Source organism: Astyanax mexicanus, chromosome 5, assembly GCF_023375975.1.
Source record: "Astyanax mexicanus isolate ESR-SI-001 chromosome 5, AstMex3_surface, whole genome shotgun sequence".
Lineage (NCBI taxonomy): Eukaryota > Metazoa > Chordata > Actinopteri > Characiformes > Acestrorhamphidae > Astyanax > Astyanax mexicanus.
Window position 1 is genome coordinate 31436426 of NC_064412.1, and position 110486 is coordinate 31546911.

The window sequence follows — 110486 nt, forward strand, 5'->3', positions numbered from 1 at the left end:
CTTTGGGATGAATATATATTCATAGTGAAAAATATAATGACTTTTAATATTATACTATGTTAAAAATATACTGAAAGTTAGTCAAAGCCATTGTTATTTTTATTCAATCTTTTTCTCCTTCTCTATTTTTTTGATTATGATTGTTTTAGGTATTAATGGCTATGTTCAATATAGGCAAGGCTTTATGTTGTAATTAAATAGCATAATTAAAGCCATGATAAAACAATGGCAATTTAAAATAATCTGGGAAACTAATAAGACTGAGGATTTTATGAACAGAAAAATAATATAATAATAATATATTAAAAGCTAACAAAAAGATGAAAGGGTCATTCTGGCCTATCACTGTATGTGTGATATCGGAAATGTAAGTAACTTTTAATTAATTTATTTATTTATTTAAGCAGTGTACTATAGCAATGTTTGTGTTATCCTGTATATAAGCTGTGTTCAACCTATACTATGGATATGCATATTTTGCTCAAATTTCTGAATGTCTGTAAGTGTGTAGTAGAGTGTGCAGTAACACCATCTGTTTTGTCATGTTCTCTATTGTATACGTTACATATGTAAGCACATACCTTATTAATTGTTCATCCTATAGTGTAAGTTTTTGCATGTTAAAACAAAATAAATAATTTTATGGGGGAAAAATGAATGGCGTGACTGCAGCCAATCACTGTGTCTTGCCCCCTCATGCAGAAATAGAAAGGGGAAGTGAGCGAGGCCTTATTTTGTTCTGAAGAGGAAAAGCAGCCTTAATGGAAAACACATGACACCAGCATGCGGCACAGTGGACAGTACCGCGGGGTGACCTGCAGGGGTCAGTGTGACTCTGTGAGACAGAGCGGAGTCATGAGTCACTCCGAGCACACCCCACCCCCAACATACCCCCCAAACAACCCCCCTACTGCGGCCCCTTCACTGTTTATTCTCATAGAGTTAAATAAGCCCTCAGCACTGAACCCTCTCATACTGAACCCTTTCAATCTGCAGAGGGGCAAGACTTAAAGCCAGAAACAAGAGCTCAAGTTCTTTATGTGTGTGAGGATTTTTAGGAATAGACTATTTATATCTAATATCATCAGTACTAATAATCTAATATTATCTATCTATCTATCTATCTATCTATCTATCTATCTATCTATCTATCTATCTATCTATCTATCTATCTATCTATCTATCTATCTATCTTTTGTCAGAAACATGTAAAGAACTATTTTATGTGGCAGTGATTTTCATATTGTACACATTTCCTTAACTGATTGCAAGGAGGTTACGTTTGCACTGTATATAGAAGATAATGTAATATAAGGCTGCATGTAAAGGTGAAGGGGGATGCTTAACATTTGTAAAACAATATAATAATGAATAAAGAAAATATTGAGCATCACTTTAAATGGTGCTGTCTGTTTACAAATAAAAAACTCAAGTTGTTATGTAAGAACTATGAATCTAAATCATAAAGGAGAATTGCTCATATATTTAAAGAACATAAAAAAAATTATAATATCGCCCAGCACTAATTCAGGCACATATATAAAGGATTATATTAACCTCTTTTTAGATTACCATCTGAATTTGATTTATCTCCAAAAAGATAGTTAGCTTAGCATAGTTTACTGTTTAAATATTTTAATATTATGAGAATATATGAGATTTTAGCCATACTGCCCAGCCAGACACTATATAATTATGTACAGGGTATATGTTTATAAATATTTATTTGTATGTATTGTTTAATGCATATATTTTTTTCATTAGTAGTTATGGTCCATGTTATATTATTTGAAAAAAGTCTGAATATTGTATATATACATACTGAAACTACTACATATACATTTATATATATATATATATATATACATATATATATATATATATATATATGTATATATATATATATATATATATATATTTTTTTTTTTTTTTTTTTACTTCAGTATGAGCTTTTTCCACACTAATTTGTTCCAGAGCAAAAATCTGACGCAGTCGGAAGAAGGAAAAAAAAATCCTGAGCCACTGCAGAGCAGTAGAGCAGTCCGCTATGGCGGAGTGTGTGTGTGTGTGTGTGGAGTGAGTGTGTGTGAGAGAGAGAGAGGTGGGGGGCAGAGGGGCAGTTTTACACTGTAAGAGAGGGAGGAGAGAGAGAGAGGAGGGGAGGGGGAGGACACGGCGTTTCCTCTCCGTAACACACACACACGCAGACTGCTGGAAGAGAGCGAGAGAGGGAGGGAAAAGAGGGGGAGAGAAAGAAAGGAAATTGAGGAGCAAAAAAAAAAGCCCACCACGATTCGACTTCTTTGTTTTAGAAAATCGCTTGTTAAGGCGAAGGGAGGACTGAAGCGATGACCAACCTTTCCTCATGACAGCCATCTTTACAGCCGAAGGTGGTGTGGTGTTTTTTTGGGATTTCCCCCCCTCCTTCTTCTTCCAGGCTAATTTATTTTTTTGGGGGAAGATCGGGAAGAGCGTAGAGGAGAGAAAATAAGGCGCTGCTGCTGCTGCTGGTGTAGCTGATCTAACCCCGCACTGTGAGGTAGGATGTGGACCGTGTGAGGGGAATTAGCCTGACTGCAGACCCGGAGAACAGGGGGAATCTCGGAGCGGGAGCGGGTGTGAGGTGTATAGCGGTCATATCTCTTATTTTTTTAATCGTCGTAGCGTTTTCGCTTCTATCGCTCCCACGCTGTGTGTGGTTTGCTGGTAGTGGTCTGGAGGAGTATTGACTCCTGTGTTTTCCTCTTTTCCTCCTCCTTGGCTCTGCTGCAGAGGCTGAGGCGCTGCTGTTCTGTTTTGAAGCTAATCTTCCTCTCGTTTTTTTTGCGATTGCTGTTCAGGCCCGGCATGAATTGGCACCAAATGTCACATTAAATCCGACTCCAGCTCGCTTTAGCTTCGACTCTGTGCCGGTAGAGGTGGTTTTAGAGCGATATCCAGCGGTTCTGAGGAGACTAGGGCTGGTTTTAATGCGTCAGTTTCGCCCGTGTTATTTTTTTAAGCTGCATTAGCTCCGCCGAGGCGCCGCTCGACCTCCGAGGAGAACCAGGAGAGAGTTAGACCGACTTAAGTCGTTTTAGGAGCGAGAAAAAGGGGGGCAAACAGCTCGTAAGGAGATTTCAGATTAGCCCACCCTAGCTGGAAGACCGTGGGCGGACTTCAATGTTAATGTCGACCGACGTTGCATCCATCATGTTACCCGTGGCTCGGGGGATAATGGACCGGGACAGGGAGCTGGACTCGGGCGCAGCGGGGCACCAGGGCCCGGCTGCTGGAGCCTCCACCGTCCGCGGGATGAAGCGCGGAGACCCGGAGCCTGATGGGCAGAGCGCCGCTGCCCTGGGGGACCCAGTGGGGGCTGAATGCAAAAGACCACGCATGGACGGCAACGCAGGAGACATGGGCCAGGTAAGATGGAGGGGGTTAGCCAGCTCATGGAGAACTTTAAATCTTTCATTCATTCATTCTCTCTTTCTTTCTTTAAGTCTAGCTAAACCTCACCACAGTTTTCTCCCCACTGCAGCATAGCCTAGCTAACCTACCTCATTCAAACGATCAGCTCACATCCAAACCCTTTGTCAGGAGGTTAAAACCACGCTCTCTTACAGCAGACACGGGTAATTTAAAGAGCAAAATCACAGAGTCTTTAAATTTTTATTCAAATTTATTTAGACCCTTTAGTGGTTGACCTAAGACAAGCTCTTGCAGTCAGTCTTCTACTCCTCCTGTACTGTTGTTCCCCACTGCAGTAAACCTCATTAAAACTGTTAGCTAGAACACATCCAAGGCCTTTATAGGGTTAAAAAGAGACATCTGGAAATGATGAGAAGCTTCACGGTTGGAGCAAGAGACAGTGAAAACACTCATTTTTATTATTTTAGACCAGTGTTTTTTGTCTTATAATCATGCATTTGGAACAGGAACCAAATCACTGCACATAAAAAATAAGATCTGGAAATAATATATAAGCTATGGCAGGAGAGAGGTGCAGTAAAAGCAAGACTGGAAAACTCATTTTTTTTTATTTTAGACCAGAGCCACATGAGCTGCTCACTGTACCTAACTCAAACTATCAGATTTCATCTAGCTTTATCTAGCTTATGGAGGTAGGGAGCTGAAACACTATTCACTGTTCAGGTTTGTTTAGAAGAGCTTTAGGTTCAGCAATGGGAAGCAGTTGGAAAATCTGACTCATCATCTGGATTTGTATTATTTTCAACCACTGGTTCCCCCAGCCTTCCTCTTGGAGTCTCCCTGCACTGCACATTGTATCCCTGCTGCAACAAGACCTCCTCTCATTGAAGCTATCAGATCATATCCCAACTCTTCATAGGGTTAAACTAGTGCTGGTGCAGAGCTAGAAAGGAAAGAATGTGCAGAGCGCAAGTACAGAATGGGGGGGGAAACTTAACAAAGTAGCTTTTAACTTTGCAGGACCTTTATAAGGTTAAAATGCAAAGCTGTGACCTGAAAATATTTGAAATGTGTGGACTGTAGTTGGACTGTAGGCGTGAGATAGGGAAACACTAAGAGAATATGACTCATCATCTTATTTTTTAGTGTATTAGAGCAGTGTTTCCCCACAGTTTTGGTGTCCTTGCACTGCACAGCTTAGTATTTTTTTTCCAGTGCCGCAAAGCTCAATTGAATCAGAAGTTCATTACAGACTCCTTATTGGGCTTTAAAATGGTGTGCTGAGGCTGGCAAGGGTCTATAAAGTGCAGTATGAAGGAGCTGGACTGAGAAAGGGCTTGTATATCTATCCTGGTCATAATAATTTATGTATTGAGATCATGCTATACAGGTTAATGTCAGAGTTTGGGTTTTAGAGGAAAATATCAAGAAAGAAATGCTCAGTAATGGTCTACAGGATCAGTTCATTGTTTGCACCAATAAGTTTGTGTATTGGTAGGACAATGCAGAATAAAAAAAAAATGTGTTGCAAGATATATACACATCCAAGGGATTTATAGGGTTAAAAAGAGACATCTGGAAAAGATAAAAAGGTTCATGGTTGGAGCAAGACAGTGAAAACACTCAATTTTATTATTTTAGACCAGATATTTTTCAAACACACCCTTTATCTGGATATTTTTTTAATGCATACATAATCCAGCAGAAGCACAAGATTCTTTAAAAACTTGAATTCAGATACTGTCCCATACTGAGTACTTGGGACTAACACTCTGTAATGGAATAGTTAGTTGGTCAGTATTTTTTTTAAGCACAGAGGTATCTACAATATGCTCTTAAAAAAATCGCAGTATGATACATTTTGTCATATTAACCAGCTCTGTATCACAATACTGGGGATTACCGTTCATATAATTGTGATAATCTAAGCAAGGCAATAAAAGTTTATGAAAACTGTAGACGGTGGAATCTATTCACAGAGTACAACACTGATATCTATTAGACTGGCTTTAAATGCAACTCTGCAGTTTTTTAAATGTAGATATTTTTATACACCCCTGCCAGTAAGGTCTACGAAGGTGTCCCATTCGTTTACCAAGCACATGTTTGATGCACCTCTCCTCTGCCTCTATTCACATTAAATAAACAGTCCAAAATAAGCGCCTTGAGTGCTGTGCCCAGCCGGAACAGAGCGCTGCTCCGAAGTGGGTTAAAACGTTATCGTTTTTACCAGCCGCCTCTGCCTCCTCAGCATTCTGAAAGAAATTGCTCCACATGCGAGTGGGTCCAATGGATTTTCTCTGATTTTATTTATTACAGCAAAATCTGGAGCCTCTATGGGGAGAGAAGGCGAGGGAATTACTGGAGCAAATAATTGTATTAAAAATGATGTGTTTCCCCCCACCATCGCTGTCCTGATCTGAAGCTGCTTTGCGCCGGCTGCATATGAGCATGACCCATGGCAGAATCTTCAGATGCATTACACATTTGTGTGTCTGTCTGTGTGAGTGGGGGGTTGGGAGGAAAAGAAAGCAGACGGGAGGGGAGGGGCAAGGAAAAGAGAAGAAGTGGGGGTTACAGGGGGGCATATTTTGAGTGGCGTTTTCAGACTAGCGTTCTGCCACCGGCACTGACAGTTCAGCATCTCCGCGGCCGTGCCACATGCGATATTTCATCATTCGCCTCGTTCTCCCGCTATCTCTCACACTGCTCATCTGAGGCCTTTGTCAAAACTCCATCAGACAACAGCGATTAGTCACTAGGGCTAACTTGGCCTGGCCTCAATGCTGGTAGTTTTCTATTGGTGTCAACATAATGCAGTGTAAAAGGCCACTGGTATACTTATATTTCGGTTTTAGAGTAGTCTGAAAAGATTACTGTTTTTGCTGAAACTGATACTGACTACAACAAAAGAAATATCATTTTTTTTGGTCTATCATGGGCCATCCTTCGTTATGCCTTCTTTAAGACAGATATGTATTTCATAGTATTACAAGTGCCAGGACAGGCAGGGAAAATGATTGTAGATCTCACAAACCGTAACGCATATTTAGATCACAAAAATAGTTACTATAAAAAAAAGGTTGCTTCTGGTAAAGTCCTTTTAAGACTATTTATATAGTAATGCAATTTTAGCCCCGCCTCTTCACATTGAAGTTATAAAGAGTGTTTCAGCCAGAGGGCTTCTTGAACGAGGCAGCCAATCAAAACAGTCCAACAGTCTTGACTGCAAGACTCCTGATAACTTTAGTGTGAAGATAAATGCTAAACTAGATTCTAAAACTACAGTTGACTATATTAAAGTTATATAAGCTTCTAATTATGCAACAGCATTTGTTTCCAGACATCACAATAAAACAACAAATATTTTTAAATATACTGTTTTTGCAAGTGTGCGTTTAAGATATTTATGCATGCAACCTCATTTAAAGGTAGTCTATCCTTATACTCTAGAAGTCCTGTCTAAGACCTGTAAATTTTGCATATACCTTAGTTTTGTGATTTCACAGAAAAAAAAAAAAAACATGCATGGTAATCGAGTAGGAAATTTCAAGGCCTAAACTACTGACATGCTTACTGGTGGTCATAAGCTTACATTACGTGTTAGTGACATTAGCCTAAACAATAAAAGGTGATGAACTTCATTAAAAGGGAAAAGACGTGTTATATAAATTATATCAATTAAAGCCAGGCTATCACTTTAAATGCCTAATTTAAGGTGTAAAAGGACATTAGATTTTACTATAGTATAGTATAGTAAAGAATATTACATTTGATGAGTATTGCTCAGTGCTAGGCTGTGCAAAGAAGAGGCGTTTGCTCTTCCCGTCATGAAGAAAGCTCTCTAAATATCTTCCATCCAGAGAGAACGAGAGCATGCAAGAGAGGCCGGATGAGTGCTGGAGGATGTTTCAAACTCCAAAGTGCTTCTAGCCTAATGCATTATTTAGCATTTGACTGGCTTAAGCCATCCATCTGACTTCAAACGCTCTCTTCCTTTCTGTCCCTGTCTCCATCGGCCCACGGCTGCTGGGTAATTGAGATGCGTGTGTGTGTGTGTGTGTGTGTGTGTGTGAGTGTGTTGTGCTGTCTAATGGCTCGTTGTCCCAGCCTAATGGTGCTAAAGCTTCTCAGTACACCTCCTCCAAACTGCAGGCAGAGACACTCCTTGGCTCTTATACATTTTACCTTTAATGTAGTTGATCATTCAGGATGTATGTTGGGGCTGAGGTGTTGCTTCTTTTGTTGTGCAGTGCAGCTAAGTGGCTTATGTTGCTGTGTTTTAATGTAATAATAAAATCAGTAGATTAAAGGGCCATGAAATAAAATCTATCTTTCTGCTATTTTATATGGAGCACTTCTTCTTATAGAGCTGAGTGGTATTGTGTTTAAAGAAAAAAAAAACAGTTATTCTTCAAGTATATGAGCAAGTTTTGATTGATTTAGATTTTTTTTAGTTCTTGCATAATTGAAAAAGGTGGTTTTATTTCGTTTTGTATGTGCCAAAATATGTTGCTTGCAACAAACAACTTCACTGAGAGCGTTCAAATATGCAAACTGTTTTATAAACTTATTTTCAAAACCATGTAAGCATAATAAAACAAATATTTAATTTATCTGTTTAGTTTACAAGCAGTTTTAATATTGAGCAAGGTGCAAAACTAATCTTCTTATATTACAGATTATCCCGCTTAGAAAATCACATTAAAATGAAATGCGAATAAAATCTCCCAGCAATAGTATGATCATAATATTACTACATTAAGAGTCCATAAAATCAAATTCATTACATTTTTAAAACAAATTTTTATTTAAACACGTATAACTTTAAAATGAATATACATGGAAAATTGCAAAAATAGCCTTTTTCATAATGAATATTGTTGTTACGTAACATAACTAACACAGTTACATTTAGTAACTCGACCATATTATGCTGAAGTTATATTGCGTGTTTAGACGGGACTGCTGAACAGTTTTGGTTGCTTTTTTAGTCTAAAAGGCAGTTAAAGTTCATTTTTAATTTGTCTATCTTTCTGGCTCTGTATCTCAACACAAAACAGATGGACATAGAACTGTGTGTGTGTGTGTGTGTGTGTGTGTGTGTGTGTGTGTGTGTGTGTGTGTGTGTGTGTGTGTGTGTGTGTGTGTGTGTGTGTGTGCGCGCTGTGGCCGTATAGCCCAAAAATGGTATTGATCTGAAGCTGAGAGGGCGGTCTGGAAACTTGCCTGCGGCGGAAAAAAGAGTGAGTGAGAGAGATGAAGATAAAGAGAGCAAGAGAGAGAAAAAGAGATGGTGAACTACAGAATTGTAGCCAGAAATAAAGGTAAAATCAGTCAGAAAGAGAAGCATTTTACTTTTCAGGGATTGAGAAATAGAGGAGACTCACAGGAGAGGAGGAGGATGAGGAGAAAGAAGAAGAGGAGGAGGAGGAGGAGGAAGATCATGGAGTGCAGAGTGTGGTGCTAGAGCAGCAGGAGGCCGGGTACAAACCTCTTACTCCACATAGATGTCAGACCATGTTAAGCAGAAACGACTTGCACATGAAATCTGAGGGAATATGCTGAACGCAAGCTTTCTGCTCTGACCTCAGCTTAGAACACAATGTAGACCACTTACGCCAGGCTGTTTGTGTTAGGAATGGAGAGATGTGAACATTACCCAAACAACCCTGCTTTACAACATTGGCAGTATTGTTAAAGGGGAATTCCACCCAATTAAAAATTCAGCTAAATTGATATAAACAAACTTGCTAAGTGTGTGTGGTGTTAAATGGGTTATTGTGTAAAAATATGCCAGCAGATAAATAACTATGTGTGTGTGTGTGTTTGTGTGTTTGTGTGTTTGTGTGTTTGTGTGTTTGTGTGTGTGTGTGTGTGTGTGTTTGTGTGTGTGTAGATAGATAGAGGTGTAAATAGAGAAAGGTGTAAATCTGAAGAATTAAGTTCTAATTTTAGAACAGTCTTATTTAGAACGTCCTATATGTATACTATAAATGGGTTCTTTCTTAATAGAATGGAGCATTTTACGCTAAACCACACCCATTAATTGACTTAGCTTGAATCCTAACCATTTAATTAAGCACATATTTATAATACATTTATGTTATAATGTCCCATTGATGACTTTCTTGCAGTCTTTGCTCTCTGTAAAAAAATATATTTTGTGATTGTTTACACCAGGGTGTTTTTCTATTTTGGATAGAACAGTGTAAAACCTCCAAAAATCAGTTTGTAGTTTTTTTGTAAACACACTGATGTAATTTGTATATTTATTTATTTATTTATTAACCAATAGTAACATTTGAAAAAATAATAATTTAATTAACTATGAAAAACAAATTCTATTAAGCTATTTCATTTTGAAAAAATATTAATAATGAATAATGAAAATATTTACCTAGCATGTATATTCAGTTAAACCTAATAAATGCTCTCTTTGTACTGAAACTAAAAACGGTCAGTAGGTAATATTTCTTGACCCACACCTTCACATTTATAGCTATGTGAATATTTTCCTTAGTTAATTTTTCTTTTTTTTAAACTTGAAATTGAATAGTGAATGGATATCTAACCGTTATTTCATATGGTCTGCCACATTAACACCATTAACTGTTCTGTCTCTTTTTATGTAGATTTGATTCACTTCACACCATCCCCCTTTTCCCCCAAACACACACACACACACACACACACACACAGACACACTTCGTCTCGCACAAGCTGATTTGCCCTATCACTAACAGTAAAGCGGCTTTTTGTTGTGCTAACAAGATCGGGCCTCGTTTAGGAGTGAGCATTAAGCACTCTGATCCCTTATGCACTCAGACAGATGGGTGGGGGTGGATTTTTCTCTCTTACACACACACACACACACAGACTGTAGATCTCTCTCTCTGATAACACTTACACTTACCGCTGCGCGTGTGCACACATTCTTTCCTATGTGGCAGTTTTATAATGCTTGGGATGACCCGTTAACCTGCAGATAATGTACACTGTCACCTTCGAACTGTGGTTAAGGTTTCCTTGCCGTCCGTTACGTCCCATAAACCCCTCTTTTTCCAGCAGCCGAGGCTCCTTATTGAACAAGGAATCATGGAAAATTAAGATTGTGCATCACACCGGGACCGGGCATGAGGGGTTATGGGGGCGGGGGTCCTTATTATGAGGAGTGGGGTGATGGTGGTCGTTTTGATTATCGGCTCTAACGCACTGCAGTTCATCCCAAGGCCTCCTTTAATTGCCCTTATGGGATTGTGCGCACATGCGTAACCATGGCAACCTTGACCTTTGACCCTGTGGGTTGAGCAATAAATCGGGGTGTGGTGATGATGAAGATTGCGACAGACAATGGAATGAGCTCATTCAGACAGAAATACACACACACATACACACACGCTGAACCATTAATTAGACCCTGGATTTCTCTTGGATGCCATTGGATTTCATTTTTTTTTTGTTTTGCCAGAGGTTAGATATAATTTCTTTTTATAAGATTAGTAATAGTATTTGATATGTTTTGAAACCAATCCAGTTTCACCAATCCAGTTTCAATGGTTTGGAAGCTTATACATAACTACATAGCACTACACCATGTAAGCTGTATGTTAACACAAGCTACTGCATGGAACCTTCTTTACATATAGAATTTGACAACCAATATTATTCACTTCAGGTTTACCCTATTCATTTGTTTACCGTCGCCACATGGAGTTATAAAGCAGTGACTTTAGTAAGTAAAATTGAGGGACAAGTCTTAGGGAGGTTAGAGCTCCTTTTTTCAATAAAATATAGATATTTGCCAGCTGTGTTGGATCATCTAGCAGTAATTCCAACAATCTGTAATCTGTTTTTCACACTCCACACTCTAAAGCATTTCTTTGTGGGTGGTAATGATCGTGACCAGCTGCATCTGGCTTGAATTTCTTATTTATACAGAGAAGCGTCTCTGGCAGAAATCAGATCCACATTCAACCCAGGATGCCCCACACACATGTCCTGCAAGTTAATGCAGCATTCTTTAGCTTCCATATGACAGGAAAAGTAATGGGACACCTAGGTATATCCTCAAAAGGTTTAAATTATTGTAACGCACTAGAAACTAGAGACCGACCGATATGGGTTTTTCTAAGGCCGATGCCGATACCGATCATTAGTGGTCAGAGTCAGCCGATGGCCGATGTGACCTGCCGATTTTTAGGGCCGATATGCTATCGTATTATATTTATTTGGCATGCTTAAAATCATACTAGTAAGAGGAGGCACAACAGTTGTAAACTTCACACAATTTATTGAAAATAAGGTTAGCATTTTATAGTGACTTTAATGTTACTATATCACTATATGTAAATAAAAAAAATATTAATTTTATTTAGATTGTATTATCCATAACATTTTATTTTATTCATTATATAACATATGTTCTATATACACTATATATTCATGTTTATAGTAGAAATATGATGTTGGCTATTATATAAAATTTACTGTAGGGCCTACTAATTAACAAATGTATGACTTGTTGCAGTCTGTTAGTCTATTAATTATTCATTTTAATATGTTTAACAGAGTGCAAGAAGACTTCCATAATGTGACAACTTTAGATAGTTACTCCAAAACGGCAAAGCTCATTTCTTCTTCAACTCCATGCAGTTGAAAACGAATGGACATGGGAGGACAATGTTATAAAATGTTCACATTAGGGCTGCAGCTATTATTTTACAAAAATGGGTGACGTTTAAATTAAGAATAAAATTATAAATAATGCAAAAACAGACAGGTGCTGTAATTTAAATATAGCTTTATCTGTTTTTTTATTTCTTCTTCAAATGAGCTCCTTAGCCAGAGAAACGCGTCTCATCAGCTGTACTGGAGGTTCGGTGCGTGAGCGGAAAATGAGTTGAGAAAGCTGAAGAGCGCGGACTTTATAGGTTCAGGATAAAATGAGCTTTTATCAGAAAAGTCTGGAGGGGGTTCTAAAGTAGAACCCGACAAAACAGAAAATTCTGCTCATCGTTTCATTTAATATCTAACAGCGCAAACCGCTTTAAACGGGTGAGTTTTACAGCAGAACAGCAGGAGGCGGCATGATTTAATGTCTGTTTGTAGTGAAGGAAAAAGGGATGTTTTATTTTAACTCCATTATTTTAGAAACTATTTGTTTTATTAATTCGTTTACAATAAAGCTTATTTATATACAGTGTTGGGAGTAACAGCGTTAAAACTAACGGCGTTACTAACGCCGTTACTTTTTTTCAGTAACGAGTAATCTAACTAATTACTATGACTGTAACTATAACGCCGTTACCATTTCCGACACCCCGTTACTGCACGTTACTTTAGCAGCTCTATGAACTTTTTTTTTTTATTTCGCTTTGCCCTGGTTAACCCCTCCTCTGTCCGGTGAACTTGAGCTTCTGGCCGCTGTGCCTGTAGGTTTACGTGGTTTGGCGTGGTGAAGTGAGGCACAATTGTGACGATTTGCGTGCTCTAATCAATTCAGTGATTGCCGTGGACAACCCAAGTTCCGAATTAAGGACGTTAAGCTCTTTTTAGCTGCTCCGGTTTTTGTGGTGCTGCTGCTTTCTATTTTAGAGCTTAGATTCTCTGCCCGAATCCCACCTGACCTGAGGACCGACCCGAAATCAGGCTCCTATTTTTATTTTATATAAAGCTCTGGTGTGATAATCACAATGTTGCTAAGTAACCAATTATTATTGTTCACTAAAGCAAACGAAATAGCGAAAATTGAAAGTGAAAAACATTTGTGTTAACTGAATCTAATAAAAACGGTAATTAAAAGGAAAAACATAACTATCTCGAACTGTATTTTGTGTTTATAAAACTAACTAAAACGAACTGAAATTACTGATAGAATACCCTCATTTTTGTGTTTAATTTATTTATAAGCGCTGTTGTACAGCGGAGTTGTACAGCGGGAGTTGTTGTGCCGAGCGCGCGGCACTCGTGGTCCGTTAGTTCTTGTGTAAAGCGCTCGCGCTAGCAAGCCCACCCTAAAATGAACAGAAAAAATAAAAACAAAATAAAATTAAACTATAATAAAAATGAAAACTGTAATCACGTAGCTCTGGGCGCACGTGAACGCCTCCGCGTTTGACTTGCAGCATTGTGTGTAGCTGTTCTTAAAAATCATTTAAATTAAATAATAGTTCTATGCTTCTATGTTACAGTGTTAATTAACATAATTCTGATTATATTTCGCTCATTCAATCAGCCCGAAAACAGACAGTTTATGGGGCGGATCGGGTCAGGCTCATAATGACAGTTTACGGTTCGGGCTTGGGCAGAATGTGCACGGGCTCCGGCTGGGTCGGATTTTTTGGGCATGATCTAAGCTCTATTCTCTTTTGGTGAAGCTGTTATATTAATACCATTTTAACGGGCATTAAATTGTTGTTTTTGTCCATTATTTTGTTTTATATATACATATTTCTTTTGAGTGTGGCTTGGTTTGTTAAATTTCATCCCCAGACGCGTTTTTCCGCTTTTTTCAGTATTACAAGTTTTAGTAATTTTCTTTGGTTGTGTGGAGAATTTCGTTTTATTTTTTTGAAATTCGTTAGATTATATTTTTGTCAACATTTTGGGTTTATTTTCGTTTGTTATTTTTTGTTATTTTTCTAATAATAATAGTAAATGCATAATTGATTTCCTTTTTTTGACGGGCGAATAATAAAAAGTAACGCGATAGTTACTTTTACTGGTAACTAATTACTTTTATAGTGGAGTAACTCCGTTAGTAACTCAGTTACTTTTTTGGAGAAGTAACGAGTAACTATAACTAATTACTTTTTCAAAGTAACGTGCCCAACACTGTTTATATATAAGGAGAAGTACAGTCCTCTAATAATCCTGACTAACCAGTAATTATTATTTCAGCGCAGCTGATGCTGCGAATATCCTTAAACAGTTTTAGTCCTGCCCTTTTTCATTTCGTCTAAAAATAATTTAAATACTGAAAATATCAAGTGTTAATTTGATTTTATTTACTTAGATTTTCGTTTCTGAAGAAGAGACGTCAGTTATTTTATACTAGAGCTTATAGATAGGGCTTGCCTTGCATAGTCAGGGCGCATTCCAAATGCACTCCTGCCATCAACTAAGCATAGTTTCGTTTGGAGAGAAATGCTACAACACCTTTTTCAGTAAATGAAGCAACATCACAGATTACTAATCATGAGAGAAAATATAGACTTTGGGACACTGGATTGTAAAAATGGATGCCTTACCCATTGAAAGTCTTGCTCACTCTTGAAACCTTGCGCTGCGTTCCAAGTAGCTGCCCGCAGATGTGCCGGATTAAAATCGGCGCGGCCAAATAAGAAAATCGGCCGATGCCGATTGATAAAAAAATAACAAAAATCGGCCGATTAAATCGGCTGGCCGATCGATCGGTCGGCCTCTACTAGAAACCATTTGTTTAACATGATATACACTTTTATTGCTTATATTGGAAAATAAAGTATTTTTCCATTAAGCTGAGGAACCCAAGAAAAATGCATCCAAATGATTCTTTAAATTGTCATAGTTGCACTGCAGTTACTAAAAAACTTTAAAGAACCATTTAACCAGGCAAAACATCCAAGTGATTCTGTGAATTTTCCTGATTCTGGGTGCCTTTACTAAAGAAGACTTGAGGATCTTAAGTGTGTAAACATGGTAAAAGGTATGTAGTCCAGCTAAAAGACAGCACAGCTCTCTTAAAGGTCAGTAATATTAATCGATACTCTATACACAGTGATCTAGGCTTCTTGTTAGCACAGTTCTAATTATGTCCAGTCGCTTCCATTAATTATTACCAACATTAGCTTCAGTGTAGGCTTTCACATGCAGCTTGTTTGTTTGAGTAAACCTCATCCTGGATAAAGATCTGACGCTCTGGGTTGTGTTAAACGCTGTGTGAATTTGGTGGAATATTTGGCACAGAGCTTCCTTTCAGTCTCTTGCACGGAGTCGGTCAGGAAGGCTGAAGGAAAGGTGGTCTGAGGGAAGGGGGGCAGGTGAGTGTGAGAAGAGAATGTGTGCTAATAGAAACCATATGGCTTCAGTGTTCCAGAGTTGGAGGGAACGCAGTGGAAGTGTTCGTTTAAAGGCGTCGGCAGCTGAAAAGAAACAAACAGGGAGTTTGATCGCTCCTTAACAGCGGCTGGAAATGGGCAACACAGAGCGGCACACACTTCCCCCGTACACTCGCGCCTTGTTCTCTTAAGTGCCCTGCCCTTCTCAACTTGTACCTCTTTGCTCGGTTCCTTCTCTACCTCCATCAGGCCCTATCCTATTCCCCTCTTCCCCTCCTCCATCCTCCCTGCCCCCCTTTCCTTTCACCATCTGTTGACTTGTAGTCTTCTGCACTCTCTTTCCCTCTCTCTCTCTCTCTCTCTCTCTCTCTCTCTCTCTTTCCCTCTCTCTCTCTCTCTCTCTGTCTCTTTCCCTCTCTCTCTCTCTCTCTCTCGATTTACCTGGGTGTGCTCTTTTATGGTTGTTGGAACAGAAGGAGCTCCAGCAGGAAGTAGGGGGCCTCCAGACTGGACTGCTGCTTTCTTTATACTGGACATTTTTACACACACACACACACACACACACACACACACTTGCATGCAGTTACTGAGGCCTGACCGATGTATCGTTTTCTCAATCGTTATTAGGTTTCCAAAAAATATCCTCACTAATTGAAATCCCAACATTTTAGAAATGATCACACTTAGTATCCGTCTGTCTGTTTTTCTTGTTCTCTCTGTCTCTTTACTTTCTTTCTGTCTCTTTCACATGGTCTCTCGCATAAGGCATCTGTCTTTTTTTGCTCTCTCCATTTCTGTTGGAGTGTGAACATTTCTCTTTTAATCTCTCTTAACTTTTTAGTGTATATTATGTGTTGGGAGCAGTGATTTTTGGCCTGGTTTGGGTGTATAATGGACCGGTAACAGTTGGGCCTGATCAGCTCAGGTCCAAGTTTGGGTTTGTACAGTTTTATTGTAGTTTATCAAGTTATAAATTTGTAGCTCTTCATAAAAGCAATCTGATCTGGGTCAGACCCCATTTTTTTTCTCTCTCTCTCTCTCTCTCTCTCTCTCTCTCTCTCTCTCTCTCTCTCACTCACACTTACACACTCACATACACATACACACACACACACACAAGCTTCAACCTCAGATGTTTAGAGTGTGAGTGGAAAGCCAGAAGGCGGGAGAAAGTAAGTGTGTGTGCGCGCATGTGCTTGGGAGGGGATGGAGTTCTCAGATCCTGAAGGAAATTAAAGCGCATGCCTCTGCTTATGTATGACTCACTGTCTCTGTTCTCCGTCTTTTTGCTTCTCTTCATTGCTTTTGCTCTCTATCTCTCTCTCTCTCTCTCTCTCTCTCTGTTACTCACTCTTGCTCTCTCTGTTCTTGCCCTCTTCTTTCTTTCTTTCTTTCTTTCTTTCTTTCCCTTACTTATATACTATATTCTTCCTCTCTTTATCTTTCTTTCCATTCTTCTATTTCCACTCACTTTTTGCTTTTCTTTCTTACTCTTTCTGTCTCTTTCTTTCGTTGTTTTCTTTTTTCTCTCTTTTTCCTCTTTGCTTCATTGTTTCTTTTTCTTTTCCATGTCTCTGTCGTTCTCCCTCCCCCTCTCCCTTCCCCCCTTTGGCCTGGTTTGCCTCCAAGACATTCCACGTCTCAAATCTCTCCATCCCTCTCTCCTCTCCTCCCTCTTTTTAAACACATGCTCAGCAGATGTGTCCCTCTGCTCGGCCTCTTCTGCTCATGGTGTGTTTCACCCTGCTGACCGCACTGACTGTTTCAGCCTTTTTTAAAGCTTTATCTTGTCCAAAAGAAATTTAATTAATACAGCTTTCCAAACAGAGTCAGGTTGGCTCTGCTCTGGAGGAACCTGAAAAAACTTATCCAGACTTGGTCAGAGTTGTTTACAGGGGTAGTGAGTGGAAATCAGAAGAGTTTATTGCCACTAAAAACTACAGCACACAGTTCTGGCTCGTTACATTTGAAGTTTCATATATGGATATCCCAGTCCAATCCAGAGACTTTAGATTAGATCAAATCTAGGCATGTTTTAATGGAAATTATTGGTTATTTTAATCCAAGTCTTTGCTTTAACCACAAAGTGTTCAGAGTGCCCTCTGGTGTTCTCAAGGTGCCATTACCAGACATTACTGTCCAGCTGGCAGCACTGTAGAGAGTTCTCAGAAGGTAAATTAGAGTTTAGTTAGTGTGGAACTGCTTTACAGTGGAGCATCAAAATATGCAGGGAACCACATGCCTTTCAAAGGGCAATCACCCACAATAAAAAGTTGTTGCACATCAGTAGACACAAAATATTAATATGCATCATTCCATTATGTATTACTACACACTCACACTATTACAGTGACTTAATTAAATATTTTTTTTCTCTAATCTTTCACTTTTTCTCTTTTTATTCCATTTCTCTTTGTTTGCTTTCTTTCTCTATTCTCTTTCACCCTCTCTATTCAACTTTACCTTTTTCTCTGTCTCCCACCATGTCCTTTTTTTCATAGTTTTTCCCATTTTTTATAGTTGGTCTCTCTCTCTGTCTCTGTCTATCTGTCTATCCGGGGTGTACGGTCTGTGCTGTGCGCAGCACATACTGTTCCCCCAGGGGACGAGTGTAAAGGGACGCTGGTTCCAGCAGAGAGATAAAGGAGAGAGTGATGGGAAACATGCTGCGGAGGGAAAAAATAAGTGACGCCATCTTTTTTGTCATGCTCCACAGTGTAGCTCCTCCCCCTGTTTTAATTGGCTTATGCAACCATAAAGGACTGACTGCAATCACCGGCTGTGAGTCTGTGCTGCTTCGTCACCAGTGTAAGAGCAGCACTTTAGAGAGCCGAATGAGGGAGACTGTGTGTTCCTGCAGTGATTTCATGAGATTGTACGGAAGTGCTGGTACTCCGAGAGTGTGTGAGTGTGTGAGTGTGTGAGTGTGTGAGTGTGTGTGTGTGTGTGTGTGTGGTTTAATGGTATGTGCAGACTGTGCTCCGTTATCTACAACAAACATTAACTTGATCTTTTGGTCACTAATAGGTAACTCTTAAACACAGCAGAGTCTTTTGTTCACAGAGTATATATGGCAAATACATAAATGTATATAAAAATAAGCTGAGAACATTCAGTGAATCTCATGATGTCTTGAGGTGTCTGAGTCTCCAGCAGTCTTGGTTCATCTCAGTCTTCAGGGATTGGGTATTCAGATTCATTTTTCATAGTCTCGAAAGACAGAAACCTAATGCAATTCAATTTGCATGTTTGGAGGTGGTTTTAAATGTGATTGCATTCAGACAACAAACAATATAATTGGATCCAAAATGACAGAAGCGCAGGGAGAGCACCAAATATTAGTTACTGGTCTCGTTACCAGTGCAACCCACCCCGATATGATTGTGTTGTTTAGACCACTGAGCAGTGTCTTTGGGAGTATAGTGGCTCCTCAGAATCTTTGGAAGTCTCTGAGTGTCTCAGGGCATCTCAGAATCTTTAAGTGTCTGGGTCTCTGTGAGTCTGGGGGCTTTTCTGGGTCTTTTGGAGTCTTTAGGCTTCTCTTAGTCTTTGGGAGTCCAGACTCCTTGGGCTTCTCTGAATCTCTGAGAGTCTTTGGGCTCCTCAGAGTCTCTGTGAATCTTGTGGCTATTCAGAGTCTTTGGGCTCCTCAAAGTCTTTTTTTATTTAAAATTGTATTGTTTTCAAATTATTGTTAATAGAATACTAACATTTAGCATTCAGATTGTGGTTAATATGGCTAATTGCTAATAGTTGATTGTTGTTATTAAAGTTGTAATTTGTGTAAATCTGGTGTTTGTTTCTGTAGCATTAACTGTACTTGAACTCTGAACTTCAGACTCTCACTGACCTTTCCCCCCTCTCTCTCTCTCTCTCTCTCTCTCTCTCTCTCTCTCTCTCTCTCTCTCGCTCATCCTCTTGTTTTAATATGTAAACAATAGCTCCAGTGGAGTGAGGGATTGTGGGCCGGTGCGTGCTGTTTGGTGTTTAGGGCAGCAGTAATCTGATTAGAGTCCATTATGGGACAATTAAGAACGTAGCCCTGTGGATCCAAACACACTTTCACACGTGCACACACACACAAGCAATCAAGTCAGTATTGGTCGCACACTGACCCTCATTTCTGAACTGGTCCTGGATCAGTTTTTCCAGTTCAGGCTTTATCTCCTTAAGCTTGAAGGGGCCAGTCATGGAAAACTCTTTGTCCTGACCGTTTCCATCTCCGGACAGAGGTTTGACTGAGGTGTGAGGAATTGGGGCCAGTTACAATAGAATGATTTGAATATGCAACAAAAAGAGAAGATGTAAGTGGCGATTGTTTGATTATATACTATTAAAAATAAAGCTGAAACAAAGGGGTTTTGAGTAATGTCACAGAAGACTGTTTTTGTAAACACTGTTGAAACAACATGGGGCAGAGAATCTTTAGGTTTGTAAAGAATCTATAAACTTTGTATGCATGAAGATTTTTTTTAAAGTGTATTTGTCATATACGTAGTCATACACGATACAATAGCAGTGAAATGCTTTGATAAATGTCCCATCATGTAAAAAAAAAACCTCCAAATAATAAAAAGTGAAAACATATAAAACACATATAAGACAACATACTATATATGTATAAATATCAGCTAACTCCTAGAACATTGCGTTGATCCTTTTTAGACAGATATTTCTGCTGTGTTGTTTTTTTTTTTTTAATATATATTTGTGTATTTATGCAGAGACTTTTAAGCAGGCACGCTGTTTTGTCCCCTCCCCGCCTCACACATGCAGTACAGATTTACTTCTACTGTAGACTTTCACATAGTTTAGGTCTAGGGATTCACAAACATCTAGTGGCATAAAAATATTTTTAAATTAAAATTTTCAATTTATTGTTCATTTAAAAAGTGACATTCTACCTAAAACAGAGATTTGATATGTACAATGATAGTCACTAAATATATAAAAGTTCTATAAAATAAATGTACGCATTAGAAGAATATGAAGTTACTTGTAAAGTGGCAAATGTGCAGGAGTCGATGCGCAACATAATTCTGTGCCGCTGAGCAGGTGTATTATAAGAATTGTGATAATTTGTGTGTGTGTCTGGACACATACGTAGGTTAGTTTCACAAAAATGGTTCTTAATGCAACTAGTAATGACTCTTTTGTTGCATCTCTGGAAGAGACCTTTGTAGCAGTTTTATATTTCAGAGTGCGAGGAATAAAATTGTTGTAGACAGTACATTGTTCTAGACTGCGGCCCCTTTAAAGTGATAGTGGTTCAGCCATGTAATGAAGTTTATTGTGGTTCTGTCTTCTTGGAAAATGCAGCAGGCGCTCCTGTGGCGAGTGCGTCAGAGAGCATTAGTGCTGATCTAGGATCAGGTTCCCTAATGAATAGTGGATAACGTACAGTGCTGAGCTGATCCTGTATCGTAGTAATACTGAGCTGCCCGTTACAGGAGAGACCTCTCTGCTTGCGGCTGCTTTGAATTTCTGTTGGTAAAAGAAAAGTTGGCTGCCCCCTCTGTGCCCTCCTGGCACTGTATAACTGCAGGAGTAAACTGTAACTGTAACTTCAAACACCTTTAGGTGTCTTCAAGCACAATTATGTAGTATTTATTTATTTTTTTAAATCCTATATCAGCAGCTTTTGAGTCACATTGATGCTGCACAGGCTGTTCCCAGTCTGGGACAGAATACTACTACTGCACTATAGAACTTAGGTGGAACTGCATGCTGCACGACCCGAGTTTTGGTTTTTGGGGTCCTTTGTGTTTAAAAAAAAAATTATGTGCTAAATTGCCTATTGTTTTTCGCTGAACTCTGTTGTCCTCTGGTCATTTTATTCCAGTCCAGACGCACATCTCTGGGTTTCGTCATTTCGCGTTTAATAAAATAGCTATTTGTCCATTGCTATGCACCATAATTACACTTCGGGTACTTCTTCAGAGAGCCGCGTAAACAAAACGGCGAGTGGAAATGGAGGAGCTGCTGAACACAATGTCGTGTGACCAATAAAGCTAAAAAAAAAAACTCACTGGTCTTCTTGTTTTTTCGATTGCAGTCCAAATGCAAGAGTTTTATCACTGAGTAGAAGTGTGAAATATTTTTCTACAGACGTCCCCCTGAGAAATAATCCTGTCCAGATAAAGCTTTAGACAGTGATGTGAGGGTGAATTCCACTCTCCAAATGTAAGGGAAGCAAACCTATTTACAATCCTGTTAATTTACCTTACGATGCTAACAGCACTGCTCTGCTTTTATTGGCTGTTTTTTTTTCTTCTCTGGTCACAACTCACAGCCAAGGTCTTGTTCTTTATCATTTGTTTTTTAGTCTTAAATCGATTTTATTCAGTCATATTAAAGTTTTAAATTGAATTTTAGATAGTTGTTAGATGTTAGATACCCTGATTCCTACCTTTTAAAGGTGATCAAGCAATGAGTTCTATTGAATTCTATTACTGAGCCACTCGTACTGGTCTAGCACCAGTGCAGCAGAGAGTTGAATCTGGTGAAAGAGCTGGAATATGTGTATGTGCATGCAAATGCAAGATGACTCGCCCATATCCTCGGAAATTGACCTCTCATTCTGAAATAAGAGATGACTTGCTCAATCTCTGTAAGTGCACTCGACAGCGGATCAGAGCTGTTGATATAATTGTGTGATTCTTTTTTTTTCTTCTTCTTCAGTTTTTGGGAAGGTCTGAATGAGTCACCAAACCCAAAGGAGAAAAGAGCTAATTAGTCACTGAAATGCACTCGCTAATTTCATCTCATACAAAGTATGAGGAAGTTTTACAAAGTGTAAGTGTGAAGAGATGAATCTGAGGGAGATGATGATTATGATTTTGATAAGTTTGAAACCTTCAGAACTTTCTGCAGGAGTTGCATAATGCAGATAAATCACCTCTGGCCTTGTTGATGTACAGTACTGTGCAAAGTTTTTAGGCAGCTGTGAAAATCAGATTTAACTTATCCTGGTTGCGAGTTATTAATTTACTCAGTAAAACTGATTAGAATAAATACTAAAAACATTAATATTTCTCCTGGTCTAAAATGTGCTATTGTGAGTTAACTGTGAAACCGTAAGAAGAAAAATCTTTATTGTAAGTGAATTTAGCTTTTTTTCTACATAGTGTAGTGATTTTTGGACAGCCCTAGTGGTGAGTGGGGAACTGCAGCTTTCTAAGTTTTCTGGGGACAACATGCCATGTGTAAACCTGTTAATGCATTTTAAACATTTATAACAGCAGTCAGTGGGCACATGGTGGAGTTGCTACCCATAGGCTTCTGTTGTAGTTAAGCTCTTAAAAAATAGTTTTTTACTTTTGTAAGTTATCTTGTGTAATTGCCTTAATGATTAAGTAAAAAGGGTTGTTAAATAAAAAAGAAAGTAAAACATATTTGTTTTCTTTTTAAATTAGAAATTGTCAATATATGGTTATTTTTTGGCATGGCTCATTTATAGCCCTGAGTTTATTACTTATTTTATTTAATGTCTGTAGGTTTTTGGTTTTTATTTAAGTTCTGGGAGAAGCATCAGAATTATTTGTCCATGTTTTTTTCTGTGCAGGTTAGATGGAGTTACAATAAATAATGTTTAAGAATTAGCAGTTCCATATTGTATTGTGCAGGATAGTATCGTCACATTTTTAAATGATAAAAAATAATATATATCATGATTATAGTGATATTGTGTCTTTAAAACAGTTTTGTAGAGTTTTGCCATTTATTTTAAAAACTTTAAGGTTTTTTTTTGTGTGACATTTTTATGCATGTACTAAATAGTCTGTGTTTTAGTATTGTTATAGATTTGTTTGAAACTACTACATTTATACAAAATAAAATAATAAAAAAAAGTTTGCTTATTTTTTTTTTAGCTGAGAGAGTCATGCGTATCCTGCGTGGTTGTACAGGTGTTAAAATGTTAAAATTATGTTCATGCACCTTAATTGATGTACACTTGTGATTCGAGTTGATATTGAGTCTTTTTTATATTGCCGAGTATAGAATTGTCACAGAAATCCCCTAAATTTCTTTTTTTTTTTTTTTTTTTATGTTTTGTCTTTATCTTCTACTCTTGAGTTTGTTTTTTTAATATATTATTTATTTATTGTTTATTGTGTCACTATTACATTGCTTTTTCTATATGCTAAAACATTTTCATACTGCTGTAAAAAGTGAATTTCTCTGATGTGGCATCAGTAAAGTTAAATCAGATGATTTTACTTCAGGGCTGTATCTCTCACCCCTATAAGGGATTTTGAATTGTACTTTTAAAGTTGCTGGGGTCGTCTTCACAAATAAAACTTTTCAGAGTTTTCTACTTAAACTGTTCAGCAATTACACAGATAGACGTCAGGCAGGCCAGAGGGCGGGCTGACATATCACTCCAGCCTAGTGGGAGTGAGACGGTGTAAAGGTCTAGGCTCAAAGGTTGTTCATTAGGGAAAAGGTCGACTGCTGTCCAGCCACTGTGTGTGTTTTTCTTTTCTTTTTTCTTTCTTTCTTTTTTACCTAAAATTCTCTTTTTCTTTCCTTTTTTTCTAGAACAACGATCCCTTGAACATGGGTTTCCATGGATACCCTGCAGCCAGTCAGGTAAGAGCCGCATAAACATAAAGGCAGTAGCTGCTGACCTTGGGTTGGATGGATAGACCACCAGCATCATATTTTATTCACCAGATACAGATCTATAATACACTGATGTCATTTCATTTTCTGAGGAATTCTGGGTAACTAGCATTCCTCTATACTGACACTACTGGCATACAGAGCTGTGGCTGTGAGCTGTGTTAATATGAATTCTGAAGCAGGCTCTGCAGACGAGCATGGGCATGCAATACATAAGAAAAGCAAGTAGAAAGAGTGGTGAGTGGCAATTGCAAGGGGCCCAAGCACTTTATCCATTCAGGGCCAATAGAGGGCACTGCTGAAGTCTTTGTGAACGAAACACTCAGTAGTTAGTAGTTTATGTATGGCAGCAGTCAGACTTAGAGCAGTAATGTGGATGTAATAGTGCTTTTAGTGGCTGTTGTTCCTTGCTAAGCTTGTCAGGTTCTTGACAAATACCTAATACATAATGGTATTTTTAATCACCTACAGCTCGCTGAACATGCTGGGACGTCCTTAAACTCGCCTGCAGGCCTTGAAAGTAACAACCTACACAATTTAAACAATTCTTGTTATGTTTAAGGTACCAGTAATTGTGCCTCCGAAGTCTGACAGAATCCTGTCTTCTTAAACACATGCGTGTCTAAATGATGGACATTTCCAGTTAGATTAAAAGCATACTATCAGGGAAAAAAATCCATAGATTTTTTTTTGGGAATTACAGTAGCTTGATCTAATATAGTATTTTTAGTACAAATGTTTATTAGTAGACACTATTCTGTTTCATTAAAGCTTGAACTTACTGTACTTTCAAGCTTTATATATATATATATATATATATATATATATATATATATATATATATATATATATATAGCTTTATTTGAATGACATTTATCTTAAAATAGTAAAGTTTTAAAATGTCCCAGTCTAGGCTTTCCTCATATCAAAATTGTATCAGCGCTGTTAGGAAACCCATTTTTTAATCTGGCATTTTTTTTTTAATTATTCAAACTTCACAATTAATTGACCAATAGAAATGCTAAAAAAGAGCTAAGAAAATAGTGTTTAACAAAATATTTTTACTTAAGCTTCAATTAAGAGTTAAATTTTGTTTTCTTGTTCTATTATGAATTTTAGAGATACAAACCTTTTATGTAACAGAGGCAGTTTTTGCAATTTCACAAAATGTGCACATTTACACAAACATCTGCCTGTTCATCCTGCAGCCATCCAGACCCACTTCACACTGAATCGAGAAAGAATGGCCAGACTGTTTTAGGATGAGGCACAATACACATCAGCCAATGACGACCGATATTATTTACATATTAAAGGCACATTAACAGCTCATTTCAGACTCGTTATAGGAGCAGTTTGTAGAAGGACTGGTTTGAAAATGACCTCATGTGGGCTGTTCAGAGTCACTGCAGAAGCCATAAGACTGATGACTGTGAACATTAAGCCACTGCCCTCTCAGAAATGTGTGTTTTAAGTGCATCATGCCTCTAAGCTACACAGAACAGTCTGTACTTGTTCGAGGATTCTGGGAGTGGTGCAGCACCCCTAGAGGCTGGATCAGGTCAGGCTCTCTTCAGAAAACTGTTGCTAAGCTTGTGCACATACAGGTGCTGGTCAACGAATTAGAATAATTTGAAATAGTGCAATCATGAAATTCTTTGAATGCATTTTTTGTGCAGAAAGCAAATCAGGTGTTCACCGCACCTGTCCTACTCGTTAGACTAATCACAGAACTCGTTACCTGGAAAAATTTGCTCAGCTGAGCTTTCCAAAAGGCCCATTTAGGCCATTTAACTGTGACACTGTTGTTTTATTGAATTAGAATAATGGAGAAACCGTTTCATTGAATTAGAATAAATGCTCAAATTTTTGTTTTCTGTGAAGAGTGTTCACTGTGCAGTATAAAGTCAGGGTTGAGTAGAATTTCTAAGTTGTAAAATCAATCATGGGTAAGCAGCGCGACCTCTCAACCGGAATAGTGGCTCAAATTCAAGCCCTTTGCCAACAAGGCTTGACCCAAACTAAAATTGCTGAGCAGCTCGGCATCAGCCAGTCTTCCGTCTGCAAAGCTCTCAAGAAAAACTGCAGCAAGCGCACCAACTGTTCCGGCGTCCGAAAAACTTCTGCTCACGACAACAAGCAGCTGAGAAATATCGCAGTCAGCAACCGGTTCAAGTCCACTTCCGAGCTCACCGACTTGTGGAACAAGCAGACCGGCGCTGACGTCTCCAGATCAACCACTTACCGTCGTCTGCGCGAACTCGGCTTCAAATCTCGCGTTCCAGCAGTAAAACCGATCCTGAACAAGAAACAAATGGAGAAACGTCTGAAGTGGGCCAAAGAACACGGCGAGTGGACTGCTGAAGATTGGCAGAAAGTGGTCTTCAGTGACGAATCACGCTTCTGCATCTCCTTCGGTGACCAAGGTCCTCGTGTCTGGCGTCGTGGTGGCGAAACCTACAACCACAATTGCGTGAAAAGATCCGTCAAGTTTCCCCAGAGCGTTATGGTCTGGGGATGCATGTCCGCTCGAGGTGTAGGGAAACTCTGCTTCCTCAAGAAGACTGTCAATGCTGCCGTATATCAAGATGTTCTGGAAACGTTCCTGATTCCGACTGTTGAGGAACAGTTCGGCGAAGAAGACTTCATATTTCAACAGGATCTTGCACCGGCTCATGCGGCAAAGTCGACCAAAGATTGGTTCACTAAAAAACAGCTTGAAGTTTTGGCATGGCCGGCCAACTCGCCTGACCTCAATGTAATTGAAAACCTTTGGGCCATCGTCAAGCGGAAAATTCGCGACAGAAAGCCTACTACGCTGGACCAACTGAAGCAGAACATCGCCACTGCCTGGGAAGCTGTGAGTGCGGAAACTTGCGACAAGCTGGTCAAATCGATGCCGCAGAGACTTCAGGCAGTCATACAAGCCAAGGGGGCAGCCACAAAATACTGAGAAAGTGATGATTGTAATTATAATAAAAATTATTCTAATTCAATGAAACGGTTTCTCCATTATTCTAATTCAATAAAACAACAGTGTCACAGTTAAATGGCCTAAATGGGCCTTTTGGAAAGCTCAGCTGAGCAAATTTTTTTCCAGGTAACGAGTTCTGTGATTAGTCTAACGAGTAGGACAGGTGCGGTGAACACCTGATTTGCTTTCTGCACAAAATATGCATTCAAAGAATTTCATGATTGCACTATTTCAAATTATTCTAATTCGTTGACCAGCACCTGTATAGGGTATTTTGTTTGATCCACTTATTTTATTCACTTACAACTAGGGTTTCCACCTTATAGAAATAAAAATAAGGGATGCCCACCAAATAAATAGATAGTTACAATTATATATGTTGTTTATATGGATATTTATGGAAATAAAGAACAAATCGCGTCACATATTGGTTCAATACAAGACACAACATTTTATTGCCAAATACAGGACTTTCTGTATTTTACAGGACGGGTGACAACACTACTTACAACACCCGTGTTGTTTAATATATTATTATGTTTAATAGATTTTTAGTCATGTTTACTCATCCAAAAGCCATAAATGCCTAAACTAACAGGCAGACTATTCAAATAAATTTTTTTTATGCTTTTTTTACCTTTTTTTTTTTTTTTTTTTTTTTTTACAATTATTAAAAAATATCATATTTAAATAAATATATTTGTATCATATTTAAAATATATCCAGATTTAATTTTATAGAATGCAAAAAATATCCCCGTATTTTCTGCAGTCAATTTTAAACTTAAATATATGTTTTTATATTCTGTTTCAGAAATTCCACCAGGCTAAAAAAAAACATGATCTGTTTTTATTTTCTTTTTATTTTATTAATTATTTAGTTGCTGAGAGCTCAAAAACTATGTATCAGTAATGATGACATTAGACAGGCTGTTTCTGTTGCAGCTCCTTTAAAGTATCAGAACATTCGATATATGTAAATTATCTCTGTTCTGATTGGCTGCCAAAAATGTATTACCTATCAGGATTAACACTTCCTCACGCTCTAGTGTGAATAGGTGGAGATAAATCACTGTACACCGAATAGTTATGCAGTATTTAAATTAAGTGTAATATTTTGTGTCATCACAAAAAGTGTTAATCCAAAACATGATGTGTTTTCAGTTAATTTTCATTAATCAATAGTTATATGTGTATTTAATATATATAACTTAACTTTTAGTGGAAATCAATGTATTGAGCATTTCTATTGGTCCATATGTTATAAAATTTGGGTACAGTTTAAAAAACAACTTACAGATTTGCAAAATGGAAAAAACAAAAATATATTTTCATATTCACATCCTAAAAATAAAAATAAGAAAAATTGATGAGACAAAACTTGCAGTGTAGATACTAAATTTTGCAAAAAAAATAAAGACAGAAAATGATACATACATATACAAATACATAGGTGTGAGAGGTTTGATCCCAGTTTTGTTTTTCCTACAGCATTATGCCAGATTGGCTGTTTACTAGAGTGAGCATTAGCATTTGGAGCCGTTATCAGATTGTTCAGTTGTTGCAGTTAATCCTCACATCATCCGTGGTTTATCCTCCTTTCTCTCCCTGTCTAATCCCTCCATCCCTCTCTTTATCCATTTATCACCATGCGTTTAACTCTGTGGCCTGGCTTCAGCCTTTACACTCTTTTTCATCATCCAGCTGCTGCTGTAATTCAGAGAGACCTATCCAGGTGTTCTACTGCAGTAAAACATTAAAGGAACGTGTCACTGTGTTTCAGACTTACTTCTGACTCTCTCTCATCTGTAGCCTGCAGTCACTAAGCAGACAGCATTTTTATCTTCATTCAGTAAAGCAGCTGAAATCTCTTGGTTTAAAAAAGTAGTAACAGGCGTTATAATAGAAGTGAAGGGGCGTTTGCTTACGTTAATCGGCTGTAAGATACAGATACAGCAGGTTAGACTAAAAAACATCTCTGCTTCCACCTTCAGAAAACAGATCAAAAAACACCATAACGATAATGACTGTAGTGTCTGGCTGGTGTTTTATTACATGATATGAAATTCATATAATCATGCGTTTGGAATATTCTCATTTCACGCTGTAGCTTAATGACTGTGCTGTGCCATTATGGCTGAACTGCAGTGGTCCCGTGAGTCCATTAGTGCGCCCGCAGCCCCTCTGTCCATTAGCTCGTGCGGAAGGAACGCAGCTATTGTCAACAGAGAGCGATGGCAGGGCTGTGCTGCTGCAGGCAGTGTGGATTTAGTAGCAGAAATCTCTGATCTTCTCACTGAATCTTTTCAATTATTTTAAAATCAGAAAGGAATTAAACTGTGAGTTGAGTAATGAAAAAAGTAAAAATGTTGCCGTCTTTTAGTTTATTTGGATGCAATTGTAAAATGTGTAGAATATAATTAATTGATAAAAGCTATTTCTAAAAAATCATTTTAGAAAATGATTTAGATGATCTTAAGAAGTCTCAATTTTTCTCCAATTGGATTCAGTTCAGTTAAGTAGTTAGGATTGTTCATTAAAACTTTTATTTTCAAAAATAAATGTTATTTTTTAATGATTGACTATAGCTCAGAAATTTATTTTGGCTACAGATTATGTTCATACTCTATTCAATTACTAAATTATTAATCAATAAAATAAAAATCCATTCAATTAGAATTGATAAATAGTTATACATACAATTTCCCAAAAAATCAGATTTATTATTACAAATTATTTTAATACGGTCAATGTAAAGAAGATTTTTTTTAAATGTAAAGTAATGCGAAATTCTGAAAATTATTTTACGTTTTATGTACTGAACCTGCTTTTCACATTTTTAGTCAAAGTCAAATGTAAAAAAAAAAATAATTGGAAGACCATGGCAAAAAAAAAATTGTGCATACGTTAATATTAAATTAATAATCCATGTGACTATAATCAGTTACAGCATTGAGAAATGGATGGAGTTGAATCGCCACCTTCAGAGGTGTTTTTACACCCCTGCTGAGGAAAGAGTAGAACACCAGAGCAGCTCGAGAGGACACTGCTTACAGGAGGAAGGCTCTGTCTCTCTCCCTCCTGTTATATTTCTCTCTCTCTCTCTCTCTCTCTCTCTCTCTCTCTCTCTCTCTCTCTCATTCGCTCTCTCTCTGCCTCCCAGAGGTGCAAACAGCCCCAATTTACTCACCTAGATGAAGAAAGAGAGCAGAGGGGAGGGGTGACTGCGACACACACACACACACACACACACAGGGAGGGAGGGAAAAGTTTGCAGGTGTGACAGAGGGCAGGGGGAGGAGGAGTGAAAGAGGGGGAGGGAGGGAGCGAGTGAGAGATATCTGGGTGAGGGGAGGAGAGCGAGAGAGAGGGAAGACCGGAGCGGGCGAGCGGAGTGAGAGAGAGAGAGAGAGAGGGAGAGATGAGCAGGCAAGGACACCGTGCTGCAAACGAGGGCTGGGGGTAGAGAGAGAGAGTGTGTGTGTGTATGAGTAAGTGAGTGAGTGAGTGTGTGTGTGTGAGTGAGTGTGTGTCTGTGTATATGTATGTGAGTGTGTGACTGAGACATATCTGGAGCTACAAAAGGTGGGGAGGGGGCAGCAAACGGAAATAGAGTGTGTGTTGAGGAAGAGAGAGAGAGAGAGGGAGACAGAGGGAGAGAGAGGGAGATTTTGAATGTGTGGGAGAAGGAGAGGTGACGGCGAGTGAGAGACAGAGAGAGAGAATAAGAGCGTCGACAGCGTCCCGGTCTCAATACGATGATGGGACTGTATTACCCTTCTGTGTTATCGGTGAGTGTTTGCCAACTGCGTGTGTGTGTGTCCACATGCCAGCTGCTGCTTTTTATTTGGTTGTTGCTGTGTGTTTTTTTCTAACCATGTGCGCTGGCCGGCTGTCCGACTGACCACAAGTTTGTAAAGTCTTATTAATGTCTTACTGGTAATCATTTTATTGGTGATTATTTGACAAATATTACCAAATGACTATTGTCAAACTAAAAGTATGATCTTAATAGTATGGTTTAATTGTTGTAATGCTGTAGGTATACAGTTTGTAGGTATTAATGGTGTTCTGTTTTTTTTTTAATACGATGCTAAGTTGTAATACTATGCTGGTAAAACTGTACTCTTTGTTAGTGCTATACTACTTATAATGCTATGTCAGTTATAATTGTTTGTTAGTACTGTAGTTATCAATTCAGTGCCGGTTATAATAGTGCTAGTTATTTATACTGTACTATTTGTTAGTACTATGCTAGCTATTAATCCTATCCCAGTTTCAATAGTGCTAAATATGCTGTACTGTATGTTAGTACTATAGAGTCATCAATGTAATGTCAGTTAAAATAGTGAAAGTCATTTATACTGTACTATGTATTTATACTATGCTAGTAATCAGTATTATGCTAGTTATAAAAATGCTAGTTACCACTATGCATGTTATCAATTCTGTACTATTTTTAATACTATGCTACCTATTAATACTATTCCAGTCTTTTAATATAGTAATAATTTAACAGTAATAACGCTAGTCATTTACATTGTAGTGTTTTATATATTTGTACTAGGCTGGTAATCAGCACTGTGCCAGTTTTAATATTGCTACTTACTAATACTGTACTATTTGTTAGTACTATGCTAGCTATTAATGCTATCATAGTTTAATGATATGCCAGTTACAATAGTGCTAGTTGTCACTGCTTTACTGCAGTGCTAATGATAGTAGTATGCTAGTTGTTAAAATGCTAGTGCGTAACGCATTACTATTGTTTTTCCTATATATGCTACAGTATTGAATACTAATGCTTCTTATTAGCACCATGCTAGTTATATATGCACAATGCTAGTGGTTAAATCAGTGCTTGTTATTAATGCTATGGTAGTCCTAAGCACAATGCTAGTCATTACAGCAGTATTAATGCAGCACTAGTTATTAGCGCAGTGACAGCTCATGTATTTAACCCATATTGCTAATTATTGCTTCGTCCTGCTCAGCTCGGAGCAATTTCATAAGAGTTGACTAAGCTCCCGCTGTGGCGCCTTGCCTTGCGCCGCCTTTTTGTTTGAGAACAGAAAGTGAACAGACGAGTGTTCGCGTCGCACCACTCCGAGCCCCTATGCACCGGGGTCCAGACTGCAGAAAACCAGGCCTGACATTTTACTGTTAGCTTAAAGATATTAGCCAGCAGATGTGGCTCAGTGTATGTGTGTGTGTGTTGGGCCACGTTGACAGGCAGGCCCAGACTTCTCTCCTGTCTTTTAGCCCCTCCAAATGGCTCAGGGTGAAGAAGGGGGGAGCAGGAGGAGAGGGGGGCAGAGAGTGAGAGAGAGAGCGTGTGTGAGAGAGAGAGGGAGGAAAAGAATGAGCTTTGTTGTCCTCCCCCAGCTGTCCCCATAATTCTCCCCTGGCTTTTTTGAGCGAAAGGGGCAGGTGCCCAGAAACAGTTGTGCTCTCTGCCTCCTGTCTGTCACACACACACACACACAGGATAACTCAAACGTGTGGCTTGTCACACGTTCACATGCATACAGTTGCACTTTACACTGTGTATCCAGTGAGAGCTACAGCGTGGTTGGACTTTCTCTCTCTCTCTCTCTCTCTCTCTCTCTCTTTTACCCTTTCCTCCCTCTCTTGCTCTTTTACCTTGGAATTTTGCTCCCTTTACTGTTTTGACCTCTTTTCCCTCGTTCGCTCTCTCATTTTCTCTCTCTCTCTTTCTCTCTCTCTTCCCCCTCGGGCTCAAGCAGCTGTTATCCCACTGTTTTCCTTTAAAAGTGGAGGAAGGGAGGACAGGAGGAGAGGGGGAGGGGATGGACAGAATGAACAGAGAGAAAGGGACAGAATGGAAATTGATTTTTAAGGTGACGGGCGACCCCCCGCTATTTAAAGGCAAAACAGTAGAAGTAATATGGCTTAAATATAGATTCCTAGCATGCTAGAAAGCATTGCGCTGACAGATGATAGGGGTCCTCTGTCCTGCTGTCTGGATAGCCACTGGGCAGAAAGACGGCCGGACGAGGCTTTGAATATATTGTGTTTAACAAGCCCATTTACCACTTTATTATCTTACCCTGTTTAGAATTAAACATATTGATTATGTTTGTTTTTACCACAAGCCAGTAAAAGCAAAACAGAAGAAAAAAAACAGTGTAATTATTCACAAGTCGTACTGGATAGTCCTGCTGTTCCTCTTGTTGTGTTCTCTTAAGGTGATGTGTTGTTTGCAAGCTGAAGATATTGAAAATGGGTTATCTTTTAGCCTTGTCTCATTTAAAACCCTGGTTTTGGCTTTCTCAGTCTTACTTCTTAAAAAATAAACAGGCTGGTGTTTTCCCTTCTTATGTGTGTTTAGCTTTGGTTTATTTTAGCTCTGGTGTACTGGACTACCTTGTTTTTCGAGGCAGTGGACAGTAGAGAGACGATACTGTACAAGTTACAATCCCCTAGCTTTAGCTTTTAGCCTAGCACTTTTTTCCTATAGCAAACTAAATTCTCATAGTTACCAGAGCCTGGAGGTGATGTGCTGCTCTCCAGTCTCAACACCACCATATTGTCCTTAAGTAACTGTTGCATTTTACTGTTTCACCAGCTTTGGCTTGGTATTTTTGTAGTGGGTGGAGGTTACATAAATGTTGGGGGAGTTTATAAAATAAGACTATTATGTATTTGGATTTGATTCTCTTCTAGCTCTGTTTTGGTTCTACTGAATTTTCTTTTGAGGAAGCAGTTTGTCAGGAAGTTTGTCACTTCCATTCACAAAACTCTTATTATCCAATTCTGCCAAAGTAAATACAATTTGACTTTCTAGGTCACCTTTAAGGCAAGAAAGCAGAGTCATATAATGAGGGCTGTAGGTGTTAAACTGTGGCAAATGCAGGATCACACAGCTGTCTTATGTGCTATGCCAGAAAGTGTTAAGAGGCCGAAGGAGAAATAGAAGTAGAGGGTTGTTGAAATATTTGCAGAGCCCCACCCAAGCGTGTGCCCTTAGGGGAGGGAGAGACGCCTACCTGCCATTTATGGGTTACACTCACACACACACACACACACACACAGAAACACAGGCCTCAGAAAAACGAGCCGTGCAGCAGGCATACAAGTATGGCTTACCTACAGCTCAAAAGAGCCAAAGGCATCCACACCTTAAAATTTGTACAGAAGGTTTTAATAGCTCACACAGCCACATTCGTCCCCTCGGTGAATCATATATGGGTCATCTGATGCACACCAGGAGCTCCCTCCATGCCACATGCTGGCCACTGTGTACATACACTCTTTTAACACGCCGACATATACATACAGGGTCACAGGTCAGCCTGTGATTGTTTACAGGTGATCAGACACACATGCAGAAACATGATTGCATTAGCTGCAGCGCTATTTGTTTCACTATTCAGAAGCAAGTACATCAGACTGTAGCCTACGTGTTTACAGTGTTAAAACATCTACATGGGACTAAGCAATAGCTGATAGAGCTGTCTGGCAGCGTTTAATAGCATTAAGTACTGCTAACTGTGGCTAGTGCTGCTGCTAACCATGCTGTTGGAAATATTGGAAATCTAAGTTTACTGTAAAGGGAATGGCTTAAAATAAATGGAATGGCCTAACTCATCCAAATAAACAGTTTTAGGAGAGAAATCTGTGTAGATTAACACCCAGTACTTGTTCTGTTGGCTATTATTATCTAACTAACTACAAATTTACTCAGGTTAGTTAGCTAGTTAATCAAAAACAGCTGTTTTAAGTTGTCTAATAGTCTGTGTATGTGTGATAGAGGCTGGCTAAAAAACGCTAACTAGCAAATTTCTTTGTTCTTTCTAGTCTCTCTATAATTCTTGTGTAAAAGTTTGTAAGTACAATATTATTCAGACAAATTTGAATGTGTTCTGTGGAGAACAGAGTGTTAGCTATGCTACCTAGCTAAGATAATTTCTTTGATTAGCTGTGCTAAACATGTTTTAATGGTCAGACTGATGGTTTAAAGTTTACTGTGTGACTGAGTTAAACATTTGTGCAGTGTTTAATTAGTCTGTAAGCACACACAACTTTGTATTTGATCGTTTACAAAGTTTTTCTGTTTTAAAAGGACCCAGAACGTGATGTTATTGTAGCCACAGTAATGTTTTGGAAAAAAGTGAATACAGCCCTGCCCTTGCTGTAGCTCTGTAGTCTGTCCTCCTCTCTGTACTTCTCTCTTTCTTTTTCTCTTTCTCTGTTTTACGTACACTCCCAACTGCAGCACCCATACGTCATGCCTTAGTTTGTGGTCACTTTTGCTATTAACCTCTCCTGTCCTTCTCTGTACTGCATGTACTGACACAGCTGATGTTAATGGCCATTGGCTGCTGCCTGCAGACGTATGGAACATTCTAATGCTTCATGATGAACTTTCTCCCGACCGAGCTCAATGCATGCAGACGTTATATAGTTCTGTCAGAAGGTGACTTCGGATTAGCTCATCGGGACAGGTATAGACCATGACTCAGTCCTGTAGAACGGGCTGTGGTTTGAGACGAGGACGGTTAGATGATGATCTCATAATCGGCTCTCTTTAAAATGAAACAACCAGATCTCAATTTTCAATCTCAATCGAGTTTTGTTTTAATTTGTTTAAAAAGTTCTTTATTAATGGACCAATAGAAATTCTCAGATTTACTTTCAATTGGCATTGACAATTAAAAAGGTTTTTCACATTTTTCTTTTGACATTTTAAATATAGAATTTGTGTTTGTGATCATAACTTAGGCCTGGGCACTGTGGCAAAAAAATAAAAATAAAATCATATGATATTTAAAAAGCTTGAACATATACAGTTCAAACACTGTCCCACATTGAGTACAGTGATTTTCTTCCTTTCTTTTTTTTTTTAATAAAATTGCTTTGTTGTTAATTTAATTAAACTGCACTAAATACACTTTTTGTAAAAAGTTTTTAAAAATTATATTGTCAAAACAATAAGAAAATGTATACTAATGTCATATTACCAAATCTTTACAGTGCATGTATGAAGAATTATACAAGGTCTTATATTAAAAATATTATTTAAAATAATATTTAAATTAATTAAATATAAATTAAAAATATTAAAGGTCTGTCTTAGAACGTTCTGGCCAAGAATCATTTTTGGAACATTTTAGAGGGAATTCTGACTGCCTGAAGCACAGCTTTTAACTAAAGACTTCAAACATTGTAGCATGTATGAAATATAAAGCCTAAGTGTGCTACGGTATTTTAAGACCATTCAATGCCACTGATATAATAAAGATTGTATAATAACACAGTTAAATCTATTTAAGGTCTACTGAACTATTAATAATTAATAGTTTGGGAGATGTAAAGTTTAATAAATTAATAAAGTTTATTTTTATGTGAGACAAACGCACACAAAAACGCAATAGTCAATAAATGTTATGAAGTTGTGACAGGCATATATTTTATATTTAGTGGCAAATTTAAAGCAGTGAATGTGATGCAGTATTTTCCTTCATGAGAAGCCCTGCTCCACCTCACTCATTTACACAGTCAGTTCTATTTGTTGCTTATTCTGTAGAATCTCACAGTTAACCTGCACATAGGTGTTTTTTCTTTAAAGTGTGTTTTTCTTAAACATCACACTCCTGCACTCTTTTACTGTGAAGTCTTGGTTCTGGTGTGATCATTCTGCTGTCATGCTTTTGTGAATGGAGCCTCATGTGGGCTGATTAGCGCTTTAGATAGCTGAAATTAAAGAGCCACCTTAAAGGCTGATTAGATCAGAGCTCTGAGCTGTTTATTTAAAGAGAGTGGTGTAAAAAGGCTAACGCGCTAACGGTGGAGCCGGATATTATTGTAATGACTCTCTTTGGCCTCCATATGCTGCATGGACATGTTCCATTGTGATATATCGGTCATGGTATTGTTCATAATAAGAATACCCGTTACAGTGTATCTCTGTATCAGGCTTACTAACTGTTCCATGATTGTCAGAGAGCAGTTTTGTATAGTGTAATAAAATATAGCTATCAATGGTTTCATACTTCTGTACTAGTATATATAGATACTGGTGTTACGTTAACACTATTGAATTTGGAAATCTGCAATGTATTCAGTTGCTTTTTAAGCCTAAAAAATCTTTTTCAGTATTGAAAGATATTTCCTTTCTCATTTTAAAAGCTTGTTTATGCTCATTTTGTCTGTATCTTGCACATTCTCTAAACGCTTATGGCTACATACAGGACGGATTAGTACTCCTTGAAATCGTTGGGGCAGTTCAATCATAACTTGACCACAGTCACACAGACATGATTTTTTTTTTTTTTTTTACAATTAGCTGTACACATGGATTTGTTGACAAGCTGAAGTGAAAGAAGGATTTTACCCAATTATGGCTCAAGCTATGCCATTCAGCTGCTGTTGTGCAGTTCTACTAAAGTTACAGTGCAGCAGCAGTGATCCCGCCCAGAGTGTCCAAAACAGAGACACGTTGTCCCCCTGTTGGCACCAGTGTAATATCAGCATGATTCTGAAGCTGCTGTTTCAATATTTTATGATAAAATTGCTACATAATGTTGCTTTAATGCTAATTTATTTATCCTTAGATGCTGTCATTCCAGGATGAATCTGGACATGTTTTGTCTTGTCATGTCTTGACTGATATTGAATAGTATTGAAGCTTCAGTAGATAGGGGTTTTGCTGGATCTGTGCCTTTAGGAATGAATGATTCACGGCTCTCCAAGTGCTGGGAGTTCATAGGTTAGAGAACTTGTTTTTTTGCCCCGTCATTGTTGCCGTTTGTTTTTCTAATATCTCTTTATGGAGGACAGTGTGAGAGCGTAAGAGTCATTATTTGTTGTTGATGTTGTGTCCTACAGCTGCTTGCGTGTGTGTGTGTGTGGAATGGAGGAGACAGTGCTGAGCTCAGTCCAAACTAGATCAACTAGTTCTTCAGTCGCTTAGAGTGTGCGAAAGGAGGGGAGTGTGTGTTTGAGTTACGTAAACATGCAGTGCATCTTAAAAAGCATGGCCTTAAATAGGGATGGGTGGTTTGATCCTCTGTGTTGATATTCGTGATGATTTAACACACACACAAAAAAAGATTTGATTGGTTTCAGGAATATATTACTGCAAACATTATTTATTGTCAAATATTTAGTAGAATAAAATAAACTGTAAGTGTTTTTTGTCTATTTTAATAAACATTAAACAAACAATGCAACCATAAACTCATGGTTGTATGACTCAAAATCATACAAATGCAATCAAGCAGTAAACAATAAATAGCAAAAATATATAAAATAGACTCTGCTCTCCAAAAAAATGTTCTCCTCCACCAATCTTATACACTGCTTTTGTATAATTTTGTGCCACTCCTGGTGCAAACATTCAAGCAGTTCAGCTTGGTTTGATGGCTTGTGATCATCCATCTTCCTTTTAATTATATTCCAGAGGTTTTCAATTTGGTAAAATAAAAGAAACTCATCATTTTAAGTGGTCCCTTATTTTTTCCAGAGCTGTAGATTAGTATTTATAGTGTATATCTTATAGTATTTATAGAATTTTACAATTGAGACACAGCCACACAAACACGCACGGAGATACAAATACCTATATGTGGTTGTAAAGGGCAGAACACATCGACAGACTTCCCCTGAGTCTTTCTCAGCAATGATTTATAGATTTACAGCCTTATAGATCCATTCCTCCAGGGGACAAACGCTTGATTGGTCAGGAACTTGGTAAGAGCAGTCGTATTTCCTCATAAGGACAGTATTGATGAGCAGCTGGACAATTACTGTCATGCAGATGGCCTGACTGAAAGTTGAAAGCGCGGGACGCCAGGGGTCCCATCTGGGTTTTACAGAGCGTGAAGAAAAGAAGAGGAGAGGAATAAAGTATGAAACTCTGTGTGCACTCGCACTATGGTTTAACACTGCATTGGACACTCTTGAGGTGTTTCTGCACATTGGACCTGTTCAATTAATTACACCTAAATGGTTCTTCACACTCACTCACTCAGTCTGCTGGACTGTTAAACAGGTCACTATATTAGTACATGAGTAATTGATTGGTGATTAAGATGATTCATTGATGTCTTGATCCAGTCCAGTGGCTCTAGGCATGTATTATTGGGTCAGATATCATCTTGTAAGCATATTCCAGTACAGCGTCTTTATTGTTTTAACTACAGTGACGCAGGAGAGCATGAAAACAAACATAAATAAAATATTTGCTTGGTTTTCCAGATAGGATTCAAGATATTATTCCTAGTCCTTAACTAGATATCTCTTTCAATGGGGAACATCCATCCACAGTTGGTGTGGAAATCACAGGGCATCTCATGATAACATTTTTATCACAATAATGTGGTTTTGCAATATTTAAAATATCTCAAGACAATAGTTTACGATGCTTCACCGCAAATTGGAGTGAGAAAACGATACAATATATCAAGATCGATATTGATATTTCATCCACAACCCTAGTCCACAGTGCTGTATAGTCTAGGACTAGTCTTGGGCCCAATCCCATTTCACCCCTTGGCCCTACCACTTAGTTCTACCCCTCTGTTTTGCACGTTCATTCTTTTTAGGCTGGAGAGCTGGAGAGGGAGAAGGAAGTGTTAGGGCTAAGTGACTGTTCGAATTTAAATTTGTCAGAGGCAAACTCAAAACAGTGGGCTATGAGAATCACTGGCAAGATGGCGGTCCAAGTGACCGAAGAAACCCCTTTTAAACCCTTTCTCTTGTAACTCTATTCCAAGAAAAAGGGTTTCACTCCTAAATGGGGCAAGGGTACAAATTACAAATGGGATTTGTCCTTAATCGCTGTCTAACTAAATCAAATTATTGCTAAATAAAAGTGAGAGAAACTGGTAAAACAAGAACCTGGGACAAGAATACACTGCTATTGTTTAAAATGCACTTTTTGCATTTAGTGTACAGTATTATGATTTTCTTCTTCTTCTTCTTCTTCTTCTTCTTCTTCTTGTTCTTGTTCTTGTTCTTGTTATTATTCTTGTTATTATTCTTGTTATTATTCTTGTTATTATTCTTATTCTTCTTCTTCTTCTTCTTCTTCTTCTTATTCTTATTCTTCTTATTCTTCTTCTTATTCTTCTTCTTCTTCTTATTCTTATTCTTCTTATTCTTCTTCTTATTCTTCTTCTTCTTATTATTATTATTATTATTAAATTCTGGTTAGCATGTCTGCAACAAAAAAAGGCGATTGGTGTAGCTGTCATGTTAGCAAAGTGCTACATCAGTCACTGAAGAAGACAAGAGCGTCCCATGATGCTGTGTGTTTTATGATAGCGCTAGGATAGCTGCATGCTAACTGACCTGTAACTAAGCCAGCCAGTGCTTTTGCTTCTCTCGCTCCAGCGCACACATACGCTTACACAATCAGCGGCATTCGGCACACTCACGCGACGACCAGGCCCACCCCACACACACACACACACACAGACACCCACACACATACACATTCACTCACTCACTCAAATCCGAAAGGCTCAAAGGGCCCGACACATGAGATTCCGTGACTCTTCAGACCAGGGCTTTAAGGTTAAGTGCTTTACACGCTGCTCTTTCCTGAACGCCTCTCAGTCAGTTCAGTTGAGGTTCCTGCTGAAAATCTCATCAGTGCAGTTCATTTCCCTGTCTGCTGGACTTGTGTTCGATTTTATTGCACTGCCTGATTGCGTTATCCAGTAACGAACGCTCTTCGACACCCTCCCAGTTAGTAATCAAGTTTGTCTGTCGCTTGGTCAGCGAAGAGGCCTGTCTGTACGTGATGGAGAAGGGAATTAAATTGGAGTTGGACGCATCCTCCTTAGAGATGTTTATATCTGCTTTGAGGAGACAAAGTCTTGATTGGTCAGGAAGAGCTAGGGCTAAATGATATTGGGGGGGAAAAAATGACATTGATTTAACATGTTACGATATTAATAATTTCCCTTTAGGTTGGAATAAAAACAGAAATAGATAGAAATAAGAAATTGATAGAAGAATGCAATTTTGTTGTATCATATTTTGTTTTGTTTTATTCTTTTTAGGATGGTAGGATAGTATTGACTAGCAGCATCTGCCCATTTCTGTCCTTTAGATGGATTAATCAGCCTGCCTGTTTGTTTAGATCAGTGGCCAAGAGTTTCCCAATTGTCAAGAGATTGCTGATCTGGCCCCTGGTGATGCCCTAGCCATACGTAATCTGAAGTTCCTCAGATCACAGTTGTGTGGGTTGGGTGATGGATGGGCCTCCATCTCCCTCATCACTCAAAGCGATGCTTGTTAAGCCGGACATCTGTTTAGTGATAGTAGTTACCATTCTCTCCCTAAAGCGGCCATCTTGGTGGAGTGCTTGACTGGCTTTTTGTGTGCCCTGGCAATTTGGTTTAAATGAGTTCCTTATAAAACCCATTAAAATAGTTTTATATGCCATCCAAAGTTTCCAGTATCATTACCAAGCAAATAACGTTATAACAGTATACTGTTCATTACATCAAAAATAAAACCATAAAAAAAATTGTTTAAAATGCAATGGATTTGTATTAGTAGTAGTATTTACATAAACACATCACATACTGTCCTGTGTATGCTGAGTGAAATAAATAGGGTTTTATGTAGCACCAGTTGTTCATTGTCTGAACATGTTATTCTGCATAATAAAGGTAATAAAAATAATAGTAATTGTGTTTCCCTCGTTTCCCCTGCTGTAGAGAGAGAGTGTGTGTGTGTGTGTGTGTGTGTACGTGTGTGTGTGTGTGTGTTTGAGAGAGATCTGAGCTGCAGGACTGGTTAATTGTGAGCGGGCTGAGTTGTGCTCTTGCTGCAGCGTGACACCAGGTGATAAATCGACTGTTCATACCAGCGCAGGCCCAGCAGATAGCAGTGCTATTATTACCAGAGCCTGTCTTTTCTCTCTCCTCACGCTCCCTCGCTTTCTCTCTCAGCTCTCCACCCCTCCCTTTCTCTCTATCTCTCCCCCTTTCTCTTTCCCTCGTTCTCTCCCTCTCTTTCTCCTTCGTTCCTTCTCTCTTTCTCTCTCTCTCTCTCTCTCTCTCTCCATCCCTGTCTCTCTCCCCCCACTCACTACTGCCATGTAGGGAAGTGGTGCCCGTTCACCATCTAGAAGGAATGCACACTTGACAGAGCAGAGATTTCCCTTCTTAACACACACACACACACACACACACACACACACAGATACACACTCACAGATACACACTCTCTCTCCCTCTTTCTCTCGTTCTCTCTTGCATTATCCCTCTCGCTCACGCTCACACTCAGCCTCTATCTTCTCTTCATTTTTTGGTTCTCTTCCTTTCTTTAGAATCTCTCTTTCTCTATTGTATTTTGCATACCCTATCTCTTTCTCTTCCTTTCTCTTCTGTATTTTTATCCACGCTTTCTCCCCCTCCGCCTAGCTGTCTTCCTCTTCATCCTCTATGTACCTCACTATTTTCTTTTTCTTTCTATCTTTCTTTCCATAAATGGACATGTACACATAATGTATAAAGTAAGGCTTAATGTGTACATGCATATGTACATATACAGCTCTGAAACAAAATTAAAAGACTACTTCAGTTTCTGAATGTTTCTCTGGTTTTGCTATTTATAGATATGTTTGAGTAAAATGAACATTGTTGTTTTATTCTATAAACTACGGACAACATTTCTCCCAAATTTCTTAATAAAATATTGACATTTAGAGCATTTATTTGCAGAACATGAGAAATAACAAAAAAGATGCCTAGCTTTCAGATATCAAAAAATGCAAAGAAAACAAGATAATATTCATAAACCTTTAAGAGTTCGTAAATCAGTATTTGGTGGAATAACCCTGGGTTTTAATCACAGTTTTCATGCATCTTAAATTGGTCTCTTATTTTTTTTTCCAGAGCTGTATACATATATATTGGTACATGAATATAGGCCAGGACACTATCTAATAACCAGTGTCTGTATCTTATGACCACTTTCACACTTTTGTAGGTTACATATTATTCATTGTTGATCACATTCTGCACCTACGTCACTTTTATTACTGATAGAAGAACATGATACGCTTGATAGAGCATTTTTTTGTTTTTAATTATTGTTTTAAGCTACTGGATTCCCTAATTTCCTTCGGGATCAATAAAGTATTTATTCATCCATCATAACTTCATTTTTTGTATCTGCTTTTTATCCTCTCTGTTGCTCTATGTAGTCTTTTTATTCTCTCTCTCCTTCTAACTCTCTCTCTCTTTGGATGGGTGGATTTCAGCTGTCTGTATTCATTTATTAATGCAGTGGAGTGCAGTAGAGTGGTGGGCTATTGGGGGGGGGCTGAGCTGAGGGGGTGATTTAAAGGTAGAGATGCTGTTAGTTTAGAGTGTGAGCTGCGTGACTGCCTTCAATAAAAAACAGCTCTGATTTAAATCTTTAATGTTACCCTGTATCCTAAGTCTATGGCTCCGTTTTGTGTGTGTATGACGTGCTGAAGATAACATGGACACTAAGAGGTATTCTCTGTCTGTAATGATGAAGAACTCTAGGTGTGATGAACTCTTCCAGTACCCAGCTGTGAACAGACTGTAATCAGTGGAGTCATAGCCTGTCAGTCACTCTCTTACAATACCTGGTCGTTCAGATCTGCTCATTATAACAACATCCCATCGCCTCTGCATCAGCCCTGAATCACTTTCAGCTGAGCTCCAGCTCAACAAGGTCACGGCTAGTGTCTGTAATAACAGGTGAAACAGCAGCACTGTGTGCTCTTCAGGATCTGCTGGACTGACATAAAATGCTAAAAGATGTATTTCAAATGGGAGAAGTTTAATTTAACTTAAGTCTGCATCTTGAGGTTACACTTGGTGTTATGTACTAATTTTTATTGAAACATAAAGGCTGTAAAGTCTTGCCATATCACAGAATATCACAGAATCACAGTATCATATTGTGATATTTTACCATGAGATGCCCTGTGATTCCTATCCCTATTACTGTTACAGGAAAAAAGTAATCAACAAATTAAAATGCTCATTTAGAGCTGGACAATATATCAATATTTTATCGTATTGATACATTTTCTTATCGTATCGACAAATATCCAGGATATCATCAGTACTTAAAGCTCCACTAGGTGGGAATGAGATTTTGTGCTCGTGGGCTCCCCCTACAGTTGTAGAATGTAATAAATGTTTCAGGCGAATTAGTTTCTCTTTCTCGTTTTCTGTCTTTCACCGACATATTCGGTCTCTTTCCAGCTTCTGCCAGAGTGTCTGTATGTTAGTTTGTAAAGAATAAACCAGTAGTCCTTGTAGAACTGTCGGAAAGAAGGTCGCAGTTCTTGCGAGCGTTGGTCGCGGCCGCCTCGGAAAACTTAGAGTCTGGTTTGAGCTCAGAGAAGCCCGGCACAGACACGAGAGCACCGCTATTCCTCCTATTACACCTCAGTGGAGCGCTGCAGTGAGTTTCAAGCTGTAATTTTACTACTTTAAAAAGATAAAAAATCACGGAAATCCTACCTAGTGCTGCTTTAACTAACACTTAATTAAGTGTAAAAATCCTGTTTATTTGGATGCTGCTCAACAAAAATGTATTACAAATCCCTGTACTATAAAGCTCAAATAAGAGACCACTTAAAAATGATGAATTTCTTTGATTTTGTCAAATTAAAACCTCTGAAATATAATCAAGAGGAAGATGGATGATCACAAGCCATCAACCCAAGCTGAACTGCTTGAATTCTTGCACCAGGAGTGGCATGAAGTTATCCAAAAGCAGTGTGTAAGACTGGTGGAGGAGAACATGCCAAGATGCAGAAAACTGTGATTAAAAAACAGGTTTATTAAAACTTTGAAAATTATCTTTTTTTTCTTGCATTATTTGAGGTCTGAAAGCTCTGCATCTTTTTTGGTTATTTCAGACATTTCTCATTTTCTGCAAATAAATGCTCTAAATGACAATATTTTTATTTGGAATTTGGAAAAAATGTTGTCCATAGTTTATAGAATAAAATAAGTGTTCATTTTACTCAAGCACATACCTATAATTAGCAAAATCAGAGAAAATGAATCTCTTAATTTTTCCAGAGCTTTACATGAAAGAGCATTTGAACAACATAATCTAGTACTGCTGATGCATTTTGTGTGCATATCAAAATATTATAAATACTGTGTATTGTGAAAATGCTTTGAAATGTTGCAATATAATATTTCCACTATATCAAACAGCATTGATAGAGCTGTTTGATATGGTGAAAATATTATATTGCAATATTTCAAGGCATTTTCACAATAAATATCAAATCAAACAGCTCCATCAGTGTGTGATTACTTGCAGCAATAGTGGTGGCTATTATATTGTTCCTATCAATATTGGTATTGTATTGTATTGTATTGTGATGTTTTTGGCCAAAATTAGGAAAAATATTAAGATAGAGATTTTTGCCATATCGTCCAGCCCTGTGCTCATTTCATAATGTATAGTGCAGTTGGGAAGTATAATTTGTGCTTTAAGCCTAACAAACAATAGAGTATATAGTGCCCTTAGCAACATTTTCATCTTTCACTGTAAAGTAGCTCCACTCTGTAGACTCTTAACTGTTCTGTTACCTTCTGAGAACTCTCCTAACTGCTGCATGTGTTGGAAATTGGACAAACCCCAGCACTAGTAGCATTGTGTGATGGGGGAATACAAGCTAGATGGTGGAAATCAGGAAATTAGAAAGAGTAGAGTAATAAAAAAAGAAAATAGCTGGGCACTTTAATCATAATTTTAATTGCAATGCATCCCCCCCCCCTCCTTAATAACATGTAGTGTGTATGTGTGTGTGTGTGTGTGTGTGTGTGTCCTATAAACAATGCTGTTTTGTACTTTATTAAACATCTGACTGACTGCAGGTGTTGTATGTCAGGCTCTCCGTGTGTGTGTGTGTGTGTGTGTGTGTATAGACGGGACCAGGTGTTGTATGGTAGGGTCATGTGTGTGTTTTTCAGTGCTGTGTGTGGAAGAGTATATGTTGGAGCCCCATGCTCTTAATTATGCATTAGGTCCTCATGAATATTTAAAAGGTGCCTGAAATCCTCTTGTCACTACAGAGATATGGAGAGAGGGAAGAGGGAGAGAACGAGAGAGTGAGTGAGTGAGTGACAGAGGAGCGGGAGGGGAGGAGAAATGCAGTATCTCTGGCTGTTAGTGATGTCTGCTGTCTAAGACACGTTGTTATATTTTCACATTAGAGATTAGGCAAATTCTCTCTTCCTCTCTCTCTCTCTCTCTCTCTCTCTCTCTCTCTCACACACACGGTTGCTCTCCGTGCTTTTGATCTCTCCTCTTCTTTCTCACAGCCCTCCCCCCCTTTTCTCTCACTCTTCTATCATTTGTTCTCTTCAGTCAGTCCTGTTGTTTCTTTTCTTTCCTCTTCTTTTTTAACACTGCTCTGTGGAGTCCAGCCATCCAGTCAATTAACCTTCCTCACACCCCCCAATTCTCTTGATCCCCCCCCCCCCCTCTCTTTAGCACTCTGGCACGCTCTCAATTCAGGCTCAAGTTCAGTCCAGCAAGGCACAACATTGTTTTGGCCATTGTTTGTTTTAGGTTCTTTCAAGATGGTAAAGAATTATAATATGTAAAATATTACAAAAACTAATTGGAGTTGGAGCTGATTAAAAATGAGTACATTCATATTGGTGCTTTCTCCCTAACAAACTTGTATTTTTATATAAATATATACACACAGCTCTGGGGGGAAAAATAAGAGACCACTTAAGTTTTGCAGTTTGTAGGTATATGTTTGAGTAAAATAAACATTGTTGATTTATTCTATAAACTACGAACAACATTTCTCTCAAATTCCAAATAAAAATAGCAGGAACAATATTTGGTGAAATAACGTGGCGTGTTCTTCTCCACCAGTCTTACACACTGCTTTTGGATAACTTTATGCCACTCCTGGTGCAAAAATTCAAGCAGTTCAGCTTGGTTAGACGGCTTGTGATGATCCATCTTCCTCTTGATTATATTCCAGAGGTTTTCAATTTTGGTATATTTCAATATATATGACCTACATAGACAGAGAAAAAGAAATACACGGAGAGATCGGTAAAAGGATGTATAAATAAAGTTATATGACTGGATAGATGATGGATTGGTGGATAGATAAAGTCAAACACATAAATAGATGCTATGTAAATAGAGAGACAGATGGATGGATAGTCAAACACATACACATATAAATAGATGCTATGTAGATGGATAGATAGGTTGATGAATAGATGGGTGAATAGATGATGGGTGAATAAATGGATTGATCGATTAAGTCACATGGATGGATAGATAATAGATGGATGAATAGATAGATAAAATCTGACATAGATGGATACATAGAAGGCTCCAGGTGTTGTATGGTAGGTTGTGTGTGCGTGTTTGTTTATCTGCTATACATATGGATAGACAGGCAAATATATATATATATATATATATATATATATATATATATTTTTTTTTTTTTTTTCCGACCAATGCCTCCTTTGTGCTTCTTTATAACTGTGGTAATCCAGTTTATATCAAATCAATCAAGACCTGCACCAAAAAAAAAAATACAGATCAAATCCAGATCTTGAAATCTAAAATATTCTCAAACCATATGTGTATTGTGACACCCAGTATAAATGACACACCCTCTTTTTTCTCTCTCTCAGGGTTCTCAGGACGCTATGGGGGCTCAGGAAGGCCTCGTCCCGCCGCCCTTCTCTGCCTTCCCTCCCCCTCCTCCTCCACCACCCCAGAACGGCCTGCCGCTGGAGTTCGGGGGCAGCAGTCTGTACGCTACAGGGGGGCAGGGGCAAGTGGAGCCCCCGGCAGGGATCACTAACCCCCCCTCCGCCCCCAGCACCCTCAACACACAAGTAAGTGTTATCAAACACACTCGCAGCATATGGAGGAGTGGAGAGCCGTTTGCGTAGTTGCCCCTTCATTCGCTGACCATTTGGAGGCTGATGGGCCTCCTCTTTTCACCTGTTGGTGTGTGTCAGACTACAGGACGTGCTGCAGGGAGCGTTGTGGGTGTTAACAGATTCAACACACACTTTATCCTCTTAGCACATCTGTGGAATCTGTCTGCAGGGTTCCAGCAGACTGAGTGTTGGAGAAGATTCAAAAAGAACTGGGTTTGGTGTGAAACGTTTCATTGTGAAGAAACTTACACTCACTTTAGTGCAAGTGATGATGAATAGAACAGGGAGCTTTGACTACAACTCAAATACAGCTTTTACAATTTATTGGCTTTACAATGTTTAAGAATTAATTTTCTTTGCTTATTCTTTTAGCAAACTACAGCCAGGATTGTAAACAGTGTTTTGGATTATCTCCAAAACTTAAATAAAGCTGTTTTTAAGTCAGTGCGTAGCATATTTATAAAAAATGTAAGTAATCGGTCACATTTGCAGTCAAGGCATGTTGTCATTCACCAACACTGAAAATGTTTCTGACTTTTAAGTTCCTCTAGAACAGAGCATTTTGCACAAAACACACTCTGTATGTCTTATGTTCTGAAGAATTTCTTCTTAAAAGTTGAATTTATTATTTAAGGTATAACTGGGCCTGTCACGACAGTAACCTTATCGACTTATCATAAATAATATTTAATAATCGTAAGATTGTCTTTTGTGTTTATTTGTATGTTTATTCACATAAATAACAGGATTTTAGCCAGTCATTCAGTGACCAATATTTTAATAACCATGACTACAGTAGGTATATAGGTGTAGGTAGGTCCCCAACTATGATTAATTATGAGTTGTGGTTTTTAAAAGGTTATAATTGCTTTGTTATTCTCTTAAATTGTTATGTCCGTGGCGTTTAATTGTCTACAAATCTTTTGGATTTTTTTTTATTTCTTTATTTGTAGGCATAGAAGAGGTATTAGGTTGGCCAGAATCCATGGCATTAGTTCATTTGTAATTTTTTGCATGGTTTTGACACAGTTCTTTCCATTATTTTATAAGTGAGATTAAACACTGGCCAACATGCTCATAGCAAGGCTTTGTAAATTGTCAGAGCTAAAGCTAAGCCTAATAGTGGGTACCAGATGGATGTTATAATCCAGTTCAGAAGTTGTTTGGGCATTTAATGTACATCAGATAGCAGTTGTGATTAATTAAAATTAACTATGGTTAACTATGTTTTCTAAAATGGTGTAATTGTTTTATAATAATATTATCACAATAATTTCTAATTATTAATTTCTAATATCATCCACAAGAAAATATTGTAACAGACCAAGTATAACAGTCTAAGACTAAGCTTTTGGATTTATTAGTTTCCTATTTCATTTATAGGCATAGAAAATGTATTAAAATATATTAATTTAGGTATGTCAATATCTGTGGCATTGTATCCTTTGTCGTTATCCCAAACAAAGTTTTATAATTGTCATTTTCTGCATGTTCTGCAAGTTGAGATTTTCTCTTTTTATCTTGTGAGTGACACGCACGGCCAATGTGTCCATAGCAAGGCTTTGTGAATCATCAAAGCTGAAGCTAGGCTTCAAAGTGGGTGCCAGATGGATGAAGCTTTCCAATTATGAAGTTGTTTGGGCATTTAATATACATCATAAAAGACAGGTAGTGGGTGGTAAGGATTGTGACTGATAACATCTGGCCAGATTTGGTTGTGTAAACAGAGGAAGCTACTCTGGCAGGAATCACATCCAATGCAGGAGAGCCCAACCACATATCCTGCAAGTCAATGCAGAATTCTTTAACTTGCATGGGGCAGTTAAAGAAGTTAAGTTTTGGGACACCAACATATAATTTGGCATGTCAGATTATTACAAAAGATATTCTAAATTTAGATTGACTGCTATTAAATCTGTTTTAGAATGTGCTGAAATATTCTTGGTTCTCAAACGTAAATTACACTATGGAAAATCGAAATGACATTCACCAGGGTTCACACTGTATACAGTTCATACATATGCAATGTAGACATTTCCGCGTTTTTACTGTGAAATTGGAGCTGTGAGGCTAATGATGTAACCAACATAATAAAAGCTTATTTAACTCCAGTCAACATGAATGGACCTGCAGGCCAAAATCATCACATGCTCGCTTCAAGTTGCTGTTCTTCAGTGGGTTCAGCAAGCTCTAATAGACCTGCTTATGTGGTTTCTTACTCAGAATGACCGTGTACACGGTATTATCTATAAAAATAACTACATGGACACAATATAGACCGGATTTTGATTTTTAACAGATTTTTTCATGAGAATTACTGCAGTGTGTTGGGTTTATGTGGCCTAAAATCTGAACGGTTCCTTATAAAAATCCACATTGCGATCATGCATGTGAACAAAAGACCTGAATATGTTTCTCCGCTCTCCTCCCCCCGCAGCAGTTGTCAGACGGATCCCCCCAGGCAGAGGGCCAGTGTGTGTCGGGTGGGGGTTCAGGCGTATCCGGGGCTGAAGACTCCACTGATGGCAAAGTCACCCCGAAACGTCTCCACGTCTCTAACATCCCATTCCGCTTCAGAGATCCTGACCTGCGGCAAATGTTCGGGGTATGAGCTGCGTCCTGCTAACTGAGGGTTTTTTTTTTGGGCCTGTAGGACAATTTAAGGTGCAGTAAGCAGAAACAGAAAGGACAAAGACAGATTAGGAGAGTAGGGTTAATGGGGTGAGCGCTGAACAATTCTGCCCCCTAGTGGTGGTGAGTAGTGTAGATTTGAATTAGCACTGCAGCATGAAGATAATGGGATTGTGTTGTGTGTGTTTGTGTTGTATGTGTGTGTGTGTTCATGCTAGGACTGCACTGTATGTCGTTATATTATTTTCATTACAGATTAAATCATATTTGTGATTTTAATACAAAAACTAAGTGTAATATCAGAATGCCTAAATCCATACTAATGCTACAGAAAATCAGAAAAGCCTTTATTGCTGTCAGAAAACTAGAGTAGTCATAGTCTTGGACCAATCCAAATTAAAACCATATAATGTTGGTATGTACATACGTGTACATATTAATAAAGCAACATAAAACATAGGAACAATACAAGGAAATATTAGTATTATTAATAGTGTTGCTTATATAGCATATATATGGGGCATATCACATATAAGTATTTGGAACACATGAATACAATGCATATGGGTCATATTTTACTTATTTATTATGTTGTATTTTCACATATACAATGAGTATGGGTTGTATTGTTACATATAAAATATACATTGCTAGTAAAACATATACAGCTCTGAAGAAAAAAAGAGACCACTTAATGATTGAGTTTCTTTGATTTTACCAAATTGAAAACCTCTGAAAAATGTGCAAGAGGAAGATGGCTGATCACAAGCCATCAAACCAAGCTGAACTGCTTGAATTTCTGCACCAGGAGTGGCATAAAGTTATCCAAAAGCAGTGTGTAAGACTGGTGGGGGACAACATGCCAAGATGCATAAAAAGTGTGATTTAAAAAAACAGGGTTATTTCACCAAATATTGATTTGAACTTGTTTTCTTTGCATTATTTGAGGTCTGAAAGCTCTGCCCCTTTTTTTATTTCAGCCATTTCTCATTTTCTGCAAATAAATGCTCTAATTGACAATATTGTTATTTGGAATTTGGATAAATGTTGTCTTGTAGTTTAAGTGGTCTCTTAGTTTTTTCAGAGCGGTATATGGGGCATATGCATTGGAACCAATTAAATATTAGTATAATATTATTCTTGCATAAATAAAAAAATAAGAATAGTTGTATAAATAGCATATAAGAAATGTATTTGGGTTTTTATTTCATTGTATACTATTGATAGAGTTGTATTGACACATTCTGATATTTTTTATTGATTTAAACATCGTGATCTTCAGTCATCCACTAAATGTTAATATTAATTAACTTTGGTCAAAATAATGCCGCATAATGCATTATCAATTAAAAACACTCCATACTGTGCAGTCCTAATTCATCCTGATTTGAGAGTTAGTGTAATTCATGCTGATTTTCTTTAGATTATTTATCACTCCTCTGTAGAAATAAGTGTTCATGTTTAATAAGTGTTACATGTTTGCCTATGCTTTTTCATGTGTTTTCTCTAATGTATTTTATTTTTCTTCAAATTTCCTGCAGCAATTTGGAAAGATCCTGGACGTAGAGATTATTTTCAATGAGCGAGGCTCCAAGGTATGAGACCCACGCTGCGGTTTGTAGCGCTGCCTGAGAACATTATGTGAAAATGTAAAACAGAGTTTAAAATTCCAGCTTTGACTCTTAGGTCATGTGCGGGCCGTGCACTAAAACATCTGAAACTAAGCCCCCACTCCGACACCCACATACACTCTATAGACATTTATCTGAACAAAAAGTACATAGCGCTCTCCTGCGCTCTCTCGGTTGCTATCTCTCTCCCCCACTGCAGTATCTCATTGCCCTTGTACTGGTTTTTCTTTCTTTTTTTACCAGTATTGTAACACAAATGACTAAACATTTCATTGACTTCCATTTCTTCTGCTCGGAAAAGTAGCTTCCGCTTGGTGTTCTTACTGCACTCGGGCAGGAGAAATGAATTGATTTGATTAATTCGGCTATCCTGGAGTTGAGAGGGAATGAGAAGTATCGACTCTCCAGCCTACAGCCTTCGTTTAGCTAAATGGAGTGGCAAACTGCAGTAGTTCGACAAGCTGCAGATGGGTTGTGCAGTAGGAAGGAGACACCGGCTGCCAGACTGAGCTAAATCACTGAAATGAAACCAGTACAGAGCAATATCTGTGTGTTGTACAATTTTAGCCTATTATTAGTATCATTATTATTGTTTTTTATAATGGTACTTATCCATACATGTATGTTATTATAATGAGACGCATAGGTAGTCAAAGGTTTGAAAGTATCTTAAATTCAGTGGCTTTACATCATTTTAAAATGTTCTGCATTGTAGATTAATACTAAAGTCATCCAAACTATAAAGAAAAACATATGAAGTTAATTAGCAAGCAAAAAATAATAATAAACCAGAATGTTTTCTATTTTAGATTCTTTGAAGTAGCACCTCTTGCTAAGATGGCAACTTTGCACATCTTGGCTGGATTTCTTGCCTCTTAATGTGTTTGAGAGCATCAGTTGTAAAGTTGTAAAGAGTTAGAGCTGGTATATAGTGAATAGCTCTATTTAGAGTAATGTTCTAATTCATATTATGGCGAGATCTACTCAACTAAGTAACGAACAAAAATCAAGATCATTCAACCTGAAAAAAATTAAGAATTTTAAAAGTATCCTCAAAAACGTTATGATGAAACTGACTTTCATCAGGAACGCTTCAGGAAAAGAAGACCAAGCATTACCTCTGTTCAGCTTCAGAAACTGCAAGTTAACAGCACCCCAGATAAGAGCATCTCAATGCTTCATTTTGGTTATTTTAACACTTTTAATCACTCCATGATTCCTTATGTGTCCCTTCATATTCTGGATGACTTCAGTATTTATTTACAATATAGGGAATAAAATCTATACATTGAATGAGAAGTTGTGTCCAAAATGAATGGCACTATATAATACAAGTAGTTTAAAATAATCTATCTATACATAGCTGATGATGAACCGAAGTCCCTGTGTTAGCTCACAGCGGCTTTACACTGGCCCGGGGCTATAGGGATTCCTCCTGTCTTATGATAGCTTTAAGCCAATTTGTCTCAATTTTGTGTTTTGGAATCTGTGCCTGTGCTGCTAAATGTGAAATTTTTCGTGTAGTGATGGAACACCATTTAAAACAATGACTATGGCGCAGTAAAAGGTGAAAAGGGGTGAAGCTTTAAAACCTGCTCCACCAGCAGTCACTAAGGACATCCCACTCCCAGCCTCCTACAGACAGCAGCTGAGCTGATCCTTTAAAGACCTGCCGTCTGACGGATGCACTTCCCAGCAGATGATTGGATTTTAACAGTAAAAGCTTTTAGTTAACAGGTGGATTTTCTGTATGTTTAGAGCTGCGTGGAGCCGAACGCTGAGAGCAGAATGACGGGGCAGGATGCTTTAGCAGTAATTAGCTCGAGCCAATCTTTAAAGCACTGTGTGCTGATTTGCAGAAAGACTCACTCACTCAGTGGAATTACTGGAAAGTGTCATAGCAAAAAATGTTCAAAGCAGTGTCCTATAATGACAATAATTTTGCAACTGTAGTTTTTGTAATTGCTTTTCTTTTAAAAGCAATCCAAAGATACATTAAGGCTGATGTATTTATGCAATGAGGGGAAAAAATATATATATTTTTCATTTAGTTAGTTTTCAGAGCAAAATAAATATTTTGCTTCATCTCTGTTCTGATATTGATATTTAACCAAAGTTCAGTGCATCCCTACTTTAAAGATGAAGTTTTTAGGAGTGTACATTTTACACACTTTAAAAATGATGATATCAGTGATTAGGGCTGCAATAATTTGTCAATATAATTGCAGTTGTTGATCCTAAAAATGTATTGTATTGACAGATTTCAGAATCGACTTTTTGGTTTATATGGTTATTTGCTGGAGGCAGAAACACAATGGGAGAGGGGTAATAGACTCACAGTTTAACGTGGTCTATATCTCCAAAAGTGACTAACACGACAGATTACATATTTACTCCCTAAATATCAGTACTTTCTGCATTTAATAATCATCTGAGCATTTAAAGAGCATTTAAATCAGATCTTGCATATTAAAGAGATGGAGGGCATGAGGAAAACAGCAGAAATCCTGGACTAATCGTCAAATAGAGAAAAAAAATCACCTATCAGGGGTAATGATGATGAGATTTCTCACATTTGAGCCAGAGTGAGTTTACAAATACTTACAGTATGCTGGGTTACCATGGAAACACATGCTGGAGCCTCAGCAGCTGTCACTGAACAGGCCTTCTAAATAAATAAATGGAAAACAGTAAATGTCCTGAAGTAAACAGATCAATAAATAATACTGCTTCTAATGCAGATTGCAGAACACACAGTACCTACCAGAACCTGGAGGAATGTAAATCAGTGTAACTGATGGAGCTATTGGTTCGCATTTTGAGATTTTTAAATTTTCTTTAAAGTACCGGTAATAGTTTACATTCACATGTATTTATGGTTAATGATCAGCCAGCACTTTTGGTTTGTTTTAGTTTTAAGCTGGAGAAATATTTTATATCCCACTTCCTTTTTTTTTGCCATTTTTTTATCCCATGTTATTCAATTCTGACATTTTACAGTTAAAAATAGATTACTTAGAACCCTGGGTCATGTTGCTTGCCATCAGCAGTCAGAGTCCGAGAGAGCACAATTGGTAATGCTCTTTCTGGGTGGGTAGATGGAGCTCTATCCCCTCATCACTCCCAAGGTGTTTTTGGTCAGCACAGGCATCCTCTGGTAATGCTACATCAGCAGCAGTTCAAAAAGAGTTGGGGCTGGCATTACATGTGTCGGAGGAGGCATGTGCTAGTCTTCACCCTCCCGGTGTTGAGGGGATTACTAGTAATAGGGAGAGTCAAAGTGAATGGGTTGGGTAATTGGCCTTCTAAATTGGGGAGAAAATAGCATAAAATAAAAAAAAGGATTACATACTATTACATTGTACCCTGTATATATCTCTTATATAGCTAGTCATTACAAGATGTTGGTTTCACCAATATTAAAAGTTATGGACCCATTTATCCCAGTTTTGTCTTAATGGCAGTATAAATTTTATTGGCTACCTCATAACACACCCGTGATTTTATTTATTTAATTTTTTAAGTTAATTTTAGTCTTGTTTCTATTAATTAATTAATTTATTTTTACTTGTTTACATAGATTTAGTATATTTAGGTTTAGTTTGGTTGAAATTGGTGACAATTGTACAGTGTTGTAAAGCCTGGCATCCCTTATACTAAACTTAAAACTAATATGCATCTATAAATTAATCTGATATTAAATATTTCTTTGCTGCATCACTGATTTTGGCCTATTCCTTTCACCTCCTTATAAGTAACACTGGAAATGTCTAAATCTGTGGGTGGATAATATTGGCTGAATATTGCCTTTATGTAAGCACTGAAACAAGCTAAACTTTGTCTTCTTGATAGTGTCATTGGATGATACTCAAAATGTTCTAAAAGGCTTTAAAATCTGACTAATCTTACAGTTTTCTTTTAACAGTCTTAATAATGAAAGAGATTTAACTTCAATTACTCTGCAAAAATATATGTATATATTTTGGAGTGAAATTTTTTTTAACAATTCGTTTACAAGTCTCCAGAAATCCTTTCATCATGGTGCTTCTTGTTGTTCTGCGAGTTGTTTTGGAAGCAGAGAGCTTGGTGATCGTTCAGTTGTCTGATCAATGATGTCACTGTGGACCCTCAGGGCTTCGGCTTCGTGACGTTCGAGAGCAGTGGGGACGCAGAGAAGGCCCGAGAAAGGCTGCATGGCACCATCGTGGAGGGCAGGAAGATCGAGGTGAGTTTTTCTTTTCCCCTTTCTCTCTCTCGCTCTCTCTCTCACTGTCTCACTCTTTCTCTCTTTTCTCTTGTGATTGTCCTCACATCTTTCACACCAGTGACTGACTGACTGCTGCTCCGAGAATGTGCCTTGTATTGCCTATGCTTCTCTAGTCCAGCCGTGTGCATGTGTGTATGCGGGTGTATGCGTGCGTGCGCTTCTGTGTGGAGGAAGGCGTGAAGCATGTCTGGAGTGTTTGGCATGTCATCTTCAATCGAGTCTGAAGTGCATGGCAGAATGTGGATATTTTATTTGTTACTGTTCATATTTTGGGATGTCAGGACCGGTTGCACCAGCAGGGACTTGGGTCAGAAACTGAGTTGGTTGTAACTTTCTGGGCATGTGGCTGAACTTGAAGACTATTGCACCAACCCTGAGTTAATTATATGCAGATAACACCACTTGTTCATCAGTTCGTCAAAAAGATGAAACAAAATACTTTAGGTAGATTTATTTAACCTTTACTGATTGATCAAAATTCAATCATCATCAAAAAAAAAATGGTACCCAGAAGGAAGTGTCAGATTTAGGAAGAAGAATTCAGGAACAAAAAAATGTTTTTTTTTTTTTTAAACATACACATGCATTGAACACTACTTCTGTATGTGTAACACAACATGCCAGATGTTTCGGCATGGAGTTGTAGAGGTTCCTAATGGTGTCCTTTGTTATTTAGGGATGCATGAATACCAGTAGTGGTATCTGTGTTGGGCCGATACCATGCTAATGTACTCGTACTTACCAACAAGGCCTGATACCTAGTGCACATTGCTACGTTAACGAGCACTCGAGCATCTGTGTCTACAAGACAAGCATTGTCCTGCTTAAAGAGTGCATCAGGTCACTGGTTGCAGGACATTGATTAATAGTAAGTCCAGAGATTCACAAAACTTCTGCAAGCCAACAAAATAAATATTTAGGTTGGAGCAACAGTCATGAAGTAAAAATAAAGAAGAACATAAAGCGAAAGAAATGCTCTAAGCTACTACCAACTTGCTTAGCGTTTAAGACTCGTTGGTGCAACCGCTCCCTCTTTGGTGGCTCTCTCTCTTGGCTGCTGGGCTCGGACCACCGCTGGTAGGCTGTAAACTCCTGGTTCTAACGCATGCGTGGTTTGCTTATTTTCTCCTGGGAAACACAGTAGCATGCTAGTGAAGCTGCTAGCCAGTTCCGTTCCTGGACTTGACCTGTTCCTTGCTCTGTTCTTCTTGCGGCACGGCGTTGCTTATGTCGATCTGCGAATACCTGTTGCTTCTGTTTGTATGTTTGGTTTGATTGTAATTTTTTTTTGTATATGAATGTAAACTAGATGAATTGACCTAGAATGTAGTCGGTGTATCTGTCTGCTCTGTCTTTTCTATGTTTGTTTGTTTTTTTGTTTTAAACTAGCGCACTATGCCACTGGGTTTATTAGGCCCATGAATGTACATTGTGCCTTGGAAAACTCTCTTCACTGAGGCTGGCAGTGCCATAACGCTGGTTGGTTGTTCATTTCGTTTAATGCTTGAGTTTGACTCTTCTTTTGTGGACTTTTTTTTTTTTTTTTTAGAGGCTAGCCCCTTTTTTATTGCTTGAAGTTTGTGTGGTGTGTGTGCGTAAGTGTGTGTGTGCGGTTGACCCTTCTTTCTTCATCTTAGTGACCTGTTTTAACGCATGGAGGTTGTGTGTGTGTGTGAGAAAATGGATCTTTCCTCTCCTCTCCACAGACTCTCATGTCATGAACTTTTCTGGGTAGTTTCACGCGAGACATTTAGATGTTTAGTGCTTAGGAGTGGATCGGCCTTGTTTTCGTTCCTTTTCTTTCTTTCAAGCCCACCGAATACTTTATTTTCCCCCAGAATGCTCTCTGCATGGTGTATTTCAGAGGCTGTGCTGTAGTAGTGTGTGTGCGTGTGTGTGTTTGGAGCACTGGGAGAGGGTGAGGAATGTAGTTGTGCATTTAGTTCAGCGGCTGAGTTTGATGATTGTGTCTGTTTCCTTTAAGAACCGGTGAAGATGTTGTTATATAAGTGCATGATGCCTGGAGAACACTCTCTAGCTCCCCCTACTGTCCGTGGCTGCTTGTGTTGGCTGTAGCTGGCATGAGCCTCAGACTCTCCCTCTCTATCTCTATTTTATTTTAACTGGAGCATCTCCACGGCTCACAGGGGGGAGGCAGTGCTCGTTTTTGGAGCTGCGTGTCTTTTATTTTTTGTTGTTGTTGTTTTTGCATGACCTTCTCTTCTGTTTTGGTTCCACTAGAACCCTTTAGAGCAGAACTGAGTTTAGTCCATTCCGTAGAAAAGCAGCAGACCAGCTTTGTTGTTGTTAGATTGCAAGTTTCTTTGATTAACTGATTTACAGTAACTACAGTTGCATTTCCTTTGATTTATTGTCTTTGTGCTTTTTATTTTTGTACCACTTATACCTTACCGTGTAGCTGTGAGGTGAAAGAGAGCAAGAGAGAGAGATGATTAGACAGCCAAACTCTTCTCATATCTGTCCTCTTGTTTTTCTGATCCTCCTTTCTCTTTTTTTTGCTTGCTGATCTTTCTAATACTTCATTTTTTGATTGTTCAAAAGCCACAGTCACACTAAACATTTGTCATTTGTTTCTTGTGCTGTGAAATAGTTGTGGACTGGAGATTTTAGCTAAGGTGACAAAAATAACAGTAAAAACACAAAGTAAATAATTATATCTGATAGCTTTATCTCTGTTCAGAGCTGCACTTTGTTTTTAGCTAGTTTAGTAATCTTCATGCTGGGTTAAGCCTTAGTTTTAGACTTAAACTTTACTTTATTTTCCCTTTTGGGCCACCCAAAACTGCATCCTGTTGACAGAGTAGTACAATCACTTGCAGCTTGCCACAGACGCAGTGCAATACAATGGACATAAAACACTGACTTCCATCATATTTAATTAAAAGCAGGCACAGTAAATAAATAAAAATAACCATATAATAACCTAAATAATCTGTTGGAATTAAGAAATGTGTAAATTGCAGGTACAAATTAAATCATGTACCTATTTGATCTACACTTTTACCCTCTAAATATTTTTCTTCTCGAATGGGAGAAGAAAATGATCTGGATCTAAAATGATTCTCTTTGCTAAACTAACAACAGACTCCTTATAAATACAACATTTAAATTGTTGATATGTTTATTCTAATAACTGAAGTAAACAATTCAAGCAGTGATATGCTCTCTTGATACTGGCAAGAAAAGAAAACATGTAGAGCTGCTTTGGTTGGATCACTGTGTGGAGCTGCATGTAGTTTAAAGCTAGCTTGGCAATTAGCATGATGGCTAAAGCATCTGTGGTCCCAGTATTTCAGGGTATTTTTGTGATAATCATATTTTTGGCAATATGAAAAGCAATAAAAATATATATATTTTTAATTTCAATACTTTAATACTATTTTAATACTACTGTAACAAAATGTCTGAAAAAAAAACAAGAAACATTATGTGTTGTGTAAATAACAGTAACTTACCAAGGTCAAGATTTAATATTACAATAATAACAATAATAATAATAATAATGATGATGATGATGATGATGATGATGATGATGATGATGATGATAATAATGTATATAATGTAAAAAAAAACTACTACAAAACAAAAGCTCAGAATATTAAGTGCATGTATATTAACTTTAAAAATATATTTTAAAGCTACAGACTTATTTCAAATCGGAACACTGCTGTTATCACAATAATATAATGTTTTAAATTCTGACTACAACAAATGATACAGTATGGCACATCGCTAATGAGCAGTAAAAGTTTGAGACAACTAATTATCTAATAACTTAATACTGACTGGAAAAGTAATGTTCTCCAGTCACTGCAGAACAGTCATTGTACAACCACTATGGTTTGTTAGCATTAGCGGTGTGGAGCTGCTCTAGAAGCTAGTTTACCACTTAGCTAGCTAGCATGCTGGCTAAAGCCTCTGTTATGAGCGGTAACGTTAAATATGTAAAGAAGGAATTATATATTATAGCCTAATAGTTATTAAGCTTGTGTGGAACTGTGCTTAGCTGTGATTAGCAGACTAGGCTAGGTAATGCAGCTACCAGAGTTAAAAAAAAAAAAAAACAAACAAACATTATGCTGTGCAATTAAATACTTACCAAAGTATTGTTACTTGGAGCCTAGTTGAGGCTGAGGTAAATTAGCAGATATCATACTGGTGTTTTTTTGTGTTGTTTTGTTTTGTTTGTCAGCTACCCAAAGCTTGTAAGATAACTTGGTGATTAGCATGTGAGCTACACAGTAAAACACAAAGGTGAACATAATTAAGCCAAGGAATTGTTTATATATCTTACTGCAGTTTTAGCATAAGCTGTAAACTATATAACTACAGCTGCCCTAGCTGAGGCAGTGCACAGTATTTCTTTTTTCATCTGAGGTAAATTAGCAGATAGCATACTGGCTAATTGCCTGCAGAAAGATACAGACAAAATACAGTCTCATGACTGACTGTGTGTATCAAGTCTTTGTCTGTTTTATTAGTTTATTTAGAGCCAGTGGGGAAGAAACAGTCATGCTGTGACCTCTAACATTAACATCTCCTCAGTTTTGGGGCTTCAGAACAGGGCTGCTAAAAGTTTAGCTTCCATGTCAAAATTTAAGAACGCTGACAGTCGCTAAGGCTAAATGCTAATGAACATAAAATCACTTATTGCAGCAAATTCTCTTAAAGGTAAAGACATTTCAAAAAAGTCTCACAAAAAAATCACAGACAGAGCTTAGTGTGACCAGCTTTTCTTATCTTTTGTTTGCTTTTTCTTTCTCTTTTTTCATCTTTAATTATCATGTCTTTTTTTCGCTTGTCTTTTTCTTTTTATTTATAATCTTTTTTTATTCTTTTTTACTTGCTTTTTTTAACTCTCTCCCTCCCTTTATATCTGTCCTCCTCCCCGCCCTTTTTCAGTCCCTTGCATCTCACGTCCAGCTTCATATCTATTTTAGCCTTTGATGTCATCGTTTTTGGCCCTCCTTCCAATGATGTCAGTCATTTGTTGGCATGTTAAGGATGACTCGCTGCACATAAGCATCCATGTCACTTCCACTTCCACTCTTTTTGTCATAGGTGTGAGTGTGTGTGTGTGTACGAGATTTTGCTCCATCAGTAGATCCATCAGTAGCTTCATTCCAGCTTGTGCAGTCCAGGCTGCTGGTCATGCCTTTAGAACATGCACTGATACATCAAAGCTTTTAGAAGTTATTATTTGGAGTGCAGAGTGTAGAGGGGTCCTAAAAGGCTGGTTCAGCCGTTTACTATCCCCCCATACCTCTCTCACTATCATTCCATCCCTAACCGAGACTAATACACTGCTTGTTTATTCTTTAGCCTTCCTGCTCTAAAACACTGGATGGCGACCTAAATCTCATGTTAGTGTGAGACTTCAATTCAACCTATTCTTTTTTTTTTTTTTGACCCTTAAGTTTTTGCTTGTGCCCATCCTACCCCACCCCAACCCCTTCCTCCACACCCAACATGATATATATATATATATTTTTTTTCAACCTTCCATTCTCCTTTTTTTTTTTTCTCTCTCTCTAAGGCCTGGTTGTTTTCTCTCATTATTTGTTATATTAGAGTTTATTCATTTATTTATTTATTTGTTCGTTCATTTATGTAGGCCATTAGCCTATTCTGTTCATTTTTTTTATCCTATTATTTTTTTTCTTTCTGTTCTCCTGACGACTTCTGTGTGTTGTTATTGTTATCGTTGTCAGTCTCCACGGTTAACCGCTCGCGTGTCGTCATGCCGTTTCCTGGCACATGGTAAGTGTGTGTATGTACGGCTTCATTCCTGAACCAAACCCACAAACTCCAAACTCAACCCTCTTTCCCCTTACACATCCCTCCCCATACACTTCCTCCCCACCCAACCCCACCCCACACTCACCGCTTGCTAAAAACACACCCAGCTCTCTCTCTGGATCAGCTGACCAGCTCTCAGCTGACCACTGTGGTCTTTCGCCTGTTTTGATTTTAGCTTATGCTGCCAGGCTACTCGGGCTATGGGGCGCGGATGGTTTGATCAGATGTTTGATTTGCACAGTTTCCCCCCTTTTCACCCCAAATGTGGTCAAACCTGGTGTCTGAAGCTTTTCCTTGAGTTTTGCACTGCCAGTCTCGTCTAGCTAACAGGTAATGGATGTTTATACCCCACTAATTTAGCATTGAGCAAATCTGCATGCACAAATCATCACACACTCGCCTTAAACCATGTCCAGTTAAGCATTGTGTTTCTTAACTGGTCATCTAACTGATGTTGAAAATGTGAGACCTGGAAAATATGATTTTTTTTTTTAAAATTTGTGATAAATTGCATTATAATTCCACTATTCATGACACTATAGACTTAATTTGCCTCATTTACATGTAGGTTGGTTGTAATTCTGGGTGGACAGGAGAAACTATAACAGGGTGATTTAGACAGCCAGCTCCAGTAGGAGGCACCAGTAAAATGGCCTAAATAAAAAGTAATTTGCATTTTTGGCCCCAGGAAAACATAACACTTGGAAAAGTATATCTAAACTATATTTATCTTTTTTATGTTCTTAGTATCTTGTTAAATTGATATGTAATTAGTTAAACCAATGTTTACAGTGTTATCCGCTCAGAAATAAGTTTATTCTATATTTGTGATATAAGGCTGATATATTCTACATAAAAAACGGTTATTGTCAGTACTTATAGATCACTAATGTTTCATTACCGAGACAGATTTAGATTTTGTTTCCACATGTGTTTCTGTATATATTTAATGTTCTTAGTATTAAATTTACAATGTAAAAAGAAAACACGTTGAATAAGAAGAATGTGTTCAAACTTTTGACTGGTACTGTATTAGTTATAGAAAGTTGTAGATCCCAACCTAAAATAATAACCAATGTCACAATTTTTTTTTTTCTTTGTTTTTTTCTTTCATTTATTTATTTTTAGTCTTACGTCGACATTCATTCATTCCCCACCCTAAAAGATCTGCTAAGAACAAAACATGTATTGATCTAATGTGAAGTAATGGTCCCACCTCCCTGACATACTGGCCAAAATTCCTCATGAAACAAACAAACATCAAAATTCCAGGAATAGCGGGCTGCTCTACTACACTTTAATATAAAACAGTAGCACTCTTGACTCTATTCCAATTGACTCTGTAAACTGCATTGGACTTTGTTGTTAGAGATGGTAAAAGAAAGTTGGCATTTTGCTGCTGTAATTACAATGTTTTCATGACAGAATTTGCACAAGACTCTGAGAGTCATCCTTCTCAAAACCAAATCATTACCACACTAATGACTCATGTACATTTTATTATGTATCAAATGTAATATTTGATAATTATTACTTATTGTCTTGTATAAAACAGTTTTTCATATATTGGAAACGTATGATACATTGCCCAGCCCTAAGTTTAATGCAGTATAGTTTTAAGTTGTTTAGAGTACTGCCAATAGAATAAGAATCTCTGAAGCAGATGAGCATGAACCTCTTGACACCATGCCTAATGCTATGCATGGGCTAGGCTAGAGATGGTCATAAAACCCTTTAGTATTGAGCTGTGAAGCAGTAACACTGTGTTCTTTGGAATGATGGTGCTCCATCCAATACTTTTGGGATGAGTTGGGGGTGAGGTGGGTTGATGATCATCCAGCATCCTGAAGTCACTAATGGTATTACATCACAATCCTTACTGCAATGCTTCCAAGTCTAGTTGAAAACCTCTCTTCTACATCAGCAGTGTTAATTTACCATGTAATGTAATAACATCTATTAGTGTTCTCCTCCAAGAGTGTTCATCTCTCAAGTATAACAGTTTGGAAAAATGCAGCGATGCTCAGTGCATCCCCCCATCCCAGGAGTGGTACAACCTGATGGTGGGTGGGAATTGGCATTGGGTTGGGCGAATTGGCCTTAAAGTTGCCCCCATCGTCCCATACTTGCGTTAACGAAACAAACGTCCTACACCAAAACACTTCTTTATGCAATTGACTACATTTGGCGTGAGTGGGAGGATTGACAGAGGTCTGATAAATAAGACTTTTGGATAAACCATTGCGTTTGGAACACAGTGGGGCATCCCGTGGTCCCGTGTTGTGGTTCTGCACCTCGGCTGTTAGCAGCCTCGCGCACTAGGCCTCTCCCGCGGGCCTGCTGTGATGTTTTATTCAATAGAGCGGAGGATCTCCAGGAAAAGAGGGAAGAAGAATCTTTATTAAATTACAATAATGAGCCTCACGTCTAGAACACCTGCCAAGGACCACAGGCTACTGACAGAAATGATCTTTTCTCTTCCATCTCCCTCTCTTCCTCCCCTCTTTCCATCTCTCTCTCTCTCTCTCTCTCTCTCGCGCTCTCTCTCTCTCTAGCCCCCTCCCCCCTTCTATTTCTCATCACCATTAACACCATCACTTCCCCCTCCACGCATCGACAAGGCTAATGAGATTCTTCTACTAAATCTCTTCACCCCCCGTCTATCTATCCATCCATCCATCCATTCAACCATCCAGCCTGTCGTTCTAATGAGCTCTGCCCACCAACCCAAGCCTATTCATCCCCCCCCCCCCCAAAGACACATTTTTGGGTCATTTTTAAAGCATTGCATCATCTGTATATCTATCAATCAGTCTATCTATCTATTTATCTATGTATCTGCCTGCCTCTGCAAACCAAGAAGCCTGTGTAGCTGTTGATTATTGTGTAGGATGTTACTGAAGCCCCGCCCCCCCTCCCCCTCTTATCTCTCTCTCTCTCTCACAATACACACACACACACACACACACATATACATACATACACACATACATAAACACATACACGCACAGATTGAAATTGTCTCTCAGGCGATATTGCTCCCCTTATATTCATGGGGGGGGGTGTTTGTTCATTTATTTATTTATTTACTCTTATTTTTTTACTTTTCGGCTAAACCCTTTTTGGAGCTTGTGTTTTTGATCTGTTTGTGTGGGCGCGTGTGTGTATGTGTGTGACGACGGTGTTTGCATATTGGTCTTTAAGTGTGTGACGGATCAGTGTCAATGCCTGCCAGTGTTTGGCCTTCATGATTTGATTTGTTGTGTCGTGTGGCATATGCATCTCTCTCTCTCTCTCTGTCTCTCTCTCTCTCACTACCTCTCTCTCTTTCCCCCTTCCTTTGCTGTTCTTCCATTCTTTTTCGTCTCCTCCATGACACCCCCTCCACTCAAGGTCTGCTGACAACCAATCGCAGGCTTTCTTTCGTTTGACGCACTCTGGCGTTCGTTCTTGTTCGTGGAGAAGAAAAAAAAAAGAGAAGTTCTGTATGGGTTTGATTTTCTTTTCTCGTTCTAATCTCTCGTTCCTTTCTCTTTGCTCTCTTTTTTTCTTTCCCCACTATTTCTTTTGCTCTATTTCTCCCCCCTTCATTAGTTTCCCCACCTCTTTTCATTGAATGTTTAAGGTTTTTCTTTCCTATACTCCCCTCATATTTCTCCCTCTCCCATTTCCCATCTGTTTCCCCTCTCTTTCTCTCTTATTCTCTCTCTCCTTCTGTATGAAGCGTTATGAAAGGGTTTGAGGTCTGGGCTGCAAAGTGTCTCTTTTTTTGATTGGTCCATATGCCGCATCCGATGCTTGCTGATTGATTGGCTGGTGTATGCTCATTCCTGGTCATGTACTGAACTGTAATTGGCTGAATGTAATCTCTGCTGGATGGTGTGCACTCTCTTTATCTCTCTCATTCTCTCTTTTTACAAATCTCATCATGTCTGAACTCCTGTTCTCTCTTCTCTCCCATTTTTAGAGATGGAATGCACTGTTTTTCTCTTGTTTTGGACCTTTTTTGCTTTTACACGAAATTGATTTCTGGGTCTTTTTTGTGTTTTGTGTTCCTTCGTATCCGTTTGTTTATGGATCTGTGTTTGATGATCACTGGGGAAGCTGTGCATGATGGAAAGAATTCTTTTAAAAGCAATATAAGGGAATATCATTGAGCTCACAATTTCTGCTCCTCAACAACAGTGTCAAACCTGCCCCAAGGAAATCTGCGAAATCTTCAAATGAATTTCCAACATTTTACTGTATAAAAATATCTAACTGCTTTTAAACCGTGGGAGATTTTGAAATTCCCACTGTAACTGCACACGCATGATGCTAAAGAAAAAAAGAAAATATTACAAAACATTGATTGAAGCTAAATTAGTCTGCTAAATGCTGCTGTTCTGTGTTTCTGGAGTTGTACTGATCTGGTTTCTCCTTTTTTCTCTTTCTTGGGCAGGTAAACAACGCCACAGCTCGAGTGATGACCAATAAGAAGCTGGTCAGTCCGTATGCCAACGGAGAGGGACTCAATGCTCTGCCTTATGGTAAAATATGCACACGTTACTTTATTTGAAAGCAACTAGTCTTTTATCCTTATTATATACTCACTTGGGTCATTTCAGTGGTCTTAGATTATGGAGTGCCATGAAAAGACATTAAAATACCATAGGTTATTTATACACTATCACTGATGCATTGTTTTACTCTTTAACATAATGTGAAATTCACTGATTTAGAATGTAATAATAAATAAACAGAAATGCTCCAAAATTACATGGAATAAAATATTTTCAAAATGACTTCCTTTGGAAGTTAAGCAGCTTTTTCCTTCCTATTACATTTTTCATTTTATTTACATTTAATACATTTTTATCTTAACCTGCATGAATTTTTGTGAAGTAGTTTAATACATGTCTTTTAAAAATGTTCCTATTCATTAGGGTTATGTTGTTTTCTGCACACACAAACACCTGTTTTAAAGCAAGTCTGTTTCTCTCCTCTGTTGCGTCCCCTTGTTCCTAGTAGCTGGGTGGAAGCTGAGCCCTATGGTGGGAGCAATGTATGGCCCAGAGCTCTACGCAGGTGAGACACTGGGTATTAGCTATTAGCTACACACATTTTGAAATGATAAGGGCTATCGATTATATATTAATATTCATGATTTGCTGTGATTAGTCACGATTAATCATGTTTCCTTTTTAACACTGAAACTGTTAAACAGGCAGAAGAGGAAGAAAAATCATACTTTCATACTTATGCAGAAGCTGCAGTGTTTGTGTGAGAGAGAGGGGGGGAAAGAGAGTGAGTGTGTGAGAGGGAAGGAAATGTGGAGAGTATCCATATTTAATCCATATTTCAATAGAAATAAAAAGTTATCTACCTTCTGCACTACTGAACAGTAGCAACCCTGTGTTTACATTCCTAAATCCTGCTAAAAAACCCTACTGCCTCCCCAGGCTCTGTAAAATATGTGAATTACAGCAGGACATTGGGGCAGAATCAATATCAATACAGTATCTAACAGCATCAATATCAATACATGTTTTTTCTCTATTTCAGTTCCCGGGTTCCCGTATCCCACAGCGGCAGCTGCGGCAGCCGCCACTACAGCTGCCACCTTTAGGGGTGCTCACCTGCGTGGCCGTGGTCGGCCTGTTTATGGTGCCGTGCGCGCAGCTGTCCCACAACCAGCCATTCCAGCATACCCAGGGTAAGACCCATACATAGAAACGCTCATTTATTCATATGTACATAAATACATATACTTAGATGCTATTGTACACACATACACACTCTATATAACTCACATTCAATAAACATAGTATATGCATTTCCCCATGTAGTTCTGAGGGGTAACAGTCCTTCACAGTTTTTTATTATTAAATATATTATTTTATTATATTATTTTATTAGCTAATTTCTTTTGTTAATTAAGTAATATAGTATACACACAAAAATCTCGACAATCTTAAAGCAGTTTCCAAAAACAAAGGTAATGCTGTTCATGTATAATTTATAGTACACACTAAATTATCTTTTAGCTGTTATTCAATCATTTATAGCAGTTACTAAATCATTTATAGCATTTACCAAATCGTTTTTAGCAGTTATTAAATCATTGGTTAACAACAAATTATTCATATATATAACTGTTATAATCCTAGTTCAAGTAGTTGAGTTAATCTTTCATTATCTAAAATCTAAAAAAATAATACTGTGAATGTATATTACAAAATGTAGTTACAAAATGTACTGAGTCACAGCAGTTTGAAGAGTGCACACAGCAGCTGTTTTAATTTCTGCACTAAAACTATCTATAATACATTCATATTTTGTAATTAGAAATCAGTAGCAATTAGATACTTTCTCATAACTTGTGTCATCATCATTTCTGCATGTTGCATGCATCATTTTTGGTGTGCTGTGATTCAAACCAAATTGCTAATGTACATGTGTGATTTTAATCTAGTCACATTAGAAGAACCAAAAATGCCAGTTTCATTTACAAGTTAAGTTTTTTTTTGTGCCAGAAATATTTATACTATTGTATTACCACAAGAAAAGAAATACTGCAGACACTCTTAAAGCTGCTCTTTATAATGTTATTAGAATTTCTGGCATGTTGAAGATGATAATTAGCTAGAAATTAAAAATAATGAAAGTGGCATTTTTTTTTAGCACTGCATGTGTGTGTACTAATTTCCTCACATCTTTTTCTCTTTCCCCCCCACCCTGTTTTTCTTTTCCTCTGTTCATCATTCACACGTCTCCTGCTTCTCCTCACACGTCCACTTGGTGGCCCTCTTTCCTCGCGTTTGCCATTTTTTATTTGTTTTTTCTTCCCTCTTTTTTTCCATCTTTTCTTTACCCATTTCCTCATCTTCCTCCCTTTCCTTCTCCTCTTTTTTTCTCTTTCCTTTTTCTATGTCTTTCTCTCTATCTCTTGCTCTGTCTCTCTCTCTCTCTCCCAGCGTGGTGTACCAGGATGGTTTCTATGGGCCTGCTGACCTCTATGTAAGTATTGTTCCCACTCTTCTCTCTCTTTCTCCCATTCTTCCTCTTTTTTTCTCCTTCACTCTGAGTCAGAGTGGTTTGTAGGATGTGTGACAGTGAGCACACTGAGTCGTCTCATTCTGAATCATGCAAAATCAGCTCTGCAGTGTCGTGAATTACCGCCATGCTACTGTTATGATACAAATGAAATTCTATAAAGATACGTGTCATTTTTTTCTTTTCTTCTTTCATTCAGTCATATCAACATCTCCAAACATTATGTGTCTAAAGAATTAATCACAATAACTCCAAAATAGATGCTCTAAAATTAGATATATTACATTTAAAGGGGAATTCCACTGAGAATTACCTCAGAGAGGAAACATAGTGGTAAAAACAAGAGATCAGGTCTTAAAATTGAGACTGGAAATAATGTCTATTTACGGCAGGCAGACAGTGCTATGTTGGATCAAAGCAACACAGTGGTAAAAACAAAAGACAGGTCTTAAATCAGACTAGAAATAATGCCCATTTATGGCAAGCAGGGGGCGCTTTGCTGAAAGAGAGCAGCACAGTGGTAAAAACAAAGGATTCGTTTTTAAAACAGACTGGGAATAATGTCTGCTTATGATAGGCCGAGGGTGCTGTGTTGGATCAAAGCAGCACAGTGGTAAAGACAAAGAATTAGTTCTTAAATCAGACTGGGAATAATGTCAATTTATGGCAAGCAGAGGGTGCTTTGCTGAACGAGAACAGCCCAGTGGTAAAAACAAAGGATTAGTTCTTAAATCAGACTGGGAATAATGTCAATTTATGGCAAGCAGAGGGTGCTATGTTGGAAGAGAGCAGCACAGCAGTAAAAACAAAGGATCAGGTCTTAAAGCAGACTGGGAATAGTGTATGTTACCAAGAGGTCACCAGAGGGTGCTGTGTTTGAACAGAGCAGAATTGTGTCTCACTATTATAGCACCTAAAGGGCAACAGTAGAGGGCACTGTTTTGGAATAGGGCAGCACAGTGGTAAAAAAAAAAGGAATGCAGGCACTGTATTTAGATTCTTAATAAATAAAAAGGCCATGAGATTAATGTATAAAAGCATTAGAATTCTACTGTTTTAGCATTATATCAGTGGTATAACTGATCTTAAAATAACAGTAATGTAATTAATTAATCAGTTATTTATGGGACAATATGTTGTATCCTGGTAAGAAATGCAGGCATTGTATTAAGATTCTTAATAAATGAAAAGGCCATAAGAGTAATGTATAAAAGCATTAGAATACTGTTTTAGCATTATATAAGTGGTATAACTGGTCTTAAAATAACAGTAATGTAATTAATTACAGTTTTGCATAGAAAAAAAGGAATTCCCATTAAATAAAAATGTTTTTTCTGTATTTTTCTTTATTTTTAAGCTTTTGTTTGATGGATATAAGAAATATATTAGAAGTCAGAACTTCATTGTGCTCTCGTTGCATGTTCAGAATAGACGACTCTGTGTGTACGCGAGTGCGTGTGTGGCATGAAACTGAGCGTCTTTGTGTATTTATGTGTGCGTGTGGACATGACTGCGAGAGTGTGTGCGTGAGTGTGCGCGTGCGTGCGAGCGCACGTGTGTGTGTCCAGGTTGACGATAGCTCTTTCTGTTCTCCCCGTAGAATAGTGTTTCAGGACACTGTGGTTAGTAGCAGATTGCCGCAGGTAGGGTCTCTCTGACGGATAGTGTGCATCTCTCGTTCTGACTGACTGATTGATTTATTAATTAATAAATTTGTTTGACATATTGATTGTTTGAGATTGTTTAATGCGTTTCTGTTTCCCTACTAACTCACTGCAATCTGACATGGGTGAAGGGAAGGGGGAGAAATTAATAAACCTATCCTCGCAGCATTTATCTGATTTCAACCTGCCTTTCCACTCACGCGACTAAATTCAGATCCTGTTCCCCTTAGTTTCGCCTCATATTTCATGGTCTTCCACACGCAAATCCATTCGCCAATGTGGTTTTAGACTGAAGCTGAAAAAAGGCGAAGTCTACACAACAAGCCATTGCTATTACAGGTTTCAGGAAAGCCCTGATCTGGGTGCTGTAACGGAGCTGTATGGATCTTTTAAGCCCAGCTGTAACAGAATTGATTCTCTGATTCTGACCCCTTCCCAGAATCTCCCCGTATCTCTGTCTCACTGTGGCATGCTGACTGGAGCAGTGTTGGCATGCAGGCACACTTACAGCCCTTAGATACCTGCTCTCTACGTCTTTATCTCTCTACTTCTCTCTCTCTCTCTTTCTCTCTCTCTCTCTTTTCCTCACTCTCTCTGATCTCTCTGCTTTCCCCCCTCGCTCTTTTTTTCTCTTTATCTAGGCTCATTGTCTTCTCATGATTTCTTCTCTCTCTCATTGCTTCATTTTTGTCTTGCTCTCTCTTTGACTATCTCTCTCTTTTTCTCTCTCTCACTCTCATTTTTCTCACTCTGTTACTCTGATCTTTCTGCGTTCCCCTCTTTTTCTTTCTCTCTCTTTTCCCCCTTCTTTCAGCTCTTTCTCTCATTGCCTCATTACTTTCTCTATTTCTTCCTTCCTCCATCTTTCAGTTTCTCACACCATCTCTCACTGCTAAATCTTTACCTCTCACCCCAGCTGTCTCTGTCTCAGCTTTACAACTTTACATCTCTCTCCAGTCTCTCTACTTTCCTCTTGTACTTTCTTTCTCTGTCTTTCTGTCTATCTCTTTTTCCTTCCTCATCTTTCTCTCTTGAGCTCTCTCCATCTTTCAGTTTCTCACCCTATTTCTCACTTCCAAGTGTTTCCCATCTCTCCCTTGCTCCTCTCCAAATCTCTCTCTCTCTCTCTCTCTCTCTCTCTCTCTCTCTCTCTTTCTCTCTTTATCTATCTCTCTCCCCTCTGCCCTCCCCACCATCCCTGCAGGCGTGTGGTGGAATGTGGGAGTTTTATTGATTGGCTCTAGGGTAGAATGCAGTGGTGTGATTGGCAGAAAAATCGCTTGTTATTGTGTTTCAGTTTTTTGGGGTGCATGCTGTCTGTACGCGTGTCTGTCTGTCTGTCTGTCTGTCTGTCTGTCCGTCTACCTGTCTGTCTGTGTGGTTGTGGCTACACGAGTGTGAATGACTGTGTTTTTTTCCTTTAATCTCACTGTTTTATCTGACTGTCTGTCTGTAATGGCACCAGTTAACTGACTTGCTCACCCTTTGTCATGTGTAGCGTGCATTGGGGGTTTGAGGCAGGGGGGTGGTGGGGGGAGGGGTGGGATCATGGCACCACAGAGGCTATGCACACTTAATTCTGACTGATTTCAGGTTGTGTCTTCCTCACTGGCAAGCTACAGTCAACCTCTAGGCAGGTTAGAGGGCAATCCAGTCAAGTTCTGAAACGATTTCAGCGATGAGGGTTTGCCTGTGAGGAAGACACACTCACAGCAAAATGGCAAAAATTCAGCGTTCTCAGAATGTGGTTTGCATCTGATCATTAATGGCAGTTTGCTTGTTATTGGATATTGTCTTTTGCCTAATGCCTAATGCATTTCTCCTACCAACCTGCTGTATTTAAGGCTGCCTTACACCCATGCAAGGGTGCTTACAAGACTCTTGGTAATCTATATAATCTGTACCTCTCTGTCTGTCTCTCTCTTTCTCTCGCTCTCTCTCTCTTTAGGGTGGCTACGCAGCATATCGCTATGCCCAGCCGACAGCAGTAGCGGGTCCAACAGCAGCTGCAGCGGCTGCAGCAGCCGCAGCCTACAGTGACAGGTAGGTGTAGTAACTTTAGTAGCACATTAACTTACTGACGCAACCAAACTGCAATGTATGGTTGCATCAGCAGTGTAAAGTAGCTCTGGTCTAACCCAGCAAGAGGTGGACAATATTGTGATGCTTTTTCTTATTGTATCAATAATATGCTTTTTAAGCATATCGAGGATATTATAAGTGCTTAAGGAACACTGCCCCAACTGTACATTTCATCGCAAACAGCGCAATTAGTTATAATTACTTGGATCATATGAATCAAAAACTGCATTAAATCTGTGGAACTGTAGACGTTACATTTCCCTGCATTTTAAAATCAAGTGGATCCTGCACTTTCTCTGTGCCTGCAGAATGAATAAAAATCTAAATGTTGGTCAGTAGATCTGACTATTTTGTAAAAGTCAAGATCTATATGATGTTCACATACCCTTAGGCTGTCCATTGTCTTGATGCTAAGTGTTATTTCTTCAGCATTAACAGACTCTTTATGCATGTAATTGATCTCTGTATCAAAAATGATTCCAGTCTGAAAAATGTCTCTGTTCTCTTTGTTCCAGCTATGGTCGCGTGTACACAGCAGATCCCTATGCTACAGCGCTAGCTGCCCCAGCAGCCGCTGCATATGGAGTGGGAGCTATGGTACGCAATTATTTTTATACCCAGTTTATGAGTGAATCTATTAATATTTTAAAAAGGTGAAGCTCAGTTGTAATCATTTAACAACTATGTGTTTATATCAAATTGATTTGTCACCAAAAGCTACAGTACCCGTCAGAAGTTTTTTTTTATGATTTAAAATTTGCATTGCATTGTAGATTTATATTAGTCATTCTAACTGTGAAGAAATATTTTGTGAACAAATTGTTAAACCAGATTATGTGTTATATTTTAGACTCCTACTGCAAATCATGTTGTGAATTGAATAGCTCTATGAATAGCCCTATTTAAATAATCCATATTATGGAAAGAACTACTCAACTAAGTGAAGAAAAAAAAAACTTTAATAAATGAAGGTTAGTCAGTTTGAAAAAAATCAGAACAATAAAAGTGTCCTCAAATGCAGTCGCAAAGGCTATCAAAAACATAATATTAATGAAGAGCAAAGGTTATCCTGTAGTGTGGCACAGGATAAGTTAATCAGTTTCCAGCCTCCACAAATAATGACACCCTACCTAAATAAGAGCACCTAAATGCACCTAAAAGTATTTATGGTTTGTTTAACAATTAAGTTACTACATGATTCCTTATGTATTCCTTTATAGTCTGGATGACTTCAATACTAATTTACAATGTAGGAAAAAGAAAGTAAAAAAAAAAACATTGAATGATAACTTTTGACTGGTACTGTATATTATATTAAAACGAGTTTTTATTGTTACTGATACTGAAGTAATAATCTTTTTTTTCCCCCTACAGGCCACTCTCTACAGGGGAGGGTACAGCAGGTTCTCCCCTTACTAAATCCAAACCTCCAAACAAACATCACCAACTCTCCAAAACTTTTAGCAACAGTCAGTCACTTTGGAGCGGATTTTTTTTTTCTTTCGGGTGGACAAACGGAAAAACAACACACCGCTAAGGAATGAATACTTGAGAAAGTACATCACTACAAGTGTTTTTTTTTTTTTAATAAATAAAAATAAGTAACTGTAAAGAACTTTGAAGCAAGATGACTGACTGAGGAATTGCACGACTGAAAAAAAAAATGGAAAAAAAGCTTGATTATTACTTCTTCCTTTGGCACGTTTCTCTGCACATATGCATGCAGTAATGGCTCTAGAGCGCCTCTAGTGGCCACCAAACTACATGTGCACAGGGTGTCTGGACTACAACTATGGACTACAACAACTACGGAGTTTCTACATCGCTCTTCAGAGTATCACACTACATTTATTATCCCTATTGGAAAACACCCTGGCTTCCCGAGATGGCTGCCCGGGCCGTTTGGTGAACTGCGAGTGGGCGGGTTGGAGAGGTGGGGTTAGGGGGGGGGGGTGCACCACACGAGTCGCCAAGCACGCGAGACTGACCAAACGTTCACGATCTTTGGTGAGGAAACCGTGACGTTATTCCACTCAGCATGAAGGGAGGCGTTCCCAAAGCATCCGAGAAGAGGAGGAACTGAAAGCGTAAAAGGCGAGACGAAGGTAAAGGCTGTTACAGATCGCAGGAATTGCACGGGATCGCATACGGGACGATGTGTTATAAATAGCCTACAGAATCTTGCTTAGATCTTTTTGTTTTGATTTCTGTTGTTGATATTGTAAAATTACCTCCGACTTCGAGGTCTTTTTGAAAAGACATACCTTTAAAAATTAGTTGTCATAATATGCAAAATATACTAGTATAGAACAAAAATGTTACCAAACATTATTATTATTATTGTTATTATTATTATTATTATTATTATTAATTAGACCATTTTTGACATACCATTTCTGTAATATAGTTGTCTTTGTTGGCTCCTATTTAAGTCAGATGGAGTGGAAAATACCATTTTAAATCATGAATTATCAATTGATCCCAGTTTAGGTAAAAAGTAAAATTATGCTAAAAGCTTATTTGGCTGTATAATGAATCCGGAAATCTTGTTCACATAAGAATAGTATTTGTTTGTTTGTTTGTTTGTTTTTTAAACAAGATTTGACAAAACCCTCATTGGATTATGGGCGCATGTCCTTTTTTACGTCCGTTTTGTCAAATATGCAATTTCCAAACATTTCAGAAGGTGAAAAGAGGCGAATGGAAATTTCTTCAGCTATTTTAAAAGTAAACTACACTTTAGTATTTTTCTTGCTTTGCTTAAGTGTCTCTTCTCTTTCTTCTCAATATTTGATATTTTTGTCTTTTGAAAATGTTTCAGTTCCAAAGATTTGTGAAGCACATTTTTTTGGTTATATGTATGAGCCTATGGTCATTTTTTTGTTTTTGTTTTTGGCTTGTTTTATTTTTGTATCAATAGATTTTATTGTTTTTGTTTGAAGTGGCTTGCTGGTTTAGTTTGGAAAACACTTTGAATTAAAATTTGCTGTGTCTTCTGTGCCATTTGACATCCAATTCGCAAGCTAATTTATTAACAAACTTCGATCAGGTTATTTTCTTGTGGTCAGGATATACCAATGTACATTCTTCGTCTGGTGCAAGAGTCATATTTCAGTACTTTTTCCAGGAGCGCTGACCAGGGGTAGAGAAAAGCACAGCTTTTACGGACTGTGAGGGAGCTGAATACAGTGAAAAAATGTGCTGGTGTTGCTTCTTAGCCAACACTAAAACTGTAGGTAAGGAATAGAACACATTTCATAATTGTGAGGTTTTTAGTTGATGGAATGCCCTGCATTTTTGTTCCTCTCCGTTTGGCGTAGGGGGTTAAATTATATTCCGCTGTCTATGAGGCTCGTGGAATGTTGTATTAAGATTTAAGAAAATTCCGGCCTTCTCTCTGGAAGCTCAGTGAGATGGAAGGGTGTTGCTTTTTTTTGTTTGTTTGTTTTGTTTTTCCTGTCCATTAGGTACTTTGCAGTCTATGCACTATATTTCTCAGTGTTACCAAGAAACGAACACCTCAGTACCTGCGATCTGCCCCCCTGAATTTTACCCTTTTAGACTGTCCCAAGGAGCTGCAGAGTTGCATTGGATGAGGAAGTGTGTAAATCTGGTCCATTTTTGGTCTATACTCAGTGTTGAAGGCTAAAGCTACTCTGTGCGCACTTCAGCTGGACTCAGACCTGAACACTTCAGCTAGTGCCAGCTGAGAACTGCAGTCTGAGCTTTGGAGGAACGTTCAAGGTGTTTTCAGACAGCTATGGGGGAAGAGGAGGAGGAGGAGAAGAGTTCCCATAATGACAAAGGATGCGCTCGTCTGTTTGTTGGATCTGCATGTGGAACACAGGTTTTAAAAAATGTCCAGTCGTGCAGTCAGGATGGGAAAGACAAACGGCTGCCCACCTTCAGTAGTGTTCCATTCCTATTATATATCTCCTTTCCATCTTTGCACATTATTATATGATACATGTTATGCATATTATCCTTTAGTTTACAATGTGAGTGTGTTTTTGGTTTAAACTCTTCCTCTCTGCATACTCAGATGCCATTTGTGATGTAATTTGTATCTGAATGTCCATATAAACAATTTTTTAAAAATATACTCACCAAGGAGTTGTGTCTTTTATTTTGAAGGGCGTTTCATTACTGAAAGTAATTGGTTATTTGTAGATTTAACTAATATTAATAAATGTTAAGGTTTAGACGGGTCTTTTTAAAGAAAAGTATTTGTTTTTATTATTTTTTTTAGCTACGGCTTTTAAAAGACCAGGGAAAACATGATTTTCATTGTGTCAGAAATGGTGAGGAAAAAAATGAATAGGAAAAATAACATTTGGGAAAATACATTTTATTTTGTGTTCTACACCCAGTTAGCTCAGATTAGCCATGATGTAATGGTGTTGACACACACAGGCACACACCAACACGCACACTGAAATTTACAGGCCATAAAAATAAAGGATTTTGTGTACATAAATATATATATATATATCTTTATATAAATAGGCCAGAAAGGAAAAGGACAAAAGACAAGGGAAACCAGAAACCAATCACTGCAATATATATTGCTACAGCTCAACTCAACAGCAAAACATTTTTTTTTTTATGAGATGGTGTCCACTCCTCTATTCAAACCAGAAACTGGTGTCAGGGCTGATGAGTTTTTTTGGGAAAAGCTGCTTTTTTTTTTTTTTTTTTTTTTTTTTTTTTTATTACCTCATGTTTAAAACTGCCACAGTTGGAAACACTTTGGTACCATTACAACTGTTAGACATGGTCCTATTTAAAAGCATGGGTGGGCATGTCATGTTGATGTTTTATCTTGTATCTTAAGTCAATTTATCCATTCATTAAGATGCAGTGTTTGTTGATTTTGAAGATCTTTAATGGTTTATATCGTCTAAACTTCAGGGTGCCACTGAGCAATACTTAGCAGTGATAGCTGGTCAGAGGGCACGAGAGATTGGGCTTGGCCCAAGGAGAAGAAGAGGGTGAAGGAAAGACAGGAGGGGCAACTAAACAATTCCAAATTTAGCCAGATCGCTCAGTTCCATGTCGCCGAAAGCCTCCCACGGGCAGACCACTGTGAAGTCTGAGAAAGAGAGTGAGAGAAAGGAGGAGGTCAGAAATTACAAAGAAAACCAAAAACAATATTCAGTAACTGCATTTTTTTCCATCAATATTATCTTCACAAACAGCTGCATTAGAAGCAGCCAGTTAATTAAAGACCTTAAGTGTCTTAGTGTTAGCATTAGGATTAGCATTTACCTGTGCCAAGGCCCTCCATTCCGGGGATGTCATCGCCGAAGCCTTTCTGGCCTGGCTTTGGAGCCTTGCTCTTGAAGGTGCGTGTGGTCCTGGCCTTGAACTTGGGGGGTGCCTTCTTCTCTGCGGGTGTTGCAACGTCCATTGCTTCTGTTTACTGTTGAGCTGAGGAAAGAGGGGGCAGAGCATTACGGTTAATTTTTAATAAGACAGACATATAATATGGGTTGCTAAAAAAATGTACAACCTATTTTCCTTAGGCTAGTTAGGCTAACAGGTTATGAGAAAAGACTAGTAGCTAGCTAATAAACCAGGGTTTTGTTTCTATAATTTTGCACAGGAGATGTGAGGATAACACAATGCTAAAGTTTACAACTGAAGAATTGTCTGTTTCTGCAATGTAGGCTAAACTAGGCTAGCTAAAGCTAATAAGCAAACGTTTTCTGTACAGCTCAATTAAAAACGAGCACATTTTTATACTTTTATAGTTTTTTAATATAATTATAGTTAGCTTTATTAGCTGTTTAATGTCAGATAAGCAGAATGACTTTGCTAGTTAGATAGTGCTGACGTTAACAATTAAACTTTTCCCCTCAGAGCTTAATTTTTCTTTGCTAGCTGTCATTAAGATAGCGAAGATCAATGCAAGTTATATTTACTTAGAAATAATTGTTAATAATATCGTGACTGAATTTTAATAGTCAGTTAAACTCTGCATATGCCACTTATTGGTAGCTAGCAATATCTGTGGTGCTACATAATCACTGGTTTCTTTTACTTTTAGATCTTTTAATCTCTTCCTATTTTCTCTCTTATTCTGAAAATCCCTCCACTCCCCTTTTATCAATGAGTGGATGAAGCCCTGACAGATTAGACTCAGCTAATCCTAATCTGAAGCACAGTGCTTTACACGGATCATTAGCAGTTCATGTTATCTCATCCCCCCAATTAGAATAAGCCTGTTCATGTTTACAGGCATCTATTTATAGTGTGCTTACATAACTTTAATAATCTAATACAGGACACTGGCCCATCTGTTACCACTTTAATCCAAAACATTAGCTTCAGTTAGCCTAGCCTATTTCTGGAATGTAGGCCAGACTGTGCTAATGCTAATAAGTGAATGTTTTTTCCAGCCTGACTGGATTTTATAGTGATATATTTAGGTACTATTGTGTAATATGACTCAAACCTTTTAAACCTATTAAAATGAAATTAAAATGAAAATGCAGGTAAATTGGCAGATATATTTTCTGAAGTACGTTTCTAAGGTTGCTGAAAACATCATACAGTTTATAATGCTAATTGTTATTCCTCATGATGAGCAATGCTTCTACTTCTGCTACTTATGAAATTAACTGTGCCACCCTCCATTCCATTTTCATTTCATGTTTTGATATTGAGAAGACATGAATTCCAGTTTATACATTAAGTAACAAGCTATGGGCAACCCCACCATATCATTTAGCCCATGCATGCTACTGCTCTTTATGCTGGAACCTTCCAGACTTCTCTCTCGAACTTTCTTAGTCCGGTACTGTAATACACACTACTATTCACTCAGCACACATAATAAACTAAAGCTTTAGCAAACCTGGTAGAATAGCCAGCACTGTTACTACTAATGGGACCTAGATATTGAGTCAGTTTTGGCATTTAAACCCAAATTAATTCAGTTATGTCTTACCCAAAGTCAGTTCTGGGATCTAGTTGGAACCCATTGCATTCTGGTATATATATTTTTTTTAACCCTGAGCTACACAGTGAATGCTGGGCCCATATTGTCGCTGTCCAAAAACAAGTACTTCATTTTTGTTGATTTTTTGTTAACTACACAATTTAAACATGCAAACTGTAATTTACACTGTATCAAACTTTCTTGATGAATTTATCAATAGAAATTCTCCAAAATGGTCTGAAATACACTCCTTTTACAATGACATCCATTGAAAGTTAAAACGTTTTTTTTCTCTGTCCTTCAAAGTTGGGTTTTTTTTAGATAAATTTTTTTAGCGGACAGTGATGACTTAATAGTTAGCTATACCAAGTAGTAAGACGTAAGATTTGAGCAATTGGCCATGTCTTCGCTAGCTGTGCCATTTAGTCAGTGCCAAGATTTGAACCCTTATCCGTGTGATAGCAAGCTATGGCAGAGTTCAGAATCAGATCAGTCTTAGAATTTAAACCTACAACGTTCTGGTTCTTTATCCCCCAAAGTATACAATTAGTCTTCAGATTTGAACCAACATCCAGAGCATCCAGTCAGTCCTAGGATTGAACCAAAGACTTTACAATTGCTAGCTCAACATGGAGTTTGATAGCTATGCTGAAGTACTCTGGAATACCAAGTAGCTTCACTAAGGCAATTGCTATATGACATAAAAGCTTAAATCTTCTATATTGTTCAATGAGATTGAATTCAGTCTTTTTACTTAGCATACTGAAAACTTACTCTGAATATTACGGTATGTTGTCAGAAACCGATACAGTTTGACAACATTATTTAGCATTATTGAGCATACAATGTACATAAGCTGCCCTTTTAAAACAAATTGAGCTGCAGAGAATATGACTAGAGCACTGTACTGTGACAAGGCTAAAAGTTTGAATAGGATGTGAAGTTCTCTTACCTTTCCTACTCAGGAGGGAAGTTTGTAGAGTCTTGATTTCTTGCCCGAAGAGCAAGCGCAGAGATGCAAAACAAAGGCGAGTTTCCTTGAGGATCCTCAGCTCTCTCTTTCTGCAGTCTCTTCCTCTCTCTCTTCTCCATCCACCCTCTCTGGCTTTTATACCCATTCGTCTAATCCCTTCCACTCACCCCCTCCATCCCTTACACTCTTCTATAATTAGCCTCTTCTCTTTCACCCCATCCTTGTTCTCTCCCTCCTCCGCAGGGAAAGGGGTGAGGGATCAAAAGGTGCGAGCGAGGTGTATTTTAAGGTAGACTTACAGGAGAAAGGCTTTGAGGGCCTAGCAGCACAACATGTCCAACCTGAGATTAGAACATCAACAGGGTAAAGCAGCAGCAGAAGGCTTCATGATATAAGAGAGTAATTGAGACATGGGGGACACCAACATTATATGGAACTGTGGTAAAAACCATAGGAAGACTATACAACTTTTGAGACATATCCATTGAGCCATATCCATCATTCATTATGATTACAGTATGTGTTACAGACCCTTTAACAGAAGTGGAAAAAGTCCTTACAGCACTCAGTCCTTCACTTTAACTCATAAAGTAAAAGACATATACTGAACTTCCTGAGAGCATCCCAGGACAGTGTGTAAAAGTATGATCTTCTGACCTTATTTCTGGGTTAGCACTGGAGATAAAACTCATTTTTCAAACTTTTAAACAATTCAAATGCTTTAATGAAATGTTTCACGTTCCATGTAAATAGTTCTTTCTACAACACAATGTTAAAATACAAGTTATGAAATTTGTTGTGGCATTTACAGGATGTTACATCAATTGTTTTACCCTAAAATATTCACAGTCATCTACTCTATAACAACAAGAAAAACAAACTTGAATGAGCTGCTCAATTGATTTAACAAATTCAATTAAGAATTTTGTATCGCTCCAGCTGACTAAGCGCTGCCACAATGAATGGTTTGAATCCCGGTCATGCAGCTTGCCATCAGCTGCCGGAGCCCAGAGAGAGCACAATTGGCCCTGCTCTCTCTGGGTAGGTAGATGGTGCTCTTTTCCCCACATCACTCCAAAAAAGGTAATGTCGCAATGCTGCGACCGTAAAAGAGGCGGTGGCTGACTTCACGTCTTCACTTTCCTAGTGCTGGGGCATCACTAGTGATAGGGGAGTCCTCAGGAGTAGGTTGGGTACCTAACCGTGTAAATTGGATAAAAATTAGAAACAAAAAATTGTATTAATGTTCAGAACTGGGTATAGGCTCTTATTGGTTCAATTTGAAGACCCTGTAGCCCCATTTACACCTGGTCACTTCATGCATCTGGAGTATCAAGATTTGGATCTTGAAAATGAAAGTGTAAACACAACAAAGACGCTTTTAAACCAGATACAATCTGATTACTCAAACCGCTTCAGGAGGTGGGCTGAGACGAATTTAAAGCACATGTTACAGCAGTGTAAACACCCAACTCTCTAAAACCATTTTAATAACTAAAACTAATAATGGACGTGCATTGAGCAAATTTGCTTATTCCATCCCACATAGCAATCTAATTTCAGTCCAACTAACCAGATGTTTATTTGATTACCATGTGTAAATAATGCATTAGGGCTGTGTATTGGCGATAGCGTGCTAATACATTATGTATTATGACACAGGGTTTACGATTCAATAAATCATGATATATTGCGAAGCTGTAAGCAAGACAATGTTGTGATTGTTTTAACAACATAAAAAAACTGTCACAGTATAAAAACACAGTGTCATATTTAGGGGCAACTCACAATACAATATTTTCTAGATACATTGCCCACAGCAACAATAATACACTGTGATATATTGCAAGATAACTTTTCACAATACTTCACAGCATCTGTGTTACTGTAGAGAATATAATACTCCTGAAGAAGCAAATCCAAAGAATTATGTATTTATTGTCAGTTTTTTCACAGAATTTGACAACCAATATTCCTCACTGCAGATTTACCCTATTCATGGGATTAGTGCCACCAAGTGGAAAAAGTGTAATTGGAGGGCTAGTTTTGGGAAGTTTAGAGTGCCTATGTTTCAATAAAAATATCAATATTTGATGCCATATTCGATATTTGATATATTATAATTTCGATATTTTGTCCCATCTCTAATCATAGTTATTAATTTTGAATAAAAGAAAATTACAACAGAGTACAACTGCTATCTAGTGGGTGTGGTTTAAAAGCAACAGAAAATTAACCACTGTCTGTCACCAATCTTTACATGTAAACTAATAAGTAATAATAGATATTACGTTTTAAAAGTCAGTAAAGTATTGCAAAACAATTATTGCAATATGATACAATACAATATCGATTTTAGTGTTATCTTACACACCTAAAATAAAAAAAATGACTGAAAAAATGGTTTGAAGTTCATCTAAAAAAATCGGACATATTTATAGATGTTTTTTGTGCATACCTTAAAGGGTTAAGCTACTACATTTAAAAATATGTTTTAAAAGGTTCATTTATCCCCAGTGTCTCAGTATTCTGTGTTTCCATCCCCAACACTGTTTTCCCTCTGTAACACACCTGACTGAGCTGAAGGCGGATCTCATTGCTGGTTAATAATGTGACTCAGGCCGAGTGTGCTGGAATCTGAGGTTGTTTGCCGTTGCAGAAAGGCCGGTATGAGTTAGTGCACCTTGTTTACAGCACCTCTGAGGTGTCGGGGCAGTTGACCCGTGTCCTCAAACTGTCCTCACTTCTTGAACTCGTGGTTCTCAGATCAGTGAACGTGTCGTAACTTGCCATAATGAGCTTTAGCTCTCGCATGCAGCTCCTGAGGCCTGACAGCGTGTGATGTTTAATTTAGCCAGCAGTGCTATTCTCAGCGCGCCACCACCAAATTAAGCATGGGCTGATATTTTTAGAGAGGGGCTTTTCCTTTGAAGCAAAAGTTACAGATTTGAAGAAGGAGGTCAGTTCAGTGAGCGGTGAGGAGCTGATTTCTGACATTCTTTCAAAGGCCCATCATCAGTGTCTCATTTCTACATGTACTGTATGAAGTCTTGCTCAGCTGATGCCTGTCAGGATGATGAGTTTGCTAAAATAAAGCGAGTTTGCTAAAATAAAACATCAACATTTATGTGAAATATGCTAAATTAAGATTTTAAATTAGTTTACACTCCTTAAAGGTTTTTCAATGATTGGCTTGGCTGCACTCATTTTTCCAAGAAAGAGAAGTAGTTTGGTGTGTGCATTCACTATGGATCTCTACCTCACAGTGCTTTACTCTACTTCACACTACCTTGCTCAGTCTTACTCATCCAAACTGTAATATGCTCAACCTTACACTACCTCACTCTGCCTCATTTTACCTCATTCTGCCTTGCTCTACCTCACGCGCTGTCTCACTCAACCAAACTGTACCACTCTATCTCACTCTACCTCACATCTCACATTACTTTACTCTACTTCTCTCTACCTCTGTCTTACTCTACCTCACACTACTTGGCTTTAACTTGCTTTACCTCACTTTACCTCACACTATTTTGCTCTACCTCAAACTACTTGCCTCAAACTCCACTACCTCACTGTACGTCATGCTTCTCACACTACTTTGCTCTACAGTCCAATTCCATGTCTACCGACCTTTTCTCACAATTTAGAAGACTATGGTTTAAAAACTGGGGATTTCCGGGGGGTAAAGATGTGTCAACTTTAGAACAGGAGAACTAACTGTTGGAATTAGATTACCTAGATTTATGTTACAAAAGAACAATAAGATGTAAAATGGGTTGTTTTGATATTGGAACATAGAGGGATTAAGTTTAGCAACACATAATACTTCAACCAGCCAGCAGAGGTGCTAGACATGTATATATACTGTATATACTTAGGGCTGGGTATTGAAATTCGACACCAAAAAGACCGTACTATTGAATACAACAAGAAAAAAAGAATGTGATGCCTGTTTTAGTTGGACACCATTAATATAATTAAGTTGAATTTTGTCAATATAATGCTGATTTTTTTTTATTAAAAAGAAAACTCTTAAAACTGAAATGCACAAAGCAATATGCCAATAAAAAATGTTTTTTGTTCTTAATAAAGCAGCACAAACATGCTCAACATGTTTGTCCCAACAAGATCCAGAAAGATGGAGTCTTTCCTGGTGACAGTGTGAGAATGAGATTACTCATGTTGGCTGTTAAATAAATGCATTGCATACTAATAATTATTGTTTTGGGTTTTTTTTTGTTGTTTTTTTTTGTAACAATTTAGAAAAAGGTATCGAAAAAGGTATTGTCTGGGGATCTGTGCCGAATTCAAAGTATCATACCATTATCATAGTTAAAAATCTTAAAGCAATACCCAGCCCTATATAATCAGTGGTTGGAACCAATTTACCAGATTTTACTTGTGCTGTTACAGCTTGCCACTCACTGACACCCTGAATGACACTGTCTAGATTGGGCTACCATTAAGTGCTCTTCATAATAGCACCTATTCTACTAGAAGAGCAGAAGGGTTCCCATAGATGGGCACTCATTACGACATATTATCTAGATCAACAGGGCACTCTATCACTTTTTCCACAAGAAGAGCAGCCAAAAGGGTGCGTTGTCTTGTTTTTTGCCGTTCTAGAGGGCACTGTCGGGGGGTAAATTGTCACACTGGAGCTCATTTGTTACAGGAATGTAGATCAAAATAAGGTTCATATTTTTTTTGCTTGTACACACATTCACCTGTGCTGTCAGTTTATTGGAGGATCCATATAGTCCCAACAGAATGATTAATTGTAAAAAGAGATTTTTTTTTATTACATAAAAGTAACTGAGCTGAAGCTTCAGTTTGTGTTTGGAGATGCAGTCAGGCAGGACTAGCACCAGAATAACCCTGGTTGTGTGTTTATGTGCTCCCAGGTTTGTCCTCTCATAACCATCATAATCTTCACTAGAAAGATCAGCCTGGTAATTCGGCCTGTGCAGAACCCTGTGCACTTTGCAATACGCGCTTACATTGTGACGACCCCCACACTGACCATAAGCCCTTGACGCACAATGATAATGCACTTTCAGTCTGGTTGCAGTTACTCTCTAAATGGGGTAATAAGAGGGCACTGTTTTATAGCTTCTGGGTGGTACAGCAGTGGAATATAGATGATTGATTAGGAGCAGGAGACTGTAACTCAAAATAATGTGTTGAGTTGAGTTAAGACTAACAGACATATTCTTGATTACAATTTAGAATGTTAGTTAACAACTGGAGAAGAACTGTTCTAAAAATTATTTACGTTTCTTGACAGAAGCAAAAACCTGTTTATTGGTTACAGTGCTTGTGTTTGAAAATCACATTAAAACAGTAATTCCAGTGATCAGATCGGTATCATTAAACTGCATTCTGAGGTGTTCTGTCAGGTTGGAGCAGGATACCTGTGTGTTTTAGTCTCGCGAGGTCTTGTCACACCCTAGAAGGCAGGAACCATATTTTTTGTTCCTATATTTCTATATTTTGAAAGTGCAGTAAATCCTGACTCACAAAGAAATTCTGAAGTCTGGCTTCCAATTCTACCACCTAAAAATGGACTTAATGTTTAAGGTGTGCAGACCCACATGAGTGAATATAAATTAAGTCGGAGACTCGAGTAGAACTGTGAATGCATCAGTCTGATTCAATAAAAACAGGTGGATTAGTCCGCTTTAAATCACACCACATATTTTCTATAATATTCAGGTCTAGGGACTGAGCTGATCACCTTAGTACAGGGGTTGGCAATAGGCGGACTGTGGGCCAGATGTGGCCGGAAAGCAAGAAACATCTGGCCCGTGAGGTTGTTTGAGCTATAATGAACAATAATGAAAAAACATAAATAAATAAAATAAAATGCTTCTCTGGCAAGCTTTTGTTTACATTCCTCCCCTGTCTCTCTGTCGCGCTCGGCATGACTTTAGTTTCCGCCCGTTCTCGTTTTCCTGCCTGTTCTTGGGTTCCCTATCTCTTTATAAGGAGAGGGTTTTTTTCCGGGCCGTGTCCCAATTCACAAATAAATAAACACACCTATCCCACGTGAGGAGCTGTGGAGCGGTGTTTTTATTTATTAATTTATTTTTCCCCTTTCTTCTTAGGTTTACCTGCTTTCAATTCAGCTGTTCTGCAATTGAGTTCAACAACCCTCTGAGCTGGAGAGCTACTAGTCTGTAGCACTCCATCCCATTACACTACATTTTCCAAAACTTATTTTTTTTTTCTGGCCCGTCATGTAATAGCTTGGAAAATATCTGGCCCGTGGCCAAACTTCACTGCCAAACCCTATCTTAGTAGATTTTGAGCATTGTGTAGGGTCGTTGTCTTGTTGAAGTATCCAGCCCCAGAGCAACTTCAACTATGTCACTAATTATTGAACATTGTTTTCAAAAATCTGCTGATATTGACTGAAATCCACAAGATTCCCAGTACCTGTCAAACTGGACAAACTAATTTTGTTTAAAGAAATATTGCACACTTTTTGTAAATCCTGTAAAATTCATTTCACTTCTCAAATATCACTGTGTTCATCTGCTATATGATAAAATATTTAACTGAAATTGCTAAAGTTGAACATTGAATGATTTATAAAGGTAAATCATGAAAATTATCATTACTTTCTTTATAAATTATTTAGAGGCTCCAGGGTCAGGAGAGTTTGCTCTCAGTAAGCCATTGTTTATGGAATTGAAACAGATCTGCTGGATGCATTTTATTGACAAATTATATCCCGTTTCTACTCAGAAACAAATCACATTTCTAAATAGAGGGCCAGGTGTAAACAGGCCCTAAAATTCCCCACAGAACGTCACTTCTAGTTCAAACTCACAATCTTCAGCTCTCCTCTTCTCAAGTAGGTCAGACTGTTATACAAGCAGCATACAGAACAAAATGGAGTTTCTTCCAAGAATGTTTCCATTATCTGATAGAAGGGCAACTACACACAGTGAACCTAATCACTGGCAGTAATGGGTTTAACCCTTGCATAAGTTGTTTTTATAATAAAACTCCTCCTGGACTCAACTCTCCACTAAACCTGCCACTAATCCCTGATCCTTTGACCTGCCTGAGCAACTTTAGCAGTGATCTAAAAAGAGTGCAGCTTAGAAGTCTGAACACAAATAACTGAACAATGTATTGCAGATTGTGTTAAATATACTTTATACACTGTCTATTATTTCTAACATCTGCTTTATTCCATTCCCGACATCAGTTTGCACCTTCCATTGCTCCAATTGCTGGCCCTAGATCAGTTTATATATGTAGTAAATACTCAAGACAAGTGATGTGACCTGACTGAGCCTGCTTCTCTCACCCATCCTCAGATGTCCTATCAGCCTGAACAACACAACCACACCTGAACCTGAACCTGAGTTCATCTCAGTGTATAAGAGTGCTGATCTAACATCTTCTCTGGTCATGTGTTGTGTTTCTGTATTACTAAAATTGGCAATTTATATGAGCAAAAAACGTACTTGGCTTTATTGCATCTTAACCCTGATGGTTGTGGTCGAGAAGACCTCTCGACAATTTGTTTTATCAGAAAAAATACTTGGTTTTATCACATTCTCTTACACTTTCAAAGTTTTTACCTTATCCTAACTATTAAACATGGGGGTGGACGTATCATGGTTTGAGACAGCTTTTCTGCCTCGGGCCAAAAAAGACTTGTCACTGAAGACTCTTTTTAATACATCAGAAAAAAACACTTAGTTTTATTAGATTTTCTCAGATTTTTAAAATAGTTTTAACCTCATTCTAACTATTAAACATGGTGGTGGAAGTATCATGGTTTGAGACTGCTTTTATGCCTTAGATCCAGAAAGACTTATCAATGAAGACTCTTTTTAAAACATCAGAAAAAAACAATTAGTTTTATCAGATTGTCTCAGATTTTAAAAATAGTTTTAACTTCATTCTAACTATTAAACATGGGGGTGGAAGTATCATGGTTTGAGACTGCTTTCTGCCTCAGATCCGGAAAGACTTGTCACTGAAGACTCTTTTTTTTGAAAATCAAATTTAGTTTCATCAGATTTTTCATCAGATCCTCATCCTAAATATTAAACATTATTGTGGAAATATCAGGGTTTGAGACTGCTTTTCTGTCTCTGGTCCAGAAAGGGTGACCAGTGGTGACTTACAGGCCCAATCCCTTTTCACCCTTTGATGCTACCACTTAGCTACTATGATAATGTTTACCCCCCAATTTTGCGCATTCTCACCAAGAGTGGGAGGTCTTACAAATCTTGTGGGGATTGATGGGAAGGTACTTAATGTTTTTTCTGGGGTTTTTGTTCCTGTACCCAAGGCAGCAAAGCAAACCATGATACTACCACCCCCATGTTTAACAGTTGGATAAAATGAAACTATGAAAAAATATAAGAAAATATTTATTTATCCTATTTCTCAGCAAAAGGATTTCAACCACTTACCCTTGTCACTTAGTTCTAAAAATAAAAATGAGAAATGGGATTGGGCTTTGGCCCAGCATATTCTAAACAATAATGTCAAACTATCTGTCCATGAACTAAATCCTACCTGACAGTGGGCCATGCAGCAAGACAAAAACATTATACTCACAAATAAACCCTCAAAGATTTAGAACAATGGTTTTAGACATTTGTCTAAAGACAAACATATAGAATTTTTGTTTGGGTTCTTTCTACAGTTCTTCACCATATAGCCACCCTATAGTTCAGAAGTTATATAACGCAGATTTACAATGCCCATCAATCTTTAAAAAAAACTAAGTAAACTACATTGGTGGTTGAATGTTTGTGAACCCTTCATAATCTTTTGTATTTCTGCATCAATTTTAATATACAGCTCTGGAAAAAAATTAAGAGACCACTTTGGCTTCTGAATCAGTTTCTCTGATTTTGCTTTTTATATGTATATGTTGTTACATGAAAGCTAAAATTAACATTGTTGTTTTATTCTATAAACTACGGACAACATTTCACCCGAATTCCCAGTAAAAATATTGTCATTTAGAGCATTTATTTGCAGAAAATGAGAAATGGCTGAAATAATAAAAAAAAGATGCAGAGCTTTCAGACCTCAGAAAATGCAAAGAAAACAAGTTAATATTATAAAGTTTTATAGTTTAGAGTTCAGAAATCAACATTTGGTGAAATAACCGTGGTTTTTAATCACAGTTTTCATGCATCTTGGCATGTTTTTCTCCACCGGTCTTACACACTGCTTTTGGATACCTTTATGCCACTCCTGGTGCAAAAATTCAAGCAGATCAGCTTGGTTTGATGGCTTGATCAACCGTCTTCCTCTTGATTATATTCCAGAGGTTTTCAGTTTGGTAAAATCAAAGAAACTCATCATTTTTACTAGTCTCTATTTTTTTCCAGAGCTGTATTATTTTAAAATTCTGCAATCAAATAGTAAATATCCATATCGAAAAAAACACTGTATATTTCAAGGGCACTAACAACTACATTAAGTGAGGTTTTATTGAGTGACAGCAGTGAAATAATCTAAAATGTAATCCATATCAAGAGGCCAAAAACAAGTTGCAAAGCATCCTGATTTTACTGGCCTGGACACTCTGAGCAGATGCAAACATTGCAGAAGCGCTCCCATCAAATAAACATGACAGTACATATTTGCCTACTGTGTCTAATATTTGAACAGTTAATTGTATTCAAAATAAGTCTGTGAGAGTCTGTGGAATTTTGATTCGCACAGGCAGGATATGGATCCAGAGTGACGGACCCTGCTTTAGGATGGTTATATTTTTCTATATAATGTACATAACATAAGAAAAAGATATTTTGTGAATGTTTAAAGTAAAACAAAACACACTTTCAGTACTATATAATTTAGTTTTTGGAGGTGACCATAAAATGGATACAATTCTATTCCGTAATGATCTCTGGTTTTGCTTTTGTATTACTTGGTTTTCTTTTTTGTTTTTATATTTTAACCCTCTTGTTATGTAAAAGTGCATGAAACGCAATTACATTCACAGGTCAAGTTTTACCATGTTTCTAACCATGTTTCTTACCATTTCTAAGTAATTTTGCCTCACTTTTGGTCTAAATTGATATTTTTCCTTTTGAAGCTCCTATTTTCACTACAGGCTCAAATGGACTGAAACACTGTAATACTGTATGAACAGTGTGCACTGCAATATAAACATATATTAACATACATGATATTGTGGCATTGCATCTCAGGCCTTCCTGATAAGAACTGAGTTTATACAGAAGGTTCATTGCCCTCAATACGCAACGTCTTTTTGATAAAAGCGTTGATAATCTCCTTTAACCTATATAGAATATGTGCCCAAATCACAATTATCTCAGTCATGGTTACACACGTAGCGGCATAGTGTAAGCTCCCAAGAGGAGAACCATTCTGTTCTTTAAAGATAGCTTAAATTGGATAAATATGGTTCTTTCTGATCTTTTACAGAAATACTACATCAGTTAAGATCTATTTTTATTTTTTTTTGTTAAAATCATGGTTTACAGGCCCTTAAAGACATTACAACTCGATTAAAACATGGAGGAAAGAAAGCACAGACTGTAAGACACAATACAAATTGCCTGTTTTTATTTTAATTTCAAATTCAATGTAATACAGCACCAAAACAATATCTGTTAAATCAAGTTCCAGTTACTTACTGACTGTACTAAATGTGAAATGCATTGTTTTCTAGGAATTTATAAGAAACATTGTTGTAATTGTTTAACTATAGCATTGTAAATAGTGGGGTGGGAATCACAGGGCATCTCACAATATGATAGAATCACAATACATTGCCCACAATAATAATGATGTCATGATACTGTGATTCTGCAATAATCAAAACATCGCAAGACCGTTCCCTATGATGCTTCACTGCATATCTGTTACTGAAGAGGATAACATAGTCCTAAATAAGCAAATACCATGAATTATGGATTAATTGATGATATTCTTCACCACAGGTTTACCCTATTCATTTTATTAGCGCCACCATGTGGAAGAATGAATGAGTTTAGAGCGTTTCTCTGTGTTCCAATAAAAATACCAATATTTGATGCCATGTATCGATGACGCTTCGCAAGCGAAAATGTTGCTATATCACAATATCAATATTTATGTCCCATCCCTAGTAATTATAGCACATTTAAAGTAAAACCATTAAGATATACTGCTAGATTTATTGACTGTTGAAATCAGTGCAGTGTAACTAATGCTCTCTGTCTTCAGCAGGTCTTTTTTGGTTAGTGTGGGCATGTGAGGTGATGGGCAGTCGAGGGCCAGGACTGGTTTGGCAGCTCAGAAGCTTGGCCTAACTCTTAATGAGCCACATCAGCTAATCTGGGAGCAGGCAGGCTGCATTAGGAGCAAACGTGGTTTCATCATCTCTGTGGATTTATCATGACGTATGCAAAAAACGTGATGCACTGAATATGATTGAAACACATGTATTTTTAGAATTAAAGTGGAAGTTCGTATTATATTCCTTGTAAACTGAAAGCTGAAGCATTTCTCAGTGAAGAAGGGACAAAATATTGTGTTTAATGGAACCAGTATGCTGAAACGGCCATCTCTGCTAAGCCTAATATATTCATTCTAAAAACTGTGGTGTCAGAAGTTCCTCTGGCCACGTCACACGTCTTTACGTACTTATGTCACATGTACAGCCAGATCCGGCTCAGTTTTACTGAACGCATGGAGACTTCAGAATGGGAAACTCAGAGCTCAGTAGCTCATTTACTCATAGTAAAAACAAAGAAATAAAGGAGTGAAGTTTCTGACTGAGCTCTCTCTCTCTCTCTGACTGAACAAAACCTAGAATCTGCTCTGAAAGGAGACCACATCACACCCGCCCAAATTGACATAACCATACTGTAAACTTTTCATGACAGATGTCATATGCTGCATAATACTGATATAATGACGCCAGACATCATCATGACAGATGCTCTATGATACGTAACGTTGGTGTAACATTGCTATATCATTAACATAACTGTGAATATCATGACACATTTCAAATGCTGCATAGCATTGACATAACTATGATGTAAACATCTTGAGCTCCCATTTTCTGCATACTATTGACATGCTATTGACATATCATTGCAGATGTAATATCATACATAACCATGCTGTAAACATATCTTGACATACAGGGGTTGGACAATAAAACTGAAACACCTGTCATTTTAGTGTGGGAAGTTGCATGGCTAATTTGGACATTGCACCAGTAAGCTTGTAACCTTGTGTGAAGGTTCAGTTAGCAGGGTAAGAGCACAGTTTAAAATATTGCAATGCACACAACATTATGGGTGACATACCAGAGTTCAAAAGAGGACAAATTGTTGGTGCACGTCTTGCTGGAGTATCTGTGACCAAGACAGTAAGTCTTTGTGACGTATCAAGAGTCAGCAATGTTAGCATACCACCAAGAAGGACGAACCACATCCAACAGGATTAACTGTGGACGCAAAAGAAAGCTGTCTGAAAGGGATGTTCGGGTGCTAACCCGGATTTTATCCAAAAAACATAAAACCACGGCAGAATTCAATGTGCACCTCAACTCTCCTGTTTCCACCAGAACTGTCCATCGGGACAATAAATTATTCTGGTCTAAAACCAGATTCAGTTTCAGTTTCATTTTCCAACCCCTGTATATGCTATGCTACATATTAAAGGCCATGCCAGACACTTTATAAGAGATGCCCTATGCTACATAACACTGACATAGCGCTGGAATAACATTGACATAACTGTACCTGTTGGGGCAGATGTCCTATGCAATACTTATTAATGACATAATGCAATTAACCGCAATAACCATAACATAACATAACATAACATAACATAACGTTTCTTGATAACTATGCTATGCTACATATTAATACATTAACCATCCCAGTTCTGCCATGACAGATGCCTTGTGCAGCGTAACACATAACACAAGACATACAATTCACAAAATGTCATGAGAAATGTCCTATGCTACATAGTAAGGACATAACCATGTCATGGCAAATATCATACAGCTCTGGGAAAAAAAAAGAGACCACATAAAAATTTTTTTTTGTTTGATTTTTACCAAACATTTAAATCCTCTGCAATATAATCAAGAGGAAGATGAATGATCACAAGCCATCAAACCAAGCTGAACTGCTTGAATGTTTACACCAGAAGTGGCATAAAGTTATCCAAAAGCAGTGTGTAAGACTGGTGGAGGAGAACATGCCAAAATGCTTGAAAATTGTGATTAAAAACCAAAGTTATTCCACCAAATATTGATTTCTTAACTCTACACTTTATATATACGAACTTGAATTTAAGGTGTGAAAGTTCATCTTTTTGTTATTTCAGCCATTTCTTATTTTCTGCAAATAAATGCTCTAAATCACAATATTTGTATTTGGAATTTGGGAGAAATGTTGTCTGTAGTTTATAGAATAAAACAACAATGTTTATTTTACTCAAACATATACCTATAAATAGCAGAAAAACTGATTCAGAAACTGAAGTGATCTCTTCATTTTTTCCAGAGCTGTATATTCTGTAACATGGCAGACTTTGCTGTGTCATGAGCCCGTGATAAAAGAGGTTGTATGTTGTCATGTTCAACAGGTCTTTATCGGTTACTGTGTGCGTGTGAGGTGATGGGCACTTAAGGGCCAGCAAATAGCTCAGAAGCTTGGCCTAACTCTTTAATGAGCCGTACTGGCTAATCTGGGAGCAGGCCGGCCGCATTAGGAGCAAACGTGGTTTAAACCTCTCCAGTAAACCCTGTAAACGTGATCCAAAACATCAACACAGGGCCTCATCATCATAACATGCATGACTTTGACATGACCATGTCAAAAACATGCCATGACAGATGCCATATACTAAAATGTGTCATGGACATTTTATGACGTGATGAATGTCCATAAATGTGATGACTTAACAAGTTTATGTCAGTGTTTTGCAGTAAATTACGTGAAGTTTGGAGGTATTTAGTAATTGATGAAGATCTCAGCATCTGTTGTTTTATATTGACAGAATGAGTTGCTTTCATTTTTCAGTCACTTCCACTTTGTTATAATATCACTGACAGTTGACTGTGGAATATTTATTGTAAAGAAATTTGTAAAAGAGCAAATCTCAGACACGCGCAGAGGCAAATCAAAATATACGTTATTAACAAAAGTATAAGACAAAGGGATGGTCAGACAAGGCATGGTCAATACCGGCAAACGGCATCAACAAGGAGAAAACATAAGAGAGTAGATAAACAGTCCAGAGATCAAACAAAGCAAGGCAGCATCAAAAGGGAAAGTAAAATCAAGGTTGGTAATAGGAAAAAAGGACAAAACGATAGAGTAACACAGGCAATGGGAAAAGGCGCTGTACGAGGATAAACCACCAATGCTCAGCAAAGGCTAGATTAAACTGAACCCCTTAAATAGGGCCTAACACAGGTGTTTAGAATTCTGGTGATTTACTTCCTTGAGGTGAACGGGTGTGTTGTCAGTGTGTGGTGCATTCTGGACAATGTAGTCCGGAGACTGCGGGAGTGAAAGGAGCGCTCTGACCACCAGGTGTGACAGTCTGCATGTCTAGATACTTGGTTTTATACTCCTGTGTCCATGAAAGTGATTGGAACATAAGTGCTCTTGATATGAATGGGTGAACAAATACTTTTGGCAATACAGTGTATATTTCTGGCAAGTGTATGTCAGTGTTTTGTAGCACGTCATGGGTAACAATTATGGCAAGTTTCTGTCAACGATATATAGCATATCACATGTGCACTCATATATTTATGGCAAGATTACGATATATAGCATATCACAAGTGCAACAATATATTTATGGTAAGCTTATAACATGTAGCATATCACATATGCAATAATATATTAATGGAAGCTGTATGTCAATGTCATGTAACACATCACATCTACAACAATGTATGTATGGTAAGTGCGTGTCAGCATTCTTCTGCATATCTTATCTGCAATATATTATGTGTAATAAAATGTTTATTAAATGTTATGTTTATGTTTTATAGCAGGGATTGAAGAAAGTGATGCAGAGGATTCTGAAACAAGTTAAACATGCCAGATTTAGAATCCTATTTATTGCCACACTGTTTAGAACTTGATTTGTTTATCAAATTATTGTAAAGTGAGGTACTAGTTATACAGTAGTGATTGTTAATAATAAACAAACATTTTTTTTTCCATTTTATAGCACTAAATTAGACCAGTCCCCTTTCAGGAAATAAAAAAGGTTTATTATTATTATTATTATTATTATGGGTTTTTTTATATGTAATATTATTATTTATTAAGGTTATTTTACCTAATATTATTTTGTTGTTTTAACATTAAAGCAATTACTAGATTTTGTTTTATTTATGCACTGCAACATAAATACAGTATATAAGCAAGAAAAATCTTCAAGCATCTAGTCTAAGTATCTAATATTTCTCATTTTTTCATAGTTACTAAAATAAAATTATAGTAAAATTTAGTAATTACTAACCCCTTTTTCTTGTGCTTTAGTAAATTAATCAACTGAATGGATTTATTTCATTGGCTGGTTATTCAGTTATTTTGTGAATAAAGCAAGATAAAAACTGACATTTTAGTTAATAAAAACATTTAAAACATGTAAAATTAAGTTAATATGGGTCATAATATTACTACAGTATGAGAATTACTACATATTTAATGTCTGTGTAAGTGGAATTCACTATTACTCAAATTGACTCTACACTGACATGTTTAAAGATTGATTTAGATGTCCCAAAATTCTCACAAGTGGTGAAGATTTCTTGCATCTTGCATCAGCTTAAATGACGTGATTTTAAACCATTTTTAGGATTGCTTTTGATTTGTGATTACATATCTCAGAGAAATGCACCACTTGGAGATTCACTTTGTATCATATCTCAGGCAGCCGGAGGGGAACTCCTACTCATTACACTAAAGTGCATTGTTGTTTCTGTGTGATACTCTGTTCTGATGCAACACACAGTCATCTCGCCCGGTGCCCACGGCCTGCGACTGGAACTGGAACAGCCTGGAACACACTCTTCTCACACTGTGGGTGCAGCTGACAGCTCATCTTCAGGTGCTTGTTACAGTACAGCACCAACACACACACACACACACACACACTTAGTCTCACATCACAGCTCCTGTTCACAATCACAAACTGACTGGTGATAGTGGGCCATGAGCCTTGCAGACCCCTGAATAATACCAGTACAGAAACACTGCAGTGACCCCCAAGCTCCACTAGAGGGAGATACACAGTAGTTCTCACATCACATATGGAGGTAATTTGCCAGATAGAGATTAAGTCTAGTTTTGGGCCATATTTTCATTGTAATGGATAATCTCAATTTAAAACCTTGTGTAGTCCAAGACTAGGCCTAATCCCTGTTTGGGAAAGTATGCTGTAGAGTTTCTCCTGTTCCCAACACAGCAGATGCAGCTAATGAGCAACTTAACAAGGTCTTCCTGAGGTAAACGTCACTAGAATATGTGGGTCAATATCAAAATAACAGGCCATATGTTTCTTAAATTTCGAAAATAAACACTGTGTATCTATACAAAGGATCAAGATTTACTATGAAAGAACTAATTATTAACTCTCATTTAAAAATACTTTTTTGTACATTTTACTACGGTGACCGAGAAAGCCCAATGCACTGCAAAAGCAAAAAACACATTCATAAAAATGACAACACAGACGCTGAAAATACAGAAACACGCTGCAAATACAGCCACAACACAATGGAAGAGAGTCACAACACAGCGAAATTTCCTCGAGGCACCATAAAGATTCTGTACCCCTAAGCTACATCTTCAGTAACATCTCAGATTTCACTGTGTGTACAGAGGACGATTAGTGACAGTCAAACTTAGATAGATTTGTTAACTGTGATTACCACGATTGTTTGCATATTTAGGGTGACCATATTTTCATGTGTGAAAACCAGGACACACGGGACCGGACCGGGGGGGGGGGGGTGGTTGGGTGGTGGGGGGGGGTTGCTCTAACAGTGATACTGCCCTGCGATTGTTGACCGGGGGGGGGGGGGGGGGTGACAGGGGGGAAGGGTGTCTGGCGATGGATTATGGAGCGAGGTGTGTGCTCTAACAGTGATACAGCACTGTGAATGTTGAGGGGGGGGATCATTGGACCATTAAATGTAATGGTCCAATGAAGGTAATTTTAAAAAATTAAAAAAAAAAATTCCTCACTTTAAAAAAAAACAGGACGTGAAATACGGACATGTCCCGGGATATACGGACGTTTGGTTATCAAACAATTTGTGCTTTTACAGCTCTTCTCAATTTGCAGTGATTTTGGGCTTTCCTGGCTACTGTACATTTGTAGAGTACTGCCTGATTATGATAAATAATTCTTTTAAAAAATATATATAATTTTGGCATACACAAATACACCAATTTGGGTATTTCAATTATTCATTTAAATATTTTACTTTTTTATTTTCAAGGGACTAATATGTAACTAATATTATTAATTTCTCTTAAAGGAGCATTTAGTAGGAAATGAGAGCGAGCATGTGAAATAGCTACAGCAGTCCAATTTCAAAACACCAGAGAGTAGTCTGTCCAGCCCACCCCTCCCCAGACTAGAAGCTCACTCGGGTTGCCAAGCTGAGAACACTGAACCTACATGAATGACTGTGAGATGAGCTCTACCAAAAAGATATCTAGTGTTATATTGACTGTGGTTTACATGATAGACAGATAATTAATAGCTAAATAGATAGCTTACCGTTACTCGTTTTGGACATAAGAAATCCCTTAACATATTATAACATTAATAGTTAAATAGAGTCCATACAGAATCTAACTTTCAGTTTCTGACGAATATTTTTGGCATACTTATCACTGCTGAGGTAGAAATCAGATTTAACATGCCAGCTTTACTAGACTGTGTAGCAGCTTAGGTTTGTGTTGAACCAGACCACTTGCTAGCTTTCAATGGCTACAGCCCTGCTATTGTGTTTTTAAACCTGGCAACCTTGGAGGTGGAATTTTGGGGAATGAGCAGCAGGTGGAGTCAGAGGCCACACCCAAACAGATGACCGTGATGTACTGCACAGTTCTAGTAAGAGAATACTGGGTAAAGTGCTGCTGACAAAAGATTACAGTGCTTGAACTTTGCATGTTTCCTTAATATCTGATGAAACATGCTGATCATTTCCTTCTGAAAATGTAATTCGTATTGGTCCTTTAATAACTGTTTTATATTATTTTTCTTTTAAATAGCAAGGAGAATGCATGCATGACATGTTTAAGCGGTGAACATATGATTTCTGTGTAGTCTTATGACAAATCGTACAATGGTGTTGTGGTGGTTGATGGCAGAGACCTTTTGAGACCTTCCCTCAGACACTACTACAGCACCTCGCATGATCACGTTCATCACCGGAATGCCTCCAGCCAGATGCAGAGCTTAGAGTCATCAGAGCTCACGCTAACAGAAACTCTCAGTGCTACAGTGACACGTAGCCCAACACCTTCTGGCTTCAGACAGTCAAAGACACCTGCCCTGTTCTCACACACCCACCAATCACCACTGCCAAACTGGTCATGTGATTCACTGGAGGGGCCAAAATACAGAGGAAAAAGAGTTTATATTCTTTCTCCACTTTCTGCTTTGTCTTTTTTAGTCATTCGCCCAAAATGTGTCTCTTTCTGCTCTTTTCTTTGCTGGCCACCTGCTGTTTTGCCGAAGATAAAGGTATGTTTCTCATAAACTAATAACCGAGTTTAAATATGTATATTAATTATTATTTATAGTAACAAAACCTAGTAATAAATTATTTATTACATTAAAGATAAAGGTAACATTTATCCAAGGTACAGAAAAGGTCTTCCATCTTATAGATTCAAATTAAACATTTAAATGAAATATTCTTTAGATTTTTCTTAAAATACCTGGAAATTATCTTAACTTTAACTTTCCCTTCAACCTGTCCTTCATTTACCATTCCTTTCATTTTAATATTACATTTACACTTCATTTTAACACTCAATTTCGATATTTAAAAAAAAAATTTAAACATATTTTAACATACTTTAACACTAATAATCAGAACATTGGTGCATTCATTTAAGTGACACACATTTGTCTGGCCTATTACAAAAAACTGCATATGTTCTAAAAATATAAAAATATACTACATGCACCAAACAGAGTTTAGGCCTTTTTTTTACAGGTATCTGGATATTTTTATAAATATAAGGGTTTTTGTCTGTGTCTATGCCTCCCATCCACATGAAAGTGCAATTTACACTGAAAATTAAAGTATTATCCAAGGTGACTTTTTTTATTGTTGTAAACTTAGTGTTGTCATGTGGAAAGAAAAGTGAGCTTAATAAAAAAAATACTTATGTCTCAACAAGCTCATGTTTCTGATTCTTTGGCTAAAATGTATATTCTCATTATATCAAACTACATATTAATAACTAGGTATAAAATTTCAACATAAAATGATCAAATGTAAATACTGTCCCAAAATAAATATATAATATTATTATCTATTTAGATTTAGAATCAATAATTTTGTGATGTGCATAGTACACTACACAGAGTTGGGATTAAATCTGTGTTTTCTTCTGTCTTGTTGGTTCTGTTTTTTCCTTCTATTGTAAAACTCCTATTTTGGCAAAAGATTTTACAGTTTTTTTGTGATATTGTTGATGTCTCTCTTTATAAGGCACTATCGATCCATACAGGGCTAGCACACCCATGCAAGTATTTTTAACTTTGTGTAAAAGGAATATTTAAAAAAAAAAAACATCTCATGTTTTTTAAATATTCAGATACAGGTAGACAGGGCCTTAGGTATTGTACTTAACATATATAATAAAACATATATCATATATTCTATTTACGTATTTTTGAGTATGTTTTGTCAGCTTAGCCTTGAGCTTGAATCATTTCTTAAAATGTGAGGCATGCTGAATAATGATTTATTAGTTAATTATAACTTCATAAAGCTGATGTGAAACTTCTTTAAAAAACAGAATATTTCATGCATAAACCTTGTATCTGCATTGTACTATTTAAATAGTTCGACATAATCTGAATATGGCAGTTGTTTTCCTTATATGTCAACATTTAATAATACATTGGCCAGTGAAAATGCTGCAGAATGTGATGGATTAAAATCTTTTATATTGCCTTTTTAAACTTTTTCCAACTCTTGTAAATGGCCATTTTGGTGATAGAAAGATTTTTTTGTGATATGTTTTTATTTTGATCCATTAATAAGGATTTATATTGCTGGCATAGCTGTCCTGCAGTTATTCTTCTTGGTAATTGTCCATAATCCTGTAATATTAACAAACTAACCACTTCTAACCTCATTCTCTGCTCTCCCTCCTCCTCTATTCCTCCTTTCTTTCTCTATCCAAATATTACCCTTCTGGCCTCTTTCAGGCCCTGCTTAATGTTTTTTACTTGAATTTTTGTCATCTATAGCTTATGTACCTTATCATTTGGGTAGATTTGGATAAAAGTGTTCACTAAATACAATGTAATGTAATGTAATGTAGTGTAATTTAAAGGCCTATTTTTCACCTATGTGTGCTAACCTCCTGCAGTCTCTACAGACAGCGCCCTCCCCAGGCTGGCCAATGTAGCTGCAGCTGAGGCCTTTATTGACTCTGCTGAGGTGGTCATCATCGGGTTCTTCAAGGTCAGAGGCTCTGTGTGTAACAGTGTGTGTGAGTTTGTGTGTTGTAGTATTGTGTGTGGGATGCAGGGTTAGCAACGAGTCTGAGAGTGATCGGTGCAGTCGCTCAGCGTTGAGCAGGAATGCAGACTGACGAAGAGAAAATAGCGGCGAGTGTGTGGGTGAGCTTCCGCCCTCTCTCTCTGCCAGAACCTCCGCATTTGATCTGAGCCGAAATCCCAAAATCAAGCCTGCGAATTTTGAGCCCAGGAAATGCCTGCCGCTGTGGTGGTGGACGGCCGTCATCCCAGAATGCCGAGCCCTCTGGACCAACTCACCGTGCGGAGGAGGAAGCCGAGCAGGAAATGAGGGTGCATCTGAGGCATTGTGGGATTGGCAGTTCCCTGGTCTCCATAAACAAAAGCGGGAGCAGCCTGTCGTGAACCTAAACACAGTCTGGTAGCGAGGGCATGGAGCTGGGAACACAGTGGGCAGAGCACAGTTCAGATTTAATTACATTTAAGCCTTCAATTGAGCACATAACACACAACTCTATAAAAGGCTCAGCTTTTACTGTCCACTCATTTTGCCTCATTTTCACATTTTACTGTTGAGCACAAACTTCGCTTTTACTCTAACTAGACATACCCGTCTACACATGGCAGATATATAACTTTATTCACACTGCAGAGCTGCTTCTTATATGCATATGGATGTCCATATTGGGTGCCCTAGTAACAACAAATGTATTAATACAGACAGTATGAAGCTATGGTTATGGCTTCTACTCTTTACATATTCACGCAATTATCTATACCTTCTACTCCTCACATTTAAAAAATAGCCTCGTTACTCCAAATTCATTCCAGCTTGTTTTCATTCTGGCTTGTCGTTGTTAAAAAAACACTTATCCAGATAAATCTCTCCACCCAAAAAAGGTCAATCTGATTGTGATTGGATGAGAAATATAAACATTAGGGGTGCCACGATTTCGATAAAATTATGTCATGGTCTCGAGCCTCGAAGTCAAAAAGAGGATCGACGATCCCTCCCTCTAAGCTACGCAAATGGCACAGCACACTGTTGCCGACGCCGCGGACATTGTGACTGCTCAAAGAGCAGCCCTTTCTCCAGAGAATGTGGACATTCTCATCTTCTTAAAGAAAAACTTGAAAATATAAAAATAACATTTGTTTTGTCTAACCTCAAACATGTTAATAGTTTTAGTACCTTAGGGAGCATCTTTCTCTCAGATAAAGTTAATAATATATCTTTGTTAAAGAAAAAACTTGTCATTCTCAGGGACCGAAAAAGTCTTAAAGTCTTATTTTTCATGTTTAACTGTTATAGTAGGATAGAGTTCAGTTTGTTAAGGCTCTAATTGCTCTATTATTTTGTACTTGACTGTTCCTGTATTTTTCTATTTATAGTGCAAACTGCTGCTACCAAAAAAAAGCCACTAGATGGCATTATATATATATCTTAATTAAATTATTTAAATTTGACCATTAGTGCCTAATGTGGTGTATTACAGATCACTTGTATCACTTTGAATCACTTGTATCAAGCCCACCTTTTGAAATAAGATATTGTAAATTTGTTTAATCAAACCAATGACTGACCATAGACTAATCTAAAACTGGCATAGGCCTCTCTGCTGTAAAAAAAAGAAAAAAAAAAGAAAAAAGAAAATCGAGAATCGAATTGAATCGTGACCCTAAAATCGGAAATAAAATCGAATCCCCGATTTAGAGAATCGTGACACCCCTAATAAACATGTACAATTCCAACACCCTATTGGTTTATACTTGAGCTGCAAAATGTCCCAAATTTAGGAGAACTTCAGCTGCAAAATTTCCCAACAGTGAGGACCTTCATTTCCTGCAGTTTGAACACAGCCTTTCATATGCTGTTAGTTAGACCAGACATATATCTGATTCATGGGTATGTGACATGAATGTGGAAGGGTATTTTTGCTTGTATGCGTGTGACATAATATGTAAACAGATATGTAGAGAGTGACCAGAACTCCCAGTTATACCTCAACCATTGAAAAGTCTCCTCATTTATAACATTCTGTGTTTATAAATTAGCTGATGACACCTTCTGATTATTTTATAGAAAATAGTTACAGAAAATATAATACTTAATGATCAATTACATCCTTTAAAGTGTGTTTTTTTTTATTCGACAGTAAGATGGAAAACAGTTAACATAGCTCCCAGACTGACAGAGTTTTATGTTTTGTGTGTTTGTATATGTGTGTGTGTGTGTGTGTGTGTGTGTAAGACAGACTGATGAAGGCCATGGTTATAAGGAGTTTTTGGCGGCTGTTGAAGAGATGAAGACTCTTCCGGCTGCCCTGTGCAGTGTGAAGGAGGTGTGGGCTAATTACAGCATCGAGTCGGACACCATCGCTCTCTTTAGGAAGGTACACACAGCTGTTCTTCACACTTATCTCATATTAGTTTTATATAAAATGTTCTTGGCTGAATATCTGAGAAATCTACTTTGTGAACTCTTTTAATTCTGCCAACTAAAAAACTCATTAGTAAAGTCTAAGTTAATCACCCAAACCCTTAATTTAAAGAGTTTGTGTTTAAATTTGTGTGTGTGTGTGTGTGTACCCGCAGGCTGATAAACATCAGGAGAACCTATTGCTAGAAAAGATAAAAAAATTGGACACTGACGGACTCGTCCGCTTCTTCACCATCAACAACATCCGTTACATCACAGAATACAACCAAGCGGTACTAAACTCCCTTCTCTTCTCTTCCTTTCTAGTCTCCTGTCTTCTTTTATTCTCCTCATCGTTCAGTTCCTTCTATTCTCTTCTAGTATCTTCTCTTCTCATCTTTTCTCTTCTAGTGTCTTTTCTTTTCACTTCTAGTCTTTTATCCTGTTTTCTTTCTGTTCTCTTCTACTATTTTGTTATCTAGTCTATTTTCTAGTCGGGTCTCTCCTTGTCTCTTCTCTCCTAGTTTCTTCTCGTATCTTCTCTTCTAGTATCTTCTACTGTCTTATTTTATATCCTCATCTTTTAGTCACTTCTCAAGTATTATCTTCTCTTTTTTACTCTCCTTTATCTTCTCTTCTAGTATATTCTCTTCTCTTCTGTTGTAGTCTATTTAGTCTTTTCTCCCCCTGTTTTCTTCTGGTCTCTTCTTTTCTAGTCTGTTCTCCTGTCTTCTCTCCTGTACTCTCCTGCACTGGTCAGAAGGTGGATTAATAAATGCTAATCTTATTATGTCACTCAGGGCTAATTCCATTCCTCAGCAGATAGCTCATCACCTTCTTACTCTCAGTCACTGTCTGTGTTCTCGAGCAGAGGTGTGAACTGAAGACTCAGAAGGCTGATGATATTGAGTTTCAATACATTAACAGCGCAGTAGTTTGGACTGGAACAGTGTGCTGAGCTTTAGTATTTTGAATTAATATATGTACCGGCAAAACAGTAATATTAAATATTCCCCTCATTTAAATAAAGTTATGAAATGTTATCAGTTTGTTTGCATAGATTTAAACTTTGTTTCATCAATTTAATAATAAAGATCATCTTAAAACAATCATGAAATCATACAGCATTCATTAAAAACTGTAAAATAATAAGAGGGTGCAAAAATTACTTATAATCTTATGTATAGTTGCTTCATAGGGATGGGTCGGGTGAAGGTGTCACTTCACTTGGTTATGGGTAAATTATAAATGATGAGTTACACTCTCTCTCTTTCTCTCTCTCTCTCTCTCTCTCTCTCTCTGTTGCTCTCTCTCACAGTCCGCAGTTGGCCTTTTCCAGTCAGAAGTGAAGGTGCATCTCCTGCTCTTTGCCAACAGGGGGAGTGCTGACTACAAACCTCTGCAGGAGAAGTTGGCAGCATTGGCACCTCACTATACCGGCAAGGTAGCACTGCTGGCACTCATCACACTGATCTGAGATCAGCTTTAGATTAATAAGGCCAAATTCATTAATATCACTCACAAGAAGCCAGCGGCTCCTCGTGTAATTATATAATGGACTTATTGGGTCTGAATGAATCGTGATTATAGCAACCCTAATACTGACCCTAATATCCACCAGCTTAAAACTTTCGTGAAGCCTGAACCATCTAGAACTATTCCAGAAAATCACACTACTGTAAATAACACTAAAAAACAGAAAAAATACTGCGGGTCCACAGTTAAATATTCATGGTGTATTTGTGTCATTGTACATACAACTTTATATATAGTTGCTGAATAAAAATAAAGTTTTAAGATACAGATGTTACTTTTTACTGCCCATTTTAGCACTAAATATAGTCTGATTTCTGCTGTATAAATGTTGCAGAGCGTCCTCTGCTATTTTTTATATCGGTCTTGTGAATAAAATGTGGTTCCTGCTACATTTTAAAATGTGGTTCAGTAGTGCAGCTAGGTTTCTGTGTCAAAAAACCTTCTCTTGGGTACTTATTTATCGTATTTTTCGCATTTAAAATCTTTTAATTTTCCCAAAAATCGTCAGTGCACCTTATAATCCAGTGCGTTTTATGTATAAATTTTATCAGTCTTGTTATAAGGAGCAGTAAAGCCACTCTGCTGAAGTACAGCATTATACAGGAGTTTCAGTTTAGTTCTCCAGCACCGAGACTGGAGTAGCTTTAGCATTAGTTGCTAACTGCTATTTCCCCATTCAGAGGGGAGTATTATCAGCCTGTAGCCTGCTGCTAACCCCGGCTAGCTCTGCGGGAGCAGTTAGCTGCTAATGCTAAAGCTCCAGCCATAGTGTGTTAATCTAAGATTACTAAAAATAAACAAAAGTGCTTTACTAACCCCAAAAAACAGTTTTCAGGAGAGAAATCTGTGTAAAATAACATCAAGTGCTAGTTTGACTTTAAAAGAAAGTCTTTTTTATAACAGTTTTATTTACTTAGCTTAGCAGAGCTCCTTCTTTGCAGCTCTTAGCCAGGATGAAGTCACACTTCACAGTAAAGAAAATGGAAACTTGTATGTATTGCCAACAACACTGTAGCCAGATAATCAACCATTATTTCAAAACAACTGAGTGCCGAAGGAAAGTAGCCCTGGAGGGCAATACTGCACACTGATGGTGAGTTAGTGGTGGGGGACACACCCTTTTATGATGTTACTTTTTACAGTGTAGATCAAATAAACATTGCTTAAAATGTAGGAAAACTGTTGGTTCTTGACACTTTTTCCAAAATAGTTTGAAAACAGACAATGTTGCATATTTTAAAGGCACTTTAAATTGACTGAAAATGTCTGGAAATAAGTTAAATTATTGTAGAACTGTCTTCAGTAGCACTTTGCATAAACCCTGCAACATCCCAGTGACATAGCCATGTTATAGCTAAAATCATCATACACTTTTGAGTTGCTACAACTGATTATGTTAAGTATTTCAGTAACTAAATAAGTAAATCTGTCAATATTCATATATCATGAAAGCTGATACAGTGATTGGTGTTGTGTCAGTTTGCCAGACATTATAGCATATGATAATTACATGCCAAGACATTTAAGATTATTTTTTCCAAAAGAACAATAAAATATATTTAATTCAGTTCCTTTATTCAGTAGGGTCAGGCTATAACAATAAATGAAAGTGGGCTCTCTCTCCCCAGCCACACTAAACATTGGACACTTAGTAATCTTATCTTACGGATGAACAGTTTTAAATTGTTTCCTGCTTTAGCTCAGAAGCTCACAGACACTGATGTATAATAAAGCATGCATGCACTGTCTGTGTTTCTGCAGATGCTGTTTGTCCTCATTAATGGGAAGGTGAAGTCAAACGAACGAGCACTGGGCTACTTCAACCTGAAGCCAGGTGACCTGCCACGTGTGGGCATCTATGACGCAGACTCAGACAAGACCTTTCTCCTGCCTGAGGGTGAAATATCTACTGAGCGTGTCCAGAACTTCTGTGATTCCTTCATCAGTGGAGAGCTGCAGGTAGGGCTGCTCTGGTGAACGGTGTTGGTTTTTATTTGGGCAATCGGTATCTTTTTTTTTATTTAGTTTAGATTTTCGTCTTGCCTTTGCTGTTTTTGCAGCTATAGCTGCATAGCTGCACCAAGAGATATGTGGGTATGAGAAAGAAGCATGTAGTAGTGCATGTGTAAAAGCAAAAAGATGCATGGATTCCGATTTGACTGTTCACTTTCATGTTGCATGTCCATATGAAAGTGACTCAAATCTGATTAGAAAAAATAAAAAAATCAGATTTGGCACGTTCACACAGCCATGGAAAAATCAGATCTGTGCCACATTGAGCAAAAAAATCAGATTTGAGTCACCTCAGCCGGTAATGGGAACGTAGCCTAAGACACCATGCCGCCTAGTAGTTAAAACATTGAGGAACAATCATCATTGACAACAGTTTACCTTGTCCTTTACTATCAAATACAGTGTATCATATATTGTATTTTGGAGATACAAGGATTTCGCATGTATTTCTATATAATGTATATAAAGCAAATTGGCCTGTGCAGTGTATTATGGGATAAACTCCATATTCCATTTTTCCTGCAGAAAGAAAAGGAGTCTGAAGAAAACAAAAAGAAGAGTGAGCTCTAAATGTGAACACACCCACTTATAATAAAGCTTTTTACACTGTCTTACACAGACTTTTGACTGATATTTTGTTTGATGATGAGTATTGCGTGTATAAAGTGTGTGTGTGTTTGATACAGACAGAAGCAGACAGTCAGAAGGAAGCAGTGTGTGTGTGTGTGTGCGAGAGAGTGGCAGTGTGGAGTAGTCTGTTTGAAGGCTGTGTCTCTATCAGGCCACTGGTGCACAGGTGCATCGCTGTGTCTGGCACACTCAGTTCACCATCCAACACATCCCATAACACCTACTACAACTGACACACACTGACAAATTTAGTTCTGCACAGAGAGAATAAAGAGATAGTAATCTGATCAATTTCATTTTATTTGTTAATATTCCATTGCTTCATATCAGGCCTGCAAATTTAGGACCTTAAAGCATGAACCACTTTGTAAAGTTGTGATTCCGACTTATAACTTATTAAAAAATGTCATTTTTTCTCCCGATTTAGCTCGGCCAATTCAACTGCTACTCAGCTGTATATCTCCCATCACAGGTAATGCCAAAACACAAGGAGGGTGAAGACTAGCACATGCTTCCACCAATACATGTGAAGTCAGCCACCGCCTCTTTTTGAACTGCTGCAGATACAGCATTTCTGAGTAGCATCACAGCATGCTCGGAGGAAAGTGCAGCGACTCAATTCCTATACATCAGCTCACAGACGCCTTGTGCTGAGCATCATCACTCTAGAAGTGATGAGGGGAAAGAGTGCCATCTACCTGCCCAGAGAGAGCAAGACCAATTATGGCTGATATAATAATTATAATCTGATGGCAAGCTGCATGACCGGTATTTGAACTAGCGATCTCCTGATCATAGTGGCAGTTCCTCTAGACGTTAGTTTCGTGTTGTGTTTGAACCCAGACCACAAAGCAGCAGTGCTGCTCTCTGTTCCAAGTACATTTAGTTCAGTTATTTTATGCAGTAGAAAAAAGTTCCACTGTTCTTATGGCATAAATAATTTTAAATAGCAATGTATCACCCCTGCTTAAAGTGCCGCAATAAATTGTGGAATACTGAATCATAACCCATTATAATATTTAATCACATCATCAAAAAGACTTTTTTTTATCTGATAATTAGCCCTAAATTGTCCCCCTCACAATATGTTTTTGGAATGTATTAAAGGCCTGAAGTTTAGGAATGGGTGTATATTTATTAATTAAATAGTTGACCAGGTAAAACATGAATTATACCACAGTTAGTTCCAACCCTGCAATGTGATTGGCTGAGAGAGGTTTTATGAGTGCCATTATCAGCTGGTAATGCATTGTAACCAAAGTTCTCCATTTATTACTCCGCCACATACAGGTAACCTAGTAACGATGCAGCTCTTACAAACAGTGCGGCTACAAACAGAGCAGCAGTGGAACTTAAAAGATCATATGTTCTCGTCCTCTTTAACTCAAAATCTTTCAATAAACAGCAATAATGGAACTGTGGTATAATCACAATAATACACTTAAGGTTTGAGCTATAACGTGTAATATTGGGACTGCTGTGCTGATCTACAGCTGCAGCACAGCAGTGCCAAAATTACACATTATAGCACTCCCTCTCGTGTATTATTGCTTAAATATCTTGGGTTCATACTCTCTGCAATCAGATAAGTGTCAAATTTTAATTAGAGTTGTATTATGTGGTGCTCTTATAAGGGTACCTAGTGCTCAGGTAATAATATCTAGTGCTAACCAATTGGTTATTCTTTATGATGTGATACACCTGCAGGTGCATAGACTGTATAAATCCCTCAAAATACCAAATTACTGCAATTAAAATGATTTGCTTCACTTAAATTGTTGGAAAGCTTAAACTTGGAAAGTCTGGATTTTTCAAGATTGTTGTAGATCAGACTGAAGCAAGATAATGATCAGCCTTCCTCAGCCAAATAAAAGCAGGAGCTCCTCCAGGGGGAAACCCAGTCTGCATAAAACTGAACTTCACACTGAAACCCCAACTTTCCCTTTTCAGAACAAACCACTGGACCAATCTTAGATCCGCATAACATACCAAGCTCACAAAGCTTTCTGACAGAGAGAGAGGAAGAGAGAAAGAGAGAGAGAGAGAGAGATTGACTTTGAAATCAACTTTATTATAACAATAGTTTACCTGAACATGGAGAGAGAGAAAAAAAATCTCTCTTAAAACAAACACATT

At 37.9% G+C, this 110486-nt stretch overlaps 3 protein-coding genes across 10 annotated transcripts; 2 read left to right on the top strand and 1 right to left on the bottom strand.

Moving 5' to 3' along the window:
* The first annotated feature begins 2169 nt into the window (after positions 1–2169).
* On the top strand, positions 2170–77206 carry rbfox2 (RNA binding fox-1 homolog 2). Of its 7 annotated transcripts, none has more exons than XM_022675515.2 (13): positions 2170–3408; positions 23997–24047; positions 47720–47926; positions 50415–50579; positions 52147–52200; positions 56369–56461; positions 66765–66852; positions 67331–67390; positions 67868–68018; positions 69280–69322; positions 72971–73065; positions 73620–73701; positions 74479–77206. In XM_022675515.2, the coding sequence occupies exons 1-13, from the start codon at positions 3163–3165 to the stop codon at positions 74521–74523; spliced, it is 1380 nt and encodes a 459-aa protein (XP_022531236.1). In that variant the 5' UTR covers positions 2170–3162; the 3' UTR covers positions 74524–77206. The 7 variants fall into 7 exon arrangements, with proteins under 7 accessions (XP_022531236.1, XP_049335040.1, XP_022531235.1 ...); XM_022675514.2 differs by lacking the exon at positions 69280–69322 and adding an exon at positions 70959–71001 and having other exon boundaries at positions 2171–3408; positions 50412–50579; XM_007231332.4 differs by having other exon boundaries at positions 2172–3408; positions 50412–50579.
* A 581-nt stretch (positions 77207–77787) lies between these two features.
* Positions 77788–81145, bottom strand: LOC103026630 (retinal cone rhodopsin-sensitive cGMP 3',5'-cyclic phosphodiesterase subunit gamma). The gene is made up of 3 exons (XM_007231338.4): positions 81000–81145; positions 78373–78534; positions 77788–78196 (listed from the first exon to the last, which is right to left on the bottom strand). Exons 2-3 carry the CDS (start codon positions 78512–78514, stop codon positions 78120–78122), a joined length of 219 nt encoding a protein of 72 aa, XP_007231400.1. The 5' UTR covers positions 78515–78534; positions 81000–81145; the 3' UTR covers positions 77788–78119.
* Positions 81146–99667: 18522 nt separating this feature from the next.
* Positions 99668–108334, top strand: LOC103024248 (endoplasmic reticulum resident protein 27). 2 transcript variants are annotated; one of them, XM_049479836.1, is made up of 7 exons: positions 99668–99775; positions 101644–101738; positions 104008–104145; positions 104348–104464; positions 105490–105615; positions 107469–107666; positions 108246–108334. In XM_049479836.1, the coding sequence occupies exons 1-7, from the start codon at positions 99718–99720 to the stop codon at positions 108288–108290; spliced, it is 777 nt and encodes a 258-aa protein (XP_049335793.1). In that variant the 5' UTR covers positions 99668–99717; the 3' UTR covers positions 108291–108334. The 2 variants fall into 2 exon arrangements, with proteins under 2 accessions (XP_049335793.1, XP_049335794.1); XM_049479837.1 differs by having other exon boundaries at positions 99676–99775; positions 101653–101738.
* Positions 108335–110486: the final 2152 nt, after the last annotated feature.

Coding starts and splice junctions, on each gene's coding strand:
- rbfox2 (XM_022675514.2), top strand. CDS start 3,163: ATGTTAATGTCGACCGACGTTGCATCCATCATGTTACCCGTGGCTCGG. Junction 47,927..50,411: donor CCAGCACCCTCAACACACAA/GTAAGTGTTATC, acceptor CTCCCCCCGCAG/CAGTTGTCAGACGGATCCCC. Junction 73,702..74,478: donor CATATGGAGTGGGAGCTATG/GTACGCAATTAT, acceptor TTCCCCCTACAG/GCCACTCTCTACAGGGGAGG.
- LOC103026630 (XM_007231338.4), bottom strand. CDS start 78,514: ATGGACGTTGCAACACCCGCAGAGAAGAAGGCACCCCCCAAGTTCAAG. Junction 78,197..78,372: donor AATGGAGGGCCTTGGCACAG/GTAAATGCTAAT, acceptor TCTCTTTCTCAG/ACTTCACAGTGGTCTGCCCG.
- LOC103024248 (XM_049479836.1), top strand. CDS start 99,718: ATGTGTCTCTTTCTGCTCTTTTCTTTGCTGGCCACCTGCTGTTTTGCC. Junction 105,616..107,468: donor CACCTCACTATACCGGCAAG/GTAGCACTGCTG, acceptor GTGTTTCTGCAG/ATGCTGTTTGTCCTCATTAA. Junction 107,667..108,245: donor TCATCAGTGGAGAGCTGCAG/GTAGGGCTGCTC, acceptor TTTTTCCTGCAG/AAAGAAAAGGAGTCTGAAGA.